The sequence below is a fragment of the Oncorhynchus mykiss genome, chromosome 21 (genome assembly GCF_013265735.2).
Source record: "Oncorhynchus mykiss isolate Arlee chromosome 21, USDA_OmykA_1.1, whole genome shotgun sequence".
Taxonomy (NCBI): domain Eukaryota; kingdom Metazoa; phylum Chordata; class Actinopteri; order Salmoniformes; family Salmonidae; genus Oncorhynchus; species Oncorhynchus mykiss.
Genome location: NC_048585.1, coordinates 45,855,939 through 45,966,488, shown reverse-complemented (window position 1 = coordinate 45,966,488; position 110,550 = coordinate 45,855,939). Strand labels below are relative to the sequence as shown.

Genomic DNA, 110,550 nt, shown 5'->3' with positions numbered 1-110,550 from the left:
ATTTATTGTGTGTATAGACACCTATATGCAAAAACCCCAAAAATGAATGATACAGATAAGCACCAAACAAGACCTGGAAATTATATGGTGTTGATCTTTTCCTGTTGGTGTTGAGACATACATCTGGCTTGGGGTTTGTATTCATCTTGTAAAAAGGAGAAAATAAAAAAATATATAATTATAAAAATGTCTGGGTTTATGTGTGTGTCTCTCAGTCCGCATTGTTCCTTGAGGGTTTGTTTTATCTGTTTTTAAAACGGATTTTGATTGCCTAACTTACCTGAGGTGGAAGATAATTCCATGTAGTCATTTCTCTATACAGTGCTGTGCGTCTCCCTGCCTCTGTTCTGGACTTGGGGACTGTGACGAGACCCCCTAGTTACATGTATTGTGGGGTAGGTATAGGTTTTTAGCGATGTGTTAACTGGCCAAACAGACAATTTGGTACTTTCAGCACATCTTACAAAGACCATCAGGGATGCAGTCAATATCTCCTTCATTCTGAACCAGGAGAGACTGACTTGCATGTTATTGACATTTGAGGGCCAGACGTGCTGCTCTGTTCTGGGCCAGCTGCAGCTTTTCTAGGTCCTTTTTTGTCGCACCTAACCATACAACTGGGCAATAGTCAAGATGTGACAAAACCAGAGCTTATCAGGACTTGTTTGGTTGCATGTGATGTTAAAAAAAAGCAGATAATCTCTTTATCACAGACAAACCTCTCCCATCTTTACAACAATATAATCAATATACTTGGACCATGACAGATTACAATCTAATAGAACACCAATAAGTTTAGTGGTCAGTGGAAAAGATAAACACCACAAGTCTGGAAATTATTTTTAATTCATTTTGAATGGTTTGCATTGTTATAGCTGAGCCGGGTTTTCAAAACATATGGTCTAGGATGGGGACATCTGTTGACCGAACACCACTTTTGGTGTTCTAAAAACAACAGATAAACTTTGGATTTTTAATTGTAATGTGCCTTTGAAAAATTATAAAAATTGTTACTTTGTTTTTTAGCAGTGGTGGGACGCGAAAGGGTCATGCAGGGATTGTGATTGTTCAGATTTTTTTCCCTTCAGGTTTATGCTCTCAAAATAACACTTCTAATAAAATAACAACAAAATTGGATGTGCTAACAATGCTTAAACCCCATCAGGAGACCATTTTTTTTAGGTCTGGGAAAAACCTGAAAAAAGTAAATAATTGCATTGCAGTTGCCCTTTTTAATTCAAGTGTGCATGCACCTTGAACTGTTGTTTGGTTAGCAGTGTATCTGTTGCGCACATAGTATGATGGAGTTACATTGTACATGCATCAGAAACAGTTTCTGTCATTACCGTAACTGAACTTTGAATTACTGTCACAGACAACCATATGGCATGGTATTGATAAATGAGCATTACGGTAATGAGAAGGCCAATAGAAAATTTAGCTAACCAAGCCGTTATGACTCAGCTAGAAAACTTACATCATCAATTCATGCTCTTTCTAATCTATTATACTGTAAATAGTTTCACTATTCTCAAACATAAATATTACACAGTTATGGTAATCTAAAATGGGTAAATGGTGTGTAAGAGGACAATTATCAAATTAAAACATAATAAAAGAGAAAAGACTCGCTTACCTTGTAGCCATCTTTGATCTTCTCTTAGTAATGTATTATGGGTAATAAAAAAAAAATACAAAATTATTTTTTACAGGAACTGTACTTTTTACAGGAACTGTAAAAAAAAAACACGACGATAATGAGAAACAAGTGCTTGGACACACGTTTTTCTGTCTGAAATAAGACTTATGTGAATACCCAGAAATGATAACTGTCTTTGAATATGTAACACATTACACTTTATAAATGAAATGCATGTAAAGTCCTGCAAAATTGACCTGGACGTGTTACGGTAATGAGACTGAGTAAACACAAAAATAATATTGGAGCCCAAAACAAGTTAGAGACAAAAACTAAGCATATATAGCTGAATTCACCACAGACATGGTTTCATGAGAATCACCCACATAAGTAATAAATAATCAACCAGTACAGACATCAATTGCCATACTCGCAGATATCAATTGCCATAGTCAACTCCATCCTCTTTTTCCTGCCAAGATAGGATTTACCCTCCATCCTCCTCTTCCAAACCTCTCCTTTCCAGTTTGAAGGGTATTTTCCTGCACTGGACTGACTGGTTCATCTAACTAACATTAGCTAACTACATGGTTGACACTGCAGCTAGCTAATTTAGCGAGTTTATTTAGTAGAAATCTAATGTGAAAGCTATTTAAACTATTGCAACATCTGATTTATCTGTTCACTCTTTATGCCAATGACAAGTTAGCCAAGAAGCAGAGATAAAATGGGGAGCTATAAACAGGAGATTAATCATTATCTGTCAGATTCTGGATTAGCCTAAAATAGCGGGTTAGCTACTTAGCCATTTGATTAGCACTCGCCCTCAAAACACAATTTCAGCAGCTGAATTAAATCAGAGAAATACTTACTTCTGATTACGTCTCGCTTAGAACCCACAAACAAAAATAAACCCACAAACAAAAATATCATCAGGAGTGAAGATATGCGTTTGACGGACAATTTCGCCAGCCAATAGAGCCAATGAAAAGCTATTTTGAACACATTTTATTGGTCCAGGGGTTGTGAAATGTTCATACAGATGTAAAGGGGAACCAATAGTATTGATTCATGTATTACATTTTTTTTTTGTTACAAGAGCTGTGTTTTAATACTCATACTTAAAAAATATCTAATCAGTACAGGAAGTACATGTGGGAACACAAGTATATAGAAATAATATACAAAGGACAATTGGGCTAGGGGGTACAATATCACATTACACAAGGACCTTAAGGGACATACATACACTTAACTATAACAGCTTTTTTGTTACTAGAGTATTTCATTGTCTTAAAATATAGTTCAATTTGTTTTTGTAAGGTAAGAAAATGTGGTGTTTGTTTGTAAATTTACATTTGTGAATATGACATTTGTCCAAAAGAATAATGAAATGAATTACATAAAATTGTTTCAGCTTTTTTCTATCTTAGGTAAAGAATCTAAGCAGTACATCTCTCCACAATAGTGTAAAATCTTCATAAATGTGTTCAATTATAAATCTACTAATGTCTTGCCATAGTTTCCTTACATGAATACAATGCCAAAAAAGTTTCTGGGTGGTCATTGCAAAAGGTACAATTTGAGTTTGTGTTTTCCTTAAACTTCTTCACAAAGTGGTTGGCAGGACAATATTTATGAACAATTTTAAAGGAAAATTCTAGATTTCTAAGATTTCTAATGAACCATAGAAAAGTACAAAGATCTTTTATAGCCAAGATACACCCCTCTCAACGTACATAACGAACCACAGATCTTAGGAACAGTTCACAAAGGTCAAGATTTGTATGAAAGATATCTATAAAACATAGCAGACAGTTACTGCTGTGTCAACAGTTCTCATTGTAAAGACCAGTGTCTGGCCCCCTTCTACTCCAAACTGGAACCTGTCTCACCCTGGTACGGTATAGCACAAAAACATTACCTTAACTATCTGGAATGCTCTTTAGGCTTTATTACCCAAAGACATCCTAAATCTCCTCTGTCAGTGCTATCTCATAGAGGCCCATCCTCAGTCGAACACACACACAATACTCTATTCTGTCAAATGTAACAACTATTATAATGTAATACAAAGATTATAATATAATCTTACAAGCATTATAACATAATCTTGCAATTTTCCACGACAGACCTTGTAAAGTGATAAGAATTCCTTATAACCAAGTTTTAAAAAACTCTGCATTTACAAGTTGGCTCACCAATAGGATAATATTTCGGAACCAATATTCTTAAAAACAAATAAGTATTTTTATACAATATATCCCGATGAGTCCATATATAATATCTGTGTGGAGAAAAATTATGCTTGTAAATTAAGGACCATGACAAGAAAACCTGCTGATGAAAAGCAAAGTCTCACTGGACCTTTGTCATTATTGTAATTGCAAACCAACATGAAGTAAAGGCCACCAAAAGTAGAGAAGACATGAGGAATAAAATTCCACATAAAAGTGGGTCTTCTTAGGAATTGTTTTATCCAATTGATCTTAAAAGTATTATTTTAGGTAGTAATGTCCAGAAAATTCAGCCCACCATACTCCAAGTGTTCATTACAACAGTTTTCCTCATGTAATGGGTACGGTTTCTCCACAGAATCCAGAGTCCAGCATCACTACTTTGGACGGTTCTGACTTAGAATATGTGGACAACTACAAATACCTAGGTGTCTGGTTAGACTGCAAACTCTTCTTCCAGACTCACACTAAGCATCTCCAATCCAAAATTAAATCTAGAATCGGCTTCCTATTTCGCAACAAAGCATCCTTCCCTCATGCTGGCCCTCGCTTCATATTTGTCGCCAGGTCATCTATCAGTCGTTGCTAGGTAAAGCCCCACTTTATCTCAGCTCACTGGTCACCAGAGCAGCACGCACCTGGAGCAAGCTCTCCAACAGGTATATTTCGCTGATCACCCCCAAAGCCAATTCATCCTTCGGCCGCCTTTCCTTCCAGTTCTCTGCTGCCAATGACTGGAACGAACTGCAAAAATCACTGAAGCTGGAGACTCATATCTCCCTCACTATCTTTAAGCACCAGCTGTCAGAGCAGCTCACAGATCACTGCACCTGTACATAGCCAATCTGTAAATAGCCCATCCAACTACCTCAGACTTTCTCTATTGTATTATTGACTGTATGTTTGTTTATTCCATGTGAAACTCTGTGTTGTTGTTTGTCGCACTGCTTTGCTTTATCTTGGCCAGGTCGCAGTTGTAGATGAGAACTTGTTCTCAACTAGCCTACCTGGTTAAATAAAGGTGGTGAAATAAAAATATGAATTTTTAAAAATGAATGTTTTACATTTTTTACAGCTAAGTCCCCTCGTGTTCCCTGATTAAGAGGTGATGACTAATCCACTCCACTACCATTGTCAACTTTCTCCTGACATGAACTGAAGCCTCATCTCGTGTGCCTGCTCATCCACTGGCACATTGCAAGTTTCCCCTCCAAGCACTGTGAGTACTCCTATCAAATTTTTCTCATTACTGTATGTAGAGTCAATCACATACACAAACACATTATTACACATCGATGATTTTACTCCTTGCTTGGACTAACTCATTCTTAGCTCTTTTGTCAAACTGTGTAGTGTGTTGTGTTAAATCCTGTCCTGCAGTGGTCAAGTCTCTGAACACCTCAATTCACGCCTCATACTGTCATTCAATCACTGCTGTGATCCCTTTCCAACACTGTGCAAGTATCCCTCTCATTCCTATTCCTCATAATATCATACTATAAATGTCTTTATTAAATGCTTTAGGTTAAAATAATTCGTCTTTGACGAGTTTTGAAATACACTTAGTCATTTCTGTGCGTTCCGCGCCTATACCGTCGGTCTGCCATCCTCCTCAATTTTTCAAGTCACCAGCTTTCACTGGTTCCAATTCATCCCAGAGGTGCTTGATGGGGTTGAGGTCAGGGCTCTGTGCAGGCCAGTCAAGTTCTTCAACACCGATCTTGGCAAACCATTTCTGTCTGGACCTCTTTTCTGTATGCCAGAGCAGATTGCAGAGGTCTTAAAAAAGAAGGGTCAACACTGCAAATATTGATTCTTTGCATCAACTTCATGTAATTGTCAATAAAAGTCTTTGACATTTATGAAATGCTTGTAATTATACTTCAGCATTCCATAGTAACATCTGACAAAAATATCTAAAGACACTGAAGCAGCAAACTTTGTGGAAATTAATATTTGTGTCATTCTTAAAACTTTTGGCCACGACTGTATATACAAAGGTATGTGGACACGCCTTCAAATTAACACTAATGGCTTTATTATTCTTATTATTGATGACAGCATGCCAAAGGCCAATTACATGGTTGCTAATCTGCTTCTATCTCTTTTTATTTTCCGAATTATGGAAATGCTACGAGGCTGTCCTGCAAGGCTTGGCGAAGACCAACAACGGAGAGGAGGGCTGGCATCGAACATGTTTTGTGACTCTTGGCACTACCCACGTCACCATTTGGAAGTTCATCAAGTTATTGCAATGACAGCAGCAAAGTGGTGAAAGGAGAATGGAGCAGCTACTTACTGGCGTTTCCCCGCCATGAAATGTAGAATCCTCATGAGACCAGAACATAAAGCACATTCTTGGAAGATTTGTTTCTTATTTTTTTACCCCCTTTTCTCCCCAATTTCATGGTATCCAATCGTTAGCAGTTAACATCTTGTCTCATCGCTACAGAGAGACGAAGGTCGAAAGTCATGCGTCCTCCGAAACACAACTCAACCAAGTCGCACTGCTTCTTTAACACAGCGCGCATCCAACCCGGAAGCCAGTCGCACCAATGTGTCGGAGGAAACACCATGCACCTGGCGACCTGATTAGCACACACTGCGCCCGGCCCACCACAGTGACTCGCTCAATACAGAAGTGGTCAGATGACTCAGATGCTATGCTACAGTACTTGCTATGCTACAGGCTTGAACAGAAACCTGCACGCAGAGTAGCTCTCTAGGAGCAGACTTTGAGACCCCGGCTCTAAACCAAGTTGATGTTGTGTGATCCACTGACATCATGAATCCTGTCTCCTCCACCGGTATGCCAGGCTGGTGGAGATTGTGGGCATGGATGACCTGGGGGTTGGCATCAAAGGCCATCCTGCTGTATGGCAACCCTGCCCAGAAAGAGAAGTACCTGCCCAAACTAGCCACAGGTAAGAACCAGCCTAAGACCTTATAGGTTGAAATGTGGCATTAAATAAACAGTGGAAGCCATCAACAGTGAGTGAGTATCTACTTCTCTTTCATGACAGCTGGAGCTAGAATTATTTTTGGGAGAAAGACTGGTTTGAATGCTTAGTTAATCTCGTTCAACTACTATTCTTCAGACTGGCTCAACCTATGTATGGTGTTGTGGATCAAATAGGGCCTGTATGTGGGTCTGATAGATGTTGTGCTTTCCTCTGTCTTTGTGTGTGTGTGTGTGTGTGTGTGTGTGTGTGTGTGTGTGTGTGTGTGTGTGTGTGTGTGTGTGTGTGTGTGTGTGTGTGTGTGTGTGTGAGATAGAATAGCAGCGTTCTGTCTGACTGAGCCGGCCAGTGGTTCTGACGCTACTTCTATTAAGACAATAGCGGTACGCTTGCCCTACGGAGAGTAATTTACGTTCAATGGAGGCAAGATCTGGATCACACTAGTCTAGGTTGTTCATTATGCATTCACATTCAGTGATCCCGGGCATCAATGGTTTACATTTCGCCTATCTTACTGTCCCTCATAACAATGGGGGCCAGGCTGAGATCTTCACAGTATTCACCAAGACCCCGGTGAAAGATGAAAAGGCTGGAGAGATGAAGGACAAGATCACTGCCTTCGTGGTGGAGAGGAGCTTTGGAGGAATGACACAGTAAATAGTTAGATGGGTGGGGCATACAGTTAGCAAGGGATGGGATAGATGGTTAAGAGATGAGGAGATGAATGTGTTATACTGACCTTTTCAAGTGGAAAATCTGTTTATTACATTTTCACAAATCCTCTGTTCTTTCTTCCAACCTTGCCCGCCATCCCTCAGCCCCCTCTACACCTGTCCTCATCTTCTTCTCCTCCTTCTAACCCTTCCCAGTGGTCCCCCAGAGAAGAAGATAGGCATCAAGGCGTCCAACATGGCGGAGGTGTTCTTTGATAGCTTGCTCGTGCCCGCCGACTGCGTTCTTGGCGAGGTGCGTGGCAGCTTCAAGGTGGCTATGAATCCTGAACAATGGGCGCTTCGGGCATTGTCACCACCCTCTTCAGCACCATGAAGGGAGTCATCACCAAGGCTGTAAGTTATCAGTAATGATGAGTATTGCCTTGAGTTCAACCACCCACCAACCCACCCCTGATTTTACACTAGTACTCACTAGGTTGACCACTAGTTTCAACATATTGGACTAGTGTCGAGCAAATAATATGGACATGTGACTCCCCCACCTTTCTTTTAGGTCTTATGGTTTAAGATTGGAACCCATCCATGTGTGTCTGGGCATTTACCTTATTTTACTATTTCAGTATTGATACAGGAACCGGTTTTGATTTTTACTTTACCTTCTATGACGGCATTGTTGATTTTGTTAAATGTGATATGCAATGCTGGAGCGTGTAATGTCCGACGTTACGGTTTACTCTGTTTGCTACTTGAGTTGTCTTTCTCCCTCTCGTCCTGCTGAATGCTGCTTCGCACACCAAGCCATGTCACTCAAGGAGAGAGCAGTTGCTCAACCACGGAGTTAAGAGTGCTTTCTTGCCGTTCATTCTGCTGTCTCCATGGTCAAATGCAGATGTTTGTGAGAACGATGCTGCTTTCTACAAGCATTCTATAATTACACTTTTAGTTTGTGTATTGTACTGTCTGCAAACTACTGTCAGCTAGTTTTCTTTTCTTAGCAAGTTCTAGCTAAAATAAATTGTGTTAGCCGCAAATGCTAATTGCTAGATAACTGGCTAGCTAGCTTGCTAAATGTACTAAGTCAGAGCAAACTTAGCTAGCCAATAGAATACCACAGTATAAGTCATAATAACCATAAAACCTCGCAATCAAACAAGGAAATGGTTCCAGTCATTTTTCCCATAGATTTTATAAATACTTAAAATAAGGGCTGTTTTTCATGTAGGCTTATCCTGTCGTGACATTTCGCTAACCGTGTAAATTTCTCTAGAACAAGGTGACTTTTAATCAACATATTCGCCTGTATTTATCCACCCAAAATTAAATGCTATTTAGCTGCTAATGTCGCCGTCATAAAGAACTACAAATGCCATGATGATCTGGACAAGACTGTCAAATCGAGGCAAAGGTACGAATCTCTGGAATAGCTATCTAATGTTAGCAACATTTGTAATTAACATTTGAACTGTCTTGTGCAGTTTTTAAATTGACACAATAATTGTGAGCAAAGGTGTCAGCTAGAGATGACGTGCAGGAGCTCGCAGGGATGTGTAGTCTTCATGATGTCTACTTTGATGCTAAGTAGTGTTTTCAAATCTGAGAGTAAATGGCGTTGAATATATTGATAAAAGTCACCTTTTACATGGAAATCAAAATGTCACACCAGGGTAAGTTTACTCAAAACACAGCCCTTATTTGAATGAATGGTGAAAAAAACGATTGGAACCATTTCCCTGTTTCACTGCTAGGTTTTATGGGTACTATGACGTCTCCATTGTGGGGCCCTATACAGCCTGGTACAAGTGCTGGTGTAGGCCTACATAAGAATGTTGTTTGTGCAACGGTATCTTCCAAATCAGAGCGGAATAGGTGAATCATGAATATGTTAGCTAGATAGCTACACTTGGTAAAAAAATGTGATGTAACATCAGATTAGCGTCCCCAGGAAACACTGACCAACACTTTGCTTCCTACCCTGTCAAGAATTCCTCCCTGGTTTATTAATTTATTGTCATGTGAAACAATGTATTAAAGGTGCTGCCCACTATATTCCAACTATAGAATTAGATGAATAATTTTCTTTCCATGATTCCAACACTTCACCAATTATTTAGGCATAGATTTTTGACCGTATTATGCAGCTCTGTGGGGCACAGTCTGGAAATTATAACAAAAATTCAGAAATGGATGAAAATGCTGAAAATTATTTCTGTTTGAAGTTGGATTTAACAATATAAAACATTCAGAATGGAGAAAGACTAATTGAAATAACTTTTAATTTCTGTTTCCACTCTAGGGTCATTGTCTACTCATAAAGCATATTATTTTATTAAAACATCAAATACCTGTCAAACTGTCAAAAATGTGAAAAATATTGTGACATGGTATTTTGTCAATTGGTAGAATTTGACTTAGTATCCATTCAGCAGAAATGCTTTCTCTTTCATTTCCTCTCAGTCTCTCACTTTGTTGGTAAGCTAACACATATTTGAGTATCTTCTCTTCAGTCTGCTGCCTCCATCCAACCTTTTATCACTCTTGTTTCCTTTGTAGTGGGTAGGATGGAATTTCCCCACCATACATTGTACAGGTTGGCACTGGTTTCTACAGTGCCATATCCTGTGGAAGCTTTAGGGTGCAGCGTGATTACATTTATGTATTCATTATTTCATTATTTGCAGATAATTTATTTGCAGGAGCTGTGAAAATATGGCGAAAAACAGCAGATAATCATGTTACTAACGAACAGTACACAGTACAACTGCAAAATGATATGCAAACACCCTAGTTACCATAAACAAAGACGTTGTAGTGAAAGTGTATTCTGTGGTGGGTCTTTTTCAGTAATTTGGTTATTTTGCTACTTCTAGCCCCCGTTCTAGATGGGAACCGTGGTTGTTTGAGAGGCAATCCTTCAGCTCACAGCCCATGGGTGGTGGTTGTAGCTCACCCAAACACAAAGCACTTGGTTAAGGTCTCGAGTCTGCCTTTGCTTCCTCTGTTGCTAAATGCACTGATGAAATGCCCCCAATAAAAAAAATACAAATTGTGTGCAGTCAAAATGACTGATTTAGCGGTTCTAGGGTTAACCACACATATAACCTATGAGTGAGCTCAGAATTGGCAAGACATCGCACCTTCATGAAGCCCATGCCTCCCATGAACTGAATTCACTCATCAGTTACTGTCCACATTACTTACTGTTAAATAGAGAGAGAAAGTGTCAACATGCACACACACCACAGGATCATTCATTTCTAAAGAAGGCCTTCCAGTAAATTGCCCCCCTAAATTTGAACTCTGACACAGCCATTTCCACTTCCCCTGTTGACAGATAGACTTCCACATAATAAGGAAGATCACAGACAAACACAGAGAAATAAGATGGCAGACATTGTTGTCTAATGGATAGGGTTGAATATGTACAGAGGCAGAAGATCTTATGGATGGCAGTGTCAATCTGGACTGCATGGACCACAACAGTGTTAGTTGCTAGCCAATGAAAATTAGAGGGTGTGTGTGTGTTGTGTGTGCGGGTGACCTGTCCTCTGTGACAGTGCATCATGGCCATGTGGGCCACCTTTTCCTGGATTGCTCTATAGATGTGGATCTTGTTGTCAAACTGGATCCTGTTGACAGCATGGTCCGCCTGAGGGAGACAGGTCCTAATGAGCGTGAGAGGGATCTGACTAAAGAAAAAAGTCTGCAAAAAGTCCTCACGATATATTCATGTATTCTTAACTCACAGTAACAGAGTAGTTCTCCTTGCCACCATTGTGCTTGGACTTCTACCTATTGGGATTTCCAAAAGAAATACCCCAAAATCTATAAAAGGTTGAATTGAGTGACACAAATATTATTGTTCATTGTCACAAATTGAGGAAGCTTATACTTAGTCTCGCTTTGTCAGAGAAAGAGGACTGCGAACAACAAGAAACCTCACATCTTGAGACACAGGCTTGAATACTGGGCCTTGGTTACATGTTTTGGGGATTGACATTATTTAAGTCATGTCACCCTCTGTCCTTTAGTTTTTCTCAAGACGACTATACAGTATAACACACGGTTAGTGATAGAATCTTAATATCACACAGAAATGAAGTTAGAACTAGTTTTAGGAGGGCAAGTCATTTAAAAAAATAGCTTCCCCCCAGTTTCCCCTCCTCCTTGACAGTAGGGTCTGTTCTGCTCCTTCTGACAGTTGAAAGTGCTGTGTCCAGCTAATAATCACCCCGATAATTGCCTCGAAATTGACCCTAAACCATACCGAAACTAATTTCACACATAACAACAGATTAAATTAAGTAAAGGATTATGGGGTGAGTTGATGAGCGAGGAGAAGCAAACAATGCCTAATTTACTGTATGCAACAACCAACTGTGAATGAAGAACAGGGCTGGACATTCTATTGTATTGATTCACTAATTATAATCATCAAATGTTATGTACCCTATTATCAGTCCACCGAATAAAAGCAGTCTTATCAGGGTACTCTGGTCTGCTTGGAGTATGCTACACAGTGAGAGCGTGCGTAATTATACATGCTTAACGGCTTTCAATATCTGGAAAAATATCCGCAGCAGCTGAGCGATTGTAGGAGAATGTAGTGATGATGTAGTCTTATGTTGGCAAGGGGAGAAATGTCACCGTAGACAATTTATTCACTTCAATGGCAATGCTTGCAAAGAAAACAAGTCTGGCTTGCACCATGAACATGAACAAGTGAGATGGGAGCTTCCTCTCTCTGCGCAAAATAAGTAACCTGCACAGCAGTTGCAACCTTGCTGTAGACTGTAGACACAAGGCGACTGGGTCACAATAATGAGAAAACCGGAGACTATTTACGCACTACCAAACAAAGATGTGTCAAGCAAGTGAAAGTTACATGTGTCAACTGTTAGAAGGGATAACAGCTAAATGAAACCCAACTGATGCCGAAGACGCAAACAAGCACCAGCTCACAATAATTGACTATTTTTGACTGCTGGCATATGGACACTTACATTAATTATAATGCCATTATTGCTTTTGTGCTGAGTTTTACTATTTATCAAGGCCACTTGGCGCTTATAATGATGTTTAGGCTGCTGATGTTTTTCATAATTTGACAATGTGTCTTGACCATGGTAAGGGTATTTTTGTTATAAAAGTAAGCTGTTATGTGTTCCAACACATGCTTTCTTTTTCATAATTGTAATAAAGGCACTCCACAAATAAAATAAATTGAAGTTTAGATTTTTATTTTTATTATTTGTTTATTTTTAATATATATATATTTATTATTATTTTCGTATTATTGTTATTTTGTAAATGTAGCCTACAGTAACATAAACGAGTGGCGCAGCGGTATAAGGCACTGCATCTCAGTGCTTGAGGCATCACTACAGACACTCTGGTTCGAATCCAAGCTGTATCACAACCCGCCATGATTGGGAGTCCACAGGGCAGCATGCAATTGGCCCAGCGTGGTCTGGGTTTGGCCAGTGTAGGCCATCATTGTAAATAATAACTTGTTATTAATTTACTTGCCTAGTTAAATAAATACAAACTGTATCCTAATGTTAACCAATGCCTTCATAAACGCAAGCACATTATTTCTGTGGCAATCCAGATTGAATTTACGAGCAGAACCGAAATCGTAAAATGTTTAGGTAGTCATTTGTTATGCTAACAAGCTAGCAAGAGGTAGCATAGAAATAGCATCAAATTCAGGTAGACAGGTGAAGCTCTAGTACACTCAACTGAAATGATACTGTTTGTTTACAGTATACTAAAATGAACTAATAGTATATAATATGTATACGAATTAAATATGTAGTATACAGTATGTTAGAATGGGTATTCAAACACAGCTCTAGGGTTGCTACCCAAGCCGGCTGGTCGTTCGCTCTATTAGTACGGTTGCCAGAGACGAGACCCAGTTGTCCAGTCTTTTTGTTCTGTATCTATGGACGCAACCCAGTGGCTGGCAACGTTCTTATCCCTTGCTTCCTAGCTGGCCAACTATGGCTGACTTAGTCACGTTAAACAGTGCAGACAGAATAACAACAGTAGCTTCATTTGTTTAAGCTGTTTTCAAGTGACATTTATTTGTACACATCCATAACAATGAGCTAATGAGGCACGATATCTCCTGGCATAGGAAATGTGCTCTCTCGTTATGAGGCTGTTGTTCAGAGGAGCTAGCCAACAATGTCAAAGATTTAGCCTGGTGATAACTTGTGGAATAGACACCGTCTGGAATGCATTTTTAACACATCAGCCTCCAGGATTAGACCCACCCGAATAAACAGCAACGCACACTTCAGAAACCTTGTCATGTTGAAACAAGGCACTGCTGTTAGGGGTCATGGAAACATTGCTGAAAATGACATACAAGTTCCTAGGAAAAGGTTGTGAAAGATTGTTGAAGATGATACAGCAGCAAGAGACGAGCCTTGCTGTGCTAAAATGTAGGACTGTTTGTAAAGGTATGTATTTAAAACCTCTTGGCCCCAGCTCATAGAATAAAAGGTACAACCCAAATTATACCAAGCAAGATGTTTGCCCTATCTTGATCAGGTCGTTATTGTAAGAGAGAATGTGTTCTCAATTGCTAACCTGGTTAAATAAAAATGTAATAAATAACAGATCATTAATCTGCCCACCATCCCTGGTCCAGGAAAGCCCCTGGGTGTGCAGGCTTTTGTTCCAGCCCAGCACTAATACACAATCTTCAACTAAGCCTAATCGATAAAGTGTATTATTGATGGACTGGAAACAAAAGCCTGCAAGCCAGGTAGCTCCCTTGTACCGGAGCTTGTGACAACTGCTGTAGGTCATCATCTCTTAGTTATTGTACTGCACTGTACTGTTGACCACTAATCAGGAATCAGGAATACAGCAGCTCAGTTTAGTATTAGTAGAAATAAAACTGGGTGGTTCGACCCTGAATGCTGATTGGCTGACAGCCGTGGTATATCAGACCATATGACTAAACATGTATTTTTTTCTGCTCTAATTATGCTGGTAAACAGTTTCTAATAACATCGTACATCTGGCCAGTGTGAACACGAAGCCAACAGACACTACAGTATGTACCACTCAGTCTATTTTCAGAGCAGTGATAGTTCCTCTTCTGCTTCCTCTCAGCTCACTGTGTCTTTTCAAGAGTGATACTGTCAGCGACAAAAACATACTCACTGCAAGCGGAGGCTCTGTTGCATCATATTGTTGGTTCTACATCCAACTGGCCAAACCGTTCACTGTTCATGGGATAAGTTCCGAAAATTAATAAAGATGTCTAGGTTGTTAAATTGAGCTTCACGCAGTAAGAATATTAGTAGTAGCTTAGCTTAGATTCAACCTCCTTCTCAACTTGAAATGTTGACATGTTTTGTTGTTTTGTGTGTGTGTGTGCATGTGTGTGTGTTCATGTGTGTGTGTGTTTGCTTGAGCACAGAATCTTACGGATCTTCAAGGGAACTAGGTGGCATCCTCTAGCGATTCATGGCTCTCAACAGTTTCCGGCTAACAGAGAGTCAAAGGTTACTAAGTAGAATACCAGGAAGCAAAGATTTAATAAAACATATTTGTCCGAATGTAAAGTCCCCTACTGTACTGTGAGCTGTATGGACTGTATCAGGTGCAATAACCTGCGTTGATATTATTTGCTGTTCTCTTCCTTTCTGACTTGAACTCTGTGTACATACCATTATAGCATTACTCTTAAGATGTGAATCTAGCTATACAAATTGAGTGTGTAAAGAATGCTGATAACCAGCTAAAATGCCTACAGAACACTCTGGCTGGAGAACTCACCAAGCAGGCCAAGAGGTTGCTCTCACTCACTCACTCACTCACTCACTCACTCACTCACTCACTCACTCACTCACTCACTCACTCACTCACTCACTCACTCACTCACTCACTCACTCACTCTCACACACACACACACACACACACACACACACACACACACACACACACACACACACACACACACACACACACACACACACACACACACACACACACACACACACACACACACACACACACACACACACACACACACACACACACACACACACACACACATCATGCATTGTTCCTCCATCCTTCTCTCTCCCTGTCTCTATGTGTCGGAAGGCAGATTGGGGCACAGGGCTGACACTACAGGGAACCCAAAGCGGAGAACTGGTGAGTATATTAGTGTGTTGGTGCCTGACTGTACATGTTCCTCAGTTTGCCGTTGATATTTTTGTGTTCTGTGGACGATTCAAGCCAGTGAGCAGATGGGAGCCCTTGTTGAAGTGCCGCTCCTCAAACACGGCAGGAGGATCCTAGTTGAGTGACTAAGAGCGCTGTCCACGTGACTGGATAGGTGCTGCTAGGACAGTGGCTTGGATGGTGATACTGTGGTATGTAAGCCACTGCAGTGGTGAACATGGTTGTTGTGTGATTGTGTCAATCAGAAGGGTGTTTGATTGTATGACTCTGTTTGGTTGTCGTTGGTACAGATGCGCAGTTTGTGCTGAAGAGACTTGCTGCCAGTGCCATTGACCTGTACACCATGGTGGTCGTCCTGTCTCAGTATAAATTAGTACACTGCTACACACATACGCAATCTCTGTCTCTGTACCTCACACGTTCGTCATCACACTGTGCGTGTTTGTTTGGTGGACTTCGGTTTAACCCAACCCCTCTGATTCAGAGGGGTTGGGTTAAATGTGGAAGACACATTTTGATTGAATGCATTCAGTTGTGCAACTGACGAGGTTATCCCCTTTCCTTCTTTCCTCTCCCAGAGTGTCATGTTCCCTGAGTCAGGGCTATCCCTCTGCCCAGCATGAGAAGATGTTGTGTGAGAACTGGTATTTTGAGATGTGCAGGTGCAATGTTCTGTTTGATTATAGATAAAGACAAGTACTCCTCTTGCCTTCTCTGTTTCTCATCGTGCTCATTTAACATTCTCCTCTTCTTCTTTCCACTCTCTCTCTCCTTTCTCTCCTCCCTTCGTCAGGCCCGTGAGAGGATTATGCAGAACATTAAGACTCTACGCACCCGCAATGACGAGCAGATCTTCAAGAACCTGAGGGCCATCTCTACAGTCGTGGAGGAAAACGGAGGAGCGGTCTCCCCTCTGGCTCTGGGCTTCTAAATGCCCCCTCTCATCCCTGTTCTTAGCTCTCCCTCCTCTCTTTATTGCCTCTCCCTCCCTACTCTTTCCATCTCCCCTTTCCACTCACTCTTTAACTACAGCCACACTCTGTTTCTCTTACATTCCGACCTCCACCTCTGACCTCCTTCTCAAACTGTCACCTCTGCTCTGTGCATTTTATATCCGTTATATCATCCTCCATATAGTGCCAAGGGACTGAATATGACACCCGATTCCATCCTGAGAAATGTATACCTGTTTTTATTAATTGGCCAACGCAATGACAGTACTGTCATTATGTCTCGAATCTGTAATCCAATTCTGGAACTTGAGGTTGGAGCTCCTAAATGCACCATGAATGTTGAAGCTCATATGTACGTGATGTCAACACGATCGTTCTATGATACATATATGATTGTTTAGCCTAGTGTAACACTGCAAGCAAGATGATCTGTTTATCAAATGCACTGTCCGCATCGCCAGTAAGCTGAATGTGTTGACTTATGTTTATAGAATTATTTAAGTCAATGAGACACAGAGACTTTAAGCATTCCTCCCATAGCCGTTCTATGGATAATTTAAAATGAAGGCTATTTTGTTTAGATACATTGATGTATTGAAAGCTGGGCTTGTATGTGTATCTTCATGCCTTTTTGTGTGATTGGTTAGTCCTGCTTAGTTTCAGTCCATATTAATTAATACGGTGCATGCAACAACTTAACCCGTTATAAAATCTTTGCCTTGGAAACAAATCGCAAAATGCTGTGCAGTACCCCTCTGTGACTTGATTTTGAGAAAGAACTACACGTTAGCTAGAAATTCAAATGACTTTCATAGTTTCTTAAACAGGAAATGTTTTCTGTAGAGTTAATGTGCTGGTAATGTCATTCCTTCACATCTACCATTACTATGACCAAAGTGCAGCCGTTTCCTCGGCTAAAATTAATATTAGCTCGATAAACTGTAATAGGGTCTAATCTAATCAAATCAAAGTTTATTTGTCACGTATGCCGAATACAACAGGTATTACAGTGAAATGCTTACTTACAGGCTCTAACCAATGGTGCGAAAGAAAAAGTGTGTGTGTGTGTGAGAGAGAGAGAGTAGCAGCAGCGTAAAACAAGGGTTGGGGGGGCACACAATGCAAAAAGTCTGGGTAACCATTTGATTACCTGTTCAGGAGTCTTATGGCTTGGGGGTAAAAACTGTTGAGAAGCCTTTTTGTCCTATACTTGGCACTCCGGTACCGCTTGCCATGCAGTAGTAGAGAGAACAGTCTAAGACTGGGGTGGCTGGGGTCTTTGACATTTTTTAGGGCCTTCCTCTGACACCGCCTGGTGTAGAGGTCCTGGATGGCAGGCAGCTTTGCCCCAGTGATGTACTGGGCCGTACGCACTACCCCCTGAAGTTCCTTGCGGTCGGAGGCCGAGCAATTGCCGTATCAGGCAGTGATGCAACCGGTCAGGATGCTCTCGATGTTGCAGCTGTAGAACCTTTTGAGGATCTCAGGACCCATGCCAAATCTTTTTAGTTTCCTGAGGGGGAATAGGCTTTGTCGTGCCCTCTTCACGACTGTCTTGGTGTGTTTGGACCAATCTAGTTTGTTGTTGATGTGGACACCAAGGAATTTGAAGCTCTCAACCTGCTCCACTACAGCCCCGCCGATGAGAATGGGGACGTGCTCGGTGCTCCTTTTCCTGTAGCCCACAATCATCTTCTTAATCTTGGTTACGTTGAGGGATAGGTTGTTTTTCTGGCACCACCCGGCCAGGTCTCTGACCTCCTCCCTATAGGCTGTCTCGTCATTGTCGGTGATCAGGTCCCCTGCATTAAAGTCTCCAACCACTAGGAGTGCCGCCTCTGGATGAGTGGTTTCCTGTTTGCTTATTTCCTTATACAGCTGACTAAGTGCGGTCTTAGTGCCAGCATCTGTCTGTGGTGGTAAATAAACAGCCACGAAAAGTATAGCTGAGAACTCTCTAGACAAGTAGTGTGGCCTGCAGTTTATCACAATATACTCTACTTCAGGCGAACAAAATCCAGAGACTTCCTTAGATTTGGTGCACCAGCTGTTGTTTACAAATATGGACAGACCGCCCCCCCTCGTCTTCTATCCTGCCTATCCTGTTCTATCCTGCCGGTGCAGCGTGTATTCCGCTAGCTGTGAATATCCATGTCGTCATTCAGCCACGATTCCGTGAAGCATAGGATATTACAGTTTTTGATGTCCCGTTGGTAGGATATTCGTGATCGTACCTCGTCTAGTGTATTGTCCAATGATTGCACGTTGCCGAGTAATATTGACAGTAACAGCAGCTTTCCTAGTTGTCTTCTGTATCGAGATATTATGGACATTTTGCTACATAGTTTCTGATGCCCTCGCAGGATTCTTACATGGCCCTTATTTGCCCCGTTCTACCCCCAGAATGTCTGCTAGCCTTACAGTGCCCATTTCAATGCTGTTTTTAAATATTTTGATTGCAAGGAACAACAATATTTAGTATTGTTATCAGGTACGTACTACATACATATTAAGTGAAGATAATAGTTTAAACTGACTCATTGGAGAATTGTCAGGTCTTTTTGAAACCACACACACACATTTGGCCAGTGCCTGTTCTCATAGCAGTCGCATGATGGTAGACGCCTCTGTAATGTTCAAGGTTTGGAAGGAAATCTCTGTCTTCTGTCTGTCTGCACCAGAATGTAGCATTGGAACATTTCTGCAAATTGAGCTGTCTTGCTTATTTTCTCTACGCTTGGCCAGTGCACTGCACCAGGGGGCTTAGAGGAGATATTGTGATGTGTTGACAAAATAAATACAATGTCTAACTGAAGTATAGTCACTTGAACTGCCCTTTTAAAAGTTGTTTGTTTGATAAATGTTACCCTTTGTTATTTATTATATGTTTCCTCCCATGTGAAACGGAAAAGAGGGCGGCCATGAAACACCTGGAGGCGAGAGCTAGAAGAAGACAACAAAAGATCCAGCGTGGGGTGGAACGAATTGGAGAAGGCTGCCCAGAACAGAGTGCAGAACAGAGTGCGATTCATCTATACCTTATGCCACCTGGTGGTACCCCAAGTATTCATAACAGTATAATTCTGTTAGTTTGAGGGAAAGGCCAAGTACACTAACACTTAACCTAAACAAAAAAAACATGTTGAGACAAGTCTTCATTAATTAATGTGGGTCTGAGCAGGTAAACCCCTCCAGTCCACTCATCTGAACCTTAATCTTAGTTTCACCTCATCAACATCCTCGTTTACCGAACCTAACCAGGCAATTACAGGAATGAGTTGTGGTGTGTGAAGACTGATTATGTGTCGATGTCAAACATTGTCCCCTGCTTCATCCTCTGTGAATGTGCATTACGAATCATAGTTTGGTTGTGTTTTTGCATGTAGGCTATCTGCTGCGCCAGTAATGAGGAACTCTTGCGGTTTGCCGTTGAGAATTTCCCCTTGTCTGAGTGTACAGTGAGCGCCAAGTCTGACAAACTGAAGTGACGCGAGCTCAACCACAGAGCTGCTACTGCTCCAGATCACATGCTGTTCACAGTATTAACTCTTGTATTACTGAAAATCTGTCACGGGTCCATATGGTGGGGGTGGGCAATAATGTTCAATCTGGCTTCTGCTTGAATTAATTGGAGTCTTTTCATTTCAAGTAGTACGCATTGTCTTGACTTTATCTCACAAAAAAAGTAATTGCTGCTTCAATTATCATGAAAGGAATCAACTTTTGCATAGTAGGCTAAATTGCACAATGCTCATGCAGTCAATTCTGGTGTCTTCTGGGGGATTTGTAAGAGCGGAGTAGGCGGAGGGGAGCCACACCCACCCAATGAGATTGAGCAAAAATGCTCTTTACTTGTCTGGTTTCCAAACGGGACATTATTTGTCTTTTTACCTAAACTTGCAAACACCATGAGATAAAATTCATAGCAAACACTGGTTTAGTCAGATTTGATGAAATATAAAAACAGATTCACTGGAATGACATTCACTCACGGGGTGGGTTGCCAAAAATAACTAACTGAAAGCCACACCCCCAATAAGCCACGAATATGACTGCATTGAGGCATAATGTCACTGTGCTTCTATGGCTATATATACACCATGTCACGGTTTATTTCATTTGTTCATTTAGCACACCAGACAGCTCATAATCCAGTGCCTTTATCACAATCAACACACCTATTGTTTTCATTGTTGCTTCAATTAGCTTGTTGCTTCAATTAGCTTTAAAAATGTCTCTAAGCCTCATGGCAAAATGTGTAGAATAGAATGAAATGAGCTATAAAACTATACATTTTCCTCTATTGTAGGAAAAATATATACACTACTGTTCAAAAGTTTGGGGTCACTTAGAAATGTCCTTGTATTTAAAAGAAAAGCATTTTTTTTGTCCATTAAAATAACATCAAATTCATCAGAAATAAAGTGTAGACATTGTTAATGTTGTAAATGACTATTGTAGCTGGAAATGGCTGATTTGTTATGGAATATCTACATAGGAGTACAGAGGCCCATTATCAGCAACCATCACTCCTGTGTTCCAATGGCACTTTGTGTTAGCTAACTATGTTGTGTTAGCTAGCTACACAACACTGTGTACTACTCCCTTCAGAGAACAGTGCAAACTGTCTCTAACAAGAATAGAAAGGGGAGTGGGAGGCCCCGGTGCACAACTGAGCAAGAGGACAAGTACATTAGAGTGTCTAGTTTGAGAAACAGACGCCTCACAAGTCCTCAACTGGCAGCTTCATTAAATAGTAACCGCAAAACACCAGTCTCAACGTCAACAGTGAAGAGGCGACTCCGGGATGCTGGCCTTCTAGGCAGAGTTCAGTGTCTGTGTTCTTTTGCCCATCTTAATCTTTTCTTCTTATTGGCCAGTCTGAGATATGGCTTTTTCTTTGCAACTCTGCCTAGGCCAGCATCCCGGAGTCACCACTTCGCTGTTGACGTTGAGACGGGTGTTTTGTGGGTTATTTTAATTGCTTTCAAAAGCAAGGACATTTCTAAGTGACCCCAAACTTTTGAACGGTAGTGTATATTTTTGGCCCACCCATCAACAAATCTCTGGCTGTGCCACTGTTTTGTACGGTACATTTTCAGTCCGATTAGTCAAAACCTCGTTGGACTCTTCTCTGACTCTGTACAGTTAACATAATACAGGTCTGGGGCCGGTATGTTCATAGCGATACCCATTCCTATAGAGTCACTACATCCTGGGTAGAACAGAAGCACTTTCACAGCTTTGTGCAGATGCTGGATATTCAAGTACTGTATGAATGAATCAGCAAAAGAGGGTGAATCCACACTGTATGGATATACAATATGCTCCCAAATGTGTTGTGATGTCTAGTTGCTACACCCTCCATTCCACCAGCGTCTCCATGGCATTTGGGTGGCAGTATCAGGCTGGTACAAAACGTATTTAGCCCAGCCTATGGAGCACTGGAGACATACTGATGGGTCTGTTACAGGGGTAGTTGAGTTAGTAGTGAGGGCTCCCTCTTCCCTTATACTGGTGTCTGTGGAGGCTCCAGTGAGATGAGTGTCTGGGATGTCAATGTTCTTTCCCTGTGGAAAATAAGCCAAACATGCATCTGAGTAAAACAAGATGTCTCCGAAGCCATGTGATGTTTGTCAGAGACATTATTGTTTCATTTTTTTTTCAGCTACAGTAAGAATAGCTTTGTCTGTAGTCTCACATCCCACATTTTCCAAAACTGAAGTAAAAAAAGGGGAAGCAGGAAACACAGCAAATGATAGCTATCAACTTTCTTAACTTTGTCAGAGAATATACAGTATAAAATAATACGTTTTTTTGAATAATCCGTACTGTTTCTGGTTGGTCTACACAAGTGAGTATTTAGTCATGCCTAATGTCTTTCAGTATTCATCCATTCATAATTCTCCAAGCCACTGGGCTCGACAAATGAGTGTGCATAAAGTGAGTAACACGTTTTGGCATTTATCTTAACCACAAATATTTTAACACATACCGTGGCTGTGGATGCGGATGCAGACGAGGCGTCGTGGCACGCACGGTCCACTCCAGAACGCTTTTCAGGTGGCGGGAACAACAAGGGAACCGGCGATGCACCTGCTCCAAGAGTTCCTCTTTACGCAAACCGTAGACGATTGGTGCTATGCACTGCGCCAAACTAAAGAAGGCAAAGCTCACCACCGCTGACAGTTCTTTGGTCCCCGACTGAAGGTGTTCTTGTTTCTGGATAACTATTAGCACAAAGTTGGGGAGGATGTACACGGCGAGTTGAGTAAAGTGCAGGGCGATGGTCTTGCATCCGACACTATTGCGTCGATTTATCACCCCCAACCTTCGCCCCTCAAACAGTATCCTTACATAACTGTACAGAATCAATATCGTACACACAGATATCAGCAAGATTTTTTTCAGTTCACCTTTCTTCAGCTGTTCCCGTCCACATTCCCCATTTGGACCAGTTGCGTCCAGCTCCGTCTTGGGGAGCAGAGTGAGGGGAATAACCAGCGCGAGCCCCCACGTCAGTAGTCCAACTAACCAGGGCCAATGCCAGACAGAACTGTACTTCATAGGGTGACAGACAGCAAAATAACGGTCCAGCGCCATAGCAGTGAGAGTCAGGAGTATATTGGACGCGCTGGTGATTAGGACAGTTACCATGGCCACACAGATGGATGCCACCAGCCTGGCGCCGAGGTAAATCTGGAGGTAGAAAACAGAGCACATCCCAAAGTACACCAGAGCTGACATCAACAGGTGAAAAACTAACACAAAGCGCGCATGGCTCCGAAGTCGCTCCTCGCGCACTATAGTCCAGTTAATGACGATGTTGAAGAACGCCAATATTATGAAGGAGACGGTCGACGCACAAACCCGTACATAGGTGTAGTCCTTTGCGCCAGTTTCTCCAGTCCCGTTTGGTATTGACATTATCCCTCTTTTGATACTGGATTTGGGGTATTGGATTTTTTCATCGTGGTCTCTTTCTTCTCATAGTTTCCAACACGTGTAAAAATTGAGTGATCATCTCATCAATCTGAGTACTTCCAAGACATGCAATGCAATGGTCTAGTCTGAGTGAGAGAATGATCTCTTACTCACCCCCACCCCCCTCCTCTTTCTCTGTCTGGCTGTTTGTCAATCACAAAGTGAGCGAGTGTGCACAGTGCCTAATACCCACATTTCAATATAGTAAATTTCCCATCTTCAACTGGAAACTATGCTTTTGGGTATCTAAATAACCAAAACTCATGCTAAACAATAAAATGTCTCCACCAACATGTGCTGCTCTGATACAGGATAGGACTTTTACTCTGAGGGGCACAGGCCCTTTATGTTACCACATACATAATTTACTTTATCAATAAACATAACAAATATTCCAATACAATAAATTCGATACAGTCACTTTTTAAATTCAATTCAAATTAGGACAAACAGCGGAAGAACATGTGTGACGTTCAGTGGCGTGCAAGGCTCTTTTTATGCACGATCCTAAAACAGTTGAGACGTTGCCATCTAGTGCAGTTTTAGCAGAATTACGACCACATACTTACTATACAGTGCATTGGGAAAGTATTCAGAGCCCTTGACTTAATACACATTTTGTTATCTTATAGCTGTATTCTAAAATTGATATCCCATAATGACAAAGCAAAACAGTATTCTTTAGAATTTTTTGCTAATTTATTGAAAATCAAAAACTGAAATATCACATTTACGTAAGTATTCAGACCCTTTACTCAGTACATTGTTGAAGCACCTTTGGCAGCGATTACAGCCTTAAGTCTTCTTAGCTATGACACTACTAGCTTGGTACACCTGTATTTGGGAAGTTTCTCCCATTTTTCCCTGCAGATCCCGTCAAGCTCTGTCAGGATGGATGGAGAGCGTCAGTGGCACAGCTATTTTATGGTCTCTCCAGAGATGTTCGATCGAGTTCAAGTCAGGGCTCTGGCTGGGCCACTCAAGGACATTCAGAGACTTGTCCCAAAGCCACCCCTGCATTATCTTGGCTGTTGTCCTGTTGGAAGTCCTGAGCGCTCTGGAACAGGTTTTCATCAAGGATCTCTCTGTGCTTTTCTCTGTTCATCTTTCCCTCTATTGTGATTAGTGTTACAGTCCCTGCCGCTGAAAAACATCCCCACACGCATGATGCTGCCACCACCATGCTTCACCACAGGGATGGTTTCCTTCAGATCTGACGCTTGGCATTCCGGCGAAATAATTCAATCTTGGTGTCATCAGACCAGAGAATCTTGTTTCTCATGGTCTGAGAGTCCTTTAGGTGCCTTTTGGCAAACTCCAAGCAGAGTTTAGGTGCCTTATACTGAGGAAATGCTTCCGTGATACAAACGGAGGAAGATGTGTGCTTTAGGATCACGGATGCCTCTGAGCGGTTGGGTAGGCTGTTTGGAGTGTTTAACGCACAAAAAAATAACAAAATACTATGAAGCCCCCCCACTTCTAAAACCAAAGTTGCCGCATAGGAAGTATACATTTTATTTTTATTTTTTTACCTCAAATTGGTGACGTTAGTTTTGAAGTTTATAGTCTTTACAATCTCACAAAATCGAAGGCTTGAAACATATCAATATCTTTGGTGCTTGCAGTGTTTATGTCATATGCGCCGGTAGTGGGACTTCATGGATTTGATTATTAAGTTATACCCCATAACGAAAACAAACACAGAATTTGGTATTCAGACCATTTTCTATGAGACTCGAAATTGAGCTCAGGTGCATCCTGTTTTCATTGATCACCCTTGAGAGGTTTCTACAACTTGATTGGAGTCCACCTGTGGTAAATTACATTGATTGGACATGATTTGGAAAGGTACAACCCTGCTACATAAGGTCCCACAGTTGACGCTGCATGTCAGAGCAAAAACCAAGCCATGAGGTCGAAGGAATTGTCCATAGAGCTCCGAGACAGGATTGTGTCGAGGCACATTTGTGGGGAAGGGTACCCCCAAAAAATGTCTGCAGCATTGAAGGTTCCCAAAAACACAATAGACTCCATAATTCTTAAATTGAATGCACTCTACATTGATAAATGGCTACGACAAGTTGTCATCTATCGACATATATGTAGTATATAATTGAGATTTGTCTGTTAGAAGAGCGCAAACAGTTCCATTGATTTATATACCATTTTGATGTGACTGATTAATTTGAGCACGCTATTGATTACAGTAGAACAAGCTAATCAATTCCAGTATTGAGTGACCATTTGGTAAATATTGGTGCGTGTGTATATTATAAGGTACTAATTTAGAAAAATTACAAGTAATCTGAACACAAGTGTGACGTGTGTGTAGCGAGTAACTTTTATGTATTGGTCTTCAAAATATCATGACTTATTGCAGGATATTGATTATGAATTTGGATACCTGAAAGCGGTATTTTGACACTCAAGCAACAATAACAAATAAAAACAGGAAGCAGCAACACTATCATTTTTAATGTATGTTTTATGACTATACATTGTACTTTTACCATCATTTTTCAACATGATTTTACTTTATCAGGTCAAATGAACCCAACAACTTGCTTTGATTTATTGATTTTGAAGATATTACTGAAATCGTGAAAATATTTTTGTCCTGACAATAAAGAGGAGGACCCTAACAATTATAATATGAGTATGTATTATTTTAAAAATAAAATCGTCCTAATATACATCAAAATGTCACTGGACCCACAATAATTAAAGTACTCCTAAAGGTTTTTTGCTACAATATGGTGGATTTAGGCAGAGACAAAAGTGTAACCCATGCCAACTTTTATAATAGGAACCGATCTTACAGCTTTCCGCATTGACCTTATAGATGTGCTCATCGGTTCTTTGGAATAGCCTGCTGCACACAGTTGTTCACTCTGCTGCAACCAGTGTCCACCCTTTCTCTACTCAGGCTGTAGTTGAATACTAAGAAAGGTAAGACTACAAATTCCGTAAATGTATATTCATGTATTAAAGAGTTCGTTCTTTCATATTGCATGACTTATTAACGTCTTTTTGTTTAAATCGAACGAGATGAGTTTATACTTTTCCCACTAGAAACCGGAACTATTGGATTAGAGATGGATATAAACTTTAATAGTTATTTAAAAAATAAGTGTTCCTGGTTGGTTGCATTTTATTTACAAAACTTTCAAGATTCGACAAGATATGCGATATAAATGAGTAGCACGTTTTATTTTTCAATAGTTTTTATTTTTCGTATGAATGTATTATTCAATATGAATGTTCGACATTATTTGATACAGGCACATGCTGTTTGCAGCAACAACAAAACATTTTTGGAAATGTTACAACATGTATTTTAAATAAACACAATACATTACTATAAACATTATTTAACTTAGAAATTATTATTGTTCAAGATAGTAGTTAACCATCTAACATGCAAATGTATAATATCTAACTACATCCTTTCATGCTTTTAAAAGCCCTTATCAGCCCAGTACATCTCTCTCCCCACTAAATGTAAGCTCTTCTCTTCCTCCCCTCCCTCCCTCCCTTCCTTCCCTCCCTCCCTCCCTTCCTTCCTTCCTTCCTTTCTCCCTCCCTCCTGTCTTACTTCCCTCTCTCTCTCGCACGCACTCTCTCTCTCGCTCTCTTTCCCTCATTCCCTACCTCCTTGGGTGTGTTGTGGTGTAGCCATGGCTGTCCAGCAGCAGATCACCACTGTAACCACCACCCAGAGCTCAGGGCAATGGAGCACAGGACTGTTTGACTGCTGCTCTGACATGGGCACATGTAAGTCATATCGAGTCACTTCCATAATATGCTCATCTCCACACCCAGATCTAGGTGTATGTTTTATTTTGTAATGTATATTTCTATTATTACATTTTTTTAGATTAACTCGGAGTAGGCATACATATTCATTGTACAGTTCAATTGAAAAAAGAAAACTGCAGGCCTACCAGGGGAGGGGTCTGAGCTGTGTTTTCCTGTGCGAATCTAACATTTACTGGAAGGGAAATGGGGGTGGTTGGAGGGTCAAGGAGAACCCGATTGGAGAATTACAAACACAAAGCCAGAGCTAAGTGGGTGACGTCATCGGGAGCCATGGAGACCAAGGGGGGCTGCGCTCTAGGAATGTCAATGAATGTTCAGCGTTACAGGGAGGGACAGAGTTTGTTTCATTAGGACATTTTACATGAACATCACCGCCCGCCCGCTCATTAAACGGGATACGGCAGCAGATTGACGAGGGCTGTCATGTTAACAAACATATCCTAAAATCAGGACAGATAAAAGTAAAATGGACAATATGGAATGGACAATCACAACTGTTGTCCAGGAGTTTCACACCATTGTCATGATCAGTGGTTTCAAGTTTGTATCTGTCCATTTTTGACAAGCTGATCATAGCAAAACATAAAAAACTCTTGCATTTCGTTCTGCCCCTGAACAGGCAGTTAACCCACTGTTCCCAGGCCGTCATTGAAAATAAGAATTTGTTCTTAACTGACTTGCCTGGTTAAATAAAGGTAAAATAAAAATAAATAAAAATAAAATAAATAAATAAATAAATTTCCCGCTGTGTAAATACATTGCAAATAGGCTTGCAAATAGGCTCCTGCTAAAGTTGTTTAGCTAATATTAACAGCTTAAATGACCAAATTGATTAGTCACCGGAATAAGGACTAATAAAGCCAACGCAATGGCAGGTTTTACAAACTGTGGGCCTACGTGACCACGAGCTGATGTCTTAGGGACATGTTTTCTTGGTCCTGTCTGGATGTCGTTTTTGGGGTCTTACAAACGGTAGACTTACCACATAGATGGGAATTCATACAATTCAATTTCAGGCTACATCTCAGTAAGCACGGACTGACACCAACGCCTTGTGGACGTCTTTTTCTTATGCAGTTCTGGACCGGCCTTGATTTCCACATCCATGGACATTGGTTTTTGGTCCGGTCTGGACCAAATCTGAACCAATCATAGACGTCTATGTTTGGTTCAGATTTTGTCCGGTCTGGACCAGCCTTGATTTGGCCTAAGCCTAGATGTCTATAAATTACTTATTTTCAACTTTCATACAGAACCCAATAAGTAGCCTGATTTCAACATCCAGAAAATACATATTTTCAATGTCATGGAAAGTTTTTATTTTAACCATACGGAAAATACATTTTCACCTTTCATTCAGATCCTGAATTGGACCTAACTTCAAGGTCTGGAAAATACAGTTGAAGTCAGAAGTTTACATACACCTTAGCCAACTTTTAAACTCAGTTTTTCACAATTCCTGACATTTAATCCTAATAAAAATTCCCTGTCTTAGGTCAGTTAGGACCACCACTTTACTTTAAGAATGTGAAATGTCAGAATAATAGTAGAGAGAATGATTTATTTCAGCTTTTATTTTTTTCATCACATTCCCAGTGGTCAGAAGTTTACATACACTCAATTAGTATTTGGTAGCATTGCTTTTAAATTGTTTAACTTGGTTCAAATGTTTCGGGTAGCCTTCCACAAGCTTCCCACAATAAGTTGTGTGAATTTTGGCCCATTCCTCCTGACAGAGCTGTTGTAACTGAGTCAGATTTGTAGGCCTCCTTGCTCATACACGCTTTTTCAGTTCTGCTCACAAATTTTCTATAGGATTGAGGTCAGGGCTTTGCAGGGGTGGGACCAAGTCATTGTTTTACAAGTCACAAGTAAGTCTCAAGTCTTAGCACTCAAGTTCCAAGTCAAGTCCCAAGTCAAGACAGGAAAGTCTGAGTCAAGTCTCAAGTCAAGACCGTCAAGTATCAAGTCAAGTCTCAAGTCTTTAACTTTGAGTTTCGAGTCCTAAACAAGTCATAATGGGCTCTTCACCAAATGTAATACCATTTCATTTTTTTAACGAGAGTAATAGTTAGTATATTACATTTACGCAAATCATGAATGCCTTTAAAAATATCCATATATTTATTATTTTCCAAATAAACGTTATATTTCCATGGAAATACATGGGTAGCCAGGAGAAAGACCCCCCCCCCCCCCCCCCAATAGTGATCGACTATCGAGGATCGCTATGGGGTGCAATCGGGCGATGTAGGCTTGTACACAATCGCCCAACCACAATCGCCCAACCTTGTTTTAGGAACATCGGGCAGGATTTAGGCTTCCAACTGCCTAGCCAGCTGTAGCTCGATCTTGGGTGCAATGATCACGTTACCGCACTAACTGACTGTGTGGAGGCTCATTGATTTAACATTACGCTAGCCTACATGATACACTAGTAAAGTAATAAAATATATAGCTGTCGGCTATATTAGCCATGACTTACCGTTCTTTGTGTAGCTTCAAATGTCAAACAACGTTGGAAATTGTTGTGCCTCCGTCTGTAATTTTCTTCCCGCATGTTTTGCAAGTTGCAATCTGTTTTTTGTTGATACAGAGTCATCTTTATAACCGAAAATAATCATTTTTGGGTATCATCTTTCCAAGGGCTCCATCTCTAAATTCACCCGCCAACATTCCTTTGCACTGCCACACACAACTTTTTCTCAGCTGGCACAATTTGATTGGCTGATGTCCGATTCAAACTGTAATCACTTAAATGAAGAGCTGCACACTTTTTAAAATAGCATTATTTTTAATATTTGGGTTTGGGGAGGGTATCAAGTCAGGTCGAGTCATACGGCTCAAGTCCAAGTCAAGTCACGAGTCATTGGTGTTAAAGTCAAGTTGAGTTGCAAATCATCATATTTGTGACTTGAGTCTGACTCGAGTCCAAGTCATGTGACTCGAGTCCACACCTCTGGGGCTTTGTGATGGTCACTCCTATACCTTGACTTTGTTGTCCTTATGCCATTTTGCCACAACATTGGAAGTAAGCTTGGGGTCATTGTCCATTTGGAAGACCCATTTGCAACCAAGCTTTAACTTCCTGACTGATGTCTTGAGATGTTGCTTCAATATATCTACATCATTTCCCCTCCTCATAATGCCATCTATTTTGTGAAGTGCTCAAGTCACTCCTGCAGCAAAGCACCCCCACAACATGATGCTGCCACCCCCGTGCTTCACGGTTGTGATGGTGTTCTTCGGGTTGCAAGCCTCCCCCTTTTTCCTCCAAACATAACGATGGTCATTATGGCCAAACATTTCTATTTTGTTACATCAGACGTCTCCAAAAAGTACGATCTTTGTCTCCAAGTGCAGTTACAAACCGTAGTCAGGCTTTTTTATGGCGGTTTTGGAGCTGTGGTTTCTTCCTTGCTGAGCGGCCTTTCAGGTTATGTCGATATAGGACTCATTTTAGTGTTGTACCTGTTTCTTCACAAGGTCCTTTGCTGTGGTTCTGGGATTGATTTGCACTTTTCACACCAAAGTACGTTAATCTCTAGGAGACAGAACGTGTCTCCTTCCTGAGCAGTATGACGGCTGTTTATACTTGCATACTATTGGTTGTACAGATGAACGTGGTACCTTCAGGTGTTTGGAAATTGCTCCCAAGGATGAACCAGACTTGTGGAGGTAAACAATTTGTTTTCTGAAGTCTTGGCAAAAAAAAAAAAATTCCCATGATGTCAAGCAAAGAGGCACTGAGTTTGAAGGTAGGCCTTGAAATACATCCACAGGTACACCTCCAATTGACTCAAATTATGTCAATTAGCCTATCAGAAGCTTATAAAGCCATTACATAATTTTCTGGAATTTTCCAAGCTGTTTAAAGTTACAGTCAATTTAGTGTATGTAAACTTCTGATCCACTGGAATTGTGATACAGTGAATTATAAGTGAAATAATTTGTCTGTAATCAATTATTGGAAAAATGACTTGTGTCATGCACAAAGTAGATTGTCTTACCGACTTGCCAAAACTATAGTTTGTTAACAAGAAATGTGTGGAGTGGATGATGACTCCAACCTAAGCTAATGTAATCTTCCGACTTCAACTGTATGTATTTTTGACGTCTTTTCAACATCACTTTGCTTACTGGGACAATTCTAGTTTGGCTTGGGGCGCATATATTGGTATCCTCTATTGCGGCCCTGATGAACAGCGACAGTGAACAGGAGAGAACTGAAATCATTTGATGCCATCCCTGCCTTACAATTATTGTATGTTCATTAGTCGGTTGCAGCAGTGTAAAGTACTAAAGTAAAAATCTTTACTCCGTACAATTTCCCTGACACCAAAAGGTATGTTTTCAATGCATAGGAGGACAGGAACATTGCCCAATTTCACGCACTTATCAAGAGAACATCCCTGGTCATCCCTACTGCCTCTGATCTGGTGGACTAACCTAACACACATGCTTAGTTTGTAAATTATGTCTGAGTGTGGAGTGTGACCCTGGCTATCCTGAAATAAATATAAAACAAGAAAATGGTGCCGTCAGGTTTGCTTAATATAAGGAATTTGAAATGATTTCTACTTTTTCTTTTACATTTGATACTTAAGTATATTTTAGCAATTACATCTAAACTCAGCAAAAGAAGAAACATCCTGTCACTGTCAACTGCGTTTATTTTCAGAAAACTTAACATGTGTAAATATTTGTATGAACATAACAAGATTCAACAACTGAGACATAAACTGAACAAGTTTCACAGACATGTGACTAACAAAAATGGAATAATGTGTCCCTGAACAAAGGCGGGGTCAAAATCAAAAGTAAGTCCGTATCTGGTGTGGCCACCAGCTGCATTAAGTACTGCAGTGCATTCTTCATGGACTGCACCAGATTTGCCAGTTCTTGCTGTGAGATGTTACCGCACTCTTCCACCAAGGCACCTGCAAGTTCCCGGACATTTCTGGGGGGAATGGCCCTAGCCCTCACCCTCCAATCCAACAGGTCCCAGACGTGCTCAATGGGATTGAGATTCGAGCTCTTCGCTGGCCACGGCAGAACACTGACATGACAGGAAATCATGCACAGAACAAGCAGTATGACTGGTAGCATTGTCATGCTGGAGGGTCATGTCAGGATGAGCCTGCAGGAAGGGTACACATGAGGGAGGAGGATGTCTTCCCTGTAACGCACAGCATTGAGATTGCCTACAATGACAGCAAGCTTAGTCTGATGATGCTGTGACACACCTCTCCAGACCATGAGTATGAACATCCTCCTCCAAATCGATCCCGCTCCAGAGTACAGTCCTCGGTGCAACGCTCATTCCTTCAACGATAAACTTGAATCCGACCACCGCTGCAACGCTCATTCCTTCAACGATAAACTTGAATCCGACCACCGCCCCTGGTGAGACAAAACCGCGACTCGTCAGCGAAGGGCACTTTTTGCCAGTCCTGTCTGGTCCAGCGACGGTGGGTTTGTGCCCATAGGTGACGTTGTTGCCGGTGATGTCTGGTGAGGACCTGCCTTACAACAGGCCTACAAGCCCTCAGTCCAGCCTCTCTCAGCCTATTGCAGACAGTCTGAGCACTGATGGAGGGATTGTGCATTCCTGGTGTAACTCAGGCAGTTGTCATTGCCATCCTGTACCTGTCCCGCAGGTGTGATGTTCGGATGTACCGATCCTGTGCAGGGGTTGTTATACGTGGTCTGCCACTGTGAGGACGATCAGCTGTCCATCCTGTCTCCCTGTAGCGCTGTCTTAGGCGTCTCACAGTACAGACATTGCAATGTATTGCCATTGCCACATCTGCAGTCCTCATGCCTCCTTGCAGCATGCCTAAGGCACATTCACGCAGATGAGCAGGGACCCTGGGCATCTTTCTTCTGGTGTTTTTCAGAGTCAGTAGAAAGGCCTCTTTAGTGTCCTAAGTTTTCATAACTGTGACCTTAATTGCCTACCATTTGTAAGCTGTTAACGACCGTTCCACAGGTGCATGTTCATTATTTGCGTATGGTTCATTGAACAAGCATGAGAAACAGTGTTTAAACCCTTTACAATGAAGATCTGTGAAGTTATTTGGATTTTTACGAATTATCTTTGAAAGACAGGGTCCTGAAAAAGTGATATTTATTTTTTTGCTGAGTTTACTTTTGATAATTAAGTATATTTAAAACCAAATACTTTTAGACTTTTACTTAAGTAGTTTATTTTACTGGGTGACTCACTTTTACTTGAGTCATTTTCTATTAAGGTATCTTTACTTTACAAGTATGAAAATGTGGTACTTTTTCCACCACTGGTCGGTTGATGGTTGATGGTTTTCCGTTATTGATCTGTAGTTGTTGAAAGCCCTCTAGAGAGCTGGAGAGCGAAGAAGAGAGGGAGAGTTGAGATCTGACTCACTCTGTCTCAACCATACCCAGCACTTAGTGGTGGGCCTGAGGGAAAGAGGGAGAGGCTAAGTGGGAGGAAGTGGGAGAAACGAGAGAAGAAATTATGATGAGGTAATATATACAGTTGAAGTCAGAAGTTTACATACACCTTAGCCAAATACATTTAAACTCAGTTTTTCACAATTCCTGACATTTAATCCTAGTAACAATTCCCTGTATTAGGTTAAAAATGATTATTTTATTTGATTACGTTATTGATTATTGATTAATGATTACGTTATTTTAAGAATGTGAAATGTCAGAATAATAGTAGAGAGAATGATTTATTTCAGCTTTTAATTCTTTCATCACATTCCCAGTGGGTCAGAAGTTTACATATACTCAATTAGTATTCGGTAGCATTGCTTTTAAATAGCTTAATTTGGGTCAAACGTTTCGGGTAGCCTTCCACAAGCTTCCATAACCATAAGTTGTGTGAATTTTGGCCCATTCCTCCTGACAGAGCTGTTGTAACTGAGTCAGGTTTGTAGGCCTCGTTGCTCGCACACGCTTTTTCAGTTCTGCCCACAATATTTCTATAGGGTTGAGGTCAGGGCTTTGTGATGGCGACTCCAATAACTTGACTTTGTTGCCATTTTGCCACAACTTTGGAAGTACAGTGGGGCAAAAAAGTATTTAGTCAGCCACCAATTGTGCAAGTTCTCACACTTAAAAAGATGAGAGAGGCCTGTAATTTTCATCATAGGTACACTTCAACTATGACAGACAAAATTAGAAAAAAAATCCAGAAAATCATATTGTAGGATTTTTAATAAATTTATTTGCAAATTATGGTGGAAAATAAGTATTGACTAAATACTTTTTTGCCCCACTGTATGCTTGGCGTCATTGTCCATTTGGAAGACCCATTTGTGAACAAGCTTTAACTTCCTGACTGATGTCTTGAGATGTTGCTTCAATATATCCACATAATTTTCCTGCCTCACGATGCCATCTATTTTGTGAAGTGCACCAGTCCCTCTTGCAGCAAAGCACCTCCACGACATGATGCTGCCACCCCCGTGCTTCACGGTTGGGATGGAGTTCTTCGGCTTGCAAACCTCTCCCTTTTTCCTCCAAACAAAACGATGGTCATTATGGCCAAACAGTTCTATTTTTGTTTCATCAAACCAGAGGACATTTCTCCAGAAAGTACGATCTTTGTCCACAAGTGCAGTTGCAAACCGTAGTCTGGCTTTTTTATGGCAGTTTTGGAACAGTGGCTTCTTCCTTGCTGAGCGGCCTTTCAGGTTATGCGAATACAGGACTCATTTTACTGTGGATGTAGATAGTTTTGTACCGGTTTCCTCCAGCGTCTTCACAAGGTCCTTTGCTGTTGTTCTGAGATTGATTTGCACTTTTCGCACCAAAGTACATGAATCTCTAAGGGACAGAACGAGTCTCCATCCTGATCGGTATGACGGCTGCGTTGTCCCATGGTGTTTATACTTGTGTACTATTGTTTGTACAGATGAACGTGGTACCTTCAGGTGTTTGGAAATTGCTCCCATGGATGAACTAGACTTGTGGAGGTCTAAAAAACAAATTCTGAGGTCTTGGCTGAATTCTTTTGAAGGTGGGCCTTGAATTACATCCACAGGTACACCTCCAATTGACTCAAATGATGTCAATTAGCCAATCCGAAGCTTCTAAAGCCATGACATCAGTTTCTGGAATTTTCCAAATTGTTCAAAGGCACAGTCAACTTAGTGTATGTAAACTTCTGTCCCACTGGAATTGTGAGTAAGTGAAATATAAGTGCAATAATCTGTCTGTAAACAATTGTTGGAAAAATTACTTGTGTCATGCACAAAGTAGATGTCCTAACCGACTTGCCAAAACTATAGTTTGTTAACAAGTAATTTGTGGAGTGGTTGAAAACAAGTTTTATTGACTTCAACCTAAGTCTATGTAAACTTCCGACTCCAACTGTATGTGTTGAAAATGAGTTTATTTACATACATTTTCGTATTGTTTTTCCTTTATTTTCACTCGGAACAAAAGTTTGTTATGTCACATTGTAATCTACTGCATATGAATCATCAAGTATTACGTACTTATTACATGATACTCTGATGACCTTGAATTGTGCCCCCCCCCCCCCCCCCCTGCAGGTTGCTGTGCCACTTGGTGCTTCCCCTGTTTTCAGTGTCAGACGGCCTCCCACTACGGCTGGTGTGCCTGTATGCCCCTGCTGGACCCATGTGCCTTTATGGCTGTCTCCTGCTGCTTGCGCTCCTCCATGAGAGAACGCTATGGCATCCAGGTACAGTACGAGCCCTGGGAGATGGCAGGGTGGGTGGGTGGGGAAAGTGGGTGGGATGGGTTGGGAAAGAGGGTAGACAGAGGCGGGGAAGTGGGGAGGGGAGGTGAGTGTGGACAGAGGGTGCAGGGGCAGGTGGGGGTGGTACCCACAGCACCTCTCATTTACCCTTCTGAGGGGAAATGGTGTTGGAAACGTTTGAGGTGTTAAGAAATATCATTGGTGTGCTTGGAAATGTTGTTGTTCTTAGTGTTGATTCCCCTTTAAATATAACGCTAAATATGAAATTAACTACAACCGTATCTCTCTCCTTCGTCCTCTGAACCATTCTATATGCCCTATTCTTCTCTCCACCTCTATCCGTATCCTCCTTTTAACTCTGTCCTCTTGACATGTTCTTGTCCTCTGCTTTCATTTTCTATCCATCTCTCCTTCTTTCTTACCCCTCTCAGGGTTCGACCTGCGTGGACGTCGGGTTGGTGTGTTGCTGCTACGCTTGTGCCTGGTGCCAGATGGCTCGTGAGGTTAAGACACGGACCACATCAGGCATCCAGCAGGTTCACATGGTCACCCAACAGCTTCACGTGGCTTAGGACCCAGAGAAGAGAGTGGTAAACTAGATGGCCAAGCAAGAAGTGCAATTTCACCAGAAATGTTGAGCAAGTGCTTTAACTTTTTGTTCCTTATCTTGCGTGACGGTTAACATGGGGGCGTACTGTTTGCATTTTATTGTTTGAAAAAGAACACACTTCCATAATCTTGCTATCATGGCTGAACAGTGACGTCCATGAATGAGGGCCATGCATATAATACCACTCCAATCTATAGCAACCATACTGTGTGTTGAATGTACTGTATACTTCAGATGTGTCTTTAGGAGAGAAATGCTATACCATCATTAATGTCTTAATAACCATTGAATGTTCATGTCAGGCTTAAAACATTTTCAACAGCTTACCATGTACTTGCCCTTCTTGTGCACTTGTCTTTTCTTCTTAGTCCTGACTTTGCTGAAAGCTCCTCCATCAAGGAAAGGTTTGCTTAAAATGACTGTGATGTGTGGTTGTCTTACCTAGCTACCTTAAGATTAATGATATGTGGTTGTCTTACCTAGCTACCTTAAGATTAATGATATGTGCTTGTCTTACCTAGCTACCTTAAGATGAATGATATGTGCTTGCCTTACCTAGCTACCTTAATATTAATGCTCTGGAAAAGTGTGCCTGCCAAATGACTAAATGTGTAACCCGTGATTCAAATGCCAACCACATTTCAGTTGAGTGTTCTTATGTTTCAATCCCTTTAAGAGTGTGCTCCTAATCTCAGCTTGTTACCTGTATAAAATACACCTGGGAGCCAGAAATCTTTCTGATTGAGAGGGGGTCAAATACTTATTTCCCTCATTAAAATGCAAATCAATTTAAAAAAAATTTGACATGCGTTTTTCTGGATTTCTTTGTCGTTATTCTGTCTCTCACTGTTCAAATAAACCTACCATTAAAGTTATAGACGGATCATTTCTTTGTCAGTGGGCAAACGTACAAAATCAGCAGGGGATCAAATACTTTTTTCCCTCACTGTATCACAATCTCAAGGTATATGAATTAACAGGTTATAGAGCAAACAAACAATTATCACAACGCTTCCCCAGTGAACATACCCACGCACCACTACTGCATGTGACTTGACTCCAAAGAGGCCAAAGTGTGAACCATTAATTTAGCATACAGCAGGCTATCGTAAATACTTACCTACTTCCCTTCACTGAAAAGGTCCAGGTGTAAGGAGGAAGTGAATGTGCAGTTAATTTGATCTCTGTGAGAATGGTAAATATTTGCAGACAAACAATTGATTTCAACGGTTTCAATCAAGACAAAACTGTGTTTCTCATTTATTTTTTCCTCTCCCCATCCATTATGTTGGAAGTGCAACGCTGGGACAGTAGAGAGCTGGACGGACGGACGGACGGACGGACGGATGGACACACACACACACACACACACACACACACACACACACACACACACACACACCTTACAAGCATTTCGCTACACCCACAATAACACCTGTTAATGTGACCAATAACATTTGATTTGTGCATACAACAGTAGTACAAATAGGTAACACACTCACTCCTGATTGTTGGGTGACAGCTTGGCTCACTCCTGATTGTTGGGTGACAGCTTGGCTCACTCCTGATTGTTGGGTGACAGCTTGGCTCACTCCTAATTTTTGGGTGACAGCTTGGCTCACTCCTGATTGTTGGGTGTCAGCTTGGCTCACTCCTGATTGTTGGGTGACAGCTTGGCTCACTCCTGATTGTTGGGTGACAGCTTGGCTCACTCCTGATTGTTGGGTGACAGCTTGGCTCACTCCTGATTGTTGTGTGACAGCTTGGCTCACTCCTGATTGTTGGGTGTCAGCTTGGCTCACTCCTGATTGTTGGGTGACAGCTTGGCTCACTCCTGATTGTTGGGTGACAGCTTGGCTCACTCCTGATTGTTGGGTGTCAGCTTGGTTCACTCCTACCTGTTGGGTGTCAGCTTGGCTCACTCCTGATTGTTGGGTGTCAGCTTGGCTCACTCCTATCTGTTGGGTGTCAGCTTGGCTCACTCCTGATTGTTGGGTGTCAGCTTGGCTCACTCCTAATTGTTGGGTGACAGCTTGGCTCACTCCTAATTGTTGGGTGTCAGCTTGGCTCACTCCTGATTGTTGGGTGTCAGCTTGGCTCACCCCTACCTGTTGGGTGTCAGCTTGGCTCACTCCTGTTGGGTGTCAGCTTGGCTCACTCCTAATTGTTGGGTGTCAGCTTGGCTCACTCCTAATTGTTGGGTGTCAGCTTGGCTCACTCCTAATTGTTGGGTGTCAGCTTGGTTCACTGCTACTCTCTCTTCCTCAGAAGCCTCTCCCACAGGTGACCCCTTTCACCATGACTGTTCTCTTGCTTTCCTTCCCATGCAATTTGCTCTCATCTGTTGCCTCAACTTCTTTTTCTCCCCTCCCCCTTCCTTCAAGCCCATCTGTAAATCATTTCCAACTGGCCATATCTTCAATTGCTCCTTCTCTCTCTTTATCAGTCAGTGACTTTATTCCTAGTTATGTTACCCCTTGTTTCCCTGCATGTTACCCCTTGTATATAGTCAAGTTATCATTACTCATTAAGTATCTATTTTTGCTTTTATTATTACGTGTTTTACTTATTATCTATCTATTTTCTTTCACTCTGCGTTGTTGGGAAGGGCCCGTAAGTAAGCATTTCACTATTTGCCCACACCTCTTACTTACGAAGCATGTGATGAATAACAATTGATTTGATTTAATCTCAACTGAAATCCAGGTCATTTGGTTTTGCTATTTGATGAAGCACAGTGATAACGCGTCAACTTGTTGTATAAATACAAAATATCTGACATGGTATTCCCAATTGAGCTTTCTTGTGCTTTTAATTGGTTGAAAGCGCAGTGATAACACATTTAGATGACAACTAAACCAAATATCAGACATTGTTTTTCCACTTTAATTTGGCTGTGCTTTCAGATGGTTGAAAGCACAACCAACATTCGAAACATTCGAATTTCAGCAAACTTCTAGCGATCTTTTTGAGTGGGTGAATAATGGTGGAAATCTTATTGATCAACATTTCAACCAAATAAGACCCACGTTTCCATGTTGAATGGATGTGGTGTACCCAGCGGGCAATTTGCTCTTGATCACTAAGGATGGTGTCTGGTTGCAGTCTTCATTTCATGAATGTTTTCTGAGAGAAACCTGGCAAGATGCCAGCACTAGGAACTGAAAGAGGAGTTAGTAGAGAACACACATCTCCAAACGATCATAAATCTGTCTGCATTTTGTTGAGGTTAAAATTATCAACATTTGCTCTGTTTCTTCTTGTCAGTTGTTGTTCATTGTTTAACCAGACAGAGTTAAAAATAGTATTTGTTGTCTTTCAAAAACATTAGCTGCACTCTAATGAGTTTGCCTGGCATAATACAACCAATGAAATAGTCCCGAAAAGTACAAAACACTGTCATCTGACACTCCAGACAGGCTCTATCAAACAAAGCATTTGAAAAACAAAATAGTACTTGAACCCAATGTCTGGTTTTGCAACCCAGTTCCTCTCTGTCTCTGTCACTCACCTCAAGTTCATACAGACAGTGTTTGATCTCAGAGGGAACCAGTCTCTTCGGTAAACTATGGAACTCCTGCAAGGACAAAAGCCAAAGAAAATACAAAACACTGTCAGAAACGAACAAGACATACGTATATTATAACGCTGCTTCATCTTAAGCCAGAGGAACAACAAGGGTACTCAAAAGCCAACTAGAAACATTTCCCACTTCCTGTGTCGTGGCTTTGAGCACAACCTCTACGTTCCTTTGCAAATGTAAAAACACAATAGCTTCAAACCAGAAGTAGCGCATTCAAAACAACCCAAACCCTTTGGTTGATTCTATAATGACAAAAGTGGATTCTCTTTATAAGCGCTTTTTTTACAAGAGACTCATTGAATAACATCGAATGGAGGTAACTTGTGTTGTCAGTTCTTCAATGTCTGTGTTCTACAATGTCTGTACCTGCAGGTATGGGGATGGGCTCCCAGTGGAGGTCCCCTTCACATCCTGCCTCTTCTTCTTCTTCTTATTATTCTTATTTGTATGTGCTTTGGCATTACCACCACCAACCCTTCTTACTCCTCCTCATAGATGGACTGGAGGGACTCCTAATCCTCGTCATCCTCAAGGTGTGTGGACTCACTGGTGCTGTCCCTCACGTCCTGCCAGTTCTCCTCATAATCTGTCCCTATGCTCTTTTTCCCATCACGGAACTTCCCCTCCCCGCCAGCAGGAAGTGCTTTGTCCTCCAGGGAGAGCCGGCTGCTGTGGTAGCTCCTAGGGTTCAGGGTGGTGTCGCTGGTAGGCTGGAGCTCCACTCTGGAGTCTGACAGAGCAGCGGAAAAGGGAAAGTCAAAGGTAGGTACATTTAATGGGCCAAAACTGGGCTGGAACAAAAGCCTGCACACACTTGGAGTTGTTCAGGACTGGAGTTGTCCACCTCGATTTAAGTTTCAAATTACACCCTATTACTCGTATCGTAGTGGACTAATTTTAAGACCAGAGGATCTGTACTGGTCCAAGAGTCGTGCATATGAGGAATAGGATTCAACTGGAGATGGTTTAAAGTTTAAGCCAAGGTGGACAACTTCAATCCTGAAGTGTTGCACTGTGCTACAGGGAAATATTAGCAGAAACGTGACATGGATGTAGGCATACGCCGGGCTGATCCTATTTCACCAGGATTAAGTTTGTTGATGTACGCACACATACAACTGACTGGAATAAGATAACACCAGTGGAGCCTGCTGAGGTGACGACGGCTCATAATATTGGCTGGAACGGAGCAAATGGAATGGCATCAAACACGATTTATTTGATACCATTCCATCCTTTCCGCTCCAGCCATTACCACAAATCTACTGTTAGATTTTTTTGTTAAACTTCTAGAAGTGTTTAATCTTGCCAAGCATCAAATGTTATGTATCCCCCCCACCAACACCCTTCCACAATGCACTACCCTCCTCTGTGGCTCAGTTACATAGCAAACAAGTCTAGAGCCAATAGGACCCTGAACAGCTTCTACCCCTAAGCCATGAGACTGACAAATAGTTAGTTCAATAGTTAACCAAATAGGTTTTTCGGACTATCTGCATTGACCCTTTTTGCACTAACTTTTTTGACTCATCACATACGCTGCTGCTACTGTTAATTATCTGTCACTTTATATTTACATATAACTAGGAATAAAATTACTGTCACGTTCGTTTAAAGATGGATTGGACCAAGGTGCAGCGTGGTAGGCGTACATCTTTCTTTTATTGATGACACCGAAAAACAACAAATGCAAAACGAAACGAAACGCACAGTTTTGTAGGGCTGGAAAGCAACAGTACAAAAACAAGATCCCACAAACTAAAGGTGGGAAAAAGGCTGCCTAAGTATGATCCACAATCAGAGACAACGATAGACAGCTGCCTCTGATTGGGAACCATACCCGGCCAACAAAGAAATAGAAAAACTAGAATGCCCACCCAAATCACACCCCGACCTAACCAAATAGAGAAATAAAAAGGCTCTCTAAGTTCAGGGTGTGACAGTTGCAGTATGTTACTAGCCGGCTGCTACCTGAAATTCTACCCTGCACCTTGGAGACTGCTGCCCTATGTACACTAAGTATGTGGACCCCCTTCAATTTTGTGGATTTGGCTATTTCAGCCACACCTGTTGCCGAAAGGTGTATAAAATCGAGCAAACAGCCATGGACTCTCCATAAACAAACATTGGCAATAGAATGGTCTTGGTGAAGAGCTCAGTGACTGTCAACGTGGCACCGTCATAGGTTGCCACCATTACAACAAGTCAGTTTGTAAAATTTCTGCCCTCAAAGAGCTGCCCCGGTCAACTGTAAGTACTGTTATTGTGAAGTGGAAACGTCTAACTGCGAAGTGATAGGCCACACAGAAGGGTTCTGCTGAGTGCTGAAGCATGTAGAGTGTATAAATCGTCTGTCCTCGGTTGCAACACTCGCTACCGAGTTCCTAGCTGCCTCTGGAAGTAACTTCAGCACAATAACTATTCCTCAGGATTATGTGCTTCCAACTTTGTGGCAACAGTTTGGGGACGGCCCTTTCCGGTTTCAGCATGACAATGCTCCTGTGCACAAAGCGAGGTCCATACAGAAATGGTTTGTTGAGATTGGTGTGGAATAACTTAACTGGCCTGCACAAAGCCCTGACATCAACCCCATCGATCACCTTTGGGATGAATTGGAACGCCGACTGTGAGCCAGGCCTAATCGGCCAACATCAGTGCCCGACTTCACTAATGCTCTTGTGGCTGAATGGAAGCAATGTTCCAACATCTGGTGGAAAACCTTCGCAGAAGAGTGGAGGCTGTTATAGGTGGGACCAACTCCATATTAATGCCCATGATTTTGGCATGAGACATTTGACAAGCAGCTGTCCACCTATTTTTGGCCGTGTAATGTACATAGTCATTGAACACTGGTCACATTAAGAATGTTTACATTCTGTTTAACCCACTTCATATATACAGCTGAAGTCGGAAGTTGACATACACTTAGGTTGGAGTCAATAATGACTTGTTAACAAACTATAGTTGTCGGTTAGGACATCTACTTTGTGCATGACACAAGTAATTTTTCCAACAATTGTTTACAGACAGCTTATTTCACTTATAATTCACTGTATCGCAATCCCAGTGGGTCAGAAGTTTACATACACTAAGTTGACTGTGTCTTTAAACAGCTTGGAAAATTCGAGAAAATGATGTCATGGCTTTAGAAGCTTCTGATAGGCTAATTGACATCATTTGAGTCAATTGGAGGTGTACCTGTGGGTGTTTTTCAAGACCCACCTTCAAACTCAGTGCCTCTTTGCTTGACATCATGGGGAAATCAAAAGAAATCAGCCAAGACCTTTGAAAATAATTGTAGACCTCCAAAAGTCTGGTTCATCCTTGGGAGCAATTTCCAAACGCCTGAAGGTACCACTTTCATCTGTACAAACAATAGTACGCAAGTATAAACACCATGGGACCAGGCATAAGTCATACCGCTCAGGAAGGAGACTCGTTCTGTCTCCTAGAGATGAACGTACTTTAGTGTGAAAAGTGAAAATCAATCCCAGAACAGCAGCAAAGGACCTTGTGAAGATGCTGGAGAAAACAGGTACAAAGCTATCTACAGTGCCTTGCGAAAGTATTCGGCCCCCTTGAACTTTGCGACCTTTTTCCACATTTCAGGCTTCAAACATAAAGATATAAATCTGTATTTTTTTGTGAAGAATCAACAACAAGTGGGACACAATCATGAAGTGGAACGACATTTATTGGATATTTCAAACTTTTTTAACAAATCAAAAACTGAAAAATTGTGTGTGCAAAATTATTCAGCCCCCTTAAGTTAATACTTTGTAGCGCCACCTTTTGCTGCGATTACAGCTGTAAGTCGCTTGGGGTATGTCTCTATCAGTTTTGCACATCGAGAGACTGAAATTCTTTCCCATTCCTCCTTGCAAAACAGCTCGAGCTCAGTGAGGTTGGATGGAGAGCATTTGTGAACAGCAGTTTTCAGTTCTTTCCACAGATTCTCGATTGGATTCAGGTCTGGACTTTGACTTGGCCATTCTAACACCTGGATATGTTTATTTTTGAACCATTCCATTGTAGATTTTGCTTTATGTTTTGGATCATTTCCTTGTTGGAAGACAAATCTCCGTCCCAGTCTCAGGTCTTTTGCAGACTCCATCAGGTTTTCTTCCAGAATGGTCCTGTATTTGGCTCCATCCATCTTCCCATCAATTTTAACCATCTTCCCTGTCCCTGCTGAAGAACAGCAGGCCCAAACCATAATGCTGCCACCACCATGTTTGACAGTGGGGATGGTGTGTTCAGCTGTGTTGCTTTTACGCCAAACATAACGTTTTGCACTGTTGCCAAAAAGTTCTGACCAGAGCACCTTCTTCCACATGTTTGGTGTGTCTCCCAGGTGGCTTGTGGCAAACTTTAAACAACACTTTTTATGGATATCTTTAAGAAATGGCTTTCTTCTTGCCACTCTTCCATAAAGGCCAGATTTGTGCAATATACGACTGATTGTTGTCCTATGGACAGAGTCTCCCACCTCAGCTGTAGATCTCTGCAGTTCATCCAGAGTGATCATGGGCCTCTTGGCTGCATCTCTGATCAGTCTTGTCCTTGTATGAGCTGAAAGTTTAGAGGGACGGCCAGGTCTTGGTAGATTTGCAGTGGTCTGATACTCCTTCCATTTCAATATTATCGCTTGCACAGTGCTCCTTGGGATGTTTAAAGCTTGGAAAATCTTTTTGTATCCAAATCCGGCTTTAAACTTCTTCACAACAGTATCTCGGACCTGCCTGGTGTGTTCCTTGTTCTTTCTGATGCTCTCTGCGCTTTTAACGGACCTCTGAGACTATCACAGTGCAGGTGCATTTATACGGAGACTTGATTACACACAGGTGGATTGTATTTATCATCATTAGTCATTTAGGTCAACATTGGATCATTCAGAGATCCCCACTGAACTTCTGGAGAGAGTTTGCTGCACTGAAAGTAAAGGGGCTGAATAATTTTGCACGCCCAATTTTTCAGTTTTTGATTTGTTAAAAAAGTTTGAAATATCCAATAAATGTCGATCCACTTCATGATTGTGTCCCACTTGTTGTTGATTCTTCACAAAAAAATACAGTTTTATATCTTTATGTTTGAAGCCTGAAATGTGGCAAAATGTTGCAAAGTTCAAGGGGGCCGAATACTTTCGCAAGGCACTGTATATCCACAGTAAAAAGAGACCTATATCGACATAACCTGAAAGGCCGCTCAGCAAGGAAGAAGCCACTGCTCCAAAACCGCCATAAAAAAGCCAGACTACGGTTTTCAACTGAACATGGGGACAAAGATCGTACTTTTTGGAGAAATGTCCTCTAGTCTGATGAAACAAAAATAGAACTGTTTGGCCATAATGGCCATCGTTATGGTTGGAGGAAAAAGGGGGATGCTTGCAAGCCGAAGAACTCCATCCCAACTTTGAAGCACGGAGGTGGCAGCACTTCACAAAATAGATGGCTCATGAGGAAGGAAAATTTGGTGGATATATTGAAGCAACATCTCAAGACATCAGTCAGGAAGTTAAAGCTTGGTCTCAAATGGGTCTTCCAAGTGGACAATGACCCTAAGCATACTTCCAAAGTTGTGGCAAAATGGCTTAAGGACAGCAAAGTCAAGTTATTGGAGTGGCCATCACAAAGCCCTGACCTCAATCCTATAGAAAATATGTGGGCAGAACTGAAAAAGCGTGTATGAGCAAGGAGACTTACAAACCTGACTCAGTTACACCAGCTCTGTCAGGAGGAATGGGCCAAAATTCACCCAACTTAGTGTGGGAAGCTTGTGGAAGGCTACCCGAAACGTTTGACCCAAGTAAAACAATTTAAAGGCAGTGCTACCAAATACTAATTGAGTATATGTAAACTTCTGACCCACTGGGAATGTGATGAAAGAAAGAAAAGCTGAAATAAATTATTCTCTCTACTATTATTCTGACATTTCACATTCAACAAATGTTTACTAAGTTTAAATGTATTTGGCTAAGGAGTATGTAAACTTCTGACGTCAACTGTATATACTGTATTATAGTCAAGGCTCATCCTACATAACTACTGCTGAAAACACCTTTTCTAGTCGTATACTGTCCATACTGTCTATCTATACACACCATCATATACAGTGCCTTTGGAAAGTATTCAGACCCCTTGACTTTTTTCACATTTTGTTAGGTTACAGCCCTATTCTAAAACTGATTAAATAGTTTTTTCTCTCATCAAACTACTACCCCATAATGTAAAAGCAAAACAGGTTTTTAGAAACATTACATTTAGATAAGTTTCCAGACCCTTTTCTCAGTATATTGTTGAAGCACATTTGGCAGCAATTACAACCTTGAGTCTTCTTGGGTATGACGCTACAGGCTTGGCACACCTGTATTTGGGGAATTTCTCCCATTCTTCTCTGCAGATCCTCTCAAGCTCTGTCAGGTTGGATGGGAAGCATTGCTGCACAGCTATTTTCAAGTATCTCCAGAGTTATCATCGGGTCCAAAGTATCATCGGGTTCAAGTCCGGGCTCTGGCTGGGCCACTCAAGGAAATTCAGAGGTTTGTCCCGAAGCCACTTATGCATTGTCTTGGCTATGTGCTTAGGGTTGTTGTCCTGTTGGAAGTTGAACCTTGCCCCAGTCTGATGTCCTGAGCGCTCTGGAGTAGGTTTCATCAAGGATCTCTCTGTACTTTGCTCCGTTCATCTTTGCTTCGACCCTGACTAGTCTCCCAGTCCCTGTCACTGAAAAACACACCCACAGTATGATGCTGCCACCACCTTCAATGCTGCAGAAACTTTTTGGTACCCTTCCCCAGATCTGTGCCTCGACACAATCCTGTCTCTGAGCTCTATGGACAATTCCTTCGACCTCAAGGCTTGGTTTTGTTATGACATGCACTGTCAACAATGGGACCTTATATAGACAGGTGTGTGCCTTTCCAAATCATGTCCAATCAATTGAATTTACCACAGGTGGACTACAATAAAGTTGTGGAAACATCTCAAGGATGATCAATGAAACAGGATGCACCTGAGCTCAATTTCGAGTCTCATAGCAAAGGGTCTGAATACTTAATACTAAAGTTTTTCAGTTTGTTTTAATATATTAGCAAAAATACATTTTTAGGGGGTATTGTGTGTAGATTGCTGAGGATTCTTTATTTATTTAATCCATTTTAGAAATGATTTTAACGTAACAAAATGTAGAAAAAGTCAAGGGGTCTGAATATTTTCCGAAGGCACTGTACATGTATATTCATATTCCTGGCTCTGACATTCCTCGTTGTAATGTCTATATTTCTTAATTCCTTTCTTTTTCTTTGTTGGATTTGCGTGTATTGTTTTGTATTGTTAAGTATTACAGTTGGAGCTAGCAACATAAGCATTCCGCAACACACTCGATAACATCTGCAAAATATGTGTACGCGACAAATAACATTTAAATTTGATTTGATATCTACCTCAATTACCTCGTACCCATGCACATCATCTCGGTACTGGTGCCCCGTGTATATTACTAAGTTATCATATCATTCTAGTCCTTGTCAATGCCACTCGGACGTTGCTCGTCCTGATATTTCTGTATTTCTTAATTCCGTTCTTCTACTTTAGATTTGTGTGTATTATTGTGAATTGTTAGATGCTACTGCACTGTTGGAGCTAGGAACACAGGCATTTCACTACACCCGCAATAACATCTGCTAAATATGTGTATGTGACCTCATTATGTATCTATTATTACTTTTATTATTATGTGTTGTACTTTTCTATTATTTCTCTATTTTATTTCTCTCTGCATTGTTGGGAAGGGCCCGTAAGCATTTCACTGTTAGCCTACACTTGTTGTTTACAAAGCATGTGACAAATACAATTTGATTTGATTTGAACTTTTCATGTGAGCAGAGATGGGAGATTTTCTTTAACAGCCATCTCCTCTGCTTACGTCATTAGTGCTCTGTATACACCCTAACATCATTATGGGGACATTAGACCATTTGTAACACACACACACACACACACACACAAACACACAAGCACTTAGGCAGACACACACATGCGCACACACACAAAGGCTCAAGGGGCTTTGAATTTGAGTGCACTTGTAGAAGTCCTTAACCCCTTCCTCTCCCATTTCCTGTGTAGTTTGTGTAAAATGGGTGTGTTGTATCGTTGACTTTCCTTTCGCTTGAAATTAGTATGTGTTTAGAGAAAGTGGGGGAAGGGAAAGCCGGAAAGAGGGGGAGGGAGAGAGCGAGAGAGAGCGAAAGAGAGAGAGAGAAATGACTCTGAGGAGCTAGGAAGGGAGTGTCCCATAACGTTATGCAGGGTTAAGGTGAAAGGATTGGTGAGTGTAAGAAACTGGTCATCCATCCACAGAAAACAGTAAAGAAGACGATGAAAGCCCCTCAAGGACATTCACGTTAGAGAGAGAGACCCCAGGATGAGTAGCGGCTGCATTAGCAACAGCTAATGGGAACCCTAATAAAATACACCCCAGAAATAATAAGAGAGTGAGAGAGAGGCAGAGACAAGAGACAAGAGACAGAGAGAGAATAGAAATACATGTCTAGGTGCTTGGTTCATACCTGAGTGTAGCAATACCACCCCCTCCAGGCCGTCTAGGGAAAGTGCACTGTGTGCGGACTGCGGCTGAGAATTGCTGAGATGGTCCGTGGAGGCAAAGGCGCGGCAGATTCCCAAACTCCAATGGTGTGACTGTATTTGACCAATTCTGAAATACACACACAGCAAAACAGCCCTAAGAGAAAGGAGAGAGATTGAAGGAATCATCGAATGAATCATCTTGGTAAATGTTTAGCTATCAGTCTTCTTCCTATCAATAGGCTAGGTTACAAGTAGGCCTAATAAGGCCTGGATGCCAAGGTATTCACTTGATGGAGATGAAATATTATCACAGAGTATCAGAATATTATTGGACTTACAAAATATAAATTTGTAGCAAAGAGATGATAGTGATTTATAGTCTTGAAAGCACGTATCTTGAGCACCTGTCGAGTCTTCCCAGCTAGCAATGAGGAATCGGCCCAGAAGCGGCCCTCTTCCGGGGTGCCGGAACTGATTGAATCAGCCCAGAATCAAGTGTCGGACTCGGCCCGGAATCAAAATGAATGACTGCCCAGAATTCAGGCTTTGCAGGCATCTTACCAGAATCCCCCCAGAAGCGTCCCGATGTAAATTTAAATAAATGTATACAAAATTAACCGATTTACTCATTTTAAATATTACTATTATACATTTTATACATATAAATGAATACCCATCCACAAAAAAAAAACATTTTGTGTTGGAGGAAACACCGTACTGACCGTGTCAGCGTGCATGCGCCTGGCCCGCCACAGGAGTCTCTACAGCACGATGGGACAAGGACATCCCGGCCAGCCAAACCCTCCCCTAACTCAGACAACGCTGGGCCAATGGTGCGTCGCCATGGGTCTCCCGGTCGCAGTCGACACAGGTCTCGAACCAGCATCTGTAACAACACGATGCAGTGTCTTAGACCACTGTGCAACTTGGGAGGCTCCTATCACAAAGTTGTAATGCTTATCAATTGCCTTGCACAAGTATCAAAATGCTAAAATACAACACAGGACAGGAATTTCATTTAAATGTGTTTTTTTAAATGTTTTATCACAGAAACAATGAGAAAATATGGAAAAAGAAATAACGAAATGTTAATTATATAAAGCAGCCCGTGTAATCATCTGCCTGAGAGTTGGCCCAATGGCCCGAGGGCCAAGTAATACATTTGGGCCGGATAACTCACACCGGAATCGGCCCAAGCTCAGTCCCCGCATCCTAGCCATAAGTAATACTGCTGTAGGTGGCCCAGGGCCACATGACGTCAGCCGAGTCTGACTCTCAGCCAAGTGCCCCGACTCTCAGCCGGCCCAGGGGTGGAAACTCAGGATACCAAACAACAAGGACTCTGAGTCAGCTAATATGAATCGCTATAAGTCTGGAACAGTATTGGTACAGGGCAACCTCAAACAGTTTCAGCTAGACTTTCACCTAATCAAAGAATTAGCTCAGCAGGAGAAGCTCTCCCTTGAGAAAGATACCCCCACCCCGAGCGGGTCAGACCAGACCTCTTCATTATATAACCACTCGCCTCAGCTCCTGACAAAAGTCTCGACACCACAGCAGAACCGTCCACCCCAGACCCTGACTACGTCGACAGATAAATGAAGAACCCCAAGCCCAGGGGATCTTACCCCTCTGAGCACCCCCCCCCCCCCCAACAATGACAAATGGTTTGATGTAGAATGCAAAAACCTAAGAAAGAAATTGAGAATCCATAGACTCTAACCACTTCTGGGAAAATTTGAAAACACTAAGCAAACAACAACACAAAGAATGATCTATCCAAAATTGAGATGTATGAGTAAACCACTTCTCCAATCTTTTTGGCTCTATAACAAAGAACAAACAGCTAAAACATATACATGATCAAATGCAAATCTTAGAATAATCTATTAAAGACTACCAGAACACACTGGATTCTCCAATTACATTGAATGAACTACAGGACAAAATAAAAACCCTCCAACCCAAAAAGGCATGTGGTGTTGACGGTATCCTCAATGAAATGATAAAATATACAGACAACAAATTCCAATTGGCTATAATAAAACACTTTAACATCATCCTTAGCTCTGGAATCTACCCCAATGTTTGGAACCAAGGACTGATCACCCCAATACACAAAAGTGGAGACAAATTTGACCCCATTAACTACTATGGGATATGCGTCAACAGCAACCTTGGGAAAATCCTCTGCATTATCATTAACAGCAGACTCATACATTTCCTCAGTGAAAACAATGTACTGAGCAAATGTCAAATAGTTTTTTACCAAATTATCATACGACAGGCAAAGTATTTACCCTGCACACCCTAATTGACAAACAAACAAACAAACCAAAACAAAGGCAAAGTCTTCTCACGCTTTGTTGATTTAAAAAAAGCCTTCGACTCAATTTGGCATGAGGGTCTGCTATACAAATTGATGGAAAGTGGTGTTGGGGAAAAACATACGACATTATAAAATCCATGTACACAAACAACAAGTGTGAGGTTACAATAGGCAAGAAAAAAAACACATTTCTTCCCACGAGGCCATGGGGTGAGACAGGGATGCAGCTTAAGCCCCACCCTCTTCAACATTTATATCAACGAATTGGCGAGAGCACTAAAAAAGTCTGCAGCACCCGGCCTCACCCTACTAGAATATAAAGTCAAATGTCTACTGTTTGCTGATGATCTGGTGCTTCTGTCACCAACCAAGGAGGGCCTACAGCAGCACCAAGATATTCTGCACAGATTCTGCCATACCTGGGCCCTGACCAAAATTATGGTGTTCCAAAAAAGGTCCAGTCGCCAGGACCACAAATACAAATTCCATCTAGACACCGTTGCCCTAGAGCACAGATAAACTATACATACCTTGGCCTAAACATTAGTGTCACAGGTAACTTCCACAAAGCTCTGAACGATCTGAGAGACAAGGCAAGAAGGGTATTCTATGCCATCAAAAGGAACATAAAATTCGACATACCAATTAGGATCTGGCTAAAAATACTTGAATCAGTTATAGAACCCATTGCCCTTTATGGTTGTGAGGTCTGGGAACCGCTCACCAACCAAGAATTCACAAAATAGGACAAACAACAAATTGAGACTGAATGCAGAATTCTGCAAAAAATATCCTCAGTGTACAACTTAAAACACCAAATAATGCATGCAGAGCAGAATTAGGTCGATACCCGCTAATTATCAAAATGCAGAAAAGAGCTGTTAAATTCTACAACCACCTAAAAGGAAGTGATTCCCAAACCTTCCATAACAAAGCCATCACCTACAGAGAGATGAACCTGGAGAATAATAACCTAAGCAAGCTGGTCCTGGGGCTCTGTTCACAAACACAAACAGACCCCACAGAGCCCCAGGACAGCAACACAATTAGACCCAACCAAATCATGAGAAAACAAAAAGATAATTACTTGACACATTGGAAAGAATTAACAAAAAAACAGAGCAAACTAGAATGCTATTTGGCCCGAAACAGAGAGTACACAGTGGCAGAATACCTGACCACTGTGACTGACCCAAACTTAAGGAAAGCTTTGACTATGTACAGACTCAGTGAGCATAGCCTTGCTATTGCAGACCTGGCTCTCAAGAGAAGACAGGCTATGTGCACACTGCCCACAAAATGAGCTGCACTTCCTAACCTCTTGCCAAATGTATGACCATATTAGAGACACATATTTCCCTCAGATTACACAGATCCACAAAGAATTCTAAAACAAAGGCGATTTTGATAAACTACCATATCTACTGGGTGAAAAACCACAATGAGCCATCACAGCAGCTAGATTTGTGACCTGTTGCCAGAGGAAAAGGGCAACCGGTGAAGAACAAACACCATTGTAAATACAACCCATATTTATGTTGATTTATTTTCCCTTTTGCACTTTAACCATTTGTACATCGTTCCAACACTGTATATATACATAATATGACATTTGTATTGTCTTTATTCTTTTGGAACTTCTGTGAGTGTGATGTTTACTGTTCATTTTTGTTGTTTATTTCTCTTTTGTATACTCTCTATTTCACTTGCTTTGGCGATGTTAACATATGTTTCCCATGCCAATAAAGCCCCTTTAATTGAATTTAATTATATAGATGGTAGTGCATTTTGAATGCTCCGATATTCTCTTCCCCTTATCTCCCAGAAGATGCTCTGAGGATAGAGAATAAAAAGAAAACCGGATCTAAAAATCTACAAAATAGACTTCTGAATGTATCTGTTCGCATGACAGTAACCAGCCATTCTAGAATTGTTACCACAAGACAGAGAACTTAACTTCACGATGCTATGTGATGTCATAATGTAACTTCCACGCAACGGTGAATAGAATCATAAAACAAGGCACGACGTAGCCCAGATCAACTTTATCAGATAAAAAAAAAAAAACATTTATCACAGGGTTGACCACAAGATGGCCCTGTTGCATAAGTAAAGAACCCCTTTACCGTCCCTACAATAAGCGATTGGTTCACAGTGACGTTCATCTTTTATATCTAAACCATAGGCTATCATTGTGTATAAAAAAAAACTATTCTGCAAAAGCATGTCAGTAGTTTTACCATCATTTTACAATTGCAGCGAGTTACTGCTGAAATTATTGTTTTGCTTGTCATCAGTATCACAAGTGTTTCTGGGTCACAGTCTTGCTGCTGCATGTGTGCGTGCCGCCCGTTTCCTGCCTGTGCTGTCCAAGGTGCTGCATTCGAGAATATGGTTAAAATCAACATTATGGTTAACCAACATGGTGAGCCGAGACATCAAACTAAGTTGTGCTCACTGCTCTCATCCTGTGTAAAGTTTAAGTAGTCTTTTTTTTTTTTTTTTTTTTTTTTTTTTTTTTACTTGGCAAATTAGGCTACTGGATATTAGACCAGACAGTTCAATGTCGGACAATACTGCTTCACAAATGTTTCACTCCTGTCCTGATAGGCTATCACCCCCACCCCCATCTCTTTTTTTTTGTTCCACTGAAACAGGAAGTTTAACGGCTGCTGCTTACGCGTGTTCTATTTATTTCGCCTCTGTAGATACACACTCCCAGTCGCCTCACCCAGACACCCACGGATATTGTTACAGTTATATCAGTGCAATGGAGTTATTCAAGGAGGCAGTGGATTACCTTGAGACACAGCATATCCCAGGCAAGTACATTAGTGTGTGTCTTGCCATAAGTGTGGGTTTGTATGCATGTTTTATTTCTGTGTAAATGATGTGTGTGTTTCTACTCTATCTCAGTGGAGGCTGTAGGTGGTACAGGGCCTGATCCACTGGAGGATGATGTGTTTCCAGAGGAGGATGTGTTCTCCCCCCTCCAGACAGACAGCATGGACCTGCCCGACACCCCCGTGAGTTATTGCCCTATGGCGCCTTACATGGCGCCTTCCTCTCCTATTGGTCAGAACTGCACACACACACACACACACACACACACACACACACACACACACACACACACACACACACACACACACACACACACATTTACAGCAGAGTGTTTTCTCTGCCTTTAAGGTCCTGCGTACCCTGGAAGAGATGCTGGTTAGGAGGCTCATGGTCCTGAGAACGGTCCTGGACAGTGAGAAGATCTACCTCAATGAGCTAGAGACACTGTTAATGGTAACACACACACACATGAACACACTGCTCAGGGGCTTTGGTGTGTGTATTTGTTTCTAAGGGTCCTTAAGCACGCGGTTATGTATGGTGGCATACAGCATCATTTGCAATGACAATTACAACACATGTTTTCTGTTGGCTCTGTTGTCGGGTGGCATACTGCTTCCTCCTGTAGCCACAACACTTCTGTAATTCTTTGTTGAGAGAATGACTTCTCTCTTTTGTCCAGGGCTTGATTTCATTATGAAAACCATGCTCCCTCCCCTTTCTACCTGTTGACTCCACCTCACAGTCCTGAAAGGGATAAGGTGTAATATAAGCTGTAATATAAGGTGTAATATAAGCTTCTGGAAAGGATTGTTTTCTCCATATTGCTTACAACTAGTGAACTAGGGCTGAGGGAAGTGGGTGAGGTTTTGTATTGGAATTCAACCATTACAAGTAGGCAGCATTAGGAGTGAGTGAGTGTGATAGGAAGTGGTTTTGCAATAACGAGTGACCAAGTCCTTTTTTTTAATCTCTTAATTTCTCTTCTCCTTTATCTCCATCTCATTATAATAGTCATGCTTCTGCTTTTGTGTCAACAAGCAACACAAATAGAGAAATAACCCCCACTTGGTTTGGTATCGTAAGTTTGGTCAGACCCAGCCATGTTGAAAAGTATGGGCTGTTCATCCAGATGCTTGTGTTTAGTGTGAGTACTGTATGACAGTGTGTAAGAGAGAATTTGTAGTGTGCGTTTGTGTGCGCTGTGAGAGTGGGTGTCAAAAAGGCTTTTGACAGATACATGTGTCCTGTGTGTCTATATTTACTAACGTGTGAACATTTAAGCTGTGCTCGTCATTCTCTTCTCTTCTCACCCCCATCCCTCACCTCCCTTTCTCAACTTTTTTTTATCACATCCACTCTTTGTCTCTCTCTCTGTCTCTCTCTCTCTCTCTCTCTCTCTCTCTCCCCCATCCCATCCCTCACCTCCTTCCTTCCCCAGCCTATGAAGGCCTTGAAGGCCACAGCAGGGACGTCTCAGCCAGTTCTGTCCAGCCAGCAAGTCCGAACTGTGTTCTATCAGGTGCCTGAGCTCAGAGACCTGCACAGAGACTTCTACACTTGCCTGAGGGACCGCCTGGGGCCGCTGGGGCCACAAATACACCCAGAGACAGACCCGAGGCAGGGGCCGGGGAAAGAGCAGGGCCAAATGGGCTTCCACCTAACTGTTGGAGACCTCTTCCTTAAGATTGTGAGTTACTCCTTCTGCTCCATCCATTGTTTTATTGACTCACTATCAGCTACAGGTGTCTTATTTCACACCTATTCTCACACACACAGGTGAGCCAGATAGGTGTGTATCGTGGTTTCATAGATAACTATGAGAGTGCTGTGGAGATCGTGAGGAGGTGTACTCAGACTGACAAGCGCTTCAGAATACTGGCTGAGGTAAGATTCAGAATACTGTCCGGGGTAAGCTTCAGAATACTGGTTGATGTAAGCTTCAGAATACTGGTTGATGTAAGCTTCAGAATTTTTTATTTATTTTTTTATTTCACCTTTATTTAACCAGGTAGGCTACTGGTTTAACCAGGTAGAATACTGGTTGATGTAAGTTTCAGAATACTGACTGAGGTAAGATTCAGAATACTGGCTGATGTAAGCTTCAGAATACTGGCTGATGTAAGCTTCAGAATACTGGTTGATGTAAGCTTCAGAATACTGGCTGAGGTAAGATTCAGAATACTGGCTGATGTAAGCTTCAGAATACTGGCCGAAGTAAGCTTCAGAATACTGGCTGAGGTAAACTTCAGAATACTGGCCGATGTAAACTTCAGAATACTGGCTGAGGTAAGTTTCAGAATACTGGCCGGTGTAAGCTTCAGAACACTGGCTGATGTAAGCTTCAGAATACTGGCAGAGGTAAGTTTCAGAATACTGGCTGAGGTAAGTTTCAGAATACTGGCTGAGGTAAGTTTCAGAATACTGGCTGAGGTAAGTTTCAGAATACTGGCTGAGGTAAGTTTCAGAATACTGGCTGAAGTAAGCTTCAGAATACTGGCCAAGGTAATCTTCAGAATACTGGCTGATGTAAGCTTCAGAATACTGGCTGAAGTAAGCTTCAGAATACTGGCTGAAGTAAGCTTCAGAATACTGGTTGATGTAAGCTCACATTAAGCATCTCCAATCCAAAATTAAATTTAGAATTGGCTTCCTATATCGCAACAAAGCATCCTTCACTCATGCTGCCAAATATACCCTCGTAAAACTTGCCACCCTAACGATCCTTGACTTCGGTGATGTCATCGATAAAATAGCCTCCAATACTCTACTCAACAAACTGGATGCAGTCTATCACAGTGCCATCCGTTTTGTCACCAAAGCCCCATACACTACCCACCATTGCGACCTGTACACTCTCGTTGGTTGGCCCTCACTTCATACTCGTCGCCAAACCCACTGGCTCCAGGTCATCTACAAGTCTCTGCTAGGTAAAGCCCCACCTTATCTCAGCTCACTGGTCACCATAGCAGCACCCACTTGTAGCACGCGTTCCAGCAAGTATATCTCACTGGTCACCCCCAAAGCCAATTCCTCCTTTGGTCGTCTTTCCTTCCAGTTCTCTGCTGCCAATGACTGGAACGAACTGCAAAAATCTCTGAAGCTGGAGACTCATATCTCCCTCACTAGCTTTAAGCACCAGCTGTCAGAGCAGCTCACAGATCACTGCGCCTGTACATAGCCCATCTGTAAACAGCCCATCTATCTACCTACCTCATCCCCATACAGTATTTATTTATTTATCCTGCTCCTTTGCACCCCAGTATCTCTACTTGCACATTCATCTTCTGCACACATACTATTCTAACATCTACCACATCTACCATTGGGGTGGCAGGGTACCCTAGTGGTTAGAGTGTTGGACTAGTAACCGGAAGGTTTCAAGTTCAAACCCCTGAGCTGACAAGGTACAAATCTGTCATTCAACCTAGGCCGTCATTGAAAATAAGAATTTGTTCTTAACTGACTTGCCTAGTTAAATAAAGGTAAAAAAATCCAGTGTTTAATTGCTATATTGGAATTACTTTGCCACCATGGCCTATTTATTGCCTTAACACCCACTCACTGTATATAGACTTTTTGTTTTCTTTTGTTCTACTGTATTATTGACTATGTTCTGTTTATTCAATGTGTAACTCTGTGTTGTTGTATGTGTCGAATTGCTATGCTTTATCTTGGCCAGGTCGCAGTTGCAAATGAGAACTTGAGCCTACCTGGTTAAATAAAGGTGAAATAAAATTAAACAATAAAAATTTTAAAAAAGCTTCAGAATACTAGCCGGGGTAAGCTTCAGAATACTGACTGATGTAAGATTCAGAATACTGACTGATGTAAGATTCAGAATACTGACTGATGTAAGATTCAGAATACTGACTGATGTAAGATTCAGAATACTGACTGATATAAGCTTCAGAATACTAGCCGGGGTAAGCTTCAGAATACTGACTGATGTAAGATTCAGAATACTGACTGATGTAAGATTCAGAATACTGACTGATGTAAGATTCAGAATACTGACTGATGTAAGCTTCAGAATACTGACTGATGTAAGATTCAGAATACTGACTGATATAAGCTTCAGAATACTAGCCGGGGTAAGCTTCAGAATACTAGCCGGGGTAAGTTTCAGAATACTGACTGATGTAAGCTTCAGAATACTGACTGATGTAAGATTCAGAATACTGACTGATGTAAGATTCAGAATACTGACTGATGTAAGATTCAGAATACTGACTGATGTAAGCTTCAGAATACTGACTGATGTAAGATTCAGAATACTGACTGATGTAAGCTTCAGAATACTAGCCGGGGTAAGCTTCAGAATACTAGCCGGGGTAAGCTTCAGAATACTGGCTGATGTAAACTTCAGAATACTGGCTGATGTAAGCTTCAGAATACTGACTGATGTAAGCTTCAGAATACTGGCTGAGGTAAGATTCAGAATACTGACTGATGTAAGATTCAGAATACTGACTGATGTAAGATTCAGAATACTGACTGATGTAAGATTCAGAATACTGACTGATGTAAGCTTCAGAATACTAGCCGGGGTAAGCTTCAGAATACTAGCCGGGGTAAGCTTCAGAATACTGGCTGATGTAAACTTCAGAATACTGGCTGATGTAAGCTTCAGAATACTGGCTGAAGTAAGCTTCAGAATACTGGTTGATGTAAGCTCACATTAAGCATCTCCAATCCAAAATTAAATTTAGAATTGGCTTCCTATATCGCAACAAAGCATCCTTCACTCATGCTGCCAAATATACCCTCGTAAAACTTGCCACCCTAACGATCCTTGACTTCGGTGATGTCATCGATAAAATAGCCTCCAATACTCTACTCAACAAACTGGATGCAGTCTATCACAGTGCCATCCGTTTTGTCACCAAAGCCCCATACACTACCCACCATTGCGACCTGTACACTCTCGTTGGTTGGCCCTCACTTCATACTCGTCGCCAAACCCACTGGCTCCAGGTCATCTACAAGTCTCTGCTAGGTAAAGCCCCACCTTATCTCAGCTCACTGGTCACCATAGCAGCACCCACTTGTAGCACGCGTTCCAGCAAGTATATCTCACTGGTCACCCCCAAAGCCAATTCCTCCTTTGGTCGTCTTTCCTTCCAGTTCTCTGCTGCCAATGACTGGAACGAACTGCAAAAATCTCTGAAGCTGGAGACTCATATCTCCCTCACTAGCTTTAAGCACCAGCTGTCAGAGCAGCTCACAGATCACTGCGCCTGTACATAGCCCATCTGTAAACAGCCCATCTATCTACCTACCTCATCCCCATACAGTATTTATTTATTTATCCTGCTCCTTTGCACCCCAGTATCTCTACTTGCACATTCATCTTCTGCACACATACTATTCTAACATCTACCACATCTACCATTGGGGTGGCAGGGTACCCTAGTGGTTAGAGTGTTGGACTAGTAACCGGAAGGTTTCAAGTTCAAACCCCTGAGCTGACAAGGTACAAATCTGTCATTCAACCTAGGCCGTCATTGAAAATAAGAATTTGTTCTTAACTGACTTGCCTAGTTAAATAAAGGTAAAAAAATCCAGTGTTTAATTGCTATATTGGAATTACTTTGCCACCATGGCCTATTTATTGCCTTAACACCCACTCACTGTATATAGACTTTTTGTTTTCTTTTGTTCTACTGTATTATTGACTATGTTCTGTTTATTCAATGTGTAACTCTGTGTTGTTGTATGTGTCGAATTGCTATGCTTTATCTTGGCCAGGTCGCAGTTGCAAATGAGAACTTGAGCCTACCTGGTTAAATAAAGGTGAAATAAAATTAAACAATAAAAATTTTAAAAAAGCTTCAGAATACTAGCCGGGGTAAGCTTCAGAATACTGACTGATGTAAGATTCAGAATACTGACTGATGTAAGATTCAGAATACTGACTGATGTAAGATTCAGAATACTGACTGATGTAAGATTCAGAATACTGACTGATATAAGCTTCAGAATACTAGCCGGGGTAAGCTTCAGAATACTGACTGATGTAAGATTCAGAATACTGACTGATGTAAGATTCAGAATACTGACTGATGTAAGATTCAGAATACTGACTGATGTAAGCTTCAGAATACTGACTGATGTAAGATTCAGAATACTGACTGATATAAGCTTCAGAATACTAGCCGGGGTAAGCTTCAGAATACTAGCCGGGGTAAGTTTCAGAATACTGACTGATGTAAGCTTCAGAATACTGACTGATGTAAGATTCAGAATACTGACTGATGTAAGATTCAGAATACTGACTGATGTAAGATTCAGAATACTGACTGATGTAAGCTTCAGAATACTGACTGATGTAAGATTCAGAATACTGACTGATGTAAGCTTCAGAATACTAGCCGGGGTAAGCTTCAGAATACTAGCCGGGGTAAGCTTCAGAATACTGGCTGATGTAAACTTCAGAATACTGGCTGATGTAAGCTTCAGAATACTGACTGATGTAAGCTTCAGAATACTGGCTGAGGTAAGATTCAGAATACTGACTGATGTAAGATTCAGAATACTGACTGATGTAAGATTCAGAATACTGACTGATGTAAGATTCAGAATACTGACTGATGTAAGCTTCAGAATACTAGCCGGGGTAAGCTTCAGAATACTAGCCGGGGTAAGCTTCAGAATACTGGCTGATGTAAACTTCAGAATACTGGCTGATGTAAGCTTCAGAATACTGACTGATGTAAGCTTCAGAATACTGACTGATGTAAGCTTCAGAATACTGACTGATGTAAGCTTCAGAATACTGACTGATGTAAGCTTCAGAATATTGACTGATGTAAGCTTCAGAATACTGACTGATGTAAGCTTCGGAATACTAGCCGGGGTAAGCTTCAGAATACTGACTGATGTAAGCTTCAGAATACTGGCTGAGGTAAGATTCAGAATACTGACTGATGTAAGCGTCAGAATACTAGCCGGGGTAAGCTTCAGAATACTAGCCGGGGTAAGCTTCAGAATACTAGCCGGGGTAAGCTTCAGAATACTGGCTGATGTAAGCTTCAGAATACTGGCTGAGGTAAGATTCAGAATACTGGCTGATGTAAGCTTCAGAATACTGACTGATGTAAGCTTCAGAATACTGACTGATGTAAGCTTCAGAATACTGGCTGAGGTAAGATTCAGAATACTGGCTGATGTAAGCTTCAGAATACTGACTGATGTAAGCTTCAGAATACTGACTGATGTAAGCTTCAGAATACTGACTGATGTAAGCTTCAGAATACTGACTGATGTAAGCTTCAGAATACTGGCTGATGTAAGCTTCAGAATACTGGTTGATGTAAGCTTCAGAATACTGGCTGATGTAAGAGAGACCGACATTACTGATTTGGAAATGTGCGCATTGCAACATCTCTCTCTCTCACTCTCTCTCTCTGTCTCTATGCACTTGTTACCTCGAACGAAACACATGAATTATTAGCAAATTCATAGTTGAAGTTATGCAATATCACAACCTTCTCACACTCCCTCTCTCCTGTTTTCAGAGTATGATGTTTTATAATGGATCAGACAAATCTAAGACGGAATACACCTTTGAGGGTAAGATTAAGGTTTTGCCTCTTGTTAAAGAGTCACTGCATGTCCCTCCACCCTCCACTGTATGAATCACATGTTGTTTGAATCCCTGCAGCTCTGCTGTACAAGCCTCTGGACAGAGTCACCAAGACAACCTTAGTGCTGCATGTAAGAGTGTCCCCCCCATTCCGTTCACTTAACCACCGACACTCATCTCTACACTTACCACTCTATCTCCTGTCTTCCTCCCCTTCCCACTTTCTTTCATCCTTCCTCTTTTCTCACTCCTACCTCTCTCGTCTCCTGTATAGGACCTGCTGAAGCACACTCCCCAGACGCATGGTGACCACCCCGTGCTGCTGGAGGCTCTGAGACTGTCCCAGAGCTTCCTGTCTGGGGTCAACGAGGGGTCACAGTGCAAACAAGAGGTCACCCTCAGCAGGGGCATGGTGAGATGGACAGAGAGGACACACACACACACACAGACAGACAGACGTAGATCCACACACTTGCACACACACTTACGATGCGCAGAGCACTCACCCTTATGATGCACACACATGGATACACGCACCTACTTTAACTACACACCCGTATAAAGTTTCACACACCGTATCATGACTGTCGCTGTATGTGTGTGTGTGTTGCAGCGGCGTCAGCTGATGCGTGATGGCTTCGTGGTGGATGTGTGTGAGGGGGGGCGTAACCTTTGCCATCTCTTCCTGTACACTGACCTGCTGCTATGCACCAAACTCAAGGGCGGGGCCCAAGGGTGAGTGACAGGTCCAGAATGTGTGTGTTGAAGTTTATTAAGAGACTTTCTTTTTTTTAAATCACACAGAATGTGTGTGCATGCATTTGTTTGTTCATTTGTGTGTGTGTGTGTGTGTGTGTGTGTGTGTGTGTGTGTGTGTGTGTGTGTGTGTGTGTGTGTGTGTGCCTGTGTGCGTGTGTGTCCTATCTCCCAGTAAGCAGGCCCAGTACAGGTTCTGTTGGTACCTGCCTCTAGCTGGACTGAAACTCCGCTGGGGACCAGAGATGGAGCGCACCACAGACACACACCAGCGCATACACACCATGAGAGCTAAGATGTACGTGCTCAGACACGAACTGCGACAGATCATGGTTAGTCTTTATGTGTGTGTGTGTGTGTGTGTGTGTGTGTGTGTGTGTGTGTGTGTGTGTGTGTGTGTGTGTGTGTGTGTGTGTGTGTTGAGTGAGTGTGTGTGTATTATCCAATACAACCATTACGCTGTAAAGTAATCAGATTTAAAATGTTAACTGTGTGTGTGTGTGTGTGTGTGTGTGTGTGTGTGTGTGTGTGTGTGTGTGTGTGTGTGTGTGTGTGTATTATCCAATACAACAACACTGTAAAGTAATCAGATTTAAAATGTTAACTGTGTGTGTGTGTGTGTCCTACAGAAGCCTGTCCCACTGAAGTCCTTGGCCGCTCGAACTTCAGAGCGAGGCAGGAAGAAGATGGAGCACCTTGAACTGATGTTTCTCACACAGTCTCCCTTCCTCCCCCTGGAACTACACAGCCCCAGCGGCAAGGTACACACACACACACACACACACACACACACACACACACACACACACACACACACACACGTTTTACGATCCTTGTGGAGACCAAACAATTGATTCCCATTCAAAATATTATTTTCTTCTAACCCCTAACCCTAAACCTAACCCTTGCTTTAACCCTAACCCTAACCTTAGCCCTTAACCCCTAACCCTAATTCTAACCCTAACCCTTATTCTAACCCTAACCCTACTCCTAAACCTAACCCTTAAGCCTAAAATAGCCTTTTTGGTTGTGGGGGACCAGTGAAATGTCTCCACTTGTCTGAATTGTCCTTTTTTTACTATCCGTGTGAGGACGTCTGGTCCCACACACACCTAAACCCTCATACACATACATCCCCCTCTGTGTGCGTTATTTTTCAGAGCCATACTCTGGTGATGTCATCTCTGTATGAACTAGAGGAGTGGAGAGAGGCCATCCACAGACTCACCGGAGATAGTGAGTGAGAGGGTAGTGTGTGTAGGTGTGAGTGAGTGAGTGAGTGAGTGAGAAATTGTGTAAGTATGTGAGTGTGTGTGTGAGTGAGTGATTGAGTGTGAGAGAGTGAGTGATTGAGTGAATGAATGTGTGAGTGAGTTTGTGAGTGTGAGTGAGTGAGTGAATGGTGTATGAGTGATTAAGTGTGTACTGTATGTGAGTAAGTGAGTTAATGAGGGAATGAGTAAGTGAGTGAGTGAGACAGTACATCAATGGTTGTAGTTTGTTGCACAGTATGCCATTCAGGTGGTCTATGATGTGTCTGTGTGTTATTTCTCAGACATAGAAACGGTTCCTCCAGATCTGCTCACCTTGACCAGCTCCTGTGTTAAACTGAGAATGACCCAACAGCCTCCCCTACACGGCATACTGCCTCGTGAGACATCGTTTCAGACACACCTTTCTCATGATCACTTCCATTCACTTTCTCTTCTCTTTATCTATCATACTCTACATTTCACCCTCTCACTCGCTCTATGTTGCTCTCTCTCATGAAGTGCAATTGGTTTGATGACACATTCAATTCGTTTTAGCCCAATTTTTATAAGTATTTCAATTTGAATGTGTTTTTTAATGGCGTAGAATGCCCTAAGTGCTTTCTCTTTCAGTTAATTCACTGCCTCATTTAGGTGTCCAGTTGAGCTTATTTTTAAACCTAATTAATTGTACTGTAAGCAGTACTCTATATATTTTTTACCAATTGAGAACTTTGGTCTAATTCCCTGAGATCTGTATCTTCTCTGGAAAATCATTATTTTTGTATTTTGGGGTTTACTGCTTACGGCCCAGGTCTGGCCGTACTGCTCTAGCAGGTCCAGGCTCTGCTGTAAGCCATGTGCTGTGGGTGACAGCAGGCACAGGTCCTATGCGAAGAGCTAGCATTTAACCTATGAATAGTGGAAACTAAAACCAGGGGCTGAGGATTTTTCTAGAATAGTGGCCAATTCGTTGATGTAAATATTGAAGAGTGCAGGGCTCAGATTGCAACCCTGGCGAAGGCCCTGCCCATGGTTAAAGAATTCTGTTATTTTCTTGCCAATTTTGATGCTGCACATATTGCCATATTGATTTAATTAGGTCATACCCCCTACACCACTTTCAATAACTGTGTAGAACAGTCCTGTATGCCAAATAGAATCAAATGCTTTTGGAAGTTGATAAAGCAAGCAAATGTGTTGGTATTATTTTGGTGGACATGTTTATCTATCAGGGTGTGTAGGGTGTAAATATGATCAGTCGTGCGATGTTTTGGTATAAATCCAATTAGGCTTTTACTCAAGACATTGTGCTTATTAAGGAAGTTTAGAACTTTTACATTTATAATACTACAGAAAACCTTCCCCAGGTTACTGTAAAAAAATGCCTCTATAATTGTTAGGGTCAATTTTGTCTTCGTTCTTAAAGATTAGGAGGCCATCAGGTCCCCTTGCTTTTTTAAATTTGAGGGCCTGAAGTTTCTTATAGAGCTCCTGGTCAGTAATAGTTTAGTTTCTTATAGAGCTCCTGGTCAGTAATTGGGGAGTCCAATGGATTTTGATTGTCCTTTATAGGTTTTTCTAATCCATTAAACTTCTCATGAATTTGGCGTTGTTCTGCGTTTGCAACAATTTGAACGGTGTTGTAGAGTGTTTTAAAATGGGTTATCCATATGTCACCATTTTGTATCGCTAATTCTTCTAGTTTTGATTTATTTTGTTTTTTCCAATTTTGCCAGAAGTTGTTTGTGTTTATGGATTCCTCAATTAGTGTCAGCTGCTTGCTGTTGTACTGTGCTTTTTTGGTTCTGCATGTACGTTTATAGAGTTTTAAAGTCTCACAGTAATGAAGGCGTAATTTACCATTATTTGGGTCTCTGTGCTTTTGGTTTGATAGTGTTAAAAAAAAAAAATCTTAGCATTTTACAATCTGCATCAAACCAGTTTTTTGGGTTTGTTTTTTTATCCATTTGAGTTGTGCTTATTTTGCCGTTTGCCTGAATATATTGTTGATGTTTTTTTTTGTGCTAGATTGATGCCTCTTTCACTGTGAGTGGATGTGGTATCCAGAAAGTTATTTAAGTGTTTAGATTTTTTGGTTACTTGTTGCTTTCTGGTATTCTTCTGTGATCTTTTGAGCCCATCTGCATGAACTTCTGATTTTGTACAGCTTATTGGGCTGTGAATGTGTGGCTGGTTGATCTGGTCATGTAGAAAGAAGCTCTGTGTTTAAAAAAAAAAGCTGCCTCAGTGGCCATGTTGCTATGGTTACCACCAGTAAACAGTTGGAGCTAGCCAGTAACATTTGAATTGAGCTATTCTGCACGATTCAGATTGCTTTTTCAACTCACACTATGTCAATCTTTTCCTCCTGTGTTGATCTTCAGTTGTACAATTTGATTACCAAGATACATTTAGCTAATTTAATTTTGTTAATCTCACTCTTGACAACCAGAAAGTTATAAGCAGTTCTTCTGCATGACTGCCTCTCTCTCTGTCTCTGTCTCTCCCTCTCAGAAAGTGAGGAGGAGTCTCTATGTGGGACTCTCAGTGTAGCCATTCACTCTGCCTGTGGATTACAACAGCCAGCCAGTGAGTATCCGCACACTATATCTACCATATATCTAACACTATCCAAATGCATACCACAGTGTCTATATCTTACCCAGACACAGTACATACATACAGTATACTCTACCCTCATACTCCACTGTAACACAAACCAGTAAGCTCTTTAAACAAACTGTCTCACTACTCCCTCCTAGGTGTGTATGTGTGTGTGGAGGTGGATGGCTTTGAGTTCTATGAGAGCCAAGCCCAGACCCATTCCTCTGTCAGCAGCCTCAGCCCTCACTGGGACCAGGTAAGATGCTGTACCCAGGCTAGATGTCTTCACTGGTCCACCTGTACCTAAATACCCGAGACCCGGTCCGGGACCCAGAATTTGAAAATAATGTCACGGGTCTAGGTCGGATCTGATGTGGGAGGCCGCTACTTTATGTTGTTGTTTGTAACAGTGTAGGACATGAAACAGCCTCTATCTCAAGGCCATCAGACTGTTAAACAGCCAACACTAACATAGAGAGGCTGCTGCCAACATGCAGACTCAAATCTCTGGCCACTTAAATAAACGGGCTTAATTAAGGTATCACTAGTCACTTTAAATAATGCCACTTTAATAATGTTTACATATGCTACATTACTCATCTCATTTGTATATACTGTATTCTACACCATCTACTGCATCTTGCCTATGCCACACGCCATCGCTCATCCATATACACATGTACATATTCTTATTCATCCCTTTACATTTGTGTGTATTTCTGTGAATAAGGTAGTTGTTGTGAATTTGTTAGATTACTTGTTAGATTTTACTGCAGTCGGATCTAGAAGCACAAGCAATTCGCTACACTCGCATGAACATCCGCTAACCATGTGTATGTGAACAATAACCCTTGATTTGCTTTGAAAGCGCATATGTCAATTAGCCTAGCCAGCTTAACTAGCTTCTCCCGGTTTGATGCTGTCAAGACAGGTACTACGTAATCATATTGGATTATAAATATCCTAGCTATGGCAGCCATTACTCTACTATAGCGTGAGTTGGCTTGGTTGGTTGCTGTCTCTCTCTCATCTCTCGCTCCTCCCTGTTAACCATGTCACTTGCTACAGATAGCAGGCCCCTCACCAGCAGCAATAGGAAATGTGAATTATTACGTTGATTATAATTAATGGACATTTTTGTAGGGGATGATATAATTTTCATATGGGAAAATGTTCAACCTCAAATACACTACCATTTTTAAATGTCCTGCTTTGCATCAAAGTTCTCCTGCAACAGAGTGATCAAATTAAGATTCTACATCTATAAATAATGATGATGCATTTCAGTGAGGATGCTTTTATTTAAATGTTTTCTTATAAATTACCATTTGAACTTAGTCATGCTACTATTTGACAGTGGCTTGTGTTTGTCCTCAGGAGTTCTCATTCCAGGTGGATGGGGCTCAGAACCTCAGGGTGCTGGTTGTGTTACAGCCAGAGGTAGGAAAGATCTGTGAGGGCCAAGTCCTTGGCAAGACCTCCATACAGGTGTGTGTCTGCATCTGTGCCTAGATGTGTGTATTATTATCTGTCCTCCCATGTTTAGAAGGTGTGTGTGTGTGTGTGTGTGTGTGTGTGTGTGTGTGTGTGTGTGTGTGTGTGTGTGTGTGTGTGTGTGTGTGTGTGTGTGTGTGTGTGTGTGTGTGTGTGTGTGTGTGTGTGTGTGTGTGTGTGTGTGTGTGTCACAGGCAGCTGGTGGCACCTTAATTGGGGAGGACAGGCTCATAGTGGCTGGATTGGAATGGTATCGAAGACATTAAACACATGGTTTCCTTGTGTTTGATGCCATTCCATTCACTTCATTCCACTTCATTATTATGAGCCGTCCTCCCCTCATCAGCGCCCTGTGCTGTGTGTGCATGTGTGCGTGCGCCTGTGCTCACCTGTTCATGTGTATGTGTTCTAGCTGGACCCAGCCCTCCTACAGAAGCGATGGAGGAGACAGAATGTATCTCTAGGCCAGGTGGTTGTGAGTCTGTCTCTAAAGTACTACCCTCACCCTCTAGACCGGCCCAGTCTGGCCCCCGCCCAGCAACAGCGCATCTTCTGCATGCCCATTGGAGATGTGGCACAGTGAGTCCTGTCAATCATTACAAATAGCTTTAAGGACCTGAGATTTTGGCACACTGGGTGCATCTCAATACTCTAAAGCAGTGGCAGGCAGCCTAGCGTTTAAGAGCGCTAGGCCAGTAACCAAAAGGTGGCTGGTTCAAATCCCTGCGCAGACGAGGTAAAAAATGCCCTTGATTAAGGCACTTAACCCTAATTACTCCTGTAAGTTGTTAAAATGTGGCAAACAAATTTTCCATGGTCTTCAATGAGGTCCAGGGGGCCAAACTGAAAATTGGTCATACAGTGGGGCAAAAAAATATTTAGTCAGACACATTGTAGGATTTTTAATGAATTTATTTGCAAATTATGGTGGAAAATAAGTATTTGGTCAATAAATAAAGTTTATCTCAATACTTTGTTATATACCCTTTGTTGGCAATGACAGAGGTCAAACGTTTTCTGTAAGTCTTCACAAGGTTTTCACACACTGTTGCTGGTATTTTGGCCCATTCCTCCATGCAGATCTCCTCTAGAGCAGTGATGTTTTGGGGCTGTTGCTGGGCAACACGGACTTTCAACTCCCTCCAAAGATTTTCTATGGGGTTGAGATCTGGAGACTGGCTAGGCCACTCCAGGACCTTGAAATGCTTCTTACGAAGCACCTCCTTTGTTGCCCGGGCGGTGTGTTTGGGATCATTGTCATGCTGAAAGACCCAGCCATGTTTCATCTTCAATGCCCTTGCTGATGGAAGGAGGTTTTCACTCAAAATCTCATGATACATGGCCCCATTCATTCTTTCCTTTCCACGGATCAGTAGTCCTGGTCTCTTTGCAGAAAAACAGCCCCAAAGCATGATGTTTCCACCCCCATGCTTCACAGTAGGTATGGTGTTCTTTGGATGCAACTCAGCACTCTTTGTCCTCCAAACACGACAAGTTGAGGTTTTACCAAAAAGTTATATTTTGGTTTCATCTGACCATATGACATTCTCCCAATCTTCTTCTGGATCATCCAAATGCTCTCTAACAAACTTCAGACGGGCCTGGACATGTACTGGCTTAAGCAGGGGGACACGTCTGGCACTGCAGGATTTGAGTCCCTGGCGGCGTAGTGTGTTACTGATGGTAGGCTTTGTTACTTTGGTCCCAGCTCTCTGCAGGTCATTCACTAGGTCCCCCCGTGTGGTTCTGAGATTTTTGCTCACCGTTCTTGTGATCATTTTGACCCCACGGGGTGAGATCTTGCGTGGAGCCCCAGATCGAGGGAGATTATCAGTGGTCTTGTATGTCTTCCATTTCCTAATAATTGCTCCCACAGTTGATTTCTTCAAACCAAGCTGCTTACCTATTGCAGATTCAGTCTTCCCAGCCTGGTGCAGGTCTACAATTTTGTTTCTGGTGTCCTTTGACAGCTCTTTGGTCTTGGCCATAGTGGAGTTTGGAGTGTGACTGTTTGAGGTTGTGGACAGGTGTCTTTTATACTGATAACAAGTTCAAACAGGTGCCATTAATACACGTAACGAGTGGAGGACAGAGGAGCCTCTTAAAGAAGAAGTTACAGGTCTGTGAGAGCCAGAAATCTTTCTTGTTTGTAGGTGACCAAATACTTATTTTCCACCATAATTTGCAAATAAATTCATAAAAAATCCTACAATGTGATTTTCTGGATTTTTTTTCTCATTTTGTCTGTCATAGTTGAAGTGTACCTATGATGAAAATTACAGGCCTCTCTCATATTTTTAAGTGGGAGAACTTGCATAATTGGTGGCTGACTAAATACTTTTTTGCCCCACTGTATTTCCCCCTGTTAAAATTTGCTAAAGACAGTCCTCTATCCATCATTTTTTTATTTTTCAATTACTCCCTGACTGTCTAACTTTCCTTTTGGGGATTATTAGCGAGCTGTACAGAGCCAATAAACTTTTTGAATATAGGTCCATTATCATTTCTACACAGTTTCCATTTGCCTTTAGTCATTTTAAAGTATATTGAGTTTGTTCCTCCCCCCTCAAAAACAAAATGTACCTTTTTATTTTATCATACCACCCACGGGCCGGATTGGACCCCCTGCTCTAAAGTGACTTCCTCTCCTTTTCTCATCTCTTAACTCATTTATTCGTCAGATAATCTTCAATGACCCTTTGGGGTCTACTTTAGTCGCCCTCTCCTGGTCTGTTTAATAGTGTTAGGAAGTGAAATGAAACCACTCTGACGGACGTAACTTCTTGTAATATAAGAATAGCAGATGTGGCAAGACAAGAATGGCATGGAAATGTGCTTTCCCTTTCTCTGAATTGAAATGAGTCATTGCCCTTTGTGTGCATTGCATGTTGAATTTCTCTAGGATAAATGTAAATCATTCAAAACACCATATGAACATCCAATACAAGTTTTTCTACAATGCCGATAGCATATCATGTGTGTATGTGCTGTATGTAGAAACACAACCCGGAGTGTGTGTCTTGTGTGTGTGTCCTCTTCCAGACAGGAGGGAGTCCTGGTGCCACATGTGGTGCGTTGCTGTGTAGAGGAGGTGGAGAGGAGAGGAATGGAGGAGGTGGGCATCTACAGGCTATCAGCAGCTACCAGTGACATCAACAACCTCAAGACTGCCTTCAACACCAGTGAGTCTGTGTGTGTTTTTGGTGGGGCTGGAGGTCTGTAGTTCAAGGATGTTGTGGTCTAATGTCAATTTATACTCCCTCTATCACTCTCTCTCTCTTTCTCGCTTTCTCCCACCATCTCACCCTTCCCGCTCCCTTTCTTTCCCCCCTATCTCCCTCTTCCCTATCTCCCCTTCCCTTATATCTCTCCCTCCTTTCTCTCTCTCGCTCTCTCTCTCTATCCCCTTCTAGACCTGCGTGAGGCAGTGTCCAGGTTGAGGTGTGTAGATGTGAATGCTGTCTCAGGTATACTGAAGCTCTACTTCAGGGAGCTGCCGGAACCCCTTATACCTACAGAGCTGTTTCAGAGCTTCACCAAGGCGTTGGGTATGTCACACACACACACACACACACACACACACACACACACACACACACACACACACGCACACACACGCACACACGCACGCACGCGCGCACGCACACATGCACACACACACACACACACACACACACACACACACACACACACACACACACACATGCACACACGCACACACGCACGCACGCACACACAATTCTCCACTCATACCTGTGTTGTTTCTCTCTGTTAGACATCCCAGACCTGAGCTCCAGGAGTGTGTCCATGTTGTCTCTGCTCCAGTTCTGTCCCTCCGTCAACCAAAACACCTTCCTGTTCCTCCTCCACCACCTCAAACGGTCTCTCTCACCTCTTGTCAATACTTGTTTGCACTAAGTATGTTACTAAAAACATGATACTATTAACATATTACATGTTACTATTTACATTCGGTCATTTAGCAGACACATTTATCACAATATTAAACAAACATCATATCCATGTAATGCTGACCTTATATTGCGTACCATTGTATTTCCCACATGTATTTTTGCCAAAGACATCATATCCTTACGTGTATCTTTGTAAATGACATCATACTCTCACACGTTCTCCAGAGTGTCAGATAGACAGGATGTGAACAAGATGCCTCTAATGAACCTGGCCACTGTGTTTGGTCCCAGTCTACTGCGCCCCCCTGTGGCTGTTCTGGGGCAGAGCAGCCCGCCAGTGGACATTTCTCAGGAGGTGGTGGTGCAGGTTGGTCATAGCATTTCAACTGGGCCTCTGTGGAGAAATAATAATGATTACCTTTATAATACAATATAGTGACGATACAGCCTTTGTTCTAATACACTGAAAGAACACCTGCTCTTTCCATGACATACACTGTCCAGGTGAATACAGGGGAAAGCTATGATCCCTTATTGATGTCACTTGTTAAATCCACTTCAAATCAGTGTAGTTGAAGGAGAGGAGACAGACTAAAGAAGGATTTTTAAGCCCTGAGACAATGGAGACATGGATTGTGTATGTGTGCCATTCAGAGGGTGAATGGGCAAGACAGAATATTTAAGTGCCTTTGAATGGGGTGTGGTAGTAGGTCCCAGGCTCACCAGTTTGTGTCAAGAACTGCAACTCTGCTGGGTTTTTCACGCTCAACAGTTTCCCGTGTGTATCAAGAATAGTCCACCACCCAATGGATATCCAGTCAACTTGACACAACTGTGGGAAGCATTGGAGTCAACATGGGCCAGTATCCTTGTGGAACGCTTTCGACACCTTGTAGAGTCCACGCCCACCGCCGAATTGAGGCTGTTCTGAGGGCAAAAAGGGGGTACAACTCAATATTAGGAAGATGTCCTTAATGTCTTGTACACTCATTGTACTTTGACAATGCATCCTACCTCCCTTCTTTTCTCCTATGGCTTTAACTAACCGAGTAATGTCAAATCAGTGATTACCTGATATTAAGGAAAGGATAAAGCATAATTTTATTTTGTTGAAAGAGTACATTGATTTCAAAAACAGTCGTTGAGAGATTATGTTTCTCTGACCCTCTGTGTGTACAGGTCCAGGTTGTGTATTCCTACCTGCAGTGTGACAACCTGCCAGCAGCCCAGACCTGCTTACCACATGACACAGCGACCACTGAGGAGGATTAGACAACCAGCAAGTGAACCAACTCCTGGAAACCTCACGGTTGGCCAACAGAAACTAAAGGGAGAAAAAAAAGAAGACTTGTAAACTACAGACACTGTAAAGATTAAATTTATTTATTTGGGTTGACAGACCTGTCCTTTACTTTATATGAGGTACTAGGTCCTAGGAGGTAGAGAAATGGACAGCATATGCACATGGGATTGTGTAAGGAGACAGTGGATTTGGGGGTGGGTTGTTGGGATTGGGGTGTGTCTGTGTGTCACACAGTGCAGATGTTGTAAAAAGGTTGGGGGTCACCTCACTGGCTTGAAATCCCATCAGTTATGGTTCAAATACAACTAGACGGAGTTCACACACACACAAACACACACACACACACACACACACACATACGCACACACACACCCAAGCCACTAGACTGCTTAACAATTCATAAAAATTGCCACAGGACAATTTTTATTGACACCCCCCCTCTTGTACACTGCTGCTACTCGCTGTTTGTTTTTTACCTATGCATAGTCACTTCACCCTCACCTACATGTACACAACTAGCCTGTACCCCTGCACACTGACTCGGTGCCGGTGCCCCCTGTATATAGCCTCGTTATTGTCTTATTAGTTTTTGGTTTAGTCTACTTGGTAAATATTTTCTTCTTCTTGAACTGCACTGTTGGTTAAGGGCTTGTAAGTAAGCATTTCACGGTAAAGTCTACAGGTGTTGTATTCGACACATGTGGCAAATCAGGTTTGATTTGATTTGACACCATCACTACTGCACCCACCCCTATTGGGGGGGGGGGTCCTTTTGAGGCCCCACTCCCACACCACCTGGACAGGGTAGGCTAATGTTACCTCTCCCCCTCAGCCTTTTGATCCCTAATCCCACCTATCCCTACCCCGGGCCCCCCCGACCCTTTCTCCTCCTTCTCCCACCACACATTCCCACAGACTCTGAGAGTTTCGGGAAGCCCATTGCATGGTGTCAGATGTGTGTGTGTGTGTGCCTGCCTGCCATAACAACGTCCAGACCGCGCCTGGAAACAAAGAAACGCGGAACCCTCGCTATGGCCCCCGGTGTCGTAAATCACCTGTCCCCACTAACCCTGCGACTGCCAAAATAAGGTTCCCATTGCAAACTACAAACACATCATAGCACAATGGAGCTGGAGCCTGGAGAAGCTGTGTCTGAATAGTAGAGGGGAACAGACATCCATGACCAAAGGCTTCAGAGGACAGACAGGACTATATAATATCTTTAGGGTGGAAGGGTGAGAGGTCAAATGTACTATAGGCAAGGCTAAGGATAGGTAGAGGTGGTTAGACAGAGCAAAGGCGAAAGTATGTCATGCATTAACCCAGAATGAATGGACAACACCTGTGTGTGTCACTTTGTTATAGTCAAAGGATATAACTGGGTTGTACAGTAACAGTATACAAATATATGCCACTGAAAGTGAGCTGTGCTGTATTTGTAACCCCCTGTAGCTAGCTGTAGAGAGAGAGGGGGCCTGGTTGACAGAGGGTTGGGTTGGGGGGCAGAGAGAGGAGGCCTGGTTGACAGAGGGTTGGGTTGGGGGGCAGAGAGAGGAGGCCTGGTGGACAGAGTGGCGGGTTGGGAGCCAGAGAGAGAGAGAGAAGAAGCCTGGTGGTCAGAGGGATGGGTTGGGGGGGCAGAGAGAGGGGGCCTGGTGGACAGAAGGGTGGGTTGGGGGGCAGAGAGGGGGTAGAGAGGAGGGGTGGGGGGGTGCGAGGGGCAGGAGTTGGCCAAAGTCGAGGCACGCTTGATTAGTCCTAATCTGGGGGGACTCGGGTTGCCGTGGCCGCAGCGTGTCCGTATGGAAAGCATGCAGGCAGCGGATCAGAAGGATTGACCTCTCCCTTTCAGGTTAACAGAAGCTGTGTGTGTGTGTGTGTGTGTGTGTGTGTGTGTGTGTGTGTGTGTGTGTGTGTGTGTGTGTGTGTGTGTGTGTGTGTGTGTGTGTGTGTGTGTGTGTGTGTGTGTGTGTGTGTGTGGTGAAGCCACACAGCTCGTTGAACTTCGTCTTGGGTGTTTGATTCTGAGAATGTGTGTGTCTGTGTGAGAAAGAGAGAGAGACTGAGGGAAGAAAGAGGGAGAGAAATGACAGGTGAAAAGAGAAAGAAATAGAGGAGAGAGGGGGAGAGAGAGAGAGGAAATAAGAAGGGAAGATAGGAGAGAGTTTGCAGGAGGTCTAATTAAACTTTGGCTCTGGCTGCGGTGCAGACCTCATGCCTCGTAAAAGCCTCTCTCACAGGCAGTAAACATGGCACCTCTCGACAACACACAGAGGCAGTTACAAACACCATGTAGCAGCTAATCCCACACACACACACACACACACACACACAGCCTCCTAGCCTTGATGACAGCTTTGCACACTCTTGGCAATCTCTCAACCAGCTTCACCTGGAATGCTTTTCCAACAGTCTTGAAGGAGTTCCCACATATGCTGAGCTCTTGTTGGCTGCTTTTCCTTCACTCTGCGGTCCAACTCATCCCAAACCATCTCAATTAGGTTGAGGTCGGGTGATGGTGGAAGACAGGTAATCTCATGCAGCACTCCATTACTCTCCTTCTTGGTCAAATAGCCCTTACACAGCCTGGAGGTGTGTTGTGTCATTGTCTTGTTGAAAAGAGATGATAGTCCCACTATGCACAAACCAGACGGGATGGCGGATCGCTGCAGAATGCTGTGGTAGCCATGCTGGTTAATTGTGTCTTGAATTCAAAATAAATCACAGACAGTGTCACCAGCAATGCACCACCACACCATCATCCCTCCTCCTCCATGCTTCACGGTGGGAACCAACAATCTCAAATTTGGAGTCATAAGACCAAAGAACAGATTTCCACCAGTCTAATGTCCATTGCTAGTATTTCTTGGCCCAAGTCTCTTCCTTTTATTGTTGTCCTTTAGTAGTGGTTTCTTTGCAGAAATTTGACCATGAAGGCCTGATTCAAGCAGTATCCTCTGAACAGTTAATGTTAAGATGTGACATTTTCAGGATTGACTGACCTTTGCTTATTTGAGCTGTTCTTGCCCTAATACGGACTTGGTCTTTCACCATATAGGGCTATCTTCTGTATACCACCCCTATCTTGTTAAAACACAACTGATTGGCTAAAACGCATTAAGAAGGAAAGAAATTCCACAAATTAACTTTTAACAAGGCACACCTGTTAATTGAAATGCATTCCAGGTGACTACCTCATGAAACTGGTTGAGAGAATGCCAAGAGTTGAGAGAATGCCAAGAGTGTCCAAAGCTGTCATCAAGGCAAAGGGTGGCTACTTTGAAGAACCTGAAATTTAAAACATATTTTGATTTGTTTAAAACTTTTTTGGTTACTACATATGTATTATGTCATATTTGTATTGTCTTCACTCTTATTCTACAATGTAGAAAATAGTAAAAAAAAAAAAAAAAGAATGAGTAGGTGTGTCCAAACCTTTGACTGGTACTGTGCGTGTGGAGGCAAAACTTACACTTGCTACCGTCCCTCATGCATGTGTGCTTTGTATTTTTTTGTCAGTGTTTACATTACCTATGTAAATAGCAAATTGCGTAACGTTTACAAACTGTATTGCAAAGTTTGTCTGAATAAACGATAAGACAACTTGAATGTTGTAGGCTTACAGTGGTTGTATACTCAGTGCTTGCAGGTCACTAGCGTGTGTGTGTAAGTGTGTGTGTGTGTGTGTGTTCAAGTCTGTGTGTGTGTGTGTGTGTGTGTGTGTGTGTGTGTGTGTGTGTGTGTGTGTGTGTGTGTGTGTGTGTGTGTGTGTGTGTGTGTGTGTGTGTGTGCGTGTGTGTGTGTGTGTGTGTGTGTGTGTGTGTGTGTGTGTGTGTGTGTGTGTGTGTGTGTGCTGGGGGAGTTTTCAGATCAAACTCACTGTCGTCAGGGGGTCAACTGTGAAGACGTCTGCTGACAGGTGTTCCTGGAAAAACAGAGCAGGTGCATCTCTCTCTCTCTCTCTCTCTCTCTCTCTCTCTCTCTCTCCCAACCCTCTCTCTTACTCTCACAACCCTCTCTCTCTCTCTCTCAACCCTCTCTCTCTCTCTCCCAACCCTCTCTCTCTCTCTCCCAACCCTCTCTCTCTCTCTCCCAACCCTCTCTCTCTCTCCCAACCCTCTCTCTCTCCCAACCCTCTCTCTCTCTCTCCCAACCCTCTCTCTCTGTCTTTTTCTTTCTCTCTGTCTTGCATTCACACTCTCATCTTCTCCACACACACACACACAAAGACACACACACACACAGCCACAGACACTCTCCCTCCCTCTGTGTGTGGGGTACCCTAGAGAGGTAATCAGTCAGCAAAGCTATTTTTCTCCTCATTTTATTTTCATCACAACATAGGCCAACCAATCACAGGCTACATCACAACATGGGCCAACCAATCACAGGCTACATCGCAACATGGGCCAACCAATCACAGGCTGGCTACATCATAACATGGGCCAACCAATCACAGGCTACATCACAACATGGGCCAACCAATCACAGGCTACATCACAACATGGGCCAACCAATCACAGGCTACATCACAACATGGGCCAATCAGTCAACCATACAAAGCTATAAGAACAACATGACAACTGACAATTGGGAGCTCCTTCATAGGTCTCACCCCTCACTCTTACTCCCTCCCCTCCTCACTCATACCCCTCACCCCTTCCCCTCCTCACCCCTTCAACCACTTTCCCCTCCTCACCCTTTCCCCTCCTCCCTTCCCCTCCTCACCCCCCCTCACCGTTTCCCCTCCTCACCCCTCCTCACCCTTTCCCCTCCTCACCCCTCCTCACCGTTTTCCCAGGGCTGGGGTGCTATACGTATTTTCCAGACCAAAACAGAATGCATGACATCACATTTGACCAATGCTTTTTTAGATGTATATCTCTAGTTCTAAACGTCTGTGGTAGGATTCATGCTCTATCTGAGAGTCATATTCTATCTTAGAGCGACTCAACGTTCCTCTAAATGGCAGTTCGTTGGTGTCAGTTTCTTAGACTATGGTTTCATCGCTCAACCCATGGGAACCGTGCCTCCGTGAACATAAGGTTGTGTCACTTGACCCGATGTTGTGTATCTACCACTGAAGGGAACTCTCAACCGAAGTGGTGTAACAAGCACAAAGTAGGACAGTCAGTTGTAGACAGTATTTGTACAGTACTATATTACATGAAAAACACCTTTATTTTCATCTCTGAGGTCATTTTGTGAGGTAGAGTGTTATAGAGTCTACGGCTATGGAGAAGTCATAGTCTGACAGGCGTGGTGGCGAGGCGTCGGTGAGACGCCTTCAAACCTACTCAATCATATATCCGTATAATTTGATTCTTGTTTGTTTTGCTTTTTCAAGCGCTTTGAGATTATTTTAGTAATGAAAAGTTGAATCAAGTATTATTAGTAGTAGTGTATACTTTGGGACACATATTGCCCATACTGTATTGACATAAATAAATATATGTATGTCAGTTTACTATACATTTATTGCAATCGTGATCCATCCCAAAGCACCCTGGATCTATTCTTGCCTTTAAATATTCCTAAACGTTTCTAAGCATAAATACGATTCAGATAGTTTTTCAAGAAAACATTTGACTTTATGTAATTCAATAAAAACACCTATTTCCACTTTTACAGTGTTCATTCACTCTCAACAATACTAAGCCGATTCAGTAGAAAAACATTGTAATGGCAACGTTTGAGTCCTTTTCTTCATGACTCTGTTTTTAGCTCAAGCACCTGGAAGTTTGATTTCTGAACAGATGACCAACCTGCTCCCTCTCATCTCCTCATTGGAAGTTGAAGGGAAAGATGTCGGGAACAACTGATCATCCCTCCGTTTCTCTGGACATTGGACACCCAGTGCTTACACAGTCTGACAGAGACCACTTGCTCCCTCTCTCCCTTCTCCATTCATCACTCACCCCCCTCTCCTTATGAGAAGAACGGCAAAGGGATATAGCCCATCTATTTGACAATATTACTTCCTTTCTTTGTCCCTTCTTCTTTCTCTCTCTTCTTCCTCCTACATTTCAGACAGGGGTCTGGGTTGAACATACGAGACTGGGTGTGGAGGTGGATGGAGTCTGTTCCTGTTGCTCTTCCTGGGATTGTGAAGGTCCAGGTCTGTGGTGTGATGAGGACTGTGTATGAGTGTTTGTGTCCAACGCCACAGAGTTCTCTGCCTCCTCTTCCATGTCCTTCACAGAGTCTGAGGGTGTGTGTGAATGTGAATGTTTGTGTGGGTGCACCTTGACCTCTGTCTCTTTCTCTGTCACAAGGTGAGGTGGGGTGTACTCTGAGTGATGGTGCTTCGAGTGGCCCCCATGGGGGTCCCCACCCCCGGGCAATTTTGGGGGGCAGCGGCCCCTCTTGTCCTGCCCCCTGAACCCTCTCAGTTTGGGATTCCAGTGCTCCCTCCACTGGAGAGCCAGTGTGGATCTATCGGCGACCAGCCGTCGCTCCTCGGGGCCCCAGTTCCGCCTCCCCCCTTCGGCCCCAATCAGCAGGAAGGTGCGGCCCACCTGGAGGGCGGGGCAGCTGCAGCCCAGGTCGCGGTCGGGAACCCACAGTGCCTGGGGGCCCTTGCGAACGCGGGAGGAAGAACCCGTACGGAACACGGTCTGGATCCAGACCGAGAACTGCCACCAGGGGCCTGAACGCTCCATCCCTCTGACCTGTAGCTTCAGGACTGGGGGGGGGGGGGGGGGGGGGGGGGGGAGAATTGCTTGAATTTTGTATTTTTGCATTGTATTCTGCAGCCATGCCAAAGTCATTGTACCTTACAGTTCTTACCAAAGTCCTTTAGACAGTACGTCTCCAGGTTCATCCTCAATTTAACCAGCGATGGCTGGCAATACGATACACACTCCTCATCTGAGAGAGAGAGAGAGAGAGAGGGAGGGGAGGTTGAGGGGGAACAAGAGAACGAGGAGGAGAGGGAGGGAATGTATTGAATGAGAGAGAGCATCTCACTGCGACACATGTCTGTACCACTAATTACAATATGCCCTGCTTCTATTTGTCATCACAGTATCTTATGTCTAACAGATGCCTCTCTGGAGTCCAGCAGCAGGTGAAATATCCCCCTACTACCACTAGAGGGAGCTAGACAGCTACCAACCCAGTAGACCATTACAGCTGAGACTCACACAGGGTACAGTATGTATCTAATTGGAAAGTTATCAGTCACCAACTCTAGTCCAGAAGAGTTACAGTTATTCTGTTCGAAAACACTTGAAATCAGTTAATCCGTCGCTGATCAGCATTTATTTTATCTAGGTGTGAAAGTGCTGGGCTGAAACAAAAGCCTGTAACTCCCCAGGTCCAGCGTTGGGGGGAACCACTGAAATTGCGGCCCAATATTACAGTTCAATATAGTAGATTGTGTTGAGACTTGCAACCGTGTTTTCATTCTCAACCCAAACTCACCTACACTGTACTGGGGTTGGTACACAGGTGTGGTGGGGCTTGCTTCCTCCTGGACTCCTACAGATAAAAACAAACACAGGTTGTATGTCATATAGAGGTGAAAGTTGAGAATAGACAGGGACAGGGTGTGAATACAATGCCTTTTAGCTTGACCCTACTTATACAGACATGTCTTTGTGCACTGTAAGTGACAGGTTGTGTGTGTGTGTGTGTGTGTGTGTGTGTTGCATGGGAGAGAATTTGAATATGTGTGCTATGCGTGAATGCCTGTCGGTGTGTGTGTGGAATTCCCATGTGGAGGATGAGTATGTGTCTGGAGGAGTTGGTGTGTGGTCCTCAAAGAGTCAGAAATCCACCTCTGTGACTAGCCCCCCCCCCCCCCCCCCCCCCCCCCCCCTCCCACACACACACACACACACACACACACACACACACACACACACACACACACACACACACACACACACACACACACACACACACACACACACACACACACACACACACACACACACACACACTCACTCGCACTCACTCACAGTGATGCAAAATGTTTTTTTCAGAGTTTATTTCAGTCATACCACAGGTCTGTCTCTCTGGTTGTCTGTCTATCTAATGTCACCTTCATGACCCTAGTAGTGTCAGCCTACCGCATGTACACCTGGGCTATCCATATATTATCCTGGCTTTAAGTACGTGTGTGTGGCTTTGGGGCCCACTATATATTACCCTGGCCCTCACTGCGTCCTGTGTCCCTGTCCTCTCTGACACAACTGGGACAGTCAATGATACCCTACACCCCATCCAAGCAGACTGGGGTAGGAGGGCCCAGAGTTAGAGTTAGTTCTGAACTGGAGTTGGGATTAATCCTATTGGGGGTTGGAGCATTCACGTGCACATGCGTGCGTATGCTCACATACTCAAGACGTGCAATGAGATTTGTGTGTGTGCATACATCTGTGTGTGTGTCTGCATATGTGTGTGTGTGTGTGTGTGTGTGCCTGCATATGTGTGTGTGTGTGTGTGTGTGTGTGTGTGTGTGTGTGTGTGTGTGTGTGTGTGTGTGTGTGTGTGTGTGTGTGTGTGTGTGTGTGTGTGTGTGTGTGTGTGTGTGTGTGTGTGTGTGTGTGACCTCAATACATGTCCTAGCCTATCTGTTCAGACAACTGGTGTGGCCACCACAAAACCCAGATCAGCAACCTACTAATTATACACCTGGCTCCTTTTCCGACGATGACTTTAGCTTTAAGGGCGAGTTAGCTTCCTGTGGCTGAGGTCTCAAATCATCACCGCTAACTTTGTTTTTAGCCAGTGAGCGGCTGGCTTTTGCTGGACGAGGGGAGGGAGGAGAGAGAGAGAGAGAGAGAGAGAGAGAGAGAGAGAGAGAGAGAGAGAAAGAGAGAGAGAGAGAGAGAGAGTGAGAGAGAGAGAGAGAGAGAGAGAGAGACATGAAGAGAGACGGGGGGAGAGAGAGAGAAGAGAGAAGAGAGAGAGGCTATAGATAGCCATAAGATGGGTTCAGTAGTAAAAACAAACAAGGTTTTCTTTCACTCACTCCTTTCACCGGAAGAGTTATGAGTCTGGAGTGGGGGGCGTTTTGAGGGATGCGCGACAGGTGCGAAACCCAGACCCATGTCACCTGATTAGGGCTTAGAAAGTGTCGCCGCCCGGGCCAATCCATGTGTGGTTGTCGGCACTCCCGCGATTAGACGCAGAAACACACATGGATTAACGCTCGCTGTTCAAAAAAGCAAAGCTACGACTGCAGGAGTGTAGAGGATAAAGTGTTTAAAATCCCAGCCGAGCTGATCTAGGATCAGTGAGAGACAAGGCCTGTTCATAGAGGCCGTAAGGGCTCCCTACATTAGCACTGTTGTGGAAACTGTAAAACTAACATTGTTGGAAATCAGAGGAGGGAGGATCCAGGGTGATTTGGACAAATTAGTATAGATATTTGATAGCCGAGGATGGCTCATTTTATACAGGTTTGATAAAGACTTAAATTAGGTTTTCAAAAAACAAATTAGGTTGAGAGAGAGAGAGAGAGAGAGAGAGAGAGAGAGAGAGAGAGAGAGGCAGATAAAGGGCCATTGAGTTTCACATCACGAGTTACAATGAGATTAATTTCCTATTGGAAACCAAAACCCCAAGGGAGTGAGACTCAAGTGACTATGAAAGTCTGTAGTTGGGCTTAGTTGGCCTGTCCACATAAACCAAAGACTATGCAGTAAAATGTGTGCCATTTTGGTTCCAAAGCTCCAGGATAATCACATTCTTTCATGAATAACCATTAGAATCGTATTGTCTGGCCCTACATGGAGGCCAGTTTCCAGACAGAGTAGGTAGGTACAGTTGACTTACGGATGCAGGGCCGGAGGGGCGAGCGCCCCTGTTTGTAGCCAAGGGCGCAGCGGTTGCACTTCAAACCCGTTACCCCATCCCGACACAAACACTGTCCTGATGTCTGGTTACACCAGCGACCCACAGCACCCATAGGATGACACTGACACGCTGAGAGAGACAGAGAAGAGGATTGAAGGATGGGAGGAGAGAAAGAAATAGATGAATGCTAATGCAACAGAAAAACTAGACAGCATTGCATAATTGGTAACATTGTCTCCTTTCATGCTAATCAAGCCTTGAAATTGAGAGAGAGAGAGAGAGAGAGAGAGAGAGAGAGAGAGAGAGAGAGAGAGAGAGAGAGAGAGAGAGAGAGAGAGAGAGAGAGAGAGAGAGAGAGAGAGAGAGAGAGAGAGAGAGAGAGAGAGAGAGAGAGAGAGAGAGAGAGAGAGAGAGAGAGAGAGAGTGTGTGTGTGTTGGGGTTATCCAAAGGGCACAGACAAAGAGGAAGCCGTTCTTTAGTAGGTCTGTTTTTCCTCCAGTAAAGTAATTTAAACAAACCCTTACAGCTACTCCAAACACCTTTAAATAATTAGCTTTGCAGGCAAGTCACTAAGGTTTAAATCACTAGATTTGGAAAAAGGCTGACTTGACCTGAACATTGATCAAATAAACATGATTGATTTATCGATCATTGATTATTACATCAAATAATATTATGACACATAAATAGCACTAAGGTAACTGACATAAGTTAGCTAGCTATACTGTAGCCTATAAATGTCTATAGCTTGGGTGCCAGTCTGTTTCTTCTCCCTTCTCAACTCCTTGTAACACCCAACTTGGCATGACAATACCATAGAGCGTTTCCATACAAAATCAAGACAAAAGAATGACATGATTTGGGGGATTTTCGCTAAATGTAATCTATAGAATGGTCCTGTTGAGGAAGGCTCGTTGACATACTGTATATTTAACATTTGTATCTAAAAGCATAATTGAGAAATCTGGGGAGGTTTGAGAACGGAGCAGAAGACACATTTCAGTTGTATATCTATGGCATTTTGGCCTTACCCAGGCCTCCTTTAAGACTCCATAATGTTTCATCTGTAGGTGCTACAAAGCAGAACATTGTTTCAAATTAAGCTTTACCACTTGTTCTGTAATATTAGTAGTATTTTGGTTTCAAGAAAAAACGTATTCATTTCAATATTGAAAAGATAAACATGAATATTGAAAAAACAAATGTTTTGACTTGGCACATTTTCCAATCTACAGTGGTTCTTCCTTTAAAAGTTGCGTCGTACTGTAGCACAGGTTGCAGGCTGCCGCAGAATTCTATGGCACGTCATTAAAGTGTCAGACATTGTTGCATTAATGCTAGTTAGTGCTAGTTTGACCACCAGAGGGCATCTTTGAGAAGCATTTGACTGTTTTTAATATTGGCCGTTCTAGAGAATTTGAAGCCTTTTTTTAAAAAAGAACATAATATATGGGATTGATTTTAAGAATGTAGCTTAATTAATTGTATTAATATTATGGTGTATTGTTGAACATAATATACTCTAAGGGCTTATCAAAGTTCCAGACTGAGATCTCTGCTAGTGTTAGTTATGGCCCATTTTATTCAGAGAAATTGGCATAGTAGTCAATGTAACCAATCACAGCCCTCTTTTTACTTGTATCATTGCACATCCTGACCATTTTGAATCCATTTTCACATTCACTCTGTTGGTTATGCTTACAAATTGGATCGTTCCTCTAAAAGTAGCAGAGATCCCCACCCACTCTGGAACTTTGATATGCCCGTATATAATATTATGTTCAATAATATATTGAGGAATTTGTCAAATCTAAAATGGTATATTTTCAATATTCATGTTCATATTTTTCAATATTCATGTTCATATTTTTCAATATTCCAAAATTAATGTAATTTTTTTTTCTTCTTGAAATCAAAATACTACTTATATTACAAAGCAAGCTGTAAAGCCTATATGACATGTTTTGTTGTTGTTGCTTTGTAGCATCTACGAATGAAACATTCTGTAGTCTTAAAGGAGGCCTGGGCATGGCCAAAATGTCATAAATATGCCAATGTTGAATAACTCTGTCTCAATCGTGCTTTTAGATACAAATGTCAAATATAAGTCAACAAGCCTTTCCCCAAAGGACCATTCTATGGATTACATTTTGTGAAATCATTCTTGTCCTGGTTTCGTGAGGAATCACTCCATAAGGAGTTGGCTAGACCTGAAACCGACTAACATCCAGGCTAAAATATCCCATTCAAGTTCTCCAATATTGCTCAAACACACACAGTCAATCACTCACACAGACACACACCTGCATGTGTCGTGTGCATGACCGAACCACACACCATTAACAGTGGTTATATTAGAACTTAGGTCAACCGCCCAATGAGCATGCCAGAGTGTCACAGTCACTTGGGACATGTGACCAGTCAAAGGTCAAATGGCAGAGTGGATTCCAGCCAGTGGTAACAACATGGACACTGGATCCAGTCAAGCACAAAGGGGAATATTTGTAACCCTAACAGGAATAACTGTTCTCTGTCACAATGTAACCACCTCATAAACACTGTGGGGCAGGTGCACAGACACATGTAGACAAACCCCGTAGACTGGCAGATACACAAAGAGAAACAGATATACTAACAGACGCATATGCACACACACTTGGACACACACATACATCTCTGCATGGATAAGATACACAGCTGGTCAGAACGACCTGATACAGACACAACTTTAATGCTTGCACGCACGCACGCACACACACACACACACACACACACACACACACTCTCTCTCTCTCGCTCCCTCTCTCTGACTGACATTGGCAAGCCTTGTGGTGGTTAGGTAGCTTGCCGTGGTCACGGGTGTGTCCATTCTGGCAGTACTGGCAGTGGCGTCCCGCTGTGTGATGCCGACACTTCAGACATACCCCCCCGCTGCGCCGGCCCGACTGCTGGAACACCTCCATGCTGAACCGACACTTAGAGGAGTGGCCGTTACACTCACACGCTGGGGGTAGGAGAGAGGAGGGGAAGGGGAGGTGGGAGGAGGGGAGGGAATGAATTTCAGTGAAAGCTAGTAAAGTTTACATTCATGATCCAATATGCACTCACTCACACATACAGACATGCACGCACACACGCAGATGCACAAACACACACACACACAGTAATGGGGGGGTGTGACTCACAGACGCACGGGTGTGGCTGACTGGGCGTGGCTCGTTGCCAGGGCCTGTCGTAGTAGAAGTCCTCACATACGTCGCAGTCTGCCCCCGCTGTGTGGTGCTCACACACACACACCACCCGGTCCGCGTCGTCATGACGACACCGTGAGGCATGCCCGTTACACTTACACCTGCCCCCCACCTGCAGGTCCGAGAGGGCCAGGGGGGGCCGGACAGGGGGGGCGGAGATCAATGGGGAGGGAGGAACTAGCTGGAGATTCCGATTGTTGTTTCTCCTCCTCCTCAATTCCCGCCCCTTGTTGTCCTTCCCTTGCCCCTCAATTGTCCAATCACAGACGCCACCTTCCTGGCACGGACTCCAATGGTGGCCCCCCTCCCTTTTGCGGCCACGCCCTTTTCCTTTACCATTCCCTCTCTTGGAGGTGTCCATTGCCTGAGTGTCTCGTTCTAAATCCTTCCGGGTCACATTGTGTCCATCCTCTCCCTGACCTCCCGACCCTTTGTTGTGACCCCTCCGCCAGGATTTGTCCATTTTCTCTCCTCTGCTTCTCCCTCGTTTTTCTGTCTTTTTCATCTCCTTCTCCACATACCCCCAAGCATTGTTGTCCCCATTCACCTGACCAACCACAGCTTTATTCTTCGACCCCACCCTCCACCTCAGAACCCCAGCATCTGCTCCCAATCCCACACCCACCCCCCTATCCTCCGAACTTTCCAACTTAGTCGGCTGGGACTGGGTCACCTGGTGGAAGACCACCCGTATGTCCGTGGCCGTCACCCAGTCCTGCAGGGTGGGGCTGTAGTCAAAGTCTGGAGAGGAGGGCCTTCCATCCAGGGTGGAGAAGGCCAGAACCATGCCTCCCCGGTGCCTCTGCAGGGGCCGGGGATCCGAGCACAGAGGCTCTGTCTCCTGGTGCCTGGTCTGGGCCACCGTCTGGGCCTGGAGCCCAAAACTCCCGGGGCAGTCGCTGGAGTAATGCTGCATTGGCCTCCAGGTGCGCCCGTGATCCATGGACTTGAGCAAAGAGACGGAGACCGGATCCGACGGCTCCCCCTGCTGGCAGAACTGCAGGCTGATGTAAGTGACCTCAAAGCGCCGGCCCAGGGGGAGGGTGAGAACCCAGTCCCCGCCGTCGGTGCCTCCCACCTGGGCTGTCCAGCAGGTCAGGTTGTAGGGGTTGTGGAGGTCCGTGACGGAGCTGACGTTAACAGCATTTTGGTCAGGAGGTCCTCGGAGGGAGTTGGCGGCACTGACTGGGACACCGTAGGCGGCATTGATGAATTCCGACAGGCAGTGTCGCGGACGCCCATCCAGGTGGTAGCAGGGGTCATGGGGAGAAGTCCAGCTCAGAGGGGAGTGAGAGAGTGAACGGGAAAGGAGGGAAAGAGGGAGAAAAGTGAGGACTAGTAGGAGAAAAGAGAGGGAAAAGGAGGGGGGAGGGGAGACGGGCAGGAACATCATGTCATCGAGCCTGTGGAGAAAATGATAAAATAAAATATTTTAGGGGATAAAGCGACAGTGAAATCATAAAAGGAAAATATACTGATGGATTTATATGACTTGTGGTTGGAGCCAAAGGGAGGGGCCTTCTGAGGTAGAAAGACCACCTGTCCCTTTACTGAAAACACCAGTTCGCACCACCACCTTGAACATTTAACTCTCATATAATCCAGCCAAATCTATCTTCTCCCTTAACCAGGCCTCTTTCAGTGAGTTTTAGATTACTGTATGGATGAAAGCTTATAAAGAGTGGATGAATGTATGGATGAGAGCGTATAGGAAACTAGCGGGTCTGTCCAGGATGACAAAAAACAGCTGGGTCTGAAAACACAAGCTGGGCGGCATCCATCATCTTTATGGTCCTCCTTTCAAATTCTTCTACCGCCGCTCTGCTCCACTCCGCTCTACTCAACACACATGGGCAACAACCCGAGTTTTGGAGAACCCAATGTGTGGATAGAAATGGAAGAAGAGAGAGAGAGAGAGAGGATGTGAGAAAGAAAGTCGGGAGTGGAAGACGAAGGGGAAAGATTTATAGAAGAGAATGCGAGAAATGTGTGTTCGGCTTAAAGCCCCTGTACAGCCACTTCCTGGGAGAAGACAAACACACTTATGTACGTCCACGGTGTGAACGGATTTTTTTCCCCCTCGTAAGACGGCTGGTGATGTGCTAAATGTGTTCGTCTGTCAGGAATTGATACTGATACCAGAGAAGGTTACTTCATTTACGCCTGCAGACATGTGCGAACAATGCGTCGACTTTTCCTGACAACATGATCTACGACAAGAAACGTTGCAGTTTTATATGAGCTCACACGGATGAGTTGAGGGAAAGCGAGAAAGGATCCCACCCAACACTTCGCTTCACACCAAACGACTTATGAAGAGGCACATTGTTAGGATCCATCTCTTCTTCAGGCCCTCCTCTTTCTTTCTTTCTTTCTTTCTTTCTTTCTTTCTTTCTTTCTTTCTTTCTTTCTTTCTTTCTTTCTTCCTCCTCTTTTCTTTCTCTGTCTACTGTGCAGTGCTTCTCTCTTTCCTTCTATCCTCCCTTTCTCTCATTCTCTCTCTTTCTTTAGAGTATCTTTCTCCTCTCTCTTATTCCCTCTCCCCCTTCCCTCCTTCTCTACCCTTTCTGTCCCCTCTCTTTCTCTCTCTCTTTCTCTCTCTCTCTATCACCTGCCCCCTTCGTTCTGTTCTGGGAATATCTCTAACTGCGTCTAGATTGATGATGTCCTAACAAGCGTTTGACACTGACAGCACAGTCAGCAGGCCTGTATAAACCAACCCCATAGGAGAGGAGAGAGGAGAGGAGAAGAGTTGGGAGCCTCCCAGGGCTAGTCATCCCACTCAATTAGACCACAGCCGGAAACTTGAGGCTTCCCTTAGGACCACAGCACTATAAGTGGGTCTAGGGGGGGTTACAATGAGAGTCGGCAACTAAAACAACCTATATTACTCAACTGACCCCCCCAAAATGAGTTATGATTCCTCCGTGCCCAAAAAGTGGTCCGTCCCAACCTAGCTCTGTGAAATCGGGCAGATGAGGCGTATCAGGCGTATGTTTCAAGTGTCATTATTGGAAACGCCAAGGCCCGGCGGCTGAGGTGATGAGCGGTCCGACTGCGGCCCCTGTCCCGCCGCACCGCATTCCGGGGGTCCGGTGTGCGCCCCCTGAGCATTCCACACGTGTTGCAACATATCCAGCTGGGAACCCAGACGTCCCACTAAAAGCTGAGCCTCATTAATTGATCGACTGATAAATTGAGTCTCAGGTTTCATAACGGCGTCAGAGTTTCGCTGGAGGGGAGGGGGGGGGGGTCTGGTAGGTGATGTATAGTCAGGGCGGGGGGGGGGGGTGTGATGGTATATAACAGGGGTTCCCAAACTTTGTTGGTTCGTGACCCACCAATTGAGGTGACTTTTGAGTCGAGACCCACCATAAGGGTTGACCAAATAATAAATCAAAGAATAAATCAAAAATATAATCTTGGCAGTGGACAGAAAATGCTGTAGTTTTAAAGCTAATTTACTGCAATTCTAGTCATTTTGAGATGGCTAGTACAGTGTTATTATGCTCAAACATTATAACATAATCAATGGGTACCTGACTGCCTAGCTTTTATTTTGCTGATTGTAAATTCTCAAAGATTAGAGGAGTTTATTTTTAGATAGGTCCATTATTGCTTCTACATACTTTCAATTTGGTTTTAGTTGTTTAAGTTTACACTGAATAAGTATTTCCCAAAAAATAAATGCACAAAAAATGTAATCCCACCGCGGGTTCCGACCCACAGTTTGGGAAACACATGTATATAATGAGAGTAAAGTGAGGGTTAGGGGAATTTGTGGAAGGGGGGTTGTGTGGTGATGGGGGATGTCTGAAATTCAGACTAGATGTGGTTGGTGGGTAAGGGGGGAAAGAGGGATAAAAGGGGTAAGAGGGCTAAGGATACAGGCCATAGCGGCGAGGGGGTTGTTTGCCATTCCCCATGGCGTGAGTTGCACTTGTCTCGGGCACATTACCTCGTCGCTAATGAAACATACTGAAGCCCCCATTACAAACTACATGATAGATGGAAGCTCTTCAGAGAAGATCACAGTGCTCTTTAAAGTGCTACTCACCCCCAACCGTCCCCCCAGGCCAAATGCAGACCCCCTCACCCCCCTCTGCTCCGAAACCAGATCGCCAGTCTCGCACCAGGGATGTCACCCAACCACCGGATACTGTTTCTACGGTTTTCCTCTGCCGCTTTCCATAAATTCACACGCCTGGCATGCCAGAAGAACATGGTGGATGAGTGGCATTTCTATGTCATTGACCCCCTTTAGTTTTAAAGACAAATAGAAGAGAGGAAGAACACTCATATCCCACATGCTGGACAACATACATATCCATCCACTACAATAACCTTTAATGGAGAATCACAGGAATAACAGTGTTCCAGAGTGAATATGAAGCAATCATGGACATAGAACACTATCAACATTGTTTTGTGTTACAGCCTGAATTCAAAACGGATAAAATAAAATACAATTCTCTCACCAATCTACAAACAATACCCATGATGAAAAAGTGAAAACATGTATTTAGAAATGTGAGCAAATTTATTGACAATTAAATACAGAAATATCTTATTTACATAAGTATTCACACCCCTGAGTCAATACATGTTAAAATCACCTTCGGCAGAATTTACAGCTGGGAGTCTTTCTCGGTAAGTCTCTAAGAGCTTTGCACACCTGGATTGTACAATATTTGCATATTATTCTTTTAAAATTCTTCAAGCTGTCACGCCCTGACCTTAGAGAGCCTTTTTATTTCTCTATTTGGTTAGGTCGGGGTGTGATTTGGGTGGGCATTCTAGTTTTTCTATTTCTTTGTTGACCGGGTATGGTTCCCAATCAGAGGCAGCTGTCTATCGTTGTCTCTGATTGGGGATCATACTTAGGCAACCTTTTTTTCCACCTTTAGTTGTGGCATCTTGTTTTTTGTATAGTTGCTGTGTTAGCGCTACAAAATGTTATGTTTGTTTATATTTTGTTGTTCATCAAATAAAGAAAGATGTACACTTACCATGCTACACCTTGGTCCAATCCTTCTCTAAATGATTGTGACGCAAGCTCTGTCAAGTTGATTGTTGATCATTGCTAGGCAGCCATTTTCAAGTCTTGCCATAGATTGTCATGCCGATTTAAGTCAAAACTATTAGGCCACTCAGGAACATTCAATGTCGTCTTGGTAAGAAACTATATTTGGCCTTGTGTTTTAGGTTATTGTCCTGCTGAAAGGTGAATTTGTCTCCCCTGTCTGTTGGAAAGCAGACTTAATCAGGCTTTCCTCTAGGATTGTTCCTGTACTTTGCTCTATAAAACAACTCCCTAGTCCTTGCCGATAACAAGCATAGTCATAACATGATGCAGCCACCACCATGCTTGAAACTATGAAGAGTGGTACTCAGTGATGTGTTGTGTTGGATTTGCCCCAAACATAACGCTTTGTATTCAGGACATAAAGTACATTTCTTTCCCACATTTTTTTGCAGTTTTACTTTAGTGCCTTATTGCAAACATGCATGATTTGGAATATTTACATTTTGTTCGGGCTTCCGTCTATTCACTCTGTCATTTAGGTTAGTATTGTGTAGAACTACACCGTTGTTGATCCATCCTCAGTTATCTCCTATCACAGCCATTAAACTCTGTAACTGTTTTAAAGTCACCATTGGCCCCCTAGTGAAATCCCTGTTACCTCCCTCTCTGGTAACTGAGTTAGGAAGGACGCCTGTTTCTTCGTAGTGATACACCATCCATTGTGTCACTAATAACTTCACCATGCTTAAAGGGATACTCAATGTCTACTATTTTTTTACCCATCTACCAATAGGTTCTTTGCGAGGCATTGGAAAACCTTCCCGGTCGTTGTGGTTGAATCTGGGTTTGAAATTCACTGCTCGACTGACGGACCTTGCAGATAATTGTATGTGTGGGGTACAGAGTTGAGCCAGTCATTCACAAATCATGTTAAACACTATTATTGCACACAGAGTTCATGCAACTTATTATGTGACTTTTTTTTTACTCCTGAACATATCTAGGCTTACCATAACAAAGGGGTTGAATACTTATTGATTCAAGACATTTCAGCTGGCAGTTTGTTTTTGATTTGTAGAAATGTCTAAAAACATAATTCCACTTTGAAATTATGGGGTATTGTGTGCAGGCCAGTGACACAAAACTGAAATGTAATCAATTTTAAGTTCAGGCTTTAACACAACAAAATGTGGAAAAGGTCAAGGGGTGTACTTTGTAAAGGCCTGTACATACCTAAGTATTAAAACCATTTGTCAAAAAGGTTTTGATACCTATGATCTAACTATTCAAAAAGCTTACACAAGCAAATAGTGTTTAAGTGAGGTCAATAATATCTCTGGAGGGAGGCAGTAGGCTGTGCATGGTCTTTAAGCGCAGCAGTCAGTGGGACCAGCTATGTTTGGCTTGAGAAGGTCTGGAAAAATACTTGATGACAACCTGGGCCATGTTTACAGCATAGTCTAACATGGTGGGAGCTAGCTAACAGGAGAGCCTTCTGCTCATGTTCTCACAATAAGCCTCCTGTAGCAATCTACTCTAAGACGCTTTGTATAATCTTTCATTCCGTCGGATTTAGGTGTGAGGAGTTTAAAAAGTAGCGCTTTGGGGTCGAACAGTCTGCTCGGTAAAATCCCACTGCTGCCGCCAGTAGTTAAAATGCTATCCTACTGTGTATTCTCTCAACATGTAGGAAGGGGGTGTTTTGGGGTTCGAAAGATAAGATACTAGGGGCGTTAAGAGAGGGATAAGACTGGATACCAGTGTTGTAAAAGGGGCATACGAGGGTGGCAACGGGGTTAAAAGAAGTGGCGTAAGACACAGCGTGTATGCGGGCGCTCAGACGGAGATATCATTAATTTTATAGGGTGGTAAGAGGGGAGTAAGAAACGGGTAAGAAGGTGAAGAAAATAGGGAAAAATAGGACGATACAAGAGTAAGACTGTGACATTTATTTTATTTGTTTATTTTATTTAACCTGTATTTAACTAGGCAAGTCAATTAAGAACAAATTCTTATTCACAATTACGGACCACACTGGCCAAACCCGGACGACGCTGGGCCAACTGTGCGCTGCCCTATGGTACTCCCAATCACAGCCTGGATATATAAATGAGAATAAGATAAGAGGGGGTTCAAGTAGTACTAGAAAGGGTGAAGGGAGAATGGCTAATAACGGGAGAATATGACGTTATTAAGAGGGGTCATGGGTTGAAGTGTGAAAAGAGGGTGATGCCTTCTGTTACCTGTCAGCTCCCTTTGCCACCGTTCCACTCTGCGGTCTAAATCTGTGTCTTTTGGGGCTGTGTATCGGGAGCAGATGAGCTGGATTTGGCCTTCCTCACACGTTTTAAAATTCCTCGTCATGGGTAGCAGTGTAGAGCACTGTTCAGCCACAGCCGAACAGCACAGATCTCAACAATAGCACGGAATTCAACATGCAATATGAAGGCAGAGGAGATAGCGTGCTTTGTAAACAGTGTGTTATGAAATAATGTAGTTGTGGTGCTGTATTTCATATTGTTGTCTGATACACGTACATTAGACTGGCTAAGTAGCTATAGCAAAAGGAGGAAAGACAGTGAGTGACTTAGTAAAATAGCACGAGGACGTGCAAAGAACATAGTAGGCCTAGGCTAAGAAGTATAGGTCTATGTTCAGCTCAAACAACACTGGTCCACAGTGGATTACTTCTTTCAAGAGCCCATAACAATATGCATCCCGTGTTTTAAGCCTCCGACAAGCACTAATGACCTCTAAATACAGTCTATCTGATTAATTACACGTCCTACCACTGTCCCACTGTGAAACTGAACCTGACACCTGTTTGGGCATGTTTATCACAGCTGACAAGTAACGCATTTGTTAATTTCCAATTGTCCTTAGCCCGTCCGAAACACAACACGGGGCATAGAGACCCGGGAAGAGGAGAAGAGAAACGCTATGTACACCGCCCTGTATTCCCCAACGGCATTCCTGCCTGCTCCCGCTGCAACCAGCGTGATATTCCACACGGAGCGGATTCCAAGAGCTCTGTTTTAGGTGTAATAATCTAATTTTAGTGGGACGGTGAGGGAGGTGCAATTGACAGATTGCACAGAATGGATTATCCCCGCTGCCACTCGTATCATTAGCTAAAGGCCCCTGTCCTGTACCTCTGGTTCGCACCTTCAACGCCCAGCTAACGCCTGCTATGTGATCCCCTCTGTCTAAGGTCAGGAAGAGAAATGGAGCGACACAACAGAGATTACTTACATTGAAAAGCCTTTTCATACAGGCCAGACACCTCAGTTTGGACATATGTAGGGGTTGAATAAGAAAACACATGCCCTAAAGGAAGCAAGGCTATTTCTCCCAATTTCACTGTTTTCTTTTCCCACGCTATTTCATAAGCTATCACACAAGTCGGCAATGCGAGGTTTCGCTTCAATGTCGATATTGAAAAACAGATGGACATGAAATCCTTGTCCGTGATTTCATCTTCAAGTAACGCCATAAACAACCTTGGGTGAAATGAAAGTGAATACCATTTTACTAAGTGGAAGACATACTTTTGGAATTCATGGTAATTAATTGCAAGTCACAGAGAAACGAGAAACAGAATCCTAGAAAAGTAGATTTTGACCAGCCATTGATTTAGAATCGGAACATGCCTAAATAAGTCAAGTCAAAGCACGCAGAAGAAGAATTGGACGTACGCTATTTAGTTTGATTTAAATTCAATTGACCGAAGATTATGACAAGATAACATGAACATGTTAATTAAATCCCCCTCGAAAGATGGTTCATGGAGTCAGGAACTGAGATAAAAAAATCTCTTCAGAAATGGACAGCCTGTGTTGACCTTGAACTCGCTAAACGAAAATATATTGGAGACAATTCGAGAGACCATATGCGTTTGGAATTACCGTTTGTCTCATTAGAAAGAATAACGTAGAAACCTAATAGAGTATTTTCTTGTTGCAAAAATGTATTATTATTATGAATAATTACTATGAATAAACGTATTGTTATGAATATTCTGATTTTCATATTAATACATTGCATGCTCATTTAATTGCCAACCTAGCCAATTGAGATAAGTTTAGGAAAATATTATATTGGCTATATCCTTAAATGTTCCCCTATCTTAATTAAATAATTTGAAACCAGAGTTTTATCCTGGGGTGCACCCTGACTTAGACAAAAGGGTGTATAAATGAAACGCCCTTCAAATAAAATTTGTTGGATTGCTTCATTTAGCACAAATTGTTTTGGCAAGAGTCCTTTATGTGCGGGGCCAAATTGTCTATAATTGCCCACTCCAGTAATTTACTCAATTTGCTGCATCTTGCAGAGACGAAACCCCGATGTATTCTATACTCTAAACATTCTGGGTTGTTGGGATGATCATATACGCATTTAAGTGTTATCATGTTTCTGGTCATTTTCGTTTCCTTTTCTCGAAATAAGTATATTTATCATTGCTGTTGTCGCTCGTCCTGAAATTGGCTGTAAGAAATACACAGGCCCATAGGCCTATCCCTGTTTTCAAGAGAGATATGCGATATTCCCGATACCTACAGACATATTAATAATAATAACAATAATAAAACATAAATGAATTTAATTATGTTCAATGTAATTGTAACATAAATAAATGAGAGCCCAATTGCAAGTGCCAATGATGGCTTGTGTTTGTCCTAAAAAGTGGCGCTGGACAGCTTAACACAATTCTAATCATCCACTTGATTTCTTAGATATCATATAGTCCTAAAGATATTACTGTCAAATCTCTTTAAATGATTCTCATTCTAATACTTCCAAAATATTTGTTTTCATAAATAAACTCTCTCTACTAACTGAACGGTGTTTTTAAAGAATTGTAACATTTACTAAACGCAAAATATGTATAACCTTAGGTTAGGATATTCAGATTTTAAATAAACAAAGTAGTCCTCAATCATAAAATAATATTCTAATAAAAATGGTCACAGGCTAATTTAATTCACACTTTTGAGCAATGCCACTATCATATTCAGAGATAAACCTAGGCTATATTCCCACGAAGAGAACAGGTGTATATCAAATCAATCTTCAATAACAAATGTGTAAATAATCCGTTTGATACAAAACGCTGACTGTAAAGCTTACCTACCCATGGAGAGTGAATATTGAGCACTTGAAGCGCGAACTTTGGCACGCTCACCGGGTCCAACTAATCAACTTGTCAATGCCTGTAGTCCTTCCATTCTAAATTTAAAACAGGTCCACCAAGTTCGTGAGAAAGAACCAACAGCAAGAAAGAAATATACACATAAAAATATAAAATATGAGAACACTCACTATGTGCGTCTCAATTCTTGATCTCCCTTCTCTCGCCGCGGCTCATGCGGTATTTATTAATATAGGCGATGCGGTCTTTATTAATATAGGCGCGCAACACGTTGACAGTTATCCGGCGGTGCTGTGCTGTGCCCATGGTGTGGAGATCCAACTCGCTGCAGTCCGCCTCCGTAGGGGGCGTCCCGTCCAGTCCTGACGTCAAGACGCTGCCGCCTCTCAGCTTCAACTCACATCTGCACAGTGCTACAGTGCAGGGGGAGTCCGTTTGGCGTTTCAAGTGCATTACTGGCAGGCAATTTGAAGACACAGACAATTGAGACAAAGTGGCCTCAATTACCGAGAAGTTCATCTAGCTGTCGAAGACTTCAATCCGCTGTAACAATATTTGTTCTCGTTTTCCAAACGTGCAATGGAAAAATATTGTAACCACATAGGCTAGTAGGGGAAGCTCATACACGCGGTAGTTAGTAGTAACTTAGCAGATGAACTAAAGCAGATACAGATGGGAAGCATGAAATAAAAGAGAATGGATGGATGGTGGCGGGATGGAGGGAGGGCGGAGAAGCGAGTGCCTGAGGGAGGAAAGGAACTTTCCCAGAGAAGCCCATTAAACAGATTGATGACTTCCCTCAGGGAATGTTTCCCCAGGTGTGTGTGTGTGTGTGCGCGCGTGTTCTAGTAGTTACTCTGAGTAGTTTAGAAATGCTGTCCTTGGAAGGGTGACAAGGTCAATAAAATAAATTGGGGGGAGAAATCACTATTACATTTTGGCAGAGTTTATGTAGCCTAATAAAGACACTATACACTGCCAAACTCTCGGTTAGCTGGAGGAGCATTGTTTTCTTTGAAAGCTTAGTCGATTTAGCAAAGCAAGTCTATGAGACAGAAGCTGTTAAGACAGTTAAAGGCGACAAGTACTAGGGACGTAAAATCCAATAGTGTGTGTGTGTGTCCGATATACTGTGAGAGGGTAGTAGCAGGTGCACATGTCCTGCCAAAAATCTGTACCCTGCAGCAAGGTGTAACTAATAAAGTGGGCCTAAACAAGGCATTGGTATTTGTCAGACTTCCCCCTTTGTCATAACAGTAAACACAAGGTTTGTTCTTCACAGAATCAGAACAGACTTCACAAGTTATTGACTTCCGTTATGAGGGGTTGAAATCTTGACACCCAAAGTGTTATAATTAGCATACACAAACCCAGCTGTGGACAACATTGCTTTTTATTCAAGTGTTGTCTACAGATGATCCTCCTCGTGTTTCCCGGACCTTCATGTTGTTGCCAGCTTGCCAATCGGTGACACCGGTACACCTGCAGACGCTGCCAGTCCCATGTCACAGCTGAAAGAACCAGGAACTGGGAGGAAGAGTACAACCCTGGCTACCTCATGTCACCTACTTCCCCAGGCTGCTCCCCATATGGACAAAGGACCCATGACCCCATAGGACAGGCCACCTATGCTCTCCCTAGTGTCTGGGGGTGGTTATGATCACCTCTCCACTGTAGATCACCGTCGTCTCCCCAAAGTAGGACTCCGGTACCGCATTGAGATCACGTCCTGGAATAGACAAAAACACACAAGGTACTGTAATAAACCTAGGAAATTTGGTTAGAATTTCTTGCAAGCAGCTTCACTACAGTACGGTAAGGCAGTATTCGCCAAACCTAGCATTGGAGGGCTGGCTACTGTTCACTGTATGCAGGCTTTTGTTCCAGTCCAGCAGTATTAAAACAATTGTATTGAATCATCAAGTCTCATGATTTTCAACATGTATTTTAGATCAAGAACAAAAGCCTGCAGGGTTGGCAACCAATGCTCTGAAGACAAATCTCAAAGCCCCATATGTTATTCTCTATTGAAGTAGTGCTAGAGTACTGCAATACCAACACTCAGCCACCCACTCTGTCAGTGACAGTTTCATTCAATTGTTGGAAGCAGTTGGGTAGCAGACTGAACATGCTGCAATGGAAGACCTGGAAAAATATAAACACAACAATACCAAATTCATATTCACGAAGGCGTAACCATAGAATTAGGAATTAGAACATTGCAGTGGACATGAACCTTCTTATGATGATGCAAAGGTCAGTCATGTTGATGTTGGTCAGGGAGTTGATCATCCATGGTTAGCCAGTGCTGTGATAACATATTTTGTAAAACAATGAAAGTGAAGAATTTATCTGCACTGTATGCGTGTTAACTAGCTCGCCAGTTTTAGAGGATTGATTCAATACATTTTTCTAATTAACTGCCAATATGGCAACATTCTATTCAAACAATCAGTTGATGAAAGGACTTAGACAAGTTGTAAATTCAACAAGTACTGATATTGTATCATATAATAGCACTCAGAGCTTTCTAAGAAAACAAAATCAGAAATGTATGGTTTGTTTACATATATTTTAGAGGCTATTTATCCAGAACATTTGTGTTAAACCCAAGTTGTATTATTTTGACCTTTATTTAATTAGGCAAGTCAGTTAAGAACAACTTCTTGTTTACAATGGCGCTCTATGGGACTCCCAATCACAGCCAGATGTGATGCAGCCTGGATTCAAACCAGAGACTACAGTGACACCTTTGCACTGAGATGTAGTGCCTTAGACAGCTACACCACTCGGGAGCCCTTAAATTGTACTTATGGTAGTATAATGCCATTACACAATTTCTGATACATCACCCCTAACTTTTGTTTTCCTGCATAAGTAAAAGCAGGAAATGCATCAGCTATGTTTCTACTGCCATTAATTAGACTGGTTTCCCATTTTCACCCCATTATGGAACTTTGAGGGTTCATGACATAGCCCCTCTAGTAATCTTTATTGATGTAACATGAAATCAGATCAGACAGAAATGAAGGACATACAGTCTATACGTTATATTTACATCTTCAGCATTCAAAAAATATTGAGGCACGTTGAATTGACTCAGGCTCAAAGTTCAAGGTGGGAGGTCAAAGGTTAAAGTTCAGAGTGAATAGCGTCAGAGGGAAAGAGGTGAAGCGAGAAGTTTCACTTACTCATTTTTGTATGGAGGTCAATGAGAGTCAAACTTGGTCAATAAAAATGGAATTGCTAATTTGCAATGTGAGGCTTATTTGATCGAACAGAAGTTTCGTAATGGTTAGGTTGTGACAAATTCACTGATATAAGTGGATCCACCCCTCAACTGTACATTTGTCATGAATAAAATGCAGAAACAAAGAGCACCACATATTGGTCATTGGTCTCTGTTCCTATAGAACCTATCAGCCCAGGTCAAATCACAAAAATAATTGAACCCACAAATGGCATTTTGGCAACTTTGAAAAAAAATGACTATGTTGTAATAGGGGATGGAGGGGGTGGATCAGCTTTAATGTTGCAAATAGATTTTGGGTTCTATCAATGTAATTATCTGCATAATTTCCAATCCAGGAATTTTTACCAGAGCTGTTGCCAGATAATTAAATTGTCATTTCTCTACCATACGCCACCTCCGACCTCATTTTACAGAATTTGGCAGTACGTCCAACTGGGCTCATAACCACAGACCACGGGTAACCACGCCAGCCCAAGACCTCCACATTCGGCTTCTTCACCTGCAGGATCGTCTGAGACCAGCCACCTGGACAGCTGATAAAATCGGGTTTGCACAACCGAAGAATTTCTGCACAAACTGTCAGAAACAGCCTCAGGGAAGCTCATCTGCGTGCTTGTCATCCTCACCAGGGTATTAACCTGACTGCAGTTCGGCATTGAACACTGGCTTCAGTGGGCAAATGCTCACCTTCAATGGCCACTGGGTCCCTGGAGAAGTGTTCTCTTCACGGATGAATTCCGGTTTCAACGGTACAGGTAACGGTGTACGACAGCATTCCAGTTCCCACCAATATCCAGCAACTTGGCACAGGCCACAATCAACAGCCTGGTCACACCAGATACTGACTGGTTTTCTGATCCATGCATGCTAACCATGTGTATGTGACAAATACAATTTGATTTGATTTGATTTTTGATCCATGCCCCTACTTTTCCTTTAAGGTATCTGTGACCAACTGATGCATATCTGTATTCCCAGTCATGTATAATCCATAGATTAGTGCCTAATTTATTTATTTCAATTGACTGATTTCCATATATGCAAACAGTTGGATATTCACACAGCAGGAATATATACATAGCCAGACAGAGAAATAGAAGGGTTAGGCACTTAAAATGTACGGCCCTCTCTCAGATCTTGTCTGATCTAAGGTGTCACGGTTGTCGTAAGAACGGGACCAAGGTGCAGCGGATGTTGAGTTCCACATATTTATTTCAAGGTGAAACTTCAAGCAAAAACAAGAAATCAATAAACAAACAATGAAACGTGACTACGTGGTGCTACATGCACAATACACAAAACAATACCCCACAAACACAGGTAGGAAAAATGTCTACTTAAATATGATCCCCAATTAGAGACAACGATTACCAGCTGCCTCTAATTGGGAATCATACAAAACACCAACATGTAAAATATAAACTAGAAGACAACATAGAAATTATAAACAAGAATAACCCCTAGACACACCCTGACCTACTACACCATAGAGAAACAAGGGCTCTCTATGGTCAGGTCATGACAGAAGGCACCTTTACAAGGCTGTAAATCAAAGTGCACATACACAAACCTCGAGAAACTTGTCAATTGTGCCCTGTAATTCAACAGTACAATTTAAGGCTATACATTGCAGCGGTAATGTAAAAACAATATATATACCTTGCTGATAGACATACTGAGTATATAGCAACGATAATTACCTTATTGCTTATTACAAATATGCTAATGATAACCACACTAAACCCGAGGTAGCATGCACTGCATACACACAAACAATGCAAGCATTAGCTGGAAGCTTGCAAAACACGACTTATCTACAAAAACATAGCGCAGGTACAGTGCCTTGCGAAAGTATTCGGCCCCCTTGAACTTTGCGACCTTTTGCCACATTTCAGGCTTCAAACATAAACATATAAAACTGTATCTTTTTGTGAAGAATCAACAACAAGTGGGACACAATCATGAAGTGGAACGACATTTATTGGATATTTCAAACTTTTTTAACAAATCAAAAACTGAAAAATTGGGCGTGCAAAATTATTCAGCCCCCTTAAGTTAATACTTTGTAGCGCCACCTTTTGCTGCGATTACAGCTGTAAGTCGCTTGGGGTATTTCTCTATCAGTTTTGCACATCGAGAGACTGACATTTTTTCCCATTCCTCCTTGCAAAACAGCTCGAGCTCAGTGAGGTTGGATGGAGAGCATTTGTGAACAGCAGTTTTCAGTTCTTTCCACAGATTCTCGATTGGATTCAGGTCTGGACTTTGACTTGGCCATTCTAACACCTGGATATGTTTATTTTTTAACCATTCCATTGTAGATTTTGCTTTATGTTTTGGATCATTGTCTTGTTGGAAGACAAATCTCTGTCCCAGTCTCAGGTCTTTTGCAGACTCCATCAGGTTTTCTTCCAGAATGGTCCTGTATTTGGCTCCATCCATCTTCCCATCAATTTTAACCATCTTCCCTGTCCCTGCTGAAGAAAAGCAGGCCCAAACCATGATGCTGCCACCACCATGTTTGACAGTGGGGATGGTGTGTTCAGCTGTGTTGCTTTTACGCCAAACATAACGTTTTGCATTGTTGCCAAAAAGTTCAATTTTGGTTTCATCTGACCAGAGCACCTTCTTCCACATGTTTGGTGTCTCTCCCAGGTGGCTTGTGGCAAACTTTAAACGACACTTTTTATGGATATCTTTAAGAAATGGCTTTCTTCTTGCCACTCTTCCATAAAGGCCAGATTTGTGCAATATACGACTGATTGTTGTCCTATGGACAGAGTCTCCCACCTCAGCTGTAGATCTCTGCAGTTCATCCAGAGTGATCATGGGCCTCTTGGCTGCATCTCTGATCAGTCTTCTCCTTGTATGAGCTGAAAGTTTAGAGGGACGGCCAGGTCTTGGTAGATTTGCAGTGGTCTGATACTCCTTCCATTTCAATATTATCGCTTGCACAGTGCTCCTTGGGATGTTTAAAGCTTGGGAAATCTTTTTGTATCCAAATCCGGCTTTAAACTTCTTCACAACAGTATCTCGGACCTGCCTGGTGTGTTCCTTGTTCTTCATGATGCTCTCTGCGCTTTTAACGGACCTCTGAGACTATCACAGTGCAAGTGCATTTATACAGAGACTTGATTACACACAGGTGGATTGTATTTATCATCATTAGTCATTTAGGTCAAAATTGGATCATTCAGAGATCCTCACTGAACTTCTGGGGAGAGTTTCCTGCACTGAAAGTAAAGGGGCTGAATAATTTTGCACGCCCAATTTTTCAGTTTTTGATTTGTTAAAAAAGTTTGAAATAAATATAATAATAAATGTCGTTCCACTTCATGATTGTGTCCCACTTGTTGTTGATTCTTCACAAAAAAATACAGTTTTATATCTTTATGTTTGAAGCCTGCAATGTGGCAAAAGGTCGCAAAGTTCAAGGGGGCCGAATACTTTCGCAAGGCACTGTATATAAAAAAAAAACAATCACACCAAATATCCCAAAGAGAAAATCCCCAAACGTACATGCTAAGGGGCGCACACAACACTTTACTAAGGAAACCGCATGTTAAATATGGTGTCAGTTCCAGTTTCAAAAGTCTAACCGGCGCAAGATGACGTGCACCTGTGATCCAGTGAGCAAAAGCTCTCAGGTTTAAATTGCGCTCAACTGACCTGTGCACACGCTGGAACCGTCCTCTGCTCACTCTACCACATTTTTTCTCTCTTAACTCAACGTTTGCTCTCACAACTATGTTTCATCTTGCTCGTGCACATTTTACTTTTGAGTTGGATTTGACACCAATGGTAAATTATCAATGAACCTACCAGGTACAACCTCAAATCCGTAAACAAGAGCACCCTCATAAATATCATCCTAACCAACCTGCCCTCCAAATACACCTCTGCTGTTTTCAACCAGGATCTCAGCGATCACTGCCTCATTGCCTGCATCCGTAATGGGTCTGCGGTCAAACAACCACCCCTCATCACTGTCAAACGCTCCCTAAAACACTTCAGCAAGCAGGCCTTTCTAAATGGACCTGGCCCGGGTATCCTGGAAGGATATTGACCTCATTCCGTCAGTAGAGGATGCCTGGTTGTTCTTTAAAAGTGCTTTCCTCACCATCTTAAATAAACATGCCTCATTAAAAAAAAAATAGAACCAGGAACAGATATAGCCCTTGGTTCACTCCAGACCTGATTCTTCTTGACCAGCACAAAAACGTCCTGTGGCGTACTGCATTAGCATCGAATAGCCCCCGCGATATGAAACTTTTCAGGGAAGTTAGGAACCAATATACACAGGCAGTTAGGAAAGCAAAGGCTAGATTTTTCAAACAGAAATTTGCATCCTGTAGCACAAACTCCCAAAAGTTCTGGGACACTGTAAAGTCCATGGAGAATAAGAGCACCTGCTCCCAGCTGCCACTGCACTGAGGCTAGGAAACACTGTCACTACCGATAATTGAGAATTTCAATAAGCATTTGTCTACGGCTGGCCATGCTTTCCACCTGCCTACCACTTCCCCGGTCAGCTGCCCTGCACCCCCCACAGCAACTTGCCCAAGTTTCACCCAAATCCAGATAGCTGATGTATTGAAAGAGATGCCAAATCTGGACCCCTACAAATCAGCCGGGCTAGACATTCTGGACTCTCTCGTTCTAAAATTATCAGCCGAAATTGTTGCAACCCCTATTACTAGCCTGTTCAGCCTCTCTTTCGTATCGTCTGAGATCCCCAAAGATTGAAAAGCTGCCACAGTCATCCCCCTCTTCAAAGGGGGAGACACTCTAGACCCAAACTGCTACATACCTATATCTATCCTACCCTACATTTCTAAGGTCTTCAAAAGCCAAGTTAACAAACAGATCACTGACCATTTCGAATCCCACCGTACCTTCTCCACTATGCAATCTGGTTTCCGAGCTGGTCATGGGTGCACCTCAGCCACGCTCAAGCTCCTAAACGATATAATTACGGCCATCCATAAGAGACAATAATGTACAGCTGTATTCATCGACCTGGCCAAGGCTTTCGACTCTGTCAATCACCACATTCTTATCGGCAGACTTAGTTTCTCAAATGACTGCCTCGCCTGGTTCACCAACTACTTCTCAGACAGAGTTCAGTGTGTCAAATCGGAGGAGGATGGAGGCGGTAGAAATCACTCAGCAGTGATGGATACAAGATGTCCTCCACCGGTACCCAGCACCTCTCCTCCCCTCCCAATCCACGAGGTACTGCAGGCCCCTCACCCCCTCACCCCTCAGTCCAGGATGGAACGTACCGTGTACGCCGGGGGCCCCTCGATGTCCAGAGGGGGCGGAAGGACCTCTGGCACCTTCCTGCAGGGGACCAGCTACCACCGGCCTGGGGGGGAGACACATGAAACGAGGTGTTAATGCGATAGTAAGGAGGAAGCTGTAACCTATAACACACCTTGTTTATCCTCCTCTGGACTTTGAATGTCCCCACACACCATGGCCCCTGCTTCCGGCAGGGCAGGCAGAGGGGCAGGTTTCGGGTCGAGAGCCAGACCCGGTCCCCCTGTGCGAACACGGGGGCCTCACTGCGGTGGCAGTCAGCGCTCACCTTCCGCTTCCCACCCGCCCATTTGAGCGATTCCTGGACGGCACTCCAGGTCTCCTATGAGCACTGCACCCACTCCTCCACTGCAGCAGCCTCGGTCTGGCTCTGATGCCACGGTGCCAGGACTGGCTGGTATCCCAACACGCACTGGAAAGGCGACAGGTTCGTGGAAGAGTGGCGGAGTGAGTTTTGGGCCACCTCTGCCCATGGGACGTACCTCGCCCATTCTCCTGGCCGATCCTGGCAATACGACCTCAGAAACCTACCCACATCCTGGTTCACTCTATCCACCTGCCCATTGCTCTCGGGGTGAAAACCTGAGGTCAGGCTGATCGACGTGAACTGGGGACCCCGATCAGAAACGATGTCCTCAGGCACCCCGTATTGCCGGAAGACGTGTGTAAACAGGGCCTCCGCAGTCTGCAGGGCCGTAGGGAGACCAGGCAATGGGAGGAGATGGCAGGTCTTCGAAAACCGATCCACAACGACCAGGATCGTGGTGTTCCCCTGAGACGGGGGAAGGTCGGTGAGGAAGTCCACCGACAGATGTGACCAAGGCCGTTGTGCAACGGAGAGGGGCTTTAACTTCCCTCTAGGCAGGTGTCTATGAGCCTTACTCTGAGCGCACACCAAATAGGAGGAGACATAAAACCTCACGTCCTTCAGGTAAAGTGGGCCACCAGTACTTCCCCCTAAGACCCCACACAGTCCTCCCAATTCCCGGATGACCCGAAGAGGGTAGTGTGTGGGCCCACCGGATCAATTTGTCACCAACACCAAGCGGCACGTACTTACTTTGGTAACACAGGACCTAGACCAGGTTGAATTTGTGTCCCTGTCCATTGATGCGTCCAATCATGGACATGCAAAGCTGCTGCCAATACTCACAGACATGATTCAAATAGTTTTAGAAACTTCAGAGTGTTTTCTATCCAAATCTACTAATAATATACATATCTTGTCTTATGGGGATGAGTAGCAGGCAGTTGAATTTGGGCATGCATTTCATCCGGACGTAAAAATACTGCCCCGTCACCAAGAAGTTAAGTCTTTATTAAAGACTCATCTCTCCAGTAAGTCCTATGATTGAGTGTAGTCTGGCCCAAGGGTGTGAAGGTGAACGGAAAGGCACTGGAGCAACTGTTTTTGCCTGGCCTAGTTCCCCTCTCCTCTCCTTCCATCCCTTCCCTAGTGGGGGTGCGTCACTTGAGTGGGTTGAGTCACTGACGTGATCTTTCTGTCTGGGTTTGGCACCCCCCTCGGGCTCGTGCCATGGGGGAGATCTTCGTGGGCTATACTCAGCCTTGTCTCAGGGTAGTAAGTTGGTGGTTTGAAGATATCCCTCTCGTGGTGTGGGGGCTGTGCTTTGGCAAAGTGGGTGGGGTTATATCCTGCCTGGTTGGCCCTGTCCGGAGCTATCGTCAGACGGGGCCACAGTGTCTCCCTACCCCTCCTGTCTCAGCCTCCAGTATTTATGCTGCAATAGTTTGTGTCGGGCGGGGGCTACGGTCAGTCTTATGTCTGGAGTATTTCTCCTGTCTTATCCGGTGTCCTGTGTGAATTTAAGTATGCTCCCTCTAATTCTCTTTCTCCCTCCCCTTCCGGAGGACCTGAGCCCTGGGACCATGCCTCAGGTCTACCTGGCCTGATGACTCCTTGCTGTCCCCAGTCCACCTGATCGTGCTGCTGCTCCAGTTTCAACTGTTCTGCCTGTAATTATTATTATTTGACCCTGCTGGTCATCTATGAACATTTGAACATCTTGGCCACGTACTGTTATAATCTCAACCCGGCACAGCCAGAAGAGGACTGGCCACTCCTCAGAACCTAGGTTTCTTCCTAGGTTCCTGCCTTTCAAGGGAGTTTTTCCTAGCCACCGTGCTTCTACATCTGCATTGCTTGTTGTTTGGGGTTTTAGGCCAGGTTTCTGTATAGCACTTTGTGACATCAGCTGATGTAAAAAGGGCTTTTTAAATACATTTGATTGATATCTGAAAGTCACTAATATTACCATTCACTTTGTTACTTTCACTAGTCTCCATATCTGTTTCCTTCAACTAGCACTCTCAAGACCCTCCCAATCACTACTGCTAATACACACGGATCACTCTCAAACAATGTTCTGCTTTTACCCCTATTGCAAGTTTTAAAACAAAACAAACATGATGACTTTCTCAATATTACAAGGCATTGTTTTCATTGTAGTCTACCCTAACAAAGTTGCTCTTAATATTTATTACCAATTTCAGCTGGATATAGATTAACCTGTAATGTGATTCATTTATAAAATATATCAGCCAATTTGGAAGGGATGTGATAAACCTTCTGGGATCAACGTGTATTAAAACTGGGCTGGCACTTTCTATCAGTCCCCTGTAGATGGTGTCCTCTGTCCCATAATAAGTCTCTACCTAGCAAGTTAAACTTTAGTTACCCATTATGCATTCATACATTGTTGCTTTATCAAATGTAGTAACACATTATATTATTAATTTATATTAATACTTTTTACACCACTTACATACGTCTGCGTGTGGGTGTGCAAGTTGTATATTATTATACTTTTTTCCCATTGTTACTTCATCAAATCTCTAGTAACCGATTATACACATACAATTATCTATTTTTTCATATTCTTCCCCCCCCCCCCCCCCACACACACGTGTTCCATTCACTCATAGAATTTCCCTATATAACATTATAAAATCAACTTATATATTCACATCCACACCACCAGCTAACACACACAGTAATCTACCTTCTTACTCCTTAAGCATCTTCCAAGATTCTCTTGTCATTACCTCCTATGCATACATGTGTCTTCTGCGGTTCCTCTATAGTCTTAACAGTCGCCATAATCTCTACAGTATCTATAGTCCCTGAACATCCATATTCCATATAGCATCACAGTCCCATTAGCATCCATAGTATATATGGTCCCTATAGCATCGTAGTCCCTCAGCATCCATAGTGCCAATAGTTTCTACAGTGATAAATGCTATGGTCTCTATAGACTCTATAGTCTTGCCGCTTCCCATACATATAATTGTCGTGGTTCTCCGACCACGTAGACAGTTCTCATAAATGCCTACAATAACATACTGTGCTATTTTCAGTGGTTCTCAGACCACGTAGACACTTCTCACATAAATTCCTACAGACAATTTTCAATGGGGCCTCCTCTGCCCTCACTCTAGCCTTTTTCCAAGACTAGTGGTACCCTTCGTCTTTATATTTAGTTTTATTGATTTTATGATTTTTTTTTAATTGTATTTTTTACTTACTGAAGTCAGTTGTCATGTCCCTCAATTGTTTGAGGATGATGTGTCTCCTGGGCAGCTCACAGTAAGGGTCTGGTCTGGTCGAGTCCTCGTCGTCTTTTGGTCAGATGGGAATTTCCCTAATGCTTCGTGAAATGCGCCACCGGTTTTCCTTGCAGACCCTCACTGGAAAGCTCCGCAGGCAGATTCAATCAACCCTTTTTATGATGCCAAATTGTTAAAGAAATTCCACACATGGACACTCAAAGTCAATCTTAAATTAATCATTGTTTATTAACAGCATGCTGGAGAGAACAGTCAAACTTAAGATTTATAAAGTACCGGTCTGAAGTGAAGTCCCCTGGGGCAGTCCCGTTAGTTCTCTTATATACTGCTTACACAGACAAGTTATATTTGCATGATTTAGCTTATTCATTATTCATAATTAATTCATCATTAACATTTGGTTCAAGCATGTGATCGACCAATACTGGTTCATGCATGTGACAGACCGATCTCTCCAAGCTGAGACCTTGAAACTGAGATATCCCTTTCTGTTCTCAAAACAAGGTTCTGGGCATACTGCCAAATTGCAGATACTGATAGTGAGGATTCCTCCCAGGCATGTTCATTCAGTGACTTGCATGAACACAGAAATTGGTTATTAGAAAAGCACAAACATAACATTTTCCATCACACTCTGCCAAAACATCATTCCATCACCTCGTATGAAGATGATATAACATTACCATACAACAGAGTCATCTTCAACCTGAGAGGAAATGGAATTGCATCAGGGAATTGATTAGAACATCAGGGGTAACAATCTTACCGTGGCTATCACACATTTAATGTGAGACTCACCTGTATCCAAGTGCCACAGGCTTTGACAGGGAACTGGTAGATGGCAAATGCTGCTGTGGTGTCAACAGGGCTGCAGATGTTATCATCGTCTCCTCCCTCTCCTCCAAGTAGACTGACAGTGGACAAGTCCAGATGAGGTTCAGTGACCATCCCTGGTGCAGTGGAGAGTCTGAGCGTGAGAGATACTAGCAACTTTATGTAATAGGTAGGCCTAGTTCAGATCTCTTGACAAATTCAATTGGACATCCAAACAGCCAACACAAATCCATATAGCCCTAAACATTCACTAAAACAAGATGTAAAGTTCTACCATCAGATCACAATTGAATGTAAACAGCATATTAGGACTACCAGCATTCCCATAATAACACAGCTCCCTGTCAAAACAAGAGCTCAGACTCACAGTCAGTCAAATGTACAGTGCCTTCTGAAAGAATTCAGACCCCCTGACTTTCTCCACATTTTGTTACAGCCTTATTCCACACCTCAATGGGTCAATGGCTGCTTTCGCAACTGGCTGCGTGACTATTGCAGCACAATGGGTGTAACTTTTGTTCACTATTTCAATACCTTTTGGAAACATAACACATTTTATGAGGAGGATGGGATCCACCCAAGTAATTGGGTTCCTAGATATTTTCACAGCATTATAAAGCTACGTTGAGACAATGAATTTTCAATGACCCAAGCCCAGCGCAGTTAATCCCTACCATTGTGATGCTGAGTTGTCATTATGCTTCAGCAAATGTAAATTATCCCAGGGGCGTTGGTAGACACAATGTAAGTAATTTAATTTATGTTCCTCTAACTGCCCTGAAGGCCTCTGCTGATCCTACAGCTATTGTATACAGTAATCATGTGCCTATGATCCAGATTTATACTATTAACACCTAGGCGGTGCGCCCTAGTAGGAAATCCACTGTGTGCAGCTCACCCTGCACTAAACTAAATAACATGAGTATATTTACTTCTGCTAAGCTTCCCAGTAAAGCAATGAAAACAAGCAAGCATCCCAGAAAAGTGCTCAAAATTAACTACATATGCTGGCGTGGGCTAAGAAACAAGGTTCATGAAATCAATAATTTGCTATTAACAGATGACATTCATATTATATCTATCTCTCAAACTCACTTAGATAATACAGTTGATGATACAGTGGTAGCAATACAAGGTTATTACATTGATAGAAAATACAGAAATGCCAATGGTGGAGGTGTTGCTGTTTATATTCAGAACCACATTCCTGTAAAGCTTAGAGAGGAGCTCATGTTAAATACTGTTGAAGTAATATGT

At 42.8% G+C, this 110,550-nt stretch overlaps 4 protein-coding genes across 6 annotated transcripts; 2 read left to right on the top strand and 2 right to left on the bottom strand.

Moving 5' to 3' along the window:
* Positions 1 to 21,618: 21,618 nt before the first annotated feature.
* Positions 21,619 to 24,332, bottom strand: LOC110500588 (probable G-protein coupled receptor 148). Its single transcript, XM_021578003.2, has 2 exons — positions 22,667 to 24,332; positions 21,619 to 22,241 (listed from the first exon to the last, which is right to left on the bottom strand). Exons 1-2 carry the CDS (start codon positions 23,596 to 23,598, stop codon positions 22,181 to 22,183), a joined length of 993 nt encoding a protein of 330 aa, XP_021433678.1. The 5' UTR covers positions 23,599 to 24,332; the 3' UTR covers positions 21,619 to 22,180.
* Positions 24,333 to 26,449: 2,117 nt separating this feature from the next.
* Positions 26,450 to 37,674, top strand: LOC110500587 (cornifelin homolog A). Its single transcript, XM_036957988.1, has 4 exons — positions 26,450 to 26,604; positions 27,331 to 27,429; positions 36,024 to 36,175; positions 36,625 to 37,674. The coding sequence occupies exons 2-4, from the start codon at positions 27,333 to 27,335 to the stop codon at positions 36,763 to 36,765; spliced, it is 390 nt and encodes a 129-aa protein (XP_036813883.1). The 5' UTR covers positions 26,450 to 26,604; positions 27,331 to 27,332; the 3' UTR covers positions 36,766 to 37,674.
* A 3,216-nt stretch (positions 37,675 to 40,890) lies between these two features.
* LOC110500586 (active breakpoint cluster region-related protein-like) lies at positions 40,891 to 73,151 on the top strand. Its single transcript, XM_036957987.1, has 23 exons — positions 40,891 to 41,148; positions 54,009 to 54,122; positions 54,217 to 54,326; positions 54,493 to 54,597; positions 55,586 to 55,834; positions 55,924 to 56,031; positions 61,665 to 61,719; positions 61,811 to 61,863; positions 62,007 to 62,144; positions 62,346 to 62,467; positions 62,664 to 62,820; positions 63,118 to 63,249; positions 63,649 to 63,724; positions 64,044 to 64,139; positions 66,256 to 66,330; positions 66,504 to 66,601; positions 67,723 to 67,833; positions 68,252 to 68,418; positions 70,882 to 71,021; positions 71,253 to 71,387; positions 71,615 to 71,720; positions 71,979 to 72,120; positions 72,933 to 73,151. Exons 2-23 carry the CDS (start codon positions 54,071 to 54,073, stop codon positions 73,023 to 73,025), a joined length of 2,520 nt encoding a protein of 839 aa, XP_036813882.1. The 5' UTR covers positions 40,891 to 41,148; positions 54,009 to 54,070; the 3' UTR covers positions 73,026 to 73,151.
* Positions 73,152 to 77,831: 4,680 nt separating this feature from the next.
* On the bottom strand, positions 77,832 to 96,602 carry LOC110500584 (netrin-1). Of its 3 annotated transcripts, none has more exons than XM_036957984.1 (8): positions 96,464 to 96,602; positions 96,272 to 96,370; positions 86,050 to 87,518; positions 85,680 to 85,868; positions 82,843 to 82,992; positions 80,482 to 80,538; positions 79,846 to 79,926; positions 77,832 to 79,741 (listed from the first exon to the last, which is right to left on the bottom strand). In XM_036957984.1, exons 2-8 carry the CDS (start codon positions 96,277 to 96,279, stop codon positions 79,083 to 79,085), a joined length of 2,613 nt encoding a protein of 870 aa, XP_036813879.1. In that variant the 5' UTR covers positions 96,280 to 96,370; positions 96,464 to 96,602; the 3' UTR covers positions 77,832 to 79,082. The 3 variants fall into 3 exon arrangements, with proteins under 3 accessions (XP_036813879.1, XP_036813880.1, XP_036813881.1); XM_036957985.1 differs by having other exon boundaries at positions 96,276 to 96,370; XM_036957986.1 differs by lacking the exon at positions 96,272 to 96,370.
* Between the last annotated feature and the right edge of the window lie 13,948 nt (positions 96,603 to 110,550).

Excerpts from the sequence above, each read along its gene's own strand:
- LOC110500588 (XM_021578003.2), bottom strand. The coding sequence starts at position 23,598 with ATGTCAATACCAAACGGGACTGGAGAAACTGGCGCAAAGGACTACACC. Across the intron at positions 22,242-22,666 it reads CATCCGCATCCACAGCCACG|GGAAAGAACATTGACATCCC; the intron begins GTATGTGTTAAA and ends TATTTTCCACAG.
- LOC110500587 (XM_036957988.1), top strand. The coding sequence starts at position 27,333 with ATGGCTGTCCAGCAGCAGATCACCACTGTAACCACCACCCAGAGCTCA. Across the intron at positions 27,430-36,023 it reads CTGCTCTGACATGGGCACAT|GTTGCTGTGCCACTTGGTGC; the intron begins GTAAGTCATATC and ends CCCCCCCTGCAG. Across the intron at positions 36,176-36,624 it reads GAGAACGCTATGGCATCCAG|GGTTCGACCTGCGTGGACGT; the intron begins GTACAGTACGAG and ends TACCCCTCTCAG.
- LOC110500586 (XM_036957987.1), top strand. The coding sequence starts at position 54,071 with ATGGAGTTATTCAAGGAGGCAGTGGATTACCTTGAGACACAGCATATC. Across the intron at positions 66,331-66,503 it reads TGGATTACAACAGCCAGCCA|GTGTGTATGTGTGTGTGGAG; the intron begins GTGAGTATCCGC and ends ACTCCCTCCTAG. Across the intron at positions 67,834-68,251 it reads TTGGCAAGACCTCCATACAG|CTGGACCCAGCCCTCCTACA; the intron begins GTGTGTGTCTGC and ends TATGTGTTCTAG.
- LOC110500584 (XM_036957984.1), bottom strand. Across the intron at positions 80,539-82,842 it reads GCCCCTCCGGCCCTGCATCC|GAGTCCAGGAGGAAGCAAGC; the intron begins GTAAGTCAACTG and ends TTTTATCTGTAG. Across the intron at positions 79,742-79,845 it reads GTACTGTCTAAAGGACTTTG|TCCTGAAGCTACAGGTCAGA; the intron begins GTAAGAACTGTA and ends CCCCCCCCCCAG.